The 108,596-nt window shown below is 37.9% G+C and overlaps 3 protein-coding genes across 10 annotated transcripts; 1 reads left to right on the top strand and 2 right to left on the bottom strand.

Moving 5' to 3' along the window:
- The first annotated feature begins 907 nt into the window (after positions 1–907).
- Positions 908–105,085, top strand: shroom4 (shroom family member 4). 8 transcript variants are annotated; one of them, XM_028474088.1, is made up of 14 exons: positions 908–920; positions 2,939–3,068; positions 36,551–36,774; positions 63,608–63,759; positions 85,122–85,331; positions 92,305–95,134; positions 96,455–96,519; positions 97,674–98,351; positions 98,943–99,449; positions 100,523–100,649; positions 101,702–101,803; positions 101,907–102,077; positions 102,954–103,096; positions 103,198–105,085. In XM_028474088.1, the coding sequence occupies exons 3-14, from the start codon at positions 36,652–36,654 to the stop codon at positions 103,352–103,354; spliced, it is 5,265 nt and encodes a 1,754-aa protein (XP_028329889.1). In that variant the 5' UTR covers positions 908–920; positions 2,939–3,068; positions 36,551–36,651; the 3' UTR covers positions 103,355–105,085. The 8 variants fall into 8 exon arrangements, with proteins under 8 accessions (XP_028329889.1, XP_028329890.1, XP_028329888.1 ...); XM_028474089.1 differs by having other exon boundaries at positions 2,928–3,068; positions 36,554–36,774; XM_028474087.1 differs by having other exon boundaries at positions 2,928–3,068.
- Positions 9,952–16,966, bottom strand: leap2 (liver-expressed antimicrobial peptide 2). Its single transcript, XM_028474096.1, has 3 exons — positions 16,744–16,966; positions 14,040–14,206; positions 9,952–11,643 (listed from the first exon to the last, which is right to left on the bottom strand). The coding sequence occupies exons 1-3, from the start codon at positions 16,813–16,815 to the stop codon at positions 11,595–11,597; spliced, it is 288 nt and encodes a 95-aa protein (XP_028329897.1). The 5' UTR covers positions 16,816–16,966; the 3' UTR covers positions 9,952–11,594.
- Positions 29,684–32,182, bottom strand: bmp15 (bone morphogenetic protein 15). The gene is made up of 2 exons (XM_028474095.1): positions 31,846–32,182; positions 29,684–30,719 (listed from the first exon to the last, which is right to left on the bottom strand). The coding sequence occupies exons 1-2, from the start codon at positions 32,180–32,182 to the stop codon at positions 29,740–29,742; spliced, it is 1,317 nt and encodes a 438-aa protein (XP_028329896.1). The 3' UTR covers positions 29,684–29,739.
- Positions 105,086–108,596: the final 3,511 nt, after the last annotated feature.

Below are 108,596 nucleotides of genomic sequence, written 5' to 3'. Positions count from 1 at the left end.
AACATTATTTGATTTGGTCAAGGTCTTTCATTCCTCTTACCAGTATGACTTTAGCTTGTTCCGGAGTGTGCCCATTTAGCTGGATGAATATCTTACAATTCCTCGTCCATGTCGCTTTGATCTTCCCATTTTTTTTCAGGATACGCGCTTCTCTGGCAATTCCAGCCGCTTTCTTTGTTAGATGATCATTTAGATACACAGACGTTCCTTTTAACTTCTTTCCTTGACGCATGAGTTCCGTTTTATGTTTGCGATTTGCAAAACGCAAAATAATAGCTGGATTAGCCTTGTCCTTCCGCGGCAAAGTGTGGCATGCCGAGATGGCGGTCGGATCCAGGTAGATGTCCTTCTCTGCCAGAAAGTTCACAACTTGCTCTTCCAGCGTTTGCAAATCCTCGGCATGTGCATCCTCACTTATATTTCTGCCATCCATAGTTGCTCTGGCGTAAGAGCGCGGCTTGATTGTAAGACCTGTAATTATAACATCTTCCATTCTGGTGTACTGCTCGAGGTTGTCGATTCTTATCTCAAGCTCCTCGATGGTTTTGTCTCTTTCTCTTACGATATTTTTAAGTTGCTTCACTTCTTCAAAAAGTTCCGCCAGCTTAATCAGCTGTTGCGTCACTTTTGTTAGCTCCCCAGACATACGATTTAGAGATTCCCGGATTTCCTCCATATCATTCTCCATCTTTGCCTCCGCTGCTTTCTTCGGGCCCATCGCAAACTTTTCCTGTGCTACTTTTTGTTTCTTACTCACACTTTAGGCAGGAAAAAAACGTATCTTTGATACTTAAGCCTGCAACACGTCGCAGGGCGCAGCCATCTTGGATGGCGATCTTGGATGACGTCAGCACAGAGCAGAGATCTGATTGTGTTATCACTAGAAGGTCAACATCTATCTGAGGATCTCCATTATTCAGGTGGTGTAAACGGTCGATATTTGGTTATTTCACGTCATGTTTCATTAAATCTGCTAACATTAGCCTGTTAGCAACGTGATTAATGTATGTTTTCAAGAAATGAACAGTTCATGAACATAGCGAAATTAATAGTTTATATTTTTAAATGTCTAACATACTAAAATATTGAGACTTCAATTTAACTTTATTTTCAAAGCTTTGACGTCAGTTCCTCCTTTGTTTTGCAATACTGTTTTTAGGAAACGCTAACCTCACTCCACCATATTTATTAAATTGACAAATTGAACAGTTTTTTTTTTATTTTTATTTTTTTGCATTTTACATTATTTTTAATTTAAGGAGCAAAAAAGTTATTTAGAGTTGAATCAACCTTGAGTTTAACTTTTTTTTAACACACAGCGGGGACACAAACATGTGATTGTGTCTGATCCCAGAACCAAATAATCAATAATGACCAATCTGAGCTGTAATACAAGAAAGAACAAAGGGTTTTATGTATGTTTTTGTTTTGTGTGTGTGTGTGTACTTGTTTTGTGTTTTCGGAATAATTGTTCATAATTTTTTTTGTAATTTTGTATATTTTTCTGCAATTTTGTCTCTCTTTGTTGTCAATTTGTATATTTATTGTGTGTTTGTTATTGTTTTAATGTGTTGTCATTTTGTATACTTTTGTGGTTATTGTGTGTGTTTTGAGAGTAATTTTGTGCATTTTTGTTGTCATATTTAAAAGTTTTCATAGTTTTTGGTGTCATTTTTGTGCATTTTTGTTGTTTTGTGTATTTACTTTTTTTGTTGTCTTGTGTATGTGCGCTTTGTGTTTTTGGAATAATTTTTCATAATTTTATTTGTAATTTTGTATATGTTTCTGTTATTTGTGTATTTTTGATGTCATTTTGTATATTTATAATTTTTCGTGTTTGTTATTGTTTGTGTTTTCTTTTTTTGGAATCGTGTACTTTTGTGGTCATCGTGTGTGAGAGTAATTTTGTGCATTTTCGTTGTCATATTTAATAGTTTTCATAGTTTTTTGTGTCATGTTTCTGTATCTTTGTTGTCGTTTTGCATATTTTTCAATCATTCGGTGTATATTTGTGTCATATTGTGTTGTTCGTGTGTGTATTGAGAGTAATTTTGTGCATTTTTTTTTTCCTTATAGTTTTTTGGGGTCAGTTTTGTGTGTTTTTGTTGTCGTTTTGCATATTTTATCATTTAGTGTATTTTTGTGTACTTTTGTGGTCATTGTGTGTTTTCAGAGTGTAATCTTGTGCATTTTTGTTGTTATATCTGTTTTCATAGTTTTTGGTGTCATTTCTGTCATTGACTTTTTTGTTTTGTTGCATTTACCCGTTTTGTGTATCACATAGCTTGGGAAAAATAGGATAGATGAATTACTAATGATATAAAGAACATTTTTCAAGTCTCTGAACATATAATATATACATGATTTAATGTTGTGTTGGATGTACACATTCATTTATCTATAATTTAGTCTGATTAAAACTCTTTTAGACCTAAATAACACTTTTCTGTACTAAGTAAAAAGTATGGTGAAAAAAGAACAAAGTCGTCATGCGTTATTCTTATACAGTATTTGGCTTTTTCCCAGCAGTCAGTATGCATAAAGTAGATAAGCGTTAGTACTGTTACCTCATATCCTTAAAATAGGAACCACGTCATTAGAAACAGTAAATATGTGGTGTTGATTCTTGAAGCATGTTTCAAACTGTCAAAAGTTCAAAGTTTGTTCTTGTCGACTAAAATACCTGGCATGGGGTTATTCACACATGACACCAAACAAACACACGTGAATAAACAACACGGATGCTGTACAGACCTGAAAATATCCAACACAACATGTGTGAACAACATTAACACTCATCCATGTTTCATTTACAGAAGTTTTAAAAAAAAAAAGGGCTTTAATCCTTCGTCCAACCTACGATTCTTTGTTTTAATGCCTAAAATGTCATCAGCAAACATTCTGATGGAGGGTTTGTTTTTACGTAGAGCGTGTTTAGCTGGTACGGCTAGGCTGGAGAACAGTGTGTGCGGGTCCACATGACTTTGGTCCAAAACGGTTTCTAACGGACGGTTTCAAAGGGATGCAGATGGACGAGCCAAGTTCAACATCCAACTGAACTTTAGAAGGTAAGATAACACACAAATCAATGCTGTGCTCAAATCACAGCCACCTTTTAGTCAATACACAGGTCTAACTAAAGGTTGTAGTTACTTCATTGCACTCGTGGGTAATATTCATTAACCCTCGGAGCATCATTGTGACCAAAAGTGACATTTTGGGTGTTTTTATTTGTTTGGCTTTCAATATTCCAGCCATTTTAAAAGCTAACTGTATCATATTTTACCACTATTGTTTTTACATTTTTATTTGCTTTATTCCAAAGTCATGTGTATTGGAAGTGTATAGAAAAGGAGATATATTATGCATCATACTGACACTTGGTAACCTCGTTGACTCACATTGTAACCACAGATTTTTCAAAAACATGTTTTTTTCAATAACACCTAAAAAAATCATTAGCCTCTACCTTCAAAATAAAGGGAAAATAGGTTTTACATGTAATGACCCCCTACCAACCGCGTAAACATTTTAGTGAAGGCCTGGCTTTCTTATCTTGCAAAATAAACAAGGTGTGCAAGTGTAATTTTTTTATTCTTAAACTGTCCTTGTGCCAAAAATACTAATGCATTAAATGCATTTCTGCTATCAGTGATGTGAAAAACACTGTCAAGGCTGTAATATTTTCATCACAAATATTTCACTTTGGCCCTGAATTTTGCAAATACTGCATATTTAGTGTTTTTCCTGCTGAAAAAATAAATAGAGGTTCTCATAATAAAAAACAAAGTCCATAAAAACAAAAACTTAATGGAGTGCATTTTTATTGCACTTTTATGAGACGGACCATTTGCTCAGAATCTGGAAAACAGATTGGATCAAAATTTAGAAAACGTGTTTTTCAAAAGAAAATAAGGATTATGTAATCGTTTTAGATCACGTAATCCAATCTTGGATTTTGATCCAGATCAAACCTTTAGTTTGGGTTTTTCAGAACTTTTTAGTGGAATTCGGATCAAACTCGCAGAAACGCATTTCATTCCGACATTTCAGAGATTATCAGAGACCCTCCTTTGTGCTACTGACAAAACTTCCTGTTAACTTCAAAACAAGAGCCCTATTTACAAAAGCATTAAAAAAAAAAAAACTAATGGATGGCCAGATGAGATGCTTTTATTTTGAAAAGGGGGTGTTTGATTTTTAGCTTGAAGCCAGTCCCAGAACCATTTTACATTCTGCTTGCAATGCATCATGGGACTGTTGAGTATGACTAGGCAAGGCGAGGCAAATGTATTTATATAGCGTATTTCATACACAAGGCAACTCAATGTGCTTTACATGATCAAAAACTGCAATAGGAAACATTCAACAGCTTAAAATCAATAAGAACATTAAAGTTGGCCAAAAAAAAAAAATTTAAATCATCAACAAATACATTACATCAACAACAGTAGAGAAAAAGGCCTTTAACTTTGATTTAAAAATGTTCACATGTGATGCTGACTTCAGCTCTGCTGCAGTTTGTTCCACTTCTTTGCAGCATAACAACTAAAAGCAGCATCACCATGTTTACTGTGAGCTCTGGGCTCCACTATCTGACCTGTGTCCATAGATCTGAGAGACCTGCTGGGTTCATATCTGACTAACATGTCACTGATGTATTCTGGACCAAACCCATTCAGAGAATTATACACCAGCAGCAGAACTTCAAAGTCTATTCTGAGGCTGACTGGGAGCCAGTGTAAAGACTTTAAAACTGGACTAATGTGTTCTGATCTATTTGTTCTGGTTCAGACCCGAGCTGCAGCGTTCTGAATCTGCTGTAGCTGTTTGATGCTCTTTTGGGGGATTCCTGTCAGAAGACCATTACAATAGTCCAGCTTGCTGGAGATAAAAGCATGGACCAGTTTCTCCTGATCTTTCTGAGTCATTAAACCTTTCACTCTGGAGATGTTCTTTAGGTGGTAGAAGCTGTTTTTGTGATAGATTTGATCTGACTACTGAATGTAAGATCTGAGTCAATCAGAACACCAAGGTTTTTGACTTGGTCTTCAGCTTTTAAAGAACGAGACTCAAGATAATTACTTTTCCTTGTTACCAAAGATGATCACCTCCATCTTGTCATGGTTTAGTTGAAGGAAGTTTTCACTCATCCAGCAGTTTACTTTTTCTAATCAGTTACACCACACTTCTATGGGACCATAGTCATCTGGGTTCAGTGATAGATATAGTTGTGTGTCATCTGCGTAGCTCTGATAATCAACCTTACAGTTCTGTAAAATTTGTCCTAAAGGAAGCATATAAAGGCTAAACAGAAGAGGTCCAAGAACAGAGCCCTGAGGAACCCCACAGGACATTGGTAATCTGTCAGATTCAAAGTTTCCAATGCTCCAGTACCTTGAGTGTGTTTTGTATAAGACCAAAAGTGTCCATTAAAACATACAGTTCTTTGGCACTATTGCCCACGTTAATGTCTACATGAATATTTAAGTCACCTGTTATTATTAAAAAGTTGTATTCAGTGCATACAACTGACAGCAGTTCAGCAAACTCATCCATGAATTCTGCAGAATATTTTGGGGGTCTATAAACGACTAAAAACAGAACTATTGAATCACCCTTCAGTAAGAATGACATAAATTCAAAGGAGATAAAATCACCAAATGTTGTTTCTTTGCACTGAAATATTGATTTAAAAATGGCAGCAACTCCACCACCTTTCCTGCAAGTACGACACGTATTTAAATAAATAAAGTCTTGTGGTGCACTTTCATTGAGAATAGTATTACTGATGCCATCATTCAACCACGTTTCATTAGGAAATAAAAAGTCCAAGTGATAAGTCAAAATAATATCATTAATTAGTAGTGACTTGTTAACAAGGGATCTAACATTAAGACTTTACTGGAGACATTGGTGGACTCTTTGGATGACATGTTATAGTACTCAAAGTTTTACCTCTATTAAGCTTTTTGTTTTTCTTTAATTTCACAATTTTACCTGTGTTACCTGTCACCACAGGAATTAAAGAAGCTGCATTAACTCCATAAGGCCCTGACTTTTTCTGGTTGTTCCTAAAAATAGAGCTATTGCAGTCTAGACCCAGCACACAGCAGACCTGTGTCGCTCTAAGATGAACACAGCTGGCCTGAGGAGAAGAGTGATCCTGGCCCTGGTATTATGGAGGAGGGATGGGTGGTGCAGATTGGTTCTTTAGAGGAGATAAGATGGGACCATGGTGGGGTAAAGGGTGGGGTGTCAGTCTTGTGCCAGCCAGAACCTGGGCAGTTAAATCCAAGAAGGCAGGGGTAGGAGAGAAGCTGGATGAGGTGGAAGTAGCAGGTGGGTCCTGAGATGTGGGGGGTGGGTTGACCTCTTCATTTTGGCCATTTTGAATTTCATTTTTTGATGGAAGCTCCATGTTCTTTCCTTGTTGTTTTGTTCTCCGATGGTACACGTTGTCCTCTGTCTTTATCAGGACTGATAGCGGTGTGACTGGTGAAGAAAAACAAGTTGGATGTGAAAAGTTTTACTCCAGCCTTGTTTAGACACAGTCCATCTGCTCTAAAAAGATGACAACGTTCCCAAAAAATCTGAAAATTTTCTATAAAATTTTATGAAAGGGCAGCACAAGCCGAAGAGTAAATCCTTGAGAATTTCAGATCTCCTTTGTGGACTGGAGGTATCGGGCCACTGATGAACACTTTAGGCTGTTCACAATTTTTAGCAGATGGGTGAAATCCTGCTTTTACACCTCAGACTCCTCCTTGGCTAAATCATTTAATCCAAAATGAATCACAACATTCTTCAAATGTGGATAATCTGCAACAATATGCAATATTTTGTCAGCCAGGTCTTATACTGTGTCATTAGGTAAGCAGATCACTTTCACGTTGCTGCTAAACATCTTCTGAGCATCTTTAACAGAAACGTCTCCCGCTATCAGTGTGTGAAGTTGTTGCTTTGGCCGACCATGTCGCTTTTGTTTTCCTGAAGCACTTTCAGTCCCCGCAGTTCCAGAAGGTTGTGTGATTTTAAGTTTACCCACCGTGCACACCTATGTCACCTTATGGATTACAAGTATTCACGTAACTGTAATTTAGTTGCTTTTATAGTTTCTTACTTGTATTTCTAAATCAGTCATTTTGATTGTACTTAAGTACGTTTTAAAAGCAGTAATCAGTGAAATTTCTACATCCAACTGTTGCTGAGTAAATTATTATTTTTTGTTTTAAAATAATCAACAAACATTGTGAAACTACAAAAAAATTAAGGGCTCTATTTTCCATTGCGCGTAAGTCCAAAAAGCCGTGCAGCGGTGCTGTTTTAGGCTGCTCGCTATTCTCTCCCTGTACTTAAGTCAGTCACTGCGCACCTTCATCTCAGTTACGCACTGTTCTAACCCTGGAATAAGTGCAGCGCCCCATAAGGTGAAACATTATATTGCACTAGAAATATGGACTTAGTTACATTTGAAGCCACACAGACTCGTGCTTCACGCAGCAGCAGCTGTGATCACTCAGCTGCTGCTGCGCGATTAATGAAAACTCTGACAGACGCAGGCTTCTGTCCACGTTGGTCACAGTGATTCAACTATTTTCATACTATGTTCAACGTAAAGTCACAGTTTGATCCACTACAGAGTGAAACAAGATGTCATATGCAGATGAGGATGGAACACAAACTGTTCCCACACATATTTTAATGAGGCTCAGCTCAGGTCGCTTTAAATAATTTATATTTAAAACTGCGTATTATGAAAGCCAATAGTTCTGTTTCACTGTAAACATCCCTCTGTATTAAAGCAGGACGCTCTGTGGCCGCGTTATTTCCTCATATCTCCAGCATCTAACTCAGTCACGCTTTACAGCGATGATGATGATGATGATGATGATGATGATGATGATGATCAAGGAGAGAGATTTTAACTGTGACTCGGACCGAAGAATGCAGCCGATCCTCAATCACACTGCAATAATATCAGAATCAGAATTCCTTTATTAATCTCAGGGGGAAATTGCTTTTGTTACAGCCACAAAAAAAAAAATCACAAATAAAAGAATAAAACATTTACCAAAGACGAAAGAAAGAAGAAATGTTAAATAAGTGTATAATTAAGTAAAATACTGTTAAAAATAAGGATCAGATACACACACATTACAGTAGTAGAAAATAAAGTAGGATAGATAATAATAATAAGAATAATAACACAAATATACAAATGAAATACAAAAATGATGATGATGATCTCCACAGGCAGGAATCATTTCTTGTGGTGTTCTATGGAGCACCGTGGTTGGATCAGCCTGGTGCTGAAGGTGCTTCTGTGACTGACCAGCACATCATGGAGTGGGTGGGACTCATTGACCAAGATGGCCTTCACCATAGACAGGCTCCTCCTCTCTGTCACCACTGTCAGAGAGTCCAGTTTAATCCCCACAACGTCACTGGCCTTGCGGATGAGTCTATAATCCATGATCTGATCAAATCAACCTGTTACATTGTTTATCAATGAAGGCCTTTCAAATTAAAAGTGAACTTTATCATTTTCACGGATTTCAATGATATTTACAAGCGTTGGGAAAACTCCATGTTCTGTGATTTCTGGACAGCACAAAACGATGACATCACCACCTCCTTTCCTTCAGCCCGCCTTCATTCACACATACCCCACATGCAGTGGCGCTTTAATCCCAATTCGGAAATTTGTTTCCACTTTTTCAATGAAAATAAAATACTTGCAATAATTAAATCCAATCTCTTTTTTTTCAAAGGGGTAAAACACAGTATTTCTACTTGAGTAGGATATAAGAGTACTGTTTACTGCTCTGGTAAAGATCGCTCAGCATCCACACGTTTGACCTGTGAAAGAACATCTAACTGTTAAGATTTAAAACACGTTTCATCCAGAACAGATACGTTGGAGCGTCATGGTGATATCCTAATGTCCAGCTTCACCGTCTGTTGCCTTTGTGACTGATAGGGATGGATTTTGAGCGACTCAGCGATTTCGAGTCACCTCACACACTTTGTACTTTGGCCTCAACCGCGCAGAACCAAGATAAACATTTAGAGCTGCAGTAGCTTTTCATCAAGTACCAACCCACCCAGCAAAAGATGGTTTGCCATACGTCTAAACAACGTCAAAATTTGGTAGAAAAGTGAAAAGCTGTCATTTTCTGGTCGTAGTCCTATGCATTCAAGGTTAATTTTGTTAATTAATTAAATGATTGATTGATTGATTGATTAATAGGGTTACATTTTACCTTCTCAAAATGCAATACCTAATTGTGGGAACCTTTGTTTGTAGTCGACTTGTAGCAGAATCAGATTGGTATTTTTTGGTTTATATTTGTGGGCTGTTATGCTTGAAGTTGTTACAATACTTTTTGTTATTTTTTTTGGCTAATTTGCTCCAAATTAGTCCAAATAAAAGGGTTAAAACTGTTCAGCTACTTACCTCGAATGAGAAATTCTATTTTTGGGCCACACTTGGACCAAATGTGCTAAATCTGGACCAAGTTGGACGTTCCAATGACAACTACATCTCAACTATTATATTAGGGCTAAATTTGGACCAGTTTTGAACGACTAAATAAGGGCTAAAATTGGACTACGTTGGACGGTCCAATAATAACCTAATTTCAACTACTACATTGGTACTAAATTTTGCACTTAAAAAAACAAACAATTTAAACGACTATTTTAGGGTCACACTTGGATCAAATGTGCTAAATCTGGACCAAGTTGGATGATTAACAACTATATTGGGGCTAAATTTGAATTGACAGTAAAAAAAAAAAAAAACATTTTCAAGGACTAAATATAGGCTCAAATTGGACTACGTTAAATGGTCCAATAATAACTTAATTTCAACGACTTCCAAAAAAGAACGTCGAAATGACCTTTTTTAGAGCTTCAGTAAGAAGAAGAAAAAAAAGAAGCATCAAGTTCATTTTTAATGTGTTTCTTTATTACACCTAGGCCACCCAAGCCTTCTACGTGCGTAAAACAGTACAGAAAGCGCTTCACAGTACAAAGATAATTTGGGTTTTAAAAGTGCAATCAAACAATCCTCAGACGCGCCGAGGCTACAGAGCATGAGCAACCACCTGCTGCGTGTGCACACAGTAAGCCGCAGGTGAGACGTGTTTGCAGGAGAACTAGGGCTACGTTAGCACACTTTGAATCAGGTTCTTAGAAAACAGGGTGAAGGAAGATTCGTAAATGCTAAGACAACCCATCCTTGTGAAACATGATGTCATAACAAAACCGTTGGAACTCAAAGATATGTTATTTAAACATACAACAAAAGCGGGGACATTTGTGAAGAAAACAGAAAATAAATACAGACGATACACATAGAATCAGTGATTGTTTTACAGAACTAATGGGTGAAAATAGTGACAACGCAATGCAGTACCAGTAGTGGTCACCAATAATCAGGGGGCAGTGTTGCTCTGTCGATCCGATTCAGAGTTAAAAAAAAAACATTAAAGCAAAACATGTTGAGAAATATTAACAATTTTAATGTTTAGTCAATTCATTAAAGACATGCTACTGTTAGCCAAAAACTACAGACTCTCTCCTGCCCCCTTGTGACCCTACAGTGCAACAGCAACGCAAATGTAAAGAACACAAAAACAACAACAAAAAGATCATTTAAACTGAAAGATATATTTTTTTAGTCATTAATTGAGATGAATAAGCTTTACAACTGGTCATTGGTACTAATTTTGCTAAGAAATAATTAGAAAACATTGCAATACGCAAATTCTTTCTAACAGCAACTCTATTAGCTTCAGTTTTGGGTAAATACAAAGGGAGCGATTTCAATACATGTACATACCAGTAGGTGGCAGCAGTCTTGCTAAATCACTAGTTTTGCTGCCAATTTTAAATGTAACATTTAGAAAACGTGATTTTGTTTTATTTTAACTTGTATCCTTCTCTCCTTCTGTTTATGCTATTTAACTTTCACTTTTACAAGTCCGAATTAATCGAGATTAAACCATTTTTAGGAGGTTTTTAATGTGAAAAAAGGCCAGTTTTTTGGTAAAATTTTTTGACAAAAGCTGTTACTTAGTCTTTATTTTAGGGTTTGTTAAACTGTCTATTTACTTAAAACAGGTTTGTTTGTGATTACGAGTTAAATACAGTGGATTTATAAGAAATCCTTTAAATGTTCACAATCACAAAGTTTAAAAGAGTTTCTGCCGTATCAACAGTCGACACAGATGGATTATCAGCCTTTCATTTTGTAGTAATTGTAAAATAAAATAAGAATGGCTGGCCCTTGTTGTCTGGATTCAACAGTGCGATGCTAGAGCTCAAACTGCTAAAGTTAATTCTACATTCATTGACGCAGAAGCAAACGTAAAGCTACAGATACATTATAATTCAGGTTTCAGTGAGGCAAAAACACGCGAAATATAAAGGTATGAAAATACAAGCCGTGCCCTGGTGACAGCTTAGGGTCAACTGATTAACTGGAGAAGTCCCTAAAGTAGACCCTCACACTGATAGTCATTGCATTACTCCAAAAATGTGATGAGGGTAGGTTGGAATCCCTCAGATGATCTGCTCGAGTACCTCTAGTTGTTCACTGTCTCTGATTGGTTGTTGTGGGAGCATTGTCCCGCCCTGAAGGTAAAACAAGAAAAGACACAAAAAACAGTTCATCACAAACAAGAACAAGACGTAGAAATTAACGAGTACATCTTTATGGCTTTAGAACATGAAGTTGAATGTCCAATAAAAAAATCTCAGGCCTGATAATCGATTACCAATCACGTGATGAATGAGGCTTTTTTCTTTGGTATCCAAATATTACTTTAAAAGATGAGAACGTATCATCAATTGTCAAACGTTGGAGCTCATTGCTAGAAGCAGTCTGTACTTGGTTTATTAAGTAAGGGTGTAAGAAAAAAATCGATATATATATTTTACCATGCGATTATCGTATCGATCCAAAAAATGTCCAAATTGAGTTTTTTAATCATATTTTTTTTTAATGAAAAAATCATTTAATTGTGCTATCATACGCATAGCACGTAAACACCCAGTCACTAGGTGTCAGTGAACAACATCAGACTCTTTCTGCTGGCCTGGCTGTATCTGTGGGCACGGGGCAGTTCCTGGGTTTGCGGTAGCGGTTTTTGCACATATACTGGTCTACGATGCACTGGCACGCCTTGGGATGTGGGATAAAACTCATACTGGGCTTAACTTTAGACACGTTAATCCCAAATACCTGCTTTAGGTACTACCACTCACTCATTCCCTTTGTCCACAGCCACCACCATTATAGCTAAGCTTCACACTTGTCACTATACTGGCTTGATTACACAACATAATAAGCACAATATGTTCTACAACTTCACATCTCACCCTCACTGTAAAATAATCTATTCTTCCCCACCCTTATTTCCTACCTTGAGTCTCTCCTCCCTGCTTTTTCCCCCCTCCACCTAGGTGAAACACTGCTCTCCCTTTTTTATATCCTCCCTATAATAAAATGTTTCTTACCCTTCCTTAGGGAGGGCTGGTGATGATCACAATTAAGCAATAAAATAAATCAAGTTATTTTATTGCAATAACAAAACAATCATTGTTGTCTCATAATGATTGCACTTTTTGTAGTGTTGACCTTTGACAGCATGTGCAGACAAGACAAAAAAAAAATAGATGTATGTGGTTACTTTTTTTATTTTCAGAATTTAAGAACTTAATAGAATTGGATTCTGTTGTCGAAGCAAAAGTTACATTTTTTTTTTAGAAAAATGTAATTTGACGGTTTGAAAAACATACCACTTGTTTTTTTATATTTGTACTTGAATTACAGCTAGTTACCATTTAATTGTTCTCGCAAGTTTAAAAAATCGAAAAATAAATTGTATTTCATTGCATTTTGTACTTGTAAAGGTGAAATTTGTAATTGTTGATATGGGGATTTATCGCAATGTATATAGTACCGTTTAGTATTGGGATGTATTGTATCGTATCGTTAGATTCATGTCAGTGCACACCCATTATTAAGTGTCTTAATCAATACATTTGTTGCTGTTTGACTCGAAACACAAAATCCATGTTTTTAACAACAATTTGATAATAGAAATTACCGGTACTCACTATAAATGAGTACAACACACTAAAGTACAATAAATCATATCTACCCGCACAAAAGCTATCGCAACAAGTACTGTTTATAGTGAGTCAGCACTTACTTTTCACAGCATCTAATAAAAAACAGTGACTCAGCTCTAAATCTATAACCAGTTGAGGTGGGACGATACAATGACTATCCGATACGATACGATAATGATGGCGATGTTGGGTTCACGAGATCGACACGATACGATATTTTAAAAAGACAAAAAGACAAATACACACCAAACCTTGTAAACCGTGTTGTCTTCTTAATTACTTTGTGGTTATTACTGAGTTGTTTACATTGTAAAGAATTAAATGTTGACTTTACTTAAAAAAAAAAAGTATTGCCTTAAAACACTACTTAATGTTGACTTATCAGTTAAATTAAATTAAATTATAAATTAATCAAATCTAATTCATCTAAGTCAACACAGCTTATTTAAGTTAATCTAATTTATTTTAGTAAACATAACTGATATAAGTCAATTTAATTGATTTTAGTAAAAAATAACTTATATAAGTTAAACAAATCTAAGTTAACATAACTGAAAATAATGTAGATATAAAGTAGATCAAATCTAATTATCTAAGTAAACATAACTTATAAATTAATCTAATCTAATTGATCTATGTAGATACAACTTATATAAATTAAACAAACCTAAGTAAGCACACTTTATAAGTTCATTAAATCTTATTGATCTAAGTAAACACAACTTATATAAGTTAATCAAAGCTAATTGATCAAAGTCAACATAGTTTTTTTTAAGTCAACTAATCTGCATATTTTTTTTAAAGTAAAGATGACTTAATTTTCAATGAAAGCGAAATTAAGTGAAATTGTCTTTGATTGAAAGACGTTCAAACGATCACAGGTGTGTTTTTACCTGCAGAGTCCTGTGGAGCATTCGTAGTTGTTCTGGCAGTATGCACCAAAGGGTTTACTGTTCATGATCCTCCACAGCGGGGACATCCGGGCGACCCTCCTCAGCACGCGTTGGTCCCCTAAACCGTCCCTGCTCCGGAGCTTTAGAACCAGCGGGCCTGCATTCACCTGGTGAGCAGGTTTAGCACCACACATTAGCTACTGTATATATACTGTATTCATTGCTAAAATTAGTTATTGAATTTAGCTTAAATGTGCTATCAAATGTAATGAAATTGGAAAGTCCATATAAATATAGACAGAACTTATTTCTAAAACTGTACAAGTTACACAAAATATTGTATTTCATTTTTTAAAAGCCTTTTTTTTTTAAAATAATACAAAATAAATCACAAAACTAAAAACTATTTTATAAATATTACTAAAAAATTGATTTTTTTTAATTTAATTGTCAAAAAAAGAGAGAAAGTATGAAAATTATTTTTCCCATCACATTTTTATGTGCTATATTCAATAATTAGCTTCTCATTGGTATAAATAATTCTAGTTTCTTATATTAGTTAATTACTAATAGTCTTCATCCAAAAACAATTAAATATAAATCATTGTAAATCCACCTCATTCAAAATAAGATATATAAATAAAAATTATAAAAATGTGATTATTATCTTTTTAAAACTGCAGAAAAGCATCAAAGCTGCAGTTTTTAACCTTTAAACTCAAAATGAGCAAAACCAAAGTGATTTTAAATATATATATATATATCTGTGAGTGTCGTTAACTAACTTATTACAGCTATTTACTGTTGATGTATAGATGAATTCCCTTCAAAATAAAAGAACACTCATTCTTCATTTTCAGATCTGATGAGACCTAAAAGCTGGTCTGCGACCCATAATTTGAGGATCCCCGGTTTAAATGCAGCACAGAATCATAATCTTAACATTAATATTATGATCCTTAATTTTTTGGAACAGTGAATACTAAATTACCTCCTTTTGACCCTGGAGGAGACAAACACACTCTATAAGGATTTGTTTGAATGAACAGATAAATAATGGTCCGATGGATCGAGAATGGATCGCTTTCGTCCAATCACTGTAGAAACTGATCCATCAGAATCGTAATGAAGGCCGATTACAAAGAAGCCCTTAAGTTAAAGAAAGTCAAACATTGTAGCCTGTGTTTTACACATACAAGCAAGCACCTCCCCAATCTGGTGGTTTTACTTTGAAAAGCGAAGGCCATCGCATTAAATACATCGAGCAAAAACGATGCTGAGCAGAATTGTAATCTAGATGTACGATATAAGATATAGACGTAAAACTACGTCATTTTCTTTGGTTTTTAATGTATTTATTTCTTATTCTTTTTGAATATAATATATATTCAGACAACTGTTTTTCAGGAAATTTACTTTGATCACCTGCCATTTTTCGACTGTCAACTGTCTTCTTCAGAGGTGTCTGCTGATCGCTTTGATGTGTCCTTGACTTCCGCGTAATGATTCCAGCAAGTTATTTTTGTCCTTTATTATTCAAAAGGAAGACAAAAAGAACTTGCTGGAATTATTACACGGAAGTCAAGGAAATATCAAAGCGAAACATGTCAGGAGATCAAAGTCCATTTCATAAAAAACAGTTGCCTGAATAAATGAAACCATAACACATTATTTATTGCTATTATTTGTGTGCATGATCACATATATTTGTTTTTTCTGTTGGGGTTTCCTTGTACACGTAGTTTTTCTTCTTCTTTTATTTTTCTTTCTTTGTTCAAAATGAACAAATAAGTTAAATTAAATTGTTCCTTATGCTGCTTTAAACGATGCTGGGAGAGATTAGAGGCATGTAATAATTCCAGCAAGTTCTTTTTGTTTTTTGTTATTCAAAAAGAAGACATAAAAACTTGCTGGAATTATTGAAGTCAATATGAAAGCGATCAGCAGACGTCTCTAAAGAAGAGATCAAAGTAAATTTCCTGAAAAACAGTTCATTAAAAAAGAACTTACTGGAATTATTACGTGTTATTATTGTTATCACTATTATATTATTATTATTACATGTTTTGAACGTCAACTGCCAGTCTTCTTCAGAGGCGTCTGCTGATCGCTTTGATATTTTCTTGATTTTTCCCACGTAATAATTCCAGCAAGTTGTTTTTGTCTTTTATTATTCAAAAAGAAGACAAACAAGAACTTGCTTGAATTATTATGCGGAAGTCAATGAAACATCAAAACGATCAGAAGACGCCTCTGAAGAAGACTGGCAGTTAAAACATGTCCGAATAAATGAAACCTAAATATATAATTCAAAAAAAAGACAAGAAGAACTTGATGGAGTTATTACTCTGAATTCAAAGGAAATATCAAAGCGAAACATGTCAGGAGATCAAAGTAAATTTCCTGAAAAACAGTTGTCTGAATAAATGAAACCATAACATATTATTCTTTGGTTTTTGTTTGATGCTGAGAAAAGAAAGGGCCGACTGACTTTAAATGGTACTTTTGGCTGTGGACACACTCCTTTCAGTAGCCAGTCACAGGCCGTTTAAGACACTTCTCGTCTTTTCAGACTAGTGTTTGGTTTCAAATGTTGTCTTTAAATGGATTTAAAAGTTAGATTTGTAACCTTTGCAGCCTTAGAACCCCTGATGGAAGCACCTCTGACCTACTGCCTGTAAGACGATATGTTTCCAGTACTGACCTGTTGGAGCAGCAGCAGCAGCACGATGCACACAGCGACTGTCGTTGTTGCTTTCCTTTGTTGGGCCTGCATCTTTCCAGTTGGACTTGCTCTGAACTCTTCTGATGTTGTCTGTTGTTAGTGCAGAAGACTCCACCGGGGCAGGCAGTGAGAGTGAAGTCTGGTTCCCGTGAGCGTAGAGCAGGGAGAGGTGGGTGTGACTCTGCCAGCTCCAGCATGTGTGCGATCCTTTATATAAACAGAGAGGGAGGAGGGAGCAGGAGTCCACGCTGTGTCCATGTGAACACTGATAACTGCCCAAGCTCTGACTATAGGGGTCAAACTGCAGTCCGTGGGCCACTTTTGGTTCCTCCGTCCTCAGTTTTCAGGCCCTTTATTTACAAAAAAACTGCAATTCTGCATGGGAAGTTGTTTGTTTTTTTGTTTACGAAGGTCAACACTAGATGTAGTGTTATATTTTATGGTTTCATTTATTCAGACATCTGTTCTTTAGGAATTCCACTTTCCGAGTTTGGAAAACTTCAAAGGAAACATCAAAGCGATTGCAGACGCCTCTGATGAAGACTGCAGTTATCAGTCGAAAACATGTCAGCAGATCAAAGTGGATTTCCCATGGCAGGGGTTCTTAACCTTGGGGTCAGGACCCCATTTTGAGAGACACTGGGAGGGGGTCATCAGAAGCCTTTAAGAAACTAAGAATATTTGTACATAATTTTAGCTCATTTTTGCTTATTTTCACCTTTTTTCCACTTTTCCATCAACTTTCCATGCATTTTCTGAAAATTTTTTCCACTTTCAAAACATTTTTAGCACTTATAAACCCTTCCCCCACCTAATGATGATACTTGGATATGGTTACTTCCCGAGTACCGATACATCTACCTCAAACACATAAAACTATTAAGCCAAATGCAATGAATTGGAGGGCATATTTTATTTTATTTTCTGCTTGCTAAAACAAATGTTTATATATTCGATAAAAGTAATTTAAAAATTGACTATAAAACTGACATTTCAAAACATTTTCCAAATAAAATTAGCTCCCCCTGGTGGTCAATCTAGAAAACTACAACAGAAATGACAGACCACTATTTAAAGCCATTGGACGCACTGGGTATCGGTGAACTTTAGCGAGTGCCAGTCTATCGGTGCAGGTTTTTCATAGCGATACCGATACCAGTATCGATTTGATACTCTCGATGACACATTTTAATATTGCAATATTATATATTGTCCCACCTTTAAAAAACGAATTATTCGTTTACATTTTCTCGGCTTTCCCATTAAAATTCCCCAAATTGTTGTTAAATAAGTTACCTGTTGTTATTAACTTTGATTTTTATTTAATTTGTTAAGTTTTCATTCAGTCAACAAAACCTTGTCTGAATAAACAGACGTGCATCTTATTTGCTTCGGTGTGTGGATGGGTACATCAGCACTGACATCACGTGAAATTTGACATTTCCGTCCGTTAGCTATACCTGTAAACATTAAGCTGCTTGTTTTACTGTGAAAATGTATTAAAAAAAATGCATGATACTGTAACAAAACACCTGGGTAAGGGTTTTAGTCCAGGTAATAAAGCTACTTTCATTTCTGAGGGTGAATTTTGGTAATTTGCGAAATTTTCTATCATAAGATTTTGGACATTTTTGTCTCTTTGCTACACACTCAAGCCCTCATGAAAAATAGCGTGTAAGTGAATGTGGGGGTATGATGATTGTCATACTGACATTTCTGTTTCAGGAGTTTAATTCAGTGATTTCTGTAAAAATAGAAAATCGCACATAGATACTTTTAAAAAATTGAAAATCGGGACGTGCCTACTTTACACCAACCTTCACGTTACAGAAGAGTTCATAAACAATGGTCAGAAAATGTTTTCTTGCTTTGCAGCTGTGGTAAAATGTGAGTTTGATTCTGTACTGGGTCTAACTTGTCGTACGGCACCGATAGACCTGCACGACTCAGATGCATGTTTACAACCACAAATACACAAAAATACACAAAGAAACACACAAAGCTCAGCGACTCTATTCTAACGACTGTCAGGTCCGACACGGCACACGTGATGGAAACCATTACTTCAGAGAACAGTGACCATAAGTCACCAAGTGTGCGTGTGCGTGTGTGTGTCTCCATCTCAATGCCACGGTGTGTGTGAATGAACCTCCAGCATGATAAGGTTTATCAAGCTGCAGCGTCTGTCTTTGACCACCAAGGCCACTGACCCAGTGCACAGACCTACTTATACAACACAGGCATGGGATGGCCCGTGTGTGTGTGTGTGTGTTGTTTACATTAACAGCTCCTTGTTACACTTCATTCCAGCACGTGTGTGTTCATACATGTGCTCCATTAGACAATATTAATACATCCATCCATCATCCATCTACCCATTTATTCATTGATCAATTCCTCCATCCAACAATCCATCCATTGACTAAATTCTCCATCCATCTATCCATCCATTCAGTGATTTATTCATTGATCAATTCCTCCATCCAACCATCTATCCATTCATTGACCGTTTTTTCTATCTACCATCCATCCATCATCCATCTGTCAATCCATCAATCCATCCATTCATCCATCCATCCATCCATCCATTGATCAATTTCTCCATCCATCCAACTATCCATTCATTCAATAATCTATGTATTCATTAATCAATTCCTCCATCCAACCATCTATTCATCCATTGAACAATTTTTCTATCCATCCATTTATTCATTTATCAATTCCTCCATCCAACCATCTAGCCATCCATCATCCATCCATCTATCAATCCATCCATCCATCCATCCATCCATCCATCCATCCATCCATCCATCCATCCATCAATTTCTCCATCCATCCAGCTATCCATTCATCCAATAATCAATGTATTCATTGATCAATTCCCCCACCCAACCATCTATCTATTCATTGACCAATTTCTCTATCCATCCATCATCCATCATCCATCTGTTTGTTCCTTATGCTTGGACATATTGAAACATCTGTGAGTTCCAATAACAGTTACAGTAACAGTTACAGTAACGGTTACAGTAACAGTTACAGTAACGTTACAGTTACAGTAACAGTAACGTTACAGTTACAGTAACAATAACGGTTACAGTTACAGTAACAGTAAGCGATCCAAAGTGCTGCAGTCAGGTTTAATCCATCACTTCCAGTCAGTCTGACAGAGACGAGAACTTTGTTTTTAAACCAAACAATGAGGCCTAGCTTAGTGTGGAGTTAGTTCATGTTGTCCAGGGCTTTACACAACGTTCCTGTGATGATTCCCATAAGATTGTTCATGATGAGAATCCTGCCCAATCCTGGAAACCTGGAACAAAGTCTGGAATAACTGTCCAAGCATGACTCATCCGTTTGAACAGGTTTACACTCTAGAAAACAATGACTAGAAAAGAAGAGTAGTGTTTCTATCTCATAACGTTTCTCCCATCATCACTACTTTTGCATTTCTGAAATTAGATTAAATCTATAAACCCTGGCCTGAACAGTGTTTGCTTTTACTCCAACAATCTTTCTTTATAACATGTAAAAAAAACAGAAGCCTGATTTACTGAAGATCATTTAAATATTCTGAGCATCACTACAGGAAACAACAAGGAATTATGTGTTGTTTTATTGTTGTTTTGTGTGTTTTTCATTTTTTGTGTATTTTTGGGGGTTGTCTTGTATGTTTTAATTGTTATTTTTGTATATTTTTAAATAATCTTGTACAGTTTTCTTTTATTTTCTTTTTTTGTGTAATTTTGTGAATTCTTCTCATTTTAAGTATTTCTGATGCTTTTTGTTATTTTGTGTATTTTTTTATAGTTGTCTTGTATGTTGCTATTGTCATTTTGTAAATTATTTGTTATGTTGTATATTTTTCTGTTATTTTTGTAGTCATCTTGTGAGTTTTTGGTGTAATTTTGTGAATTCTTCTTGTCATTTTGAGTATATTTCAGTCATTTTGTGTTTTTTGGAGCCGTTTCATGCCTCTACTCTGTGGGTCACATGTCGATATTGTGTAATTTTTGACCAATAAAAGACAAACATTGTTGTAACGAAAGCACAAATTTCAACAGTGTAGTTGCAACAGTGCAGTCGTCATTTCAGAATAGTTTTTGTTCATCACAGAAGTTACGTTATGTACGTGCATGTGATTGCAACGCGACCCACTTTTGGGTCCCAACCCACCGGTTGACTCACCCTGATCTGCAGCGACCAGCAGTTTTTTAATCACACGTGCATTCATCACTTCGTGCTTCCCTTTTTCTGCGTATCTGTGCTTTTCTATCTTCATCTGAGGATGATTATCAAACCTTCAGGTCAGAGCGAGGCACCACAGATAAAAGCGAAGGTCAGAACCAACACTTGTTTGTGATGCGGCGTGTGTTTACTTTCCGGTATTCGCTCGATCACGCAGCAGCGTCGGTCCATCAGGGTCAGACGGTGAACTGAAGTGACTGTTGGGCCACTTTATGAGTCCAGCACATAGCCACAGAACTTTAAACTTTGATTGAAGCAAACGGATGGACATCACCTCATCTGACCAGCTCATGGAATTAAAGCCCAGTATGTGTGAGAGGGCATGAGGCCCTACTTTAAGAGAATGTTACAATAAGGCCAGGAAAAGGAAATGGAGTCAGAACCTATAGATTAGCCATGGTCCTCTGATTTAAAGCCACCTTTTTATCTTTTTGTTCTTAATCAAACTGACTGGAAAACTCTAAAATAAGATTTACTGAAACAAACCACGTTGCAAGAAATACAAAATACAGAGCAGTTTATCTTAAGTGGACCACAGATTTTAGGCGGGAAAATTACTAATTTAACTTGTTTGTACTTCCACGTATAAATACATAATAAAATATGTACGGCACTGATGATATCAAACCAATAAGTGACAGATATCAGTCCCTGCAGGATCTTCACTTTCAATTTATTTGATTTTGTGACCAATTTTGGAGAATAATTTGAAGAAAATAGCAGATTTTGGGAAGAATTGATTGTCTATCACTGCCATTGTGTGACATAAGCATGGGAGAAAATGTAGTGCTGGGCGATTTTACCTAAAAAATAAAATCTTTGATTTTTTTTAGAGGAAATATCGAGTTTCGATTTGATTTTCGATGAATGCACCTAAAAATGGCTGCAGACGTCAGATATATTGTCAAAAGTGTAACTTTATTGCTGTGATTGTCCTCAAGAGTTAAAATGCACAGAACAATCTCAAAATAAAAAGTAAATGATTAGAGTACCAGAAAAGGTGGTAAAAAAGGGTTAAAAGTGTCAATATTGGCTTAAAAATGGCAGAAAAAAGTAGGAACAATTAGTTTAATCTGGCAAATAATGGGCATGACAAATTGTGAAAGTCAAAAGTAAGTATGAATTATGGTGGAAAGAGGTTAAAAGTGACATTAATGGGTCAACATGTGTGACATTAGGTAGAAAAGTGGTGGAAAGGGTTAAAAAGTGCTGAAAATGTCTTGAACGTGGAAAAAATGTGCAGAAAAAGCATTGAAATTTGATGTAGAAGTGGCATAAATGGGAGTAATGGAGCAGAAATACATTAAAAGGAGAAAAAATATGGCAAGAAAAAGTGTTGAAAATAGGTTAAAATATAGAAATTTAGGTGTAGTTGCAGAAAAAGAGTAAAAATAAGAAAAAATGAGCTCATTGTTCTAAAAATATTTTTAATTTCTTGAAGGCATCTGGCGAGCCCCTCCCAGTGTCAGCACAAAATAAGATTTAAAAAAACAAGCTTCATCCATGTAAATAATACTGTAATTTATTTAGAAACTCTTGCTATATTTATCTCTATTAATAGATTGCATGTATCCACTGTTACAGTATGTTATCGTGCATTTTAAAATACATGTGTAAAGAAATGTTGGTTATTGCTTATCTCACTTTTCAGTTTGGTCGGATGTGCAGAATTGAAAAAATACAGAATAATGCTTTCTAATTCATTACACAAAAGTCGTTAATTTCCATAATAAATCGATCAACAAACATGGTTAGAAATAAGAAGCCTTTGGTGGCTCTGATGTTCACATCTGTGTTGTTGATTGGGTCTTATCTTTTCAGTGGAGAACAACGTAGAGTATTTAGGGCGACTCACGGTCTGATGTTTGTCCTCCTATCTAAAAGTTATTGTTCAATCTCTGATGCCAGCTGTGTATCTGCTGCTGAAGTGTCCTTGTGCAAAACACTGGGGTTAAAGAGATGCCAGAGCTTTGAGGCGTTTGGTAAATAAGTGCTTTGTGTTCTGTGTTTGTTGCTGTGGCATTGAGACGAGCACGTGGCTCCTCTTTGGCTAACCTAGCCGCTGGAACAGTGTAAGGGTTGAAGGACCAACGCCCATCCTAAAAGTGTGTCAAAGGGAATGTTTGTGTTCCCCCACCACGCTTAGTATCCTCATATTTAGGTTAAAAGTTGTCGAGATGAACTCACAGAGACTATTCCTGGAATTTTAAAGGCTAAAGCTGTGAGTTACACAACAAACCCTTCATAAAAAATCTACTCAAAATTATAAAATATTCTACGTTTGACTCCGAACTTCAATTTATTATTATTATTATTATTATTATTATTATGTATTTATTATTTATTGCTGAAGAGTTTCTGGGAGGCATTAGATAAAAAGTACTGTGATGTTTTTAAAACCCTGGTTTAACCCTTGGCTTTCCAAGCAGTGGAGTCACCTCACGAGCCAGCTAAATAACATCATTACATTCTCCCCACGGTTAGCATGGTGGCTAATTTGCTTTTGTTGCCATATATATGTTATTGAAGATTTTTTTCATGTTTAATAGATAGATACAGTCAATAGATAGAGTGGGTTGCATAAGTATCTGCACCCCTTTTACTTTTCAACATTTTGCCACGCTAGGGACCACAAACATAAATATATTTAGTTGAAATTCTACGTGAAAGACACACAATTGTGAAGTGAAATGGAGTTTATACATGATTTTGAACTTTTTTTTTTCAAATAAAAAACTGAAAAGTGGGATGTGCAAAAGTATCTACCCCCCCTTTCCTCTTAGTGCAACCAATTGCCTTTATAAGTTTTATGAAGATTTCTGAATGGCCACATGTTGACCTAATGACTAAAAGAGTCCACCTGTGTGTAATCTAATCTCAGTTCAAATACAGCTGATCTGTGATGGTCTCAGAGGTCTGTTCAGAGACCATTGGGGAGCAGACAGCATCATAAAGGTCAAGGAACACACCAGACAGGTCCGAGATAAAGTTGTGGAGAAGTAAAAAGCTGGGTTAGGTTATAAAAAGATTTCCAAAGCTTTGAACATCTATCAAAGTACAGTTAAATACACCATCTAGAAATGGAAAGAGTATGGCATCACTGCAAACCTACCAAGACACAGCTGTCCTCCTGAACTGAACAAGGAGAGCACTGATCAGAGCTGTATCCAAAAAGCCTATGATGACCCTGGATGAACTGCAGAGAGTAACAGCTCAGGTGGGGGAACCTGTCCACAGGTCAACTATTAGTCTAATCTGGCCTTTATGGAAGAGTGGCTAGAAGAAAGGCATTTTTAAAAGGAAACTATAAGAAGTCCCTTTCTGTTTGCCAGAAGTCACATTGGGGATATGGCAAACCGATGGAAGAAGATGCTTTGGTCACATCAGACCAAAATTGAACTTTTTGGCCTAAATGCAAAACGCTATGTTTGGCGTAAAAGTAACACTGCATATCACCCTGAAAATACCATCCCCACTGTCAAACATGGTGGTGGTAGCATCATGCTCTGGGGGTGCTTTTCTTCAGCAGGGACAGGGAAGATGGTTCGAGTTGATGGGAAGATGGATGGGGCCAAATACAGAGCAATCTTGGACAAAAACCCGTTGGAGTCTGCAAAAAACTTGAAACTGTGGCAGAGGTTCACCTTCCAGCAAGACAACGACCCTAAACATAAAGCCAGAGCAACAATGGAATGGTTGAAAACGTGTGTTAGAATAGCCAAGTCAAAGTCCAGACCTAAATCCAATCTAGAATCTGTGGAAAGATCTGAAAACTGCAGTTCATGAGCACTCTCCATTTATTCTAACTGAGCTTGGGCTGTTTTGCAAAGAAGAATGGGCAAAAATTCCAGTCTCAAGATATGCAGGACTGATGGAGACATACCCCAAAAACTCAGGTGGGTGGTAGATACTTTTGTACACCTCACTTTTCAGTTTTTTATTTATTAAAAAAGTTCAAAATAATATATGTAAATGTCATTTCACTTCACGATTTTGTGTCACTTAGTGTGAGTCTTTCACATACGATTTCAACTCAATATATTTATGTTTGTAGTCCATAGCGTGGCAAAATGCTGAAAAGTTAAAGGGATGTGGATACTTATGCAACCCATTGTAGATAGATAGATAGATAGATCTTTTATTGATCCCTTTTAGGAACTTAAGCTGTTGCAGCAGCTCACACAAACAGCACATACATACATCTATCATTCTAAAAGAAAGAAATAAAAGTGCATAGACATCATTAACAGTGTGCATTGAATAACCTAATAGCAAGATGGTCCTTCTGAAGCCCCCCGACTTACACTTTTATGCAAGTTCTTGAGTTTGGAAGGGTTACTCATGATTGCCTTGACTTTTGTGAGTATCCTCCACTCTGGCACCTGCAGGACTGGTGGTAGTTCAGTGGCAACCACAGACGCCGCTTCTTTAATAAGTTTGTTAAGCCTGTTCCTATCTGCAGTGTTAAGACCCTCTCCCCAGCAAGCTACAGTAAACAACAGGGCACTGGCCACCACTGTGGGGTACACGTTCCAGAGTAGATAGATAGATAGATAGAGGTGTGCCTGGCTGCTGCGTGTACTTGCGCCGCCATAAAAGTGGACAGATGTTAAATAACCGGAGCCGCCTAAAATACACAACCGACTCTGCCTTTTAAGGTACACAGACTCCGCGTGGCTCTTCCAGTCCAGTGTGCTATCCAAGTGCACACCAAGGTAGCTGTGGCTGGGGACCACTTACACCTCAGTGCCCCCCATGGAGATGAGCCATGCTCCTTCCTTGGTTTTCACGGTGTTGAGGATGAGATGATTGTGCTCACTCCAATCCACAAACTCCTTGATGGTTTCCCCGTACTCCTTCTCCTCATTCCCCTTGGTCATGTCCACCACTGCTGTGTCAATAGAGAATTCCTGCAGTTGCTGGTGCTGTGCTGGAAGTCCGCTATGTAGATGGTGAAAAGAAACGGTGCCAGCACTGTTCCCTGTGGTGCTCCCGTGCTGCGTGTGATGGTGTTTGAAAAGCAGCTTTGCAGATGCACAAACTGTGGTCTGTGGGAGAGGTAGTCTACACACTACTGGACCAGGGATGCTTCAACTTCATCCCCTGGCAGCACAGGACGGATAGTATTGAATGTACTCATGAAGTCAAAAAACATCAGCCTCACCGCCTTGCTTGGCTTCAGTGGATCCAACTCCCTTTTAACCTGAGCCGGAGAGAGGACGATCGGTGGCTGGGAACGAGCAGTAGGCTGGACTGGGAGGGCTGAGACTGCATGCTGGTGCTGTGGAACCTGTTGAAAAATCTGTTAAGATCCTCAGCCAAACTCTAATCCCCATCAGGCAGTTCTCCTCCTTTCTGCTCCATCCCTGTGATCTTCCTCATGCCAACCCACACCTGCCTGTCTACATCCTGCTGTAGTTGTTGTTCTAATTTGTTCTAATAATCATCTCATTCTTCAATTTCTAATGTTAATCCAATAATTACAAATTCTTCCATTACAGATAGATGTTTATCCATGGTCCTTAATATAGAGAACAATAAAAATAGAATAAAGATGCAATTACAAAAAAGAAACAAGAACAATAGTTCTCTTGCTTCTGTAACAATAGCTTCTTTAGCTTTTCTAATCATCTTACAATAGTAGAACTTAGTGCAGGATACTTTTCCAGGTCAGAGCAATACATTTTTTTTGCTTAAATCAATAAATGTAGTTTCAGATTTACTAAAACAATAAAAAAAAAAATAAGGTTTAAAAAAAACCTGTTTTGAAATAATCTTCACAATCAAATCTTTTACTTCTTTCCAAAATAACTGTATCTGACTATGTTCCCACATGCAGCGTATCAATGTCCCCTTTGAGCCACACTTTATACGTGTTTCTGGAAAGTTTTTATTATTATATTTGTTTATTTTACAGATGTGATGTATATACGCATTAACCATTTGAATTGTAGTTTCCTTAGATGACTATTAATTTAACATTTTGTGAATTTTATTACATGCCTTTCCCCAATCCACAAAAACTTCACAATTGCAAATATTTAAGATTCAGTTTTTTGTCCAAATCAAACGTTATTTTGAAGGGCGGCTAATTTTACCTGAAAGAAAGAAGAAATTCACTCTCACATATCAGTGATGGATAGGAGACCTGCAAAGTATCAATGGCTTATTTTACAAGGGGAAAACATTTATTACCATTCCTGGAAAAATACATTTGATTTATATAGTTTTATAATACAAACCCCAGCTGAAAGACACATGTTGATTATTGAACATCTACTTGGACAGCAAAAGATGAAAATATGCTGAATTATAGCAACAAATACAGCAACTAACCTGCATTCTTGCATGTATATGTTTGTCTTAGATGAGGAGATATTAATATCTAAATATTATTGTAAACAATTCAAATCAGATGAAATCAAAGCCTGTAGTAAAATAAATGGGGATAAAATGTGCAAAGTCAGCATATTTATTAGACTATGTGTAAAACTGTTAAATGGCATTATTCTTAATCCCTCCCATGTGGAACAGTTGTTTTTCCACTAGCTGTCAATCAATCTGCTTCACTGTATCGTAGCTGTCAATTTTACTTGGCTTAGTGAAAGTTTTCTGTTGTTGTTGACACTGTGGGTGATATAAATCAGAGATGAGCAACTTTTATCACAGCGATGTGACAAAAATGTGATTGTCTGAGCCGAAGGTCACATTATCATTCAACACTTGCAAAAATGACCAATCTGAGCAAAAACACAGGAAACAAATAACAAAGGGTTTGTGTGTGTTTTTGTCATTTTGTATATTTTACTCTCATTTTGTACATTTTTTGGGTCGTTTTTATGTTGTGTGTGATATTTTTAAGTTGTTTTGTGTGTTGTAGGCCTGGGCAATATCGAGAGTCAAGATATATCGCGATTTCTGTTATTGATAGAAAATTACAATATCGGCTATATCAATATATTTTCATGTTATAGCTTATTTTGTATTAAAATACTAATTTTAGGAGTTGCTGCTTTCGCTACTTCTCGGAACAGCATGAACAGCACAGTGGGATGGATTTCTGAGTCCATCCTAACCCAGACCTTCCCCTAAATAAGCTCCACTACAGAACTCACTCACACATGCTGTCCCTTATAGGAGAAAAAGCCAAAAGTGGCACATATTGTGCAGATTTCTGTTAATAAATGTGCACTTTCTGGTGATTTAAAGTTAAAAAGTTTTTCAAAAACATTTTTCTCTTTGTGTTCAATATGTATAAATGTTGCTAAACACGAGCAGCTCTCCATTCTGTTGTGTTTAGTACAATAGAAAAATAATACATTGAAACTCCTTTATAATCAATAGTAGAAACATTGAGTTTCTTTGAGAAATCAGTCCTTATTTAACTATAGTTCAAATCCTTAAATTTGTCCTTTTTTAATACTTTAAAGATCAGATCCATTGCCTAACTTTTTCTGAAATAAAAATAGCTACAATATGTGACAGAATAGAACCAAAAAGTGTTTAGTTTAATGTGTAGCAAGCAAACCCACAATGTATTTTAAAGAAAAAAAAACTTCAACAAATTTACTTTTAGAAAATATGCATTTTATTTTATTAAGTTGCACTTGTGATAAAAAAAAAAATTGCATTCTTTCCCACCACAAACACTTTTATCTGCTCCAGCTTTCAAGCATCGTCCTCTTTGCTGGTTCCCATTTTGTAAAACAGACCAGTAGCAACAGCTCATCTCCTTTATAAATACGTTCAAAACCACATAAATCCAGGTCGCACACAGCTAAACTCCTTTAAAATGAGTTTCTATGAATGGTGAGTTCTTCTGAAGGGACGCCCTCCCAGAAAGTTCAAAAATAAAGAAATCCATTGTGAAGACTTTGGCCATGATCAGGTTTAAAAATAGAGCGACAGTGAGGAAAAACAAAGAAAACTCTGCCAGATCAGACAGATGTGGTTCAAAGATTCATTAAGGATGGATTTTTACAGGATTTTCATTGTTTTAAGGCTTGCCCACAAACTACCTTTGAGGAAGAAATGACCACCAAAGTTACTCAAATCAAGGTTTAAAAACCTTCCAGATCGCATCGTTCTGTCAAGTGAATGTTTTAGTCTTAATAATCTAGCAACGTGTACTTCGCCAATGCTTTTAGGGTATAAACAGTATGAATGTCTTTTAAAGTGCTTCAAGAAATGCAGTAATCTGAGACCACAAAGACTTCCCTGGCCTGGTCTTATCATGGTTTGCTGCCTTAAGCTCCAGACCAAACGAGTGATGTCTTCTACCAACTGGTGCAGGATTCCGTGCCACCATGGATTCATACACATTTTTTTTTTTATTTATTATAGATTTAGGGTTTATGAACATCTAACTTTAGTTCAACATTAAGGTTACAAGAAATCACCACCACAGTTGTTCAAGTATCCTTCAAGTGATTTAAAAACCTTTCAGATTTCACCGTTCTGTCCTTCAAGTGTAAATCAGTCTTTAAGAATTCAGCAACCAGTACAACACCAATGCTTTCCGAGTGTCGGAGTACAGATCAAAGTTCAGGAACATTCTCCCACCTGCGCAGCACTCGTGTCTAAATTCAGCCGCTGGCTTTTAAAGTGCTTCATCAGAACCGCAACGACTTGCTCGGCCCCGTCTCCTCATGGTTCACCGCCCAACGCTTTCGATCAAACTAGTGATTCTTCCAAACTGCCTGCGTCAGTCTGTTCAGGCCGGTCGTCTTAACGACACGTGCAGGACTCTGCCACCATGTCCTCCAGCTCCCTGTAGTCCACCCTCTTCTTGTGCACCACCAACACGCTCATTGGCATGTACTTGTAGGGCACGCAGGATGGAGGGGGGACGTCCCCGATCCCCAGTTCATTGATGGCTGTCTGAATGAAGGCGTGGTTGGGCGAGTGGTAGCCGTAGTGGAGAACCCGGGGACAGTCGCCCTGGCAGAAGCGAGGGTTGTACACGGGCGGGGCGATGAAGTAGTGCCCCAAGCCGAGCTCGTCGAAGGACAGGCGGAACGAGTGCAGCTTGCAGAGGTTCTTCGGGGTTCCGGTTTTGCGTTTGTAGAGGGGAATGTCCGAGATGATGGAGGCAAAGGAGGAGGTGGAGAACGATGAAGAGGAGCGGGCGTTTTTCAGAGCATCCAGGGAAAAGTCTTTGGACTCCGGGGATGAAGAGTTTTGTGAGCGGCGTCGCCGAACGGACGGGTGCCAGCGTCCGATCTGCCTCATGATGATTTCTCCTTGGACTCCAAGCAAGTCGCCCATCCAGTCCTTCACCTTCCTCTCCTCCTCCAGGTACAGAAGAAGAGACGGGACCTCCAGGTGGGGTTCACCGTTCCACTGTTTACCCTGGACGCGCTGCAGCCACCAGGAGAGGCTGCTGCCCTCCTCTGGACGCCCCGGGTCTTTGCACCAATACTGGGCGGTGAGCGTCAGGTGGGCTGCCTCCCCGGGACCATTCCCCTGCAGGAAGTGACCGCTGACATGAGTGGTGATGTCCGTCTCGATCCAGCGCTCGTGTGGCTCTAGAGTGACCAGGCTCTTCGCCCCCAGCGAGGTGATCTGAGCCCTGCAGCGGGGCGGGTCCACGGCCTGGGAGGCATCCGTTGGGGGGCAGGAACGGAGGTGGATGAAGGAAGCTCGGATGAGTCGCTCCGATGGAAGAGTGTCCAGGTTGTACTGCACTGTGAAGGTGTAGCAGTGATCTGAGGAGGCGAGCACAAGAAGATGTAAGAAAAACTACTTTAAACAACAATCATGGACAGGTCCAACATCAAAGACCAGCTTAAAAACATCAACGACCAGATTAAAAACCTTCTCTCAGTGTGTTTAATTTTAATTTAAAGACTTTATCAAGTTGAACAATCATCAGATTAGGAACAATTGTAGCACAAATGCAAGCGTTAGTTATTCAAGACACAAAGTCAGTGCATGTATATTTGCTTTCAAAATGATGCCTAAACCTAAAAAGTCTTGATTTTATTCTTGATTTGAGAGAAACCTTGTAAATGAAAAGGAACCATTTAGCTTTAAACAACATCTTTATACACGTTTGTTCTTTTAAATGTACATTAATACTCTTTTTATAACCCACAAACCAAGGTCTTACTTTGAGGGTCGGGACCCAAAAGTGTCCAGCAGAATTGTTTTCAATGGGTTTTGAACATTGGCCTGATTTTTTTTAATTGATAGTTTCACTTCAAATGGTGATTTATCAACACTTAAAACAAAAAAAGGTTGAAATACTTCATAGGTTTCATTTATTCAGCAAATGTACTTTGATCTCCTAACATGTCTGCCAACGGTCAGTCTTCCTCAGAGGCATGTCAGGAGATCAAATGTAAATTTTCTGAAAAAAGTTGTATAAATTAAATCATGAACTTGCTGGAATTATTTTTAAACTTGTTTTAAAATACACCCATTCAAAAATGTTGTTGATATACTACCTTTTTTATAAAAAACTTTGAGAAATTATAACTTGCCCGTTTTCGCAGATAACTGACACTATAGTAAAGAATGCAATGCTTCAATTTCTAAATGTATCATCATTGGAAAAGTATTAAAATGTTTATCATTTGTCTTGATTTAGACTCTAGCTTTCAATAAGACGCTGATGTGTAAAGTAGGACTTCATATGTTGCCTTTATCTGTTCTTTCACAATAAAATAAACTTTTTTTTTTTATCTTTAAAATTTTTAATTTAAACATTATTCTTGATTAGAATCTTAGTTTTTAAGAAGTTATGATGAAAGCTAGTTAATTCTAGGTGACAGTGGACAGGTAGGCTAATGGACACCGTGTGTTCAGGTGTGCTGTATCGGGCTCTTTCACCTCCGGACGCGGGCAGGTAATGGACGGATGAGGCGGACGGTCTGAGCAGGCGGACCGTGTTGGAGCCGAACTTGCGGTGTTGCTTGGGTCGTCCGTCGGGCTCGGCCGCGCTGCGGTACAGGCTGAGCATGAACTGCAGGTTCTGGTCGGCTTTCTGCTCGTCCGTCAGCGGCCGGTGGTGCGAGCCTCGGTGGCTCCGGCGGCTGCGCCTCAGCGTGCGGTGCGAGGCCGGTCTGCGGCCAGAGGCGGCGCAGCTACAGGTGAACCACAGCAGGTAGAGCAGACAGGTGAGGGTGAGGAAGCGCAGGAGGCCCGCTTCACTGCAGGCCGCCCTCATGTTAACTGGGAGGGGAAACGGCTCTCAGAAAGATCCACCGACTGAGACCATGTTCCGCTTTCACCGTGACCCCAATTAACCCCTCCGTCAGTGTGCGTGCGTCAGCCGTGCGTAAAGATGGCTTTATAAAGACTCCCACCGCCCTCCACAATATGGGGAGCAAATTGTATAGTTAAAATTAATAGCAACTTTTTGCAACAAACCACGTTTGAAAAAAATTTGACATTTTTTATGTCACCTTTGACCAGATTTACAGCAATATTTGTAAAATTTGGCATATTTTTAATCTAAATGCTAAATATTAAATCTCAAAGTTACATATTTGGTTTCACACAAAACAAATGTGCATTATTAATGTTACTTTTGACCAAATTTACAGCAATATTTCTGAAATGTGTGATATTTTTAATCTTGTTAAAATTATTGTCAATGTTAAATCTAAATATTAAATCTAAATGCTAAGTGTTAAATTGAAATCTAAATGTAAGATATAAATGATAAATCTAAATCTAAATGTCACATATTTAGTTTCACCTGTGACATTTAGGTTTAACATTTAAACGTATGTGCATTTTTATTGTTAGTTTTGACAAGATTTACGGTAATATTTCTGAAATTTGTGATATTTTTAATTTTGTAAAAAATATTGTCAATGTTAAATCTAAATGGTAAATATTAAATCTAAATGCTAAATGTTCAATCTAAATGCTAAATGTTAGATCTAAATGTTAAATCCAAATGGTGAATTTGGATATTAGCTTAATAGTTTGTTTCATACGTGACATTTATATTTAACATTTAATATTTAACATTTACATTTAGATTTAACATTTATATTTACATTTAATATTTAACTTTTAGATTTACAATTAACATTTAGTTTTAACATTTAGATTTTATTTTAACATTCAGATTTAATATTTAACATTTAGATTTAATATTTAACATTTAGATTTAATATTTAACATTTAGATTTAATATTTAACATTTAGATTTAATATTTAACATTTAGATTTATCTTTCATATTTAACATTTAGATTCAACATTGACATTATATTTTTATGACAAAAAAGTTTTTGAAATGCTGTTTGTTGCTAAATGTTGCAAAAAGTTGCTATTTATTTGATGATGCCCAATAGCGCCCCATACAATAAATGATCATTTTAAAGCTCTAACACAGAAATATAATGTTTGTGTGAGGAAAAGACTTAATTTAACTTTTTAGAAAGCAGGAAATAAGTTTTGATTTGGGAGGAAAATAAAATACAGCCTCAGGAATTTCTAAGAACTATAGGAAGCAAAAGATTTGTTTAGATTTTTTGTTTTCAAAGAAAAATCAAAATGTGGTGGCAAATGTATTAAGATTAGAAGAAAAACGCAGTTTTATTTTGAAGGGAAATAAGATTTTTTTTAAATATTCTTTTAATGACAAAAGTTCAACAAAAGTGTCAAACTTTTTAAGAACAAGAGGAGGAACGGGCTGCTTTATCTTTTCTTTGTGTTTAATCTGTTCTCTTAATCTTTAAAGGAAATATTTACATAAAGTTTTCACAAATTCCAACATGCGGAAATTTTTAATTAACTTAGAGAACCACATGCTGAAAGAAGTTATAATAAAGTGTTAAAATTAGAGGAAAAGGGAATAATAGATAACGAAACACGATAGACTTGTTTTTATAGTGATTCAGTTTAACTAAACATGTGCATTATTTTTGTTTCCATTATTCATAATTTTTCTTCCATCAACCTTTCTATTTACTCTGTTGTGTTCATAACATGACATAACAGCCTTTAAATAATGACTATTTACATTGTTCCCTTTGTTTTTGAGCAAATTAGTCAAATGTTCACAGAACAATGTCAAATTTCTTCACTGAACATTTAGTCCCATTGTTCTGCATCCGAGCAATGTCGCATTTTACTTTCAGTATAAATAGAAACGCGTTAAATCCAATATTTTTGGTGTTTTGGTGCCTCTGCTGTTCACTTCTGAACTTTAGTTTAAAAACAGGGCGACCTCTAGTGGACAGGTTTGTACCTTTTCGATTTTACCTCATTTGCTTTTATACACAAAACTTTGAAATTGAACATTTCTGTTTTTGTTGTTTCTAATAAAATGTATTGTGTGAAAGCAACAGTCTGAACACTGAGAGTAAAACATTGATGACAAAACAGAATCCAATTCATTTGGTCAGAGATGGGCGACTTTTATCACAGCGGGGCCACAAAACTGTGATAGTATCTGATCTGAGGGCCACATTATCACACATGACATCATGTCATCAATAGAATAGTGACCAATCAGAGCATTAATACAGCAAAAAACAAAGCAGTTTATTTGTTTTTGTTGTGGCTTTGTTGGTTTTTGGAATTATTTTGTGCATTTTTGTTACTGTAGATGTTTATGGCGTCATTTTGTGTACATATTTGTTGTTGTTTTATATGATTTGTTGTTGTTTTATATGTTTTGTTAGTCATTTTGCTTGATTTGGAAATTGCTGTGTTACTTAAGTGTAATTTGGTAATTGTCTTGTGTATCTTTGGAGTAATTTTATGTATTTTTGTTGCTGTTTTGTGAATTATCTGGTCATTTTCTGTGTTTTTTGGAGTCATTTTGTTGGTTTTTGCTTCTGTTCTGTGTGTTTTTTGTGGTTTTTGTTCATGGAGTCATTTTGTGTGTATGTTTTTGTCGTCCTGCGTATTTGGAGTCATTTTATGTATTTTTGGTTGAAGTTTTGTGTATTATTTTGTCATTTTGTGTGTTTTTTTGAGACATTTGGTGTTTTTCTTTGTTGTGTTGTATATTTTGTGATATTTTTGGTGGGTTTTTTTTTGTCGTTCTCTTTTCTCTGTCGTTTATTAGATTTTTGAAGTCCTTTAGAGTAGACCTCATTGTTTTGGGGGCCACATGTGGCCCTTGAGCCGCCTCCTATGTCTACATTGAATGATGCTTACAGGAAATGTATCAAACTGTATGTAAATCTAATCCATTCCACTTTTTTAAATTTATATTGTACTTTTTACAAACAAGTTAACCACACTGCTGCGCATAAGTCATACACGATCAATAAAAACTTCAAAAACAAGGCTAAGAACAATTAATAAATGAAAAAAAAAGAGGAAATATAAGTCATTGTGAAGTCAAAGTAAATTTTATGGCGGTATTTAAAGTCTAAAGTATATATGTGAACAGCTGAATAAACAAAGTGTTTGAATTAAATCATATATATGTTGTTCTGTTATGAGTTAATAAATATATAGTCGTCAGCTGTGTTTCAGACGCTGTGATTTTGTAGCGGCTTAATTTCTTTCCGCATGATGCCGTTATAAAGCAGTGACGTCACTAGCCCCTTCCACTTTAAACCCTCCTATTGGCTAGAATATAAGAAAACCATCTGTCAATCCAGCGGTTATTCCTGCAAAGTGGGCGGGGCTACATGCCCAGGATGTGAAAAGTTTTTCCAAAAGTTTGCGGATGCGTCGAGTTGACGTCAGTGACGCCGGAGACAGTTGACGAAAATTTCAAAATAAAACGTGTTTAATGGAAAAAGGTTTTATTTTTATTTTAAAGAATATGCAATCTAAAAAATAAACAAAATTTCAGCAGTGTTTTAATATTTTCAGCAGTTAATCACAATGTGAGAAAATATTAAACTTTTCTTGGAAACTTGGAACTGGCTTTTCCTCAGGATTCCCAATCTCCAGGATTTTTCCAGTAAAGTTATTATATTTGGATTTCTGAGCAATGGAAAACAAACACAAAATATCTTTAACGTTATCATTTTATTGGGCAAATTTTTGATGTCGATTCAGATTTGTGTGTTGTTATTTTATTTATTTATTTATTGTTTTTTAATGTATCTTAATAAGAACTGCTGTTGTTTCTCTTTCCAGTTTATTTATATATCACGGGAATATTTTGTCTGTTTTGACCGTTTGAGTATTTTTAATACATGTATACATACTTTTGTCATTGTTGTTATACAATTTATATATAGATTTTTTTAAATTTTTTTTTATATATAGATATTTTTTAAAAAGTCTCCAGTAAGATGGCGGCGGAGTGAGGACGTTCTCACGAAATCCCGTCAGTTCTCGCGATACTTAACTCGTTTTGTTCGGACTTTGGCTAAAAGTAAACCAAATTTCACTATTTATCTACAAATTAACGTTTATTTAAATTAACCTAAAGGTAAGTAGTACCGTTTAACATGTTGTGTGTTTAAATACAACATAAAAGTCAGGTTTTGGAACATTTAACCAACATTCGTGTGCTTCGTGTAGATAACTTGACTAACTTTGGCTCCCCCTCCCCTCCCCTCCCCTCCCCTCCCACCCCTTCTTCCCTCCCGGCTCGTCCCACTCAGCAGTCCGCTCGGAGTGAACGTTAGAGCGGGGATGGAGAGCACGGAGGACCGCTACCCGAGCTAGGAGCCACCACTACTACTACTACTACTCAGACTGCAGAATGGAGACGGTGGAGCAGCTCGTCTCCTTCCACCACATCCAGGTGCAGCTGAGCGGGGGAGCTCCGTGGGGCTTCACGGTGAAAGGAGGACTGGAGCATGGAGAGCCGCTCATCATCACCAAAGTAGGTCCACACACACTGCAAAACACACACATACACATTACTATGTTTATCCTGCAAATATTTAGTCTGTGCACATCTTTAAAACTGCAAAAACTCAACTTTTACAGATCTTCATTTAAACTTTTCTCATCTATTTAAGTCTATAATCATAGTGTTAGTTGGATTATTTCTACCGATTCATCTGGTTTTCCCACAATTTTGCTTTGCCAATGTGGAAATGTGAGTCAAAACTGCGGTTTTCCTTTGTCTATCAGCCTTATTCCTGGTAACGCTACTGTAGATTTTTTTACGAGATGAGCAGAAACTCAGTAACAAGGGCAAGGTTTTCAAAATAAAATCAAAACACTTAAATCTTATTTAATTTAATTCTATAGAGGTAAATTTGTCTTTATTATTCAATCAAAAAATATATTTTTGATAAATAAGTTTTAAAATGCAAAAAATGCATTTCAACACTTTTTTCTTTGATTGAAAAGATGTGTTTATTGCTTATATAAGGCTCTTATTGTGAAAGGAACAAAAGTTTCATATTATTCAAAAAGAACTTGCTGGGATTATTACGCAGAAGTCAGGAAAACATTAAAGTGGTCAGCAGATGCTACTGAAGAAGACTGGCAGTTGACAGTTGAAACATGTCAGGACATGAAAGTACATTTCCTAAAAAAAAAAGAAAAAATAATGACTGAATTATTGAATCCTTATCCAAAACGAAGTTGCTGGAATTATTTTGCAGAACTCAAAGACACATCAAAGCAATAAGCAGACGCCTTTGAAGAAGACAGGCAGTTGACATTTTAAACATGTCGGGAGATCAAAGTAAATTTCCTGGGAAAAGTTGTCTGAATAATTGAAACCTTAACATATTATCCAAAAGGAACTTTGCTGGAATTATTACACAGAAGTCAAAGACACATCAAAGCGATCAGCAGACGCCTCTGAAGAAGACTGGCATTTGACATTTGAAACATGTCAGGAGATCAAAGTAAATTTCCTGGGAAAATTTGTGTGAATGAATGAAACAGTAACATGTTATTCAAAAAGTAGAGGGAATAAACTTTCTGGAATGAAAGGTTTCATAGTTTATTTCCATATTTATCAGTAAATGGTGGTACACGCTCATCTGTGGCCGTGTGAACGTTTCCCTCCTGCAGTGAGTGAACGGTTCTGATCCGAGGCTAACGTGCGTATCCGGTTGCTGCCTGATGTTTGCTAGCTGTCACTGTCTGTGAATGTGAAGCTGTGTATAATCCAACGCAGCAGCGGGAGGTCAAAGGTCGACCCCAGGGGTGCTAACAGGGAGCCTCTGTTTCTGCATTCACCACCGCTGCTGACTGAGAGCGAGTTGCAGGTTCTCTGTGTGTTACAGGCTTTTATCACATGTGCTGACTTTGACTGATCTAGATCACAGATGGAAACATTGATCACAGCAGGAGAAACAAAGTGTGATAATCTGATCAAACTAATGACAAATCTGAGCATCACAGGAAAAAACAAAGGTTTTGATATGTAGCTTTCTGTCATGTTCTGTATTATTGATGACATTTGGTGTGTTTTTGTAATACTCTTATGTGTATTTTCAGTGTCATTTGGTGTGTTTTTGAAGTCATAATGTATATCTTTGACGTCCTTTAGTGTGTTTTATTTGTCATTTTGTGTGCTTACTGTTTTTTTGTGTATTTTTGTTGTCATTTTGAGCATTTTTTTTTAAATTCTGTGTTCTTTTGTCTATTTATGTTGTCACTTTGTGTATTTAGTTTTTTTTTCTATTATTTTGTGTCACTTTGTGTGTTTTTATGTTATTTAACTTATTTTGTGTGTTTCTGGAGTCATTTTGTGTATTTTTGTTGTTATTTTGTGTATCCTGCTGTTATTTTCTGTATTTATTTGTGTCATTCCGTGTGTTTATGATGTTATGTGTATTTTTTTTGTCTATCTTTCTGTCATTTTGTTGACTTTTTATGTAATTTTGTGTGTTGTTTCACACAAAACCAGTGAGACACATGTTGAGTTTAAAGCAGAACGTTTCATTTTAGTAACTGATGTGTTTTGGTACAAATAATCAGTTTTGTAAAAAAAGTGTAACGAGTAAAAGCATTTTTTGTGTGAAAGTCAAACCAACGACTCTGTTGAGCTCCTGTAGTATATCATAACCGTCATGTGACTCGTCATTAGGCCCTTAGCTCTGTGGGACACGGGAACCCCTGAAACATAACGTGGAGCTGTTTGCAGAGCGGTTGTAAGCTTGTTTGTCACTGTGATGACACAGTCTGCTGCTCAGTGTCTGCTGCTCACTGTGCAGTTTGCTGCTCGGTGAGCTCACAGATTTAGTGCATGTTCTCAGGCGCTGACGATGCGTTAAAGTTCTGGCTAGGCGTCATTTCCTCCACAGTCTCTTCCCACAGTTTGGCCCCACAGGAGGCGATGTGCTGTCTTTGAGTTACTGCCGGTCGTTATCATCAGTGTGTGTGTGTGTGTGTGTGTGTGTGTGTGTGTGTGTGTGTGTGTGTGTGTGTGTGTGTGTGTGTGTGTGTGTGTGTGTGTGTGTGTGTGTGTGTGTGTGTGTGTGTGTGGTGTGTTGTGTGCGTCCAGTTCATAAGATCCCTTTTTGTGCCTTTGTTTCACTAGACACAGTTACATGATGTTTTTTAATTCAGAATTAGTTATTCAGAAGTAAAGTGTTCTGCTTCGAAATCGTAATTCCTGAATTGAGGTTTACATGGAAAAGCGGTTTATTCTGCTTTATTCAATTCCGCTTTAGGTCTGGGGGTTTGGAAGGGTTCTGATTGGACAGGTGGAGAACGTGACATGTACACGTCTCACGGAATAAAACATACAACAAACCTTTTCTTTTCGTCTACAACGCAGAACACCACATGAGTTTTGAAGCAGCAGCTCGACAATAACACACGGTTTCACTTTGCTCCGGGCAGAAGGAGAGAGATGTAGCAGCGGAGAAGGGAAATAGAACTCAATCAGAGCCATCAGTTAATGCTACAGCTGTTCTAACCTCCACTATACAGGACCATGAGTCAAAAATCAACTTTATTATGATCCGCGCATCAATAGTGAAGCTCTGGTGCTTCATCTGTTAATGAAGACGTTCTGTTTGCTAACATTTGTGTGTGTGTATAATAAGTCCACTTGTCCGTGTGTGTGTGTGTGTAATAAATCTATGTGAACGTCTGCACGTTTATGCCTCCGTCCATCCACTCTTTTCATTATATCTATGTCTTTTAGGGCTCTTATTAAATAAATAGGCTCAGCTCTAGTCCAGGCGGCCATCCTGGATCATGTTGTCACCATCGCGTCAACTTCCGCATGCGCAGAACGACCGTAATTAACTTAAAGTGGAATTAAGTGTTTATAAGAAAGATTCGGAATAAAAAACAGAACAAACCAGCCACCTAATTCAGATTTAAGTTTAATTCAGAATTTAATTAGCATTGGGAATGAAGTGTTTACAAGGTCCGTTTAAAGAGGATTTTATTCTTTTATTCTGAATTAAAGCTCCCATGTAAACGTGGCTAATGTTGCTGCTCTTTGAAAAGCTGTATCCAGTCACAGTGGATGGTAAGGCCTGTCCCACTGTGTCCCAGTGTGTCCCAGTGTGTCCCACTGTGTGTCCCACTGTGTGTCCCACTGTGTCCCACTGTGTCCCACTGTGTCCCAGTGTGTCCCATTGTGTCCCATTGTGTCCCAGTGTGTCCCAGTGTGCCCCACTGTGGCCCACTGTGGCCCAGTGTGTCCCAGTGTGTCCCAGTGTGTTCCAGTGTGGCCCACTGTGTCCCAGTGTGTCCCAGTGTGTCCCATTGTGTTCCAGTGTGGCCCATTGTGTTCCAGTGTGGCCCACTGTGGCCCACTGTGTCCCACTGTGTCCCAGTGTGTCCCATTGTATTCCAGTGTGGCCCACTGTGTCCCTGTGTGTCCCAGTGTGTCCCATTGTGTTCCAGTGTGGCCCACTGTGTCCCTGTGTGTCCTAGTGTGTCCCTGTGTGTCCCAGTGTGTCCCACTGTGGTCCACTCTGGTCCACTGTGTCCCAGTGTGTCCCAGTGTGTCCTAGTGTGTCCCACTGTGGCCCAGTGTGTTCCAGTGTGTCCCAGTCATCTGGATGGAAACAACAGTAACACGAGCCTGGGAATAAATGAGTGGGAGATTGAAATCCGACCGAGCTGTTTTACATCCACTCAAAAAAACAAAAGAAGAAACACACACACACACACGGTAAAACAGAAGGCTAGTTAGTTAGCACTAAAGTAGGAAACATGGTGTGTGTGTTTCCCGTGGTTAATGGTTCAGTCCTTGAGGCACAGCTGAATGCCTTCATAATCCTCTCACTTCCCATCGCTCCAGCATATCCGCTAGTAAAGGATGCACTCTTTATTCTCATTTAACCCTTCGTCATCAGGATTTACAACAGTTCCCACCATTTATCCTGGAGTGCAACCAGGATAAATAAAACCAGTCAACGTTCAACCCTGTGTGTATCATATTAGGGCTGAGTGACATTTATTTCTCAATAAAGAGTGAAGATTAAATTATGTAAGATTTAAAAACATTAAAACCTACAATTTGTAAAATGTATCATCAGCTGTGTTTCCATTACAGTTTTTTGCAAAAATAAAAGCAATATTTTTTAAAGTTTTTACAAAGTATACATAGTGGCGCTTTGAACGCGTTTCCATTGAAGGATGTTTTTGAGCCTCGTAGCTCCCGTGAAATCTCATCCCACGAGACTTTGCTACAGGATAACGGACGCGATAAACTTCCTTATAACACTTTGTATTCCTTTGTTGTTTCACATCTAATGTGGCTGTAATCATTTTTAAGTATAACACTATAAATGTGTTGGTTTTCTCTTCTGTCCACACGTACCGCGCAATGTTTTGTGGTCATGTGAACAGGTACGTCATGTTCTGTGACATGTATTTGTGTGTCTCCATAGCGATTTTGCATCTGAAATTCCTCTTCATGAAAGCGTAAAAAGCTTTTATCAATATTTGAGTGTTTTTTGAAATTCAAGTATTTTTATTACCAGTTTTAATTGCGCTATTTAGATTTTGCACTTTTCCAAGGGTAATGGAAACACAGCTATTGAAACAGTTATTGGACCTTATGCTGTGGTTGGAGAGTCATGCTTTCCTGTGATCGAGAAAAACAAACAGAGGAAGTAAAATTCATGCTCTCAAACGTAAAAAAATAAATCCTCCTTCTTACCTTCTTACCAAACTCCAGGTGGGCGGATGCCTGTCCGTCAGGAACACTTATCAGTTTGTATCATTCAGTCCTATCCTTGTTTTACCGTCGGCTAGACATGTTTGTTTTTCATTTAGGTACTCATTCACGTACTGGAACCATCGTCTCCCAGTACTAGTTACTAGTACCTTCCACTGTGTAGTTGTAGGTCATGGAGATGGGATGCCCTGGGTGTCCAAACCATCTGAGTTGGCTGTTCTTAATCTTATCAGCGAGTGGTATAACCTTCAACCTTTTACATAGGGCAACATTGCAGAATTTGTCCATTCTCGTTACACCATTTATCAAACGGATATCTATTTTTTATGTAGTTTTTGTTGACGTTCCATGTTTCACTACCACAAAGCAGGATAGGGCGCAGTATTTTCATGTGTATAATCTTTTTGGCTTTTACTGGAACGTGTCTGTTTTCGAGACACTTATAGAGGAATCCCAGGTTTTGCGAAAACTTCTTGATTTTTTTTCATTGATCTCTAAGTCTATCGGTCCATTCTCAGACAGCAGGCTGCCTAGATACTGAAACGTTCCTACTTGTTTTAACCGGGTACCTCCAAATCTACTATCAGTAGACATCTGCTGAGCACTACTATTTCTGTTCTTCCTAAATTGAGCTTGAGTACATGTTTATTCAAGCATTCAAACCATTTTGTGAGTTGGTTGTGATGGCGATGTCGTCAGCGTATGCTAGGACATTTGTCTGTGGCTGGGTGTCAGCGGCCTCCTTTATGGCAAGATCTTGGTAGATGAGGAAGAGTAGAGGGGAAAGTATGCTCTTGTTGTCTAAAACCATAGATTATCCACAACTCCAGTAGAAATTTACGTTCTGAAATGGAAAAATCAAACGGTCAATTTTTCTCTTTCCCTTAAATCTTTATTTTTCACAAGAAAACGGGTGATAGAATGTCTGGAAAATGTGACAAACTGACAAATACGTTCAGTTCTGCCCGTAATCCTGTTTAAAATCTCTCACTGCGTGTTACAGTTTGACTAGTCATCGAGTTGTCCTGTGAAATGGAAAAGTGGCAGAAAAATTTGTGAAACTTTGAAATGGAAAATCTGAGTTTTAAGGGCAAAAACAGGGGAAATAGAGACTTTTAAAACTAATATTTTTGTGCAAAATAAACTTTGAAGTAAAGCTATATCAATCCAAACAATATCGCTATACGGTGTATCGCTTTTGAGAAAGTCTTGATGAATATGACTGTATTCTACCACCATTGGGATTCAAACAGATTCAGATGATGGGAAGATAAATAAATGCCCTTCAGAATAAAATGTATGTGGTTTTCTGAGTGTAACTAAATATCCCTGACCCTCCGGGAGCAGGTCTGCCCTCATTCAGTCTCTACTTAAGATTCCCTGACTGTTGCCTTTCTTCAGGAAGTGCCGTTTCTCCAGTTGCGCATGTTTTTCCATCGGATTCCAAATGCAAACGCGAGTTGAATGTGCAGAGCTTTGTGAAGTCTCCCTCCTCCCACACGTTTCCCAAAGTGGCAGGCGGTCCGTCAACTTCTCCTTTGATGCATTTGGATCATGCAATGCGGAAACCTTTAGGAGGTATCTTTGGTGTTTTTGTGCAAACAGAAACATTTCCACAGACTTTGGTCTTACAAATGGGTTCATTCTTTGATTCCCAAAGTATTCTTAGCCCAAATTAATAATCCCTCCTCTTTTCTTTGATCTCCTAACATGTTTTGACTGTCAACTGTCTGTCTTCCTCGGTGGCATCTGCTGATCTTTCTCATATTCAAAAGGAAGACAAAAAGAACTTGCTGGAATTATTACATGGGAAAAATCAAGAAAATATCAAAGTGATCAGCAGACGCCTCTAAAGAAGACTGGCAGTTGACAGTCAAAACATGTCAGAAGATCAAAGTAAATTACCTGAAAGACAGTTGTCTGAATAAATTAAGCCTTAAAAAGAAGACAAAAATAATTTACTAGAATTATTATGCGTTATCATTATTAAAATAATTACTGTACATGTTTTGGCGGTCAACTGCCAGTCTTCTTCAGAGGCGTCTGCTGATCGTTTTGAAATTTTCTTGATTTTTATCCACATAATAATTCCAGCAAGATTTTTCTGTTCTTTATTATAAAAAAAAGACAAACAAGAACTTGCTGGAATTGTTATGTGGAAGTCAAGGAAACATCAAAGAGATCAGCAGACGTCTGTGAAGAAGACTGGCAGTTGACAGTCGAAACATGTCAGGACATCAAAGTAAATTTCCTAAAAATCAGTTGTCCGAGTAATTGAAACCTTAATATATTATTCAAAAAGAAGACAAGAAGAACTTGATGGAATTGTTACGCGGAATTCAAAGGAAATATCAAAGCGAAACATGTCAGGAGATCAAAGGAGATTTCCTGAAAAACAGTTGTCTGAATAAATGAAACCTTAACATATTATTCTTTGGTTTTTGTTAGATGCTGAGAAAAGTAAGGGCTGACTGCCTTCAAATGGTATTTTTTTTCTTTGGTCACTCTTTTCAGTAGCCAATCACAGGCGGTTTCTGGAGATCAAAGTGCATTTCCTGAAAAAAGTTGTAAACTTTAAAAATAAACAACACCTTAATATATTATTAAAAAAGAAGACATCATGAACTTGCTGGAATGAATGATAACAATTTTAATGCCATTATTGCCATAAGTGAATTCAGTTTTTTCCATTCGTTTTCTATGGTCATGGAACATTGGAGCCCCTACACAAGTACTGGTACTTTAAATGAGCGAGTCACCAAAGGTCATTTTCAAATTGTGGCTGAAGGCGATTGTTCTGAAAACAGGCGCCAATCTTTGGGAAACTTTCCCTTTATTTCAATCACTGAACCATAACCACTTAAAGACTTTTCCCAAACTATTTTAATGTCTTTACTGGGACAATATTAAAGGTCTAGTGTTCCTCACACAGATCCATATGTACAGATTAAACTCTAGAGGACTAGAAAAATGTAAAGTCAGGGTGGGTTTCTCGTGGGTTGGTTCTTTAGTTCTAAGGGTCAGTCTGATGGTGTTAGGGTGTGTGTGTGTGTGTGTGTGTGTGTGTGTGCGTGTGTGTGTGCGTGTGCGTGTGCGTGAACTGCAGGGGGGGATGGGCGGCTCCTTCAGTCCGAGACAGCCAAGGGACGTAAGCCATTTGGTCAACATTCCACCAGGAGCATAACTAATTACTATTGTGTGTGTTTCTGTTTGTGCGTGCGTGCGTGTGTGAGAACATTCCATACACACAACTTGACCAGACCACTGCCTGATCAGCTGTGTGATGACACGGTTATTTATCTGCTCAATAAGTCTTTTAATCTGAAAATTATAACACAGTCTGCTTCACTTTCTATACATTTAGGCTTTGTACACACGACACGTAGCTGTGTATTTTTTATAAACCAATATTTAACCTCCTCTGTTTACCAAAGAAATACTTATATATCATCATTTTTAAATAAAATTCCATCCACACCAAACTGCAAAAATTTGGGGTTGCGAGACACTGGGAGCGGGTCACCAGATGTTTTCAAGCAACTATGAACTTTTTTTGAACAATTTGAGCCCATTTTTGCTTATTTTTACCCTTTTTCTGCAACTACACCAAACTTGTCATATTTTAACCTATTTTCATAACTTTTTCTTGCCATATTTTTGCTCCTTTTAATGGATTGTTGCTACATGAATCCCATTTCTGACACTTTTCAATCAAATTTCAATGCCTTTTCTGCATATTTTTTCCTCTTCCAAGACATTTTCAGCACTTATAAACCCTTTCCACCACTTTTTCCACCTAATGTTGTATATTTTGACCCATTATTGTCACTTTTAACCTCTTTTCACCATATTTCCTGCTTAAAAAACGATTTTCTAGTCTTGAAAAGTCATGGAATAATTTTACTGTTTTGGAAAAGTTTTGGAAATATAGCCTATTTTATTTCAATGTTTAAAATATGTTAAACCCCAAAAATGATAAGCGTTATCTCGAAGTGAAAGTGCTGCATACTTCAGCTGGGGTACACTAAAAACCAGGAAATACATACGCAAAAAAATATCTTAGCACTTCAGAACTAAGTCATGGAAATTTGGTAAAATATTTTGGAAAAGCTTTGAAAAATCATGGTGAAAAAAGTGTGGGAACCCTGGTACCACAACCCCCTATTTCTGCCACTTTTAAGGCAATATTGACACTTTTAACCTTTTTTTAACACTTTTTCTGTCTGTTTTTGGCCACTTTAATTTGCAACTTTTAACCAATTTCTGTTGTTTTTAAAATCTCATTTCACCACCTTTTCCACCATTTTGATTGATTTAAAGACTGTTGTGGCTGATGATGAATTACTAGAGTTTTCCAGAGTGTTGAATGTGGCTCTGATGACCAAGTGGTCGTTCTTTCCTTTTAGGAACACAAATGTACTATTTGGCTTTAGCGTGGCCATCTAAGGGTGTACTCACACTGGCAACCAGGGCCGTTCCTAACCAGCTCTGTGCATGTGTGAAACCATGGGGGGCCAATGTCTGGCCTGCGTAGGTGTGAACTGCACCGCAGGGGGGGTTAACGCCCCGATGGTCCTGCTGGAAGAGGTGGTCCAAAAAGCGTGCCAGACTGGCAGGGTTGGCCGCGCATGCGCACGCACAACTCGACTCGACCCGCGCGCAAAATGTGATGACGTTGGTACCGCGCGACGCTTTACGGCACATAAACATACCAAGGGTATAAATATACATATAAACACATATTACTGGCATATTAACCCATATAAACCAGAAAATATGGAAATGGGACATTTTACTGCTGCAAATGTGTAACATATTACTGGTATTTTGTGGACAGGACACATGTGGTTGGCTATTATATAACCCAGAAAAAAATGGAAATTGGACATTGTGCTGCTGCTAATGTATAAATAATATAAATATATATATATGGTGTTTCAGTGTTCTGGAACACATACGAACTCTGTAGAATGAAAACAAACACAGTGTCTTGCGGAGCAAAGTGTAGTGTATTAATTTATTCATCTAAATGTAACCAAAAACAGAACATCGCAAATACAATACATGTGATATATGCACCGGGAAAACTGTGAGCCGCTGCAAACATTGTTGGCTTTCATTCACACAATGATTCATGTTTTCTCTGTCATTTTTACTTTCTCCTGCGGGCCGAGTTGCATGCTCCAAAGGGCCGGATTAGGCCCCCGGGCCATGAGTTTGACACAGGTAGTCTAAGGAGATCCCAGGGACTCCAAAGGCTGGCCTGGCCAGGGAAGTTTGTATTAAAGATCAGATAAAACGCTTGACTGCAGTGAGGCGCCAAGGTTAATACGCATCCCGGTACCAGTCTGCGGACCTTTTGTGGACCTCTGGGAACCACTGTGTCCCATCATACACAGTTTAACATGAAGTAACGCTTCATGCTGAATGCTGTGAGTGAAACGTGTTGTGAGTCATGTGTTTTCGTGCGGGATTGGCATCAACAGAATGTGTTTGGAATCTGTGGGATCTGATGTGTTGGTCGATGTAATCTCTCACTCCCGTGAATGAGCTCAGAGTGTTTTGACATTTCTGTTGGACGGCATGGGGTCGACTGTGCTTTGCTTTGCATTCCAGCGCAGGTAGCCTCCAGTAGCTATCTGCTCAGCAGGGGGGCGATGAGGATGCCATCAGATAGAGACGCTATTGTCCTTACAGTGTGTGTGTGTGTGTGTGTGTTGACGATCCTATCTAACCTAAAACACATGTTGCACAGCTGCAGTGTGCATGGTAAAGCCCTCATCTGTTACAAGAAAAAACAAAAATTAAAAAACGCTAAAAAAAAATTCTGGAATTTTTACCAATTGTTCCGTGATTCTTCAATAGTCACACTGTACATTTTTAGTGAGGAGGGTATGTGTAGGTTTTCATGCGTCCTTATTTTTCTTGCATTTTCAGCTTCTAATATCTAAAAAATGACACCACATAGGAAACTGAAACGTGGTACAGTAACACAGCTCCACCTACTCTCTCAGAATATATAAAAAGATCTGCTATACATCCTATGTGATGGACATACCAACCAATCAAAATTGGAAAAAAGTTTATCAGGATTTGGGTCTGGAACATGTTTGGGTCTTCAGTAAATAACTTCGCATTAGCCTCAGCTCTATGTAATTTAATCAGCTTTGAGCTATGAACATAGACTACTGTTCACGTCACTAAGGATTAGTCACATACTGTATATACTGTGCATTGGTTCTTGGGTGACAGTCATTTTAAAACCAAACAAACACTTTTTTTTTATTGTTTTCATGGGCCCATAACTGCATGTGGGAATATTGGAAAACATCTGACCTCTTTTATTTATAGTGTCAATGTTACTCTTTCTTTCTCGCGAATATTGAAAATCCTTTACATGAGGCCATTGTAGCCAATATTTATGGCCTCCATTATGGAATTCCCATCCTGAAACAGCTACAGGTACATTATTGTCAGCATTATTTTAATTTTTTTATTATTATTATTTAAAACAAAAATCAAGCTTGAGTTTGGCAATATACAGTATACCCTCAAATGCATCATGTTGTGGGATAATATCACGCATTTACATTAGGGATATAACGATTATCTCAACGCCCGATGCTGGGTTCACGATACGATTCTCTCACGATTTATTTTACAAAATGGGACTGTAGACGAATGATGACTGAAAAATATTCCTTTATTTTTTTCGGGAAAAAACTAGAAAATACTGTACTATTTTCCTTTTGTTTTTCATTGTCAAAAGAATCCCTTGATAAACTATTCAAAACAATGCAAAAATACCAGTCATTGCATTGTATTTACATCAGATATTTGTTTGGACCAGCAGAGGGCGCTGGTAACCCAGAGGTCGATTGGCATGCAGATATTCTAACAGTGAAGAAGAGATGCTATGCTAGCAGACAGAGCTAATAGAAAAACCTGACTTTTACAGATATTCACGTAATATTACGGATATTCTGTCGGTGCTAAAGGGGTAAGGAATCATTTATGGACATGTTTAAGAGTAGAAGGCGGCCAGAAAGAAAGTAGTAAGAGATTCCGCCCGCCGCCTACGCTTCTGGACAAGAGAAGAATAAATAGATAGCGCCCTCTGCTGTTTAAAAAAAGTACAGCGACTCAATTTTCAGAGCATCGATATGAACCGTGATACCTAATAGTCGATTTTTAACTGCCTTACGATTAATCGTTACATCCCTAATTTACATACAATTTTCTGAGTAAACGTGTGAGCAAGATGTCAAATCTCACTAAAAAATCTGGTGATGTAACAGACTTCACCTACTGAAATCTTTTAAACCCTCACCTGTGTTTTGGGACAATAATACACATTTCCACCTAATTTTTCTGCCAATTGGCCAAATTTCTAGCAAAAAACAGACAAATCCCATGTGATGTTCTTTTTTGCACAGATAAAGCATAGAAATATAAAATTAACAACAATAATTAACTCCATTAACCCTAGTAAGCTTGTTTGGCACTGTTTGTGAAGGGTTGATACACAGTAATGACTTCTTATTATAGAAAACACACAAAGGAGTAATTCATAATCAGAGGAGTAGAACAGTGGCATCATGGGAGATGATGAGTTTAAGTACCAACAGAGATCTTAAAGACACAAAGGCACCGAGATGTTAGAGATAAACAGACGTGTGTGTGTGTGTGTGTGTGTATATGTGTGTGTGTGTGCTGGAATGTGTCTATCTCTGACCAGTGGAGCCTGCAGTCGTTTCTTTAAGGCTTCCATGTCTGGAGGTTCACAGCAGTGACACTAAATCTCCCCAAAAAACAGCAAAATAAATCCAAAGGAAAAGGATGAAGTTCTAAAAATGTAAATAAAATAAGTAAATAAATGAAATGTGTGTGTGAAGTGCCCTGACTGTAGTTTGCTACAGTTGTTGTTGTTGCTGCTGCCGCCGATCTCTCCCCACACATGCACACACACACACACACACACACACGTGCACAAGCAGACACACGCGCGCTCTGTTTGGATTGGAATTCTGCTGAGTCGCAGTGAAAACGAGCTGCTTTGTAACCCTGACAACAGTCTGAATCTAAAACCGTTAAAAGATAATTAACACAAGTGTCCAACTTGAGGCGTGAGGGCTAAACTGGGCCAGTGAGGGGATGAAATATGGCCTGTATTTATCAAATATGCCAATAAACCTATATTATTATTGAGATTACACTGGGACTGAACTTGTGGCACTTTTTTCAATTTGTTTTAAAGTCACGCCTTCACGCAAAGAAAATTATGCAATAATAATCATAATAATAATAATGTGTTTTTATAAACATTTCTGACATTAGAAATATTTTTAATATACATTTTTGTTTTAGTGATTTTCTTAATAAAACATAGGCTTACAATGAGTGGTATGGACTGTGAACAACTTTAATGCCACACTAAAGGTCAATAAACAGAACTAAAAAAAAAACGTTTAAAAAAGATGTACATCTCCTCTAGACTGGTGGTTCTCAACCTTGGAGTCAGGACCCCATTTGAGGTCATGAGTTACTGGGAGGGGGTCGCCAGATGTTTTCAAGAAACTAAGGATATTTTTTGAACAATTTGAGTGAAGCTTGTTTTTACCTATTTTTACACTAAACTTGTCAGATTTTCACCTATTTTCATCACTTTTTCTTGTTCCTTTTCATGCATTTTTGCTACATTACTCCCTTTACTGCACATTGTTTTCACTTTCAAGACATTTTTAGGCACTTATAAACCTTTTCCACTCCTTTTCCCGTCCAATGTCACATATGTTGACCCATTATTGTCATGTTTAACCTCTTTTCACTATATTTCATGCTTATTTTTGCCAATTTAACTACATTCACAATTTTTCATGCCCATTCTTTGCCAGTTTAAAGTAATTGTTCCTACTTTTTAAAATTACATTATCCCAACCCCTCCTCCCCCATTTCTGCCACTTTTAAGCCAATATTGACAATTTGAACCCTTTTTTTAACCACTTTTTCTGTTTGTTTTTGGCCACTCTGATTTGCAACTTTTAGTCAGTTTCTGTGGTTTTTAAAATCCCATTTCACCACATTTTCCAACATTTTTTGTCACTTTTAACCCATTTTATTTCTGATTAAAACAAGGATTTACATCTTCTAGATGACTATATACTGTGGCACAAATAATAATAAACTTCCTGGATAACAGTGAATATTATTCAGATAAATAAATAAATGTGGTTATCACAGATTCATAGAATAATAGACCATCATTTTGCTGACTTTATGGATGGACCCTATAAATCTCCCCCCTTTATTCCCCCTTATAGATGATCCTGTCTCCACATGACTGTTCATCTCTGTGTTCAACCACCTTCAGGTACAGTGGGGGTCCCTGGTCTCTGGAACCTTTATTTTGGGGGTCGTGGGCTGAAAAGGTTGAGAACCACTGATCTACATAATTGATTCATTTGTATTTGATAAAAAATATCTTTAATTCTGAGATATATCCCATAAGCCTTTGCATGTCCTCTTCTTTACCGTTTTTAGTGTTTATGCTTTATTGCATTGAAAACATGGCGCCCATAAACCAAAGAGTGTAACACACACACGTGCACACAAATCCCTCTTTGTGCCTTAAACAGCATCTTTCTTTCTCCACTCTGAGTTTCTTGGTTTGATTTTCCTCTCCTTAACTCATGGGAACTGGAACAAGTGGAAATTTCCAAGTCGGGAACCAAACATTTGTGGTGCGACAGCGGGTGTGTCCAATATTATGAGTTAAAGTCCGATAATTAAAGTCTCTCTCACTCAAAACTGAGAAGAAAAAGTCATTTGAGCTTCTTTTTTAGGTGGAAAAACAACATTAGGGCATAAAACACTGTTAAAGGAACGACTGTAAAACCGTAGTGTTTGTGTTTGGACGGTAAGAAAAGTCTGTTTTCTTTTTTCTTTCTCTATAATGAAACCGAAGACAACAAGCCGTCAGACAACACGTACAAACCGCCGCACAAAGATGTATGAATAACATAAAATGCAAAAACTTTTTTTCAAATCAGCATTTTTGCACAATTTTACATTTAAAAAATTTCCCCGATTCCTTTGAAGTGTTCACCCATTTCTTTTTAATTTCTGCATCAGTTTACATCATCTTTCTGTGATGTCATTACAAGCTATTAATACTTCATGTAATCATGCCAAACAGGCTGTTTCTGTTTTGTAGAAGTGCGCCAAATGCACACGCTGAAATCACAAGATTTGACGTTTGCTAACGTTGCAACACATTAGGCCACCAGTTTAATGGTGATAAATAGTGTATAAATGCTTTCTATTTTCCCAAAACATGTGATGTTTAGTCTAGTCCCATGTCATATACATTACTGCAACTATTTCCATTTCAGAATGTGAACTCGGAGTCGTCATTGCGAGTTACGTCGTATTTTACGTGAGATTTGGCATTAAATGTCTCTTTGCCAATCTGGTTACAGTGAAAAATTGCGTGATATTGTCCAAAAACATGTTGCAATTTACGCTTGATTTTGTTTAGAAATGTATTTTAAATGAAAAATAATAGCAGTAGTGCCATTTTGAATTTCAGATTTTTTATCCGTTTTCCGAGATCACAGAAAATCAAGTTTTTTTTTTGGGTCTGCCTTTGTTGTCAAAGGTTGTTTGCTTTGGTTTTCTTCCAGGTACTTTGACTTGCTCCCACCAAACAAAAACATGGCTGTTTAGTTAATCAGGGTCTCTAGATCATTTTTGCTCAAGGGGCCAAATACTGTACGCACAGGTTTGACCTGAAGTGGGCCGCAGACTTGAGGTGGGCAAAAAAGGCATTTTTATCATTATTGTGCCCTATTAGTTTGTCCTTCCATTTATTAATGATATATATTCAGTATGTAATGTATCAAAGCAAGAAATAACAGATATCAGTCTCTGCAGCATCATCACTTCTAAATTCTTTAGACTAATAACCTATTTTTGTTTATTATTTTTGGAAAATCTGGATGGTTGTTTGTGAAAAACTGCAGGATTTTGAAAAAAAAAATTGAGTTCTTCCACAATTTACGATTAAAAATGACTGCACTCATGCGATAATAGCACAGAAAAAATGCGATTTCCCTGCAAATATTGTTGAGTTTCTTTGAATTTGGAGGGATTGTGATCTAAAACTTAATTATTTGGTCAATAAATGTATTATATTACATACTGTAGTTGTGACCATTAAGCTCCTCTTAAGGAAGAATACGCTAAACTTTAATTAAGGGGAAAATATAAGAAGAGAGGACAGTGGTACATCCTAGTGAGGGGGAGAAACAAGGGAGAGGGAGTTAGGGGGGGCGTTTAAAGATTCCTGGAAAATCTGAGGTTGGAAGACGTTTGTTTTACTTCATTTTCCAAATTTTTCTTAAATGCTGAGAAAAGTAAGACCTGACCAACATTTAAAGCTGGATTTCAGCTTAACATTTTTGTTGTGTTTGATTTACTTTACGTTCTCTTTTTTTTTATGTATATCATTTATTCACTAAAACTCGAGATGGAAGCTTCTATAAGAAAAATGACATGTTGGGGAATGTGTGAGGGAGGATATGTCGCACTGTAAAACCCAGTTGAGCGGTAATAAATAGCCACTGAGGCCAGGCGGGGGGGCGGGGTGAGGGGTCTCTGGGTCGTATGTAGGCTGATAAGTGGATAATAGATGGGCAGACAGATGATGGATGAAAAGGTTGGAGGAGGAGGAGAAAACCAGAGGGCGAGGTTTCAGGTTTCTGTGCCCGCTTTACGCTTTCTTTTCTGCTGAATCAGCAGTTTGTCGTCACAGTTTCTTTTTTTTTTTTTCTTTTTTTTTACCTTCGAGGAAACGCACACAAGAGTTACTGTGTTTAAAAAAAAAAAAACCTCGCACCTACAGCAGGACAGGAAACGGCTTCAGCTGGTGTTTGCAGAGAAGTTTTCACCTTTCGTCAGAGGAACAGGCGCACATTCATCAACTGAAACTCAACATTGAAGGACAGATGTTTTTAAAATGATTTATTAATAATAATAATACAAAATAAGATGATTATTCTTCTTCTGAGGTATAAATTAAACAATAATAGTATATTAAATCTTGTATTTCTCCATCTATTTGCATTTGTTTTACTATATACCATTGTCCTGATGTTAGTTTCCTACTTATTTAACTCATTCAGTGCCGTTTTTGAGCATTTTGACTGATTTTTAAAGACCCACAGAATATTTTGTACTTTGACAATCTGAAATCTGAAAGATTAAAGTCTCTAATTTCCTGTTGGTAAATGTTCCCATTGGTAATGGTTCCTGTTGGTAATGGTTCCCGTGTGTAGATGTTCCGATTGGTGAATTTTGTATTTACAGATATAATAATGAGCTTCATTTGTAATATTCTGTATCATCTCCAATTTAAACTGCTTAAACAGGTTCATGTTTATTATTTTATGGGTTTTTATTAAGGTTTGGTCACTTTTGAAACACATATAAAGTACTGAAGTCTCCTACGATAGCAAGTAATACAGTACGTTATAGATATCAGTATCTCCAGGATCTTTAGATCAAAATATGTGAAAAATGACCGGCTGTTTTTAACTTCCTTTTTCCCCTTTTACCATTTTTTTATGTCAATAATGAGAAAAATAGGAATTTTCAGGGTTTTCTAAAATCTTGGAGCCATAAAACACTGGTTCCATAGAAATTACTCCCTCCTAAATATTTGGGTTAATTTGCTGCTAATGTAGGTTTTTTTGCTAAGGATTGTGGGTAAATGGTAAAGGCGCTTTGATGTGTCTCAGACTGTAACTGGGAGCTTGTTTTTACAGATCATGAGAGCTTTTTAAAGGCGTTAGAGGAGATTACAGTGATGGAAAAGGCTTTTGGGTGTAAAGATGAGGCGGTCCTGCTCAGGATTACCCAAACAGCTCCTGTCAGTCAACACCGTGGGCGGCATGGCAACCTTTATTTTCTTTAAAATCTTACACATTCCTGTCTTTTATTTGATCTGTTCAGCTTCTGCAGGTTAACTTTTTGTTTTGCCTTCAAGAAAGAGAGTTTTTGTTGCTTTTTAGAAGCAGACGACACCAAAAACAAATCTGGACTCACTCGTTCAGCCTTCGTAGAGTTCTGACGTGGTGGTTTTTTGGCCACGTTTTTTGGCTCTGTTTCAATGAGGAGGCTTTTAAAATGTGGACTTAAAATATTTAGTCTCATCCCACCCGTGCGGCTAATGAAAATATACTGAGCGAGGACCCACCGGAGCGCCGCGCCTCTGAAATAATTAGTAACAATCCTCAAACGGGACAAGCCCCACGATCCGATGAAAGCCCCAGTAACCGAGAGACGAGACAACGACTTTCAGGATTGTTTGATCTTGTTTGTGCTGAGTCAGCATTCACAGCATTGAGACTGTGGCTACCAGACACACAAAAAAACATACAAACTTTCACTGATTCACAAAAAGTCCAAAATTAAACTTGTGTGTTTAGAGTTATCGTCGTTACAATTAGATTAAAACCACTTTTTTCCCAGCTTTGGATGAGCTTTTTGCAAAGAAACTGTCCAATCTGGCAACCTTGGTGGAAATGTTTGTATTTGATGCTACCAATTGAACATTTTTCCTTTTTTTGTAGTTTTCTGCCATTACTGCTGTGATGAAATCATCACTGTGTGGTAAATCGCATCTCCAACACAATTTTTACGTACTTTTTTATCCGCATCTTTAAAGGTGCGTTCACACCGAACGCAAACTTCAGCGACTCTGGAAAAGTGACCTCTCTTCAAGCAACGCGACTCACTCGGTTCCAGCGACTCAATCGCGCGATCTGAGTCACTGGAAGTCGCTCAAAGTTTACAAATTTGAACTTTTCAAGCGACTTTGAGTGGCGCTGTGTCACTGTGTCCAATGAGGAGTGACATATGGGAAGATGAAGCAAGAAAAAGCACGACTATGTTAAGCAACTTTAGACGCTGAAGTCACGCACGTTTCAAGGTGCGTTAGCACCGAATGCGACTCTGGCGTCTAGATTGCGTTCAAAATCAATCTAAATGTCGCAACATTTCCATACATTTTGAATGTAATCTTGACGCCAGAGTCGCTGAAGTCGCTTTCAGTGTGAAGAGCACCTTTAGGATACGTCCAGATTTTCCAAAAAAGTGAATTCCTCTCTATTGTTTCGAAAAGTTTCTGTTTTCCACATCATTTCCAAAAAATTATCACATCTACACTGAGACAATGAAACGCTGCGGGTACCATTCCAGAATGTCGTTTTCAAAAGAGACAAAAATTGTGTTGCCAGATTGGGCTGCTTCCTGCCATTTATAGTGTAAAAATAACTTCATTGAACCAAAATAGATAAATCAAAGGAAATTAATTACTATTCTGATAAAGTTCAAACAATTCTTTAATTTGTTTTTTGTTGATTTTGTGTCGTTTTGTTTGCACAGTTTTGTCTTTGGCCAAATTTTCCATTTCCAGCAAAGAAAGTAAAGACTTTTTTTTTTTTTACAGCTGTTGAATCACAATTTTTGCACAATTTGTTTTTGGAGCCGCACACAAATAAACAAAGAGCCTCGTGCTGCTCACAGGCCGCCAGCGTCCCGTGTCTGGTTTTGGGGCATCTTGTCGGTTTTCTCCCACAGACGAAACAAAATCACAACAGCAGCGATCAATGAAGCCAGACGTGGCAACGCACACACACACACACACACATCCAGCGGCGGCTCGCTGCTTTTGGTGCAAAGCGTGGGATCTTTTTTTTTTTTTTTTCCATCGGTGCGACTCCCCTCCTCCTCCTGATAAAGAGGGCCTTGTGTGAGGCGTGGGTGTGAGGAAGGGAGGAGCAGCTCACAGGGCAGAGGTGGATGAAGGGTGTGTGTTTCTGTGTGAGAGCAAAGGGAAAGGAATGGAAACTGTGTGTGTCACTAAATAATAAATATAGCTTTTATTTCTAAGATGGACTAAAACGGCTCCTCAGTGGTCTTCAGTGAAGTGCTGGATGTGTCCAAGGAACCCTGGATATCTTTGAACTTATCAGTGCTCATTTGAACCCATGGTGGTCGTTAGCATGTGTGACGATAAAGGAACGGATGCTTCAGAATCCAACGGAACTTAAAAGAACTAAAAATTGTTTTTTACACTCAGAACTCTGAAGGGATCAAAGAAAAAGTTTTTAGAAAACTGAAATTATTTTTTCTTTTATATGTATTAATTGTATATTTTAAGAACCCCCCCCCCCCATCTCTTTATGTATTCAATTATTTTTTGCTTTTTAACTATTTATTTATTGAGTTATATGAGCACAAAACAACTGTTTTGTGTATTTTTCTGTCATTCCGTGTGTTTTTTGACGTCATAATGTGTTCCTGGAGTTGTTTTGTGTATTGTAATAGTCAATGTGTGTGATTTTTGTGGTGTTTTTCTGTGCTTTAGTTGTTATAATGTCTATTTCTGTTGTTGTTTTGTTTTTGTCATCTTTTTTTTGTAGATTTTTTTGTTGGCGTTTTGTATTTCTGGAGTCAATTTGTGTGTTTTTGGGTTTATATTCTTTTTGTTATGGTTTTGTCATTTATTTGTGTTGTTGTTTTGTGTGTTTTTGTAATTATTTTGTGTATATCTGTTGTGGTTTTGGATGTCTGGAGTCATTTTGTGTATTTTTCTGTCACTGTGTGTTTTTGTTATTTTTTGTGGGTTTCTGGAGCCATTTCATCTATTTGTCCTTCATTTTGTATATTTTCAGTCTAATACTGGATATTTTTTTGTGTTTTTGCTGTTGTTTTGTTTAGTTTTGTTGTTGTTTTTGTAATTGTTTTTGCAGAGTTTGTGTGTGTGTGTTTTTTGTTAACATTTCCTGTTGTGAATTACTGTCTGGAGTCATTTTGTGTATTTTTTTTAATCATAGTTTTGTGTATTTGTGTTGTTGGGGGTCACGCATAGTTAAACCGATGGTCCCATCCCTACTTCACAATGGATGCTAATGAGCTGAGCAAGTGCAAAGTGGAGTTGGATTCTGAATCCCCCCCCTCCCCCTCCCCTCCCCCGCTCCAGCCTGTTTCCAAATGCGTCTGTTTGGAGGTTTCCACGTTCTGTTTGAGAGCTTAACGGTGGCACCGCAGACAAAGGCAGGAGCAGCTCGTGGGCTGCACAGGTTCATTTAAATTAAGGGTCCCCCGTACCCCACCCCCCCATAACTCTAAAGTCTGGTGGGGGTCTCTGGATTTGTGGTTATTGTGTCATTAGTTGAGTTAGTTGTTCAGTCTCATGTCGTCTTAAATCATCTGGTGAGGGTTCTTTAACCTACGGCTCCTGAGCCACACGTGGCTCTTCAGCTCCTCTCCTGAGGCTCCTGTGAGTTGGAGCTACGCTCACTAGTGGATTAAGGAGATCTCATTTTGTCTTATACTATGTTTGTCCTCAAAGTTAGAATGTAGTATGTTCACATTTGATAGAATGAAAATATTAAGTACGCCACAAATACCAGGATGTACAGTATACTATACTATATATGGGGACAGTTTTTAAGTATGCACAGTGGACACACTGGTCACGGTCTGAGTTTACCTCCGTACTGTGATTATTTTACAATCTCAGTATGTGACCGCTACGTACTGAGATGTACCCGTACTGGATTAGCCGTGCACAGAGATTGTTGTTCTGATTTTAAAAAATGCTTAAAACATCACATCAGTCGAAAAAAATCCACCAATGATCAAAAAATGATCAGATTTATATGAATACAACAGTAAAGTTACATTAGGTAAGTGTTATTTATTACAATGTGTATTATAATCATGTTTTTTTTCTTATTTTGTATTGAGATTACTGCATGAGACACTATTACTTACTCAAGTTGTTGACAGAGATTGTCACTCAGAATACCATACTAAGCTCGCCATGGGAAATTGGTTAAAAGTTGCAAATTAGAGTGGCCAAAACCAGACAGAAAAAGTGGTAAAAAAAGGTTCAGTGTCAATATTGGAACAATTAGTTTAAACTGGCAAATCGTGAATGTGGTTAAATTGCTAAAATGAATCATGAAATATGGTGAAAAGAGGTTAAAAGTGACAAAAATGGCTGAACATGCGAGACACGAGGTGGAAAAGTGGTGGAAAGTGTTTATACGTCTAGAAAGTGGAAAATGCAGAAAAGGCATTGAAATGTGAAGGAGAGTGTCAGAAATGGGAGTGATTCAGCAAAAATGCATTAAAAGGAGAAAAGATATGACAAGAAAAGTAATTAATTTAAAAAAAAAAATATGACAAGTTTGGTGAAGTTGCAGAAAAGTGGCAAAAATCAGCAAAAATTGGCTCAAATTGGTAAAAAACAGAAAGCTTAGTTTTTTAAAGGCATTAACGACCCCCTCCCAGTGTCTCGTGAGTCGCAACCCCAAATGGGGTGCCGACCCCAAGGTTGAGAACCCCTGGTGTATAGTACATTAGTGTGCCATTTCCAACACAGCCATAGTTTAGATGTTTGTCAGGTATCAGACTCTCACTTCCTGTTAAATCCTTTGTGTGTGTGGTGGGTTAGTCTTGTAAATACTGCTCATCAGCTGAGGCAGGCTTTGGACCGGCAACCCTTCATATAGAAAGAAAAAGGTCATGAGTTTTTCTTACAGAAAGATGTTTATTTAGCCAGCTTTGGAAAATAAAAAAGCCTCGTAAACCGACGCGTTTAAGGTGCAAACGAGTGGTCGCTGTAAACTCCAAACACCCAGGGGGCGCCGTGATTTACTACGCCCCACACACACACACACACACACAGTACATGTGTGTGTGTTCCTGTTTAATTAACAGTGAATTCCTCCTCTAAGCTGGTTTTCATTCAGACACATGACACACACCTTCTCCCAAAAGCCTCCTGATCACCATGTTTTTCTGGATGCTTCCACACGTTAACAATGGACACACTGTTCAAAGAGCTTCATTACACTGCCAGCTTGTGTGTGTGTGTGTGCGCGTTTGTGTGGTAAAAGCTGATTTAACTTGTTGCATACCTCCACGGTCACAGGAATGACACAAGTTTTCCAGGAGTGAAACTACTGCCAGGGTTTGGACCACCTCTGTGTGTGTGTGTGTGTGTGTGTGTGTGTGTGTGTGTGTGTGTGTGTGTGTGTGTGTGTGTGTGTGTGTGTGTGTGTGTGTGTGTGTGTGTGTGTGTGTGTGTGTGTGTGTGTGTGTGTGTGTGTGTGTGTGTGTGTGTGTGTGTGTGTGTGTGCGTGCGTGCGTGCGCGTGTGTGTGTGTACTTCACAAAGAACCAGAGCTGAGCCATCTATGAATATAGTGATATACAATATACTGTATATATATCAGAGATAATATTGTTTATATCAATCTCAGGTAATTTTAAAGCTTTTTCTGCTATAATTTTAGTTTAAAAGTCACTACTAAACCAAAGTTTACAATCACAGGTTTAGAGACATCATAGAGACGGTGTGTGTGTGTCCAGAACGCTGAAAACAAATGATTAATGACTGATCTTTGTTTGCATCTGAAACATCATCTGGACTTTTTCTAAATGAGTGGATAGAAGCTCCTCCCACAGCTGATGAGGTCTGATCTTTTTCCAAACGAGCCTGAGACACTGGATCCAGTTTGAAATCAACTCCATCTTTGACCAGCAGAGGTCGCAGTTTAGCAGCTATTTACAGTCACATTTGTTTGTTTTCTTTTTTTTTTAAGAAAAGGAGAAAAAAACAGTCACACATTCATTAGTTTGATTTTTTTTTCCTTTTCCTTTTTTTGGTTGTTTTTTCTTTTTCTTGAAAAAATGGGAAAAATCTGAAGAAAAAAACAATAAAAATATAATATTAAAGAAAACAAATGTCTGACTATTTTTTCCTGTCAAAAGAAAGAAAAAAAAAAAACAAATTAATGTGACTGTTTTTTGTTTTTTTTTTGGAAAAAGGGGAACATATAGTAATGCCAATAAATAACAACACATTTTATTTGTATTGCCCTTTACATTCAAAAATCTCAATGTGCTACAGAGTTTAAAAGAATATATATATATATTTTTTTTTCTTGACATCTTGACAAAGGAAAAAAACAGTGTTTTTTTGTGTTTTTCTTTTGATTTTCCCCCTTTTTTAAGAAAAGAGTCACACAATTACTTTTTCTTTTGATACTTTTCCTCTTTTTTCAAGAAAAGGGAAAAAAATTCACAAAATCATTTGTTTTCTTTTTTCATTTCTTTTTTCTTTTTTCATTTTCTTGAAAAAAGGGGAAAAATATAAAGAAAAAACAAGAAAAAAATACAAATGAAAACAAATATGTGACTGTTTTTTCCCTTTTCTTGAAAAAAAGGGTAAAAATCTAAAGAAAAATGTAAACAAATGAATGTGACTGTTTTTCTTTTTCTTGAAAAAAGAGTAAAAATATAGTCACATTTATTTTATTTTTTCTGTCTATTTTTTACAATTTCCCCCTTTTTTAAGAAAAGGAAAAAAACAGTCGCACATCCATTTTTCTACTTTCTTTTTTGTTTTTCCATGGATTTTCCCCCTTTTTTAAGAAAATAAAAAGTCACACATTTATTTTTATCCTTTTTCTTTTTTTTTTCTTTTGATTCTTTAAGTCTTTTTTTCAAAAACATTTTGTTGTATCCTTTTCTTTTCTTTTTTATTTATTTATTTATTTTTTACCAGTTTTATTTAAGATAAAAACAGTCACACATTTAAACAAACAAAATATTTAGACTTTTAATGAACTTTTTTTGAATGCAAAGGAAAAACTGCTGAGTTTGTTCCTTCCAACAAAGCTCTGCCATGTTTGGTCAGAAAACGCTGTCATTCTCAGACTACGCGTTTAAGGTGACCACCAGCATGAAGCTGACCAGTAACCCAACAAACCCTAAAGTGTCACCATTGATGGCAGAAGAAGAAAGTCCAGTCCCCAGAATGCATCTGTGTAAACACACAGACGTCCCCATAATGTAAGGTGGACACTAACACGAGGACCTGTGCACGTTTGAGTGCGCACACACACACACACACACACACACACACACTTGTGGCTGTTGCTCACCCCTTTAGATTTTGATAAAGACGGTGTTGTTCAGTGCACTCCAGTGTGTGTGTGTGTGTGTGTGTCAGGTGATTGCTGAGTGATGACAACTTGTGACCAGCGTGGGATTTTCCCCCCTTACACACACACACACACACACACACACACAGTAGAAGCCGTGAAGTCACTCCTGGAGTCTAAATATAATCGGGTGTGTCTGAAGTGAACACAGAGTTTATTCTTTAAGCTCCTCAGTGAAAGTGCCTGGCATGACCTCACCCTGTCTGGATGCCCCCCCCCCTCACACACACACACACACACACACACACACTGTTCAGGCATGTAGGTCACACTCACACCGTGAGAGCGACAGAGGCAGAAAATAAATAAGAAGCATCACAAATCGTTACGGTGCATGATTGTTTCTTGTTGGAGACAAACATGGCAACGTGTTCTTCATCTGACATTTGAACTCGTCCTTTCTTCATGTCTCCGGCTGTGTTGGAAATATAATGCTAACGTACGACTCATACTAAGTCTGACGTCAAAGTTAGTATGTAGTGTGTTCACTTTAGTGTGGAAAGATTGAGAAATAGCCGGATGTATACTATATTATGATTTTTTTAAGTCTGCACGGTGGGCACACTAGTCATACTTACAGTAACTGCCCCATGATGCATTGCAAGCAGAATGTAAAATGGTCCTGGGACCAGCTTGAAACTAAAAATCAAACGTCCCCTTTTCAAAATACAAGCATCTCTTGTCTTCCATTAGTTTTTAACTCTTTTGTAAATAGGACTCTTGTTTTGAAATGAGCACATGTTGATATTCTACTTGGTCACTTTCTCACTTTAAAATGTTTTCAGAACTTTCAAAGGTGGAGAATCAACAGAGATATTTAGCCTCAGTGTGATTCAGGATCATTTCATCTCAGCTTGGCCACACCGGAAAAATCAATGGGACAATAACCTCTAAATAATATAAAAAAAACCTCATTTTCCAATTTGTATTTCATTTATTGCAAATAAGTTAAATCACGTTCTGAAATTATTTCCAGCGAGTACTTTTTCCCTTCTTTTTGAATAATGTGTTAAGTTTTCATTTATTCAGACAACTTTTTTTCAGGAAATTTACTTTGATCTCCTGAATAAATGAAACCATAACATTTTATTCAAAAAGAATCACTGGAATTATTACGTGGAAGTCAAAGACACATCAAAGCCATCAGCACAGACCTCTGAAGAAGACAGGCAGTTTACAGTAAACATGTCAGAAGATCAAAGTAAAAAAATATTTTCTGTTTTGTGTAGACCATAAGTCATTATTATGAGTTCAAAGCCCAGTGTTTTGTTCTCTTTGCTTCATTTTGTTCTCAGTGAACCACGAGAAGAAAACATAGTTACACCATACACAGAAAGAGACGCAACTTTTTGCCCCCAAAAAATGTTTAGAAACAATCTAAAAATGAAAGGCAAGACAAAATTTTTTCCGCAAAGGGGATGCTCATGGAAGAGTTGTCATGGAGACAAAAGAAAACGTTTGTGGTGAAATGTGTCTTGAGTGACCAGTGTTTTTCCCCTGTTTCCTGTTTGTGTGCAGATCGAGGACGGAGGAAAGGCCGACCACTGCAAGAAGCTGAAAGTCGGCGACGAGCTCATTAACATAAATGGCTCCGCCCTCTATGGCAGCAGACAGGAGGCTCTGATCCTCATCAAAGGCTCGTACCGGATACTGAAGCTCACAGTCAGAAGGTATGCACAAGTTTTATTATCAAAGCTCTCTCCTCTCAGGAAAACTGACAATCCACCTCTGTTTTTGGTTGGTTCGGACAGGGTTTCTCAAATGGGGGTACGTGTACCCTTAGGGGTACGCAAATACACTACAGGAGGTACTTGAGAGAGTGAGAAAATAACAAATAAAGTGTCAGTCTTGATCTCACACCAGGCATGAAATGACAGGAAATTATAAAAACTATGGAAATAAATTTATTCAGGAGCCGTTAAATCGGTGTTTTTCAACCTTGGGGTTGGGACCCCATATGGGGTCGCCTGAAATTTCTGAAAAATTGAAACAGGAATTTAAAATTTTTTAGGTTTTTTTTTAATTTAAACAACACTCAATCTTAAACAACTATATTTCTATACTTTCACTTTATGAAATATAAATTGTTAAACTAAAATGCAGTAAAAAACTATATATATATATATATATATCTGAGCTCAAACATAATCAAAAACTAATTATTTTCCTTTTCTTTTCATTTCCTTTCACTTTTTCCAAAATGAGATACTTTAAAATGTGTGTTATCACTCATTAATTTGAACTTTGTGATCTATAGTTGTTTTTAAATAGTTTTCTGAGCAAAATGTAGTAGTCAGACTACAGTAGTGGATTCAGAAGTAACAGAAAGGAGGTACTTGAGCCAAAAAAGTTTGAGAACCACTGGGTCAGGACATTCCTTGCCAAATATGCAGACACGCATAAAAGCAGAAATCTCAGGTACTTTGACCCTTGGCGTGTGGCGGTGTATCATTCATTTGGTCAATATTTGTAGATTTCAGCTTCAACTAGCCCAGACGTGCTAAAGTCTGTACGCTACTCACAGTGACCTGTATGATGAACCATTCCCAAAGTTTTTCGGGTCGTGACCCCATTTTTACATCACAAATTTCTCGTGACCCCAGAGACATTTCTGCTCTAGAATGAGTTTATTATACCGTCTTACAAATACAAAGTAGCCATGATTAGTGTACAAAGTGACAAGATGTGCCAGCTCAGATTATTTTATTTGAGAAAGTGAAAATATAGAATACTGTTGTTGAGGTTGTGTGTGGTAAAGAATAATATATATATTGTTTCCCTTTCTTCTTTTGTTCCATTTTCTTTTCCTTTTTTTCACTTCTTTTTTTCCATAATTATCATCAAGAATAATAATTTAATAATAATATATATACAGTATATGTTTAAAGTTTTAATTAGTTTTTTTTTTTGATCAATTACGAGACATTTCAGGTGACCCCATTTTAATTACAGGCGACCCCACGTGGGGTTCAAAAACATTACGTTAGTGGTACATGTGTGGCCTGAACCGACACGTTGGGAAAACCCCTCAGACATGAAACACACACACACACACACACACACACACACACACACACACAGAAGGGCACACATTCCCGGTAGCCTATCTGTCCCTGTCTGTCAATGTGTGTGTGTGTGTTTGTGTGCGTATGTTGTGTGTGTGTGTGTGTGTGTGTGTGTGTGTGTGTGTGTGTGTGTGTGGTGTGTGTGTGTGTGTGTGCGCGTGTGCGTGTGTGTGTGTGTGCGCGCGTGCGTGTGTGTGTGTGTGTGTGCGCGTGCGTGTGTGTGCGTGTGTTGGGCATGTTGAGCAGCACACATGAGGGAAGCAGGAACCAATAGAGCACCTGTGTTAAACTCAAGGTCTGGGGGCCAAATCTGGCCCTTTAGACCATCCATTTGGGCCCACAGGAGAAAGTTAACAAAAAAAGACAGAAAAAACATAAATCATTGTGTAAATTAATAATAATAAATAATTCAGTTTTAAATACACAAATTAAATGAAACTTGACAATATTTGGTGGATGGCAATTTTCTCGTGCTTTTATCACATGACTGCGGTCATTTTTAAATTTCAAATTGTTCCAAAGTTGTTCACAAAAATCAAGGAAATTTAAAAAAAGAAAATCCTGCTGAGACTGATATTTGTCACTTATTGCCTGGATATCGTGGGGGCCTTACATACTTTATGTATTATTCATACGTCGAAGTGCAAAGTTGGGAACGTTAATGTTGAAATTGCTCGTTTTAAAATCTTTGGCCCACTTAAGATCAAAGTACTTCATATTTGGCCCCTGAACTAAAATGAGTTTAACACCCCTGCAGTAGAGGCTTCTAGTACTTTGACTTCTGATTTGAAATCCTTCAGTTTTCCACATTCTGTTTCAGGGTATACCGATTCAGATGTTTTCCCTGTTTTTCTGCTTTCTCTATGTTCATTCAGAGTTGAAATGTCACTTAAAAAAAAAAAAAGATTAGTAGGCATTGATTAAGTTTAATGTTTTTCGAAGTCTGAATTGTATACTCAAAATCTCGCGAGATTTTAAAATCACGCTCCATCGCGCGAAAATTTAAGGTGCGAGGTTTTGTGTGCTACACGTTTAACCAGCAGATCAACTGGAAAATATGGTGAAAACGGACGATTTTCTCCCCAAAACAAGTTGATGAGGTTATCTTCTGTTTCATATTGCCATTTTCTTTTCAGGAAAGTTGATTTTCGTGATTTACTTCTGTGATCAAGGAAAATCCGAGACCCGACTTCATGTCACCGTCGAGATGGACTTTCTGACCAATTTCAAGGATAGTGACACAGAAACAAATAGAAAAACAAAACGGTGAATGGAAAAGCTTTTCTTTGTTCTAGAAACTTTACATTTTGCAGATCTAGGGCTCTATTCTCTCTTCTGGACGTAAACGCTTGTTTGCACGGCTGCAGTTACGCGCTTCTCTCCTAAGCGTATTCTCTGGTCCAGGCTCCTAACACACCCACCACGCGTAATAAAGCCAAAGCACGTATATGTGAATGAAGGCGGGTTGAGGAAAGGAGGCGGTGATGTCATTTTTTTTGGGCTGTCTAGAAATCACAGAACGTGGAGTTTTCCCAACTCTTGTAAATGTCATTGAAATCCGTGAAAATGATAAAGTTCACTTTTAATTTGAAACACCTTCATTGATAAACAATGTAACAGGTTGATTTGATCAAATTATTGCAGTGTGATTGAGGATCGGCTGCATTCTTCTGAGTCACAGTTAAAATCTCTCTCCTTGATCATCATCATCAACAGAACTATTGGCTTCCATAATACGCAGTTTTAAATATAAATTGTTTAAAGTGACCTGAGCTGAGCCTCATTAAAATATGTGTGGGAACAGTTTGTGTTCCATCCTCATCTGCATATGACAGCTTGTGTCACGCTGTAGTGGATCAAACTGTGACTTTACGTTGGACATAGTATGAAAATAGTTGAATCACTGTGACCAACGTGGACAGAAGTCTGCGTCTGTCAGAGTTTTCATTGATCATGCAGCAGCACACAGCCTAAAACAGCGCCGCTGCACGGCTTTTTGGACTTACGCTCATGGGAGAATGGAGCCCCTACTGCTTTATCGACAAAGAAAAAAACTAGAGCTCTAAAACTCTCCAAGCTAGGCTACACAGACATCACTCCAGAAAGTCTTCAACTATGCACCAAACTACAAACCTCCCTTGACTCCCTTCTTGCTTTTTCCACATTTGAAGCCACTTTTCTCCTGGAATGACTGCATTAGCTCCTTTTTCCACCTCTGACTAATACAACCTTTGTATTGTAATTCATTGAAGTAAAGTCTTTGTAAATTTTACCAGTGACACCTTTAGGACTTTCTGAAGAGTTGGTACTAATGAAAACATCATGAGTATTTCCCTCAACGAGGAAACCTTCCTTCTGACTGGATATAAAACCTTCAGGCTTGTTTCACAGGCTGGAATCTGCAAAGAGATTAGGGCAAAATCTATCTGATAACGTTCACTGTGTGTGTGGCACTTTGGACACCAACTAATACCCAGGGCTACAGGCCAAAGAGCAGAGAAGTGAGGAACTTAAGCTCAGGAATTTTGGGAAGGTTCAAAAATCTAAACTTTTTGTGGGAATTTTTTATTGTTCTTAATAGAAAAATGTGAGTAATTTCAAATAACTGTATCATATCCAATCCAAACATGAATAATAGCATCCATTCAAAAATAATACTTTTAACAAACGCAACATTTCAACTAGGGTTTGGAAATTCCAAATTTGAAGTTTGGCCTTCAACAGGGATGTTAAATATAGTTGTGAAAATATATTTTGCATTAGCTAAAACTATGGTTATTAAACTTTTTTGGCCCAAGTACCCCCTTTTTCTTATTTCTGAATCTAGGTACCCCCATTTTGCTCAGAATTCTATGTAAAAACAGCTATAGAGCATAACAATGGAATAAACTAATGATAACACACATTTTAAAGAATCTCATTTTGTAAATAAGTGCAATGAAACCGTATTTAGTTTCTCATGAATAGATTTATTTCTATATTATCATTTCCGGTCATCTCCCACCTGGTGTGGGACCAAAACTGACTATTGTATTTTCATTTCCATCATCATTGTTAATGTTTTTAAATAAAAATAAACATTCTTAAACATTTGTTAATTTTCCACTTTCCCTCTCTTTCCAGTACCCCCTATAGTGCCACCACGTACCCCTAGGGGAACATGTAACCCCATTTGAGAAACACTCATCTAAAATAGTTAGTTTCCAGTTCATTACAATAAATAATTCCCATAAAAGATTATTATTTAGAATATTCCTGTGGAAATGTACCAGAAGTTCTCCACCCCTTTGCAACTTTTTGTGCTAATAAAGTAGTGCTACAGTGAGGTCTTTTAGACGTTTCTATATTAGCACTAAAAAACCTATTTGCTGAGTCATGCCAGTCCAGGTTTTGTACACACTGCAGGAGCCTTCTGAAATGGGCTGACACAGTTGGCTAATGGATGGAGTAAGGCTCCCATTTGGCTCATCTTGGTGAGTTTTACAGTTGGAAACAAAAACCAGTGCTGGTCATTAGGATCTCTTTCTCTTACGTAGATAGGGCAACCCTTAGTGCAGCTATGGCACAGGCTTACTGAATTTGCCAACCAACAAAAGAAAAGACAAAAATGTTTAAAAAAAAAAAACACTGACGATGTTTTGGGTTCTTTGGTTCCCTAACTCTTTATGTGAAAATACTGGCAAAACATTAAAGGTTCACCCAAAAAAACAGCTCCCTCTTGAGGAGAACTGTGAAGAAAACATGTTCTATCTAGAGCCGTGGCTTCAGTCCGTCCTGAACAATGTGCTTGTTGTATGGAACGTCATGTTAGCATCCACTGCGTTGGACGGGGCGACCACAGACGGGGAATATATGCTGGGTTCACCCTTTCATATTGTGAAAGCTAATTATAATCTGTGCTTTGTTTTCCTTGGCCTCGCAGTCCTGGCCACATGCACCTCCACGATGCCGCCCTTTCAAACACTTTCCACCTCATTTTGCCAAGCCCACACCCTCCCTTGTGTGTGCGCGTGTGCGTATGTTTAGGGTTAGACCTTGTTCTTTCAAGCTCAGTCTTTGTCACATGACTCAAAGCAAGGAAACATGAGGAAATGCCTGGCTGTGTGTTTGTGAAGGAGCGCTCCTGAAGGATGGAGAGTGTAGAGCCAATGGAAGGTAGTGCAGAGGAAGGAAACGTGGAGTTTAGGAGAATTAGTTTTAAAAATGGTGCTTTTGTGCAAAACGTAAGATTTATTCATGTGGAGGACCTTCGTGCTTTCCATTACCTTTAAAAACAAAGGCTCCTTTGTAAGTGCTGGGCATTACAGTTTTTCATACCTCTATCAAACCCATTCTGCACCATTGTCCCGGTCTCCTTAGAGAAAAGCCGCCAAAAGAAGGCCTTTGGGCTAAATTTGTCAAACCGCAGGAATTTACTGCCAAGCCGCTCAGTGGAGTGTGCTTGGATCGCTTCAACTTATATTTCAGGGCCGACTCTTTATAAGTGTTTAACAAGCCAAGTGTGGACCCACAGGAGAACCATTAACTCTGTCCTCCCGACGAATACATCCACTATCCTCCAAGATATCAACCCCGTCAATGGTTGTTGTGTTCTTCAAACCATTCCTGGATATTTCCTGCTTTGTGTCGGTAAGGGTTGTTATCCTGCTAGTAAAGGATGAGATTTACATGGAAGAACAAGGTATGAGGAGCACAAAATAATACACACAAGCAGATCATTGCTCTGTGGTCTGTTGCAGTCGTTTCAGAACCAGATCCATCCATACCTGCTTCTTCATTCACTTCCTTTAAATCCTCAATCCGATCAGTTAAAGAATGTGATGTTTTTCAAATCCGACTCAGGCTACTTTCATACGAGCTCCTAAATCTGATGCGTATCTGATGTTTTGCAATGCGACTGCTGTCTGAACAGCAAGGTCGCATTTATCTGACATTTATCTAAATGCTCAATGAAACACAGAGCAGCTTTAGGTTTAACATTTTTAAGAACTTGTAGAAAACTGGTACATGGCTCCTCCAGCTTCACGGTTGTTGGTTTGTGTCTTTTTACGTTGCGACGTCATCTTCGAAGGTCTTAAAAATAACGAGCTCATTTTTAAAATGTAAGGAGTAGAATGTACAGATATTTGTTTAAAAAAGTAAGAAGTAAAAGTAAAAAGTGGCAGGAAAAAAATAACTCAACTAAAGTACAGATACCACAAAAAACTACTTAAGTTCTGTCACCTCTGTTGAAATGTGATAAACATCGCAATTCTGCATCCCATGAGGAAAAACAGTGGAAGTCTTAGAAATAACGAGTATTTATATATTAAACATATCAGTGTTGCACAAAGGGGGGATCAAACAGAGATTGTAAACTGCGCCCTCTGGAGTTGTAATTATGTTGCCGATGTTTACTTAATACAGCAGATATTGCTTTGTATCGAGGTATCGAATACTTTGCACTTTTCGTCTCGTCCTCGTTGTATTACCTGCTAGGGATGTTCATCATTTTACCTGTTTTGGACCTTTTATGAACATGATGATTTTTTTCAGGTATTTGTATATGAAGGGAATAAAATGCCCTGGATGTTTGGTTTGACTCGACCCGGAAATGTTTCTTCTATGGCGCTTCCTGTTTTCATGGCCCTTTTGTTGGATCCGACCGTCGCAAGAGCATTTCTCAGCGGGCTGCCATGAAAGATGCGAGAGGACATTCTTGTGCTTCAACTTCACTTCCTGTCCGTCCCAACGTTTCCCTACCCCTGCTTCCTGCCCGTCTTGGACCTAATTGGTGATAGTCGTGTGAAACCAAGCAGCTTTGCACAGTTTATTTACAGTCGCTGATGGAACAGGAAGCCGCTTTTTGACCGTATGATTGTGTTGTATTGTGTCTCTCAGCCATAATACAAGTAATATTCAAGGTATTTCCCTTTAGAGACCCCCTGCTGGTTGGTGGCACTATTACACTGCTGTAGCTTCAGTGGAAACCAAGCTCAAAAACACTGAGGCAGATTACAGGGCCAGTGATGCAGGAATCGTCCCACAAACTTAGGCTGCACTTACGTGGCACCATGACTAACTCTTATGCTGAAATTAAAACGATAATGACAAGCAATATTACCTTTGATGTTTTGATTGTATAAACAGGGTTTTCGTGACACTTCTTTTATGTTTCCACATGCTTTCATCTAAAAAAACTAAAACTGTTGTTTTCATCTGGGAGCAGAAAGAGAGGAGGAAAAAAGAATAGAAAATCTCCCAGTGTGTTTGTGTATGAGAGCAGTTCACGGAATTAACCTCAACACTAAACAGGAGTCGACCACTTCATTAGGTACAAGTTTGTTCTTTTTTTCACTGACCCAACATAGGGAAGTTGGTTCATTTCGACAAGGCAACTGTATTTGTATAGCGAATTTCACACACACACAATTCAATGTGCTTTACATGATTAAAAAGTGCAACAGAAAACATTTAATAGTTTAAAAATCAGTAAGAACATTTAAATCAACAATAATAACATTAAAAACCTCGCTCTCAGTCATACGCAGTAGAGAAAAAGACAGTCAATGACTGGGCGATACATCTAATTATTCTTATTCATTGTTCAGAAAAAGAAAATGTAGTTGAGAGGGAAACTTATTTTGCTGTAACATTCTAGATCTAATGATTACCTTAATTTACTTTACCTAATTCTTCTCTTACTCTCTTCCTCTCAAACAAGCTCCGCCCTTACCTTCACTCAAGTTTGCAAAGACAACACAGCGATGGAAAGTGTTAGTTTGCATTTAAGATATATTGTTACTTGGAGGTATAATTGTTTTGGTTCGTATCGCCCAGCCTTAAAGGAATCCTTCACTGTTTTTATAAATTTGGCCCAAAATCTTTGAAGTGTGCTTATTCGTAGATCTATGCCTAACAACACATATTATTATGCACCATATTCAATTTATTAACTTTTAAAAATGGGAGTACTTTACAGTTTTAGAGCCTGTGTTCAGCCGTCTTGAAATCACGTGATTGATGATGTCACATGGTCCCACTGTGTGTAAACATCCCATTGTTTTCTATTGAAGTGAAACATTCAGCCTGATTTTTAGATCATTTAACCAGTTTTTTTTTTGGGTCACAACTGTTTTTATCGTCTTTCGGTAAACAAAAGAGTGTTACATTGGAATCTTTAACTTTTCCTGATTATTTTAGACAAACTCAACGCAGCTGAAGTTGGCAATTTGACCGAAAAAGCTGCTAAATGACTCTTACGCCCTACTTACTGCCCCCTACATGCATGGAGTCACTTTATAACAAATATCTATATTCAGATGAGCAATGGCTAATTTTTTAAAAATAATTTCAGTGTAATTGAGAGTTTTAGACCAGACCTCACTGCTGTTGGCCTTTGATTCACTGCTAACTTTAAACACATCAGCAGAGATGCTGGATTTGGTGCTAATTTGAAACATTACTCACGTGTTTTCCTTGAAGACGCTGCAACTTTTCTTAATTTACACTCTGAAAGGAGCATTTTGTGCACAATTTGCTGTTGAGACTATATTACCACATGGGGACGAGACAGGCTGACATCTGCGGTGCTGAGAACCCAGAAACACAATCGTCTGTGTCCCGTCGTTCCTTCCCAAACTGAACAATGGACATTCCTACCATTCCTCAGGATATTCAGTACAGTGAGAGTTCCGACTGTGAGCGGCCCGTCCTCGTGAAACTTGAGGGTCAATCATTGGCTACGTTTACATAAGAGCTTTAATTCCCCTTTAATCCAGAATAAAAGTTAAATCCTTTTTAAATAGGTTAAAAATCACCTTTAAGCACCTCAATGTAAATGGCCTTTCTGAATTGAATTTAAATCCAAAGTAAGTGGCTAGTTTATTCTGATTTTAATTCCGAATTGAATAATTCCTCGTTTTTGTTAACGTTTAATTCCGCTTTAAATGAATTCCAGTCGTTCTGCTCATGCTCGTCCTGTTGCGATGACGCACCAGTGACGACATAATCCAAGATGGCTGCCTAAAAGCAGGTGTTGCAGGTTGTGAGACTATTTATTTAATAAGAGCCTTAGAAGACATGGGTATCATGAAAAGAGTGGATGAACGGAAGCAAAAACATGTCACGTGGGTCGTCCAAAGGTTCTCCTTCCACTCAACATCCTGTATAGTGGAGATAGAGCAGCCGTTGCATTAAAGTACGGTCTTCTATCTCCTTCTCCTCCTCAGCTGACGAAAGTGAAAGAGTATGTTATCATCAAACTGCTGCTTCAAATACAACAATAACAATAAAAGTGAACAGTTCTTATGATGGTGGTGTTCTACGTGGTAGACTTGAATACATCACGTTTCCCCCTGTCCAATCAGGGGCTAATGCTGATGCTAACGCTAAGCAAATGCTAATGCTAGGGTAATGCTAATAAAGTGCGACGCAGGCCAGCACCTTCATCCTCATTTGCATTTTTTTCATGAAATGCAAATATTCTTGTTTAATTTGGAATCATTTATTCTGAATTAAAATAAAAATTGTGTAACCATGGTGATTGTGATGGCAGCCAATCAAACTGGAGTACAGATGGTGAATGTTGGAGCACAAGGAAAACTATAAGTCACTATAACGCAGAACTATCAGAGGTGATCGGGCTCTAACAGACAAGGCATTGTGCTGGAGGGGCTCCGACTCTCCACTTACGCCCCTTTCCTGGAAATGGACCTTTGCCATGAGCCAAAGTTCCACTGTTCCACTGTTCCGCTGTTCCACTGTACTGGTTACCTGCTGTTAGACTCTGAGCATTAACCTGCACCGCTGACATGTGGTCACCTCTGCACTAAATCCTCCATGTGTGTAGAAATCCATAATCAAGGGGGGTTGAGGGTCGGCTATGCCAACAAACAGGGGTCTGATTGCAAGCAGACACACACACACACACACACACACACACACACACACTAGAGAGAGACCCATAAAGCAAACAAATAGATCCTAATCAGGCGAGCACAAAGGGTTGGAGGAGTGGAGGGGAGGTTGTTTAGGCTTTCGATAGTTAACCCTTCACCCCCGGAGAGGGGACGAGGAATGTAAGGAATCTGCTGCATGCATGTACACAACACACACACACACACACATGTTTTCGTGAAGTCTGCAGGAGTTTTTAGTCTCAGGAAATCCTTTGAAGCCCACCGAGCGCCGCATGTTTTTACAAGCCTGCTGTTGTGTGTGTGTGTGTGTGTGTGTGTGTGTGTGTGTGTGTGTGTGTGTGTGTGTGTGTGTGTGTGTGTGTGTGTGTGTGTGTGTGTGTGTGTGTGTGTGTGTGTGTGTGTGTGTGTGTGTGTGTGTGTGTGTGTGTGTGTGTGTGTGTGTGCACGCGCACGGGGGGGGGGTTAACACTTTAACACCGGGATGTCGGACAGTGCACCCCCTGCTTTTGACTCCAGTCATAATATTTAATTAACGTAACATTGATACGAGACTCTCACTGAAAAACATATGCAGTGTGTAGATTTTATCAGCTGTGACCAATCAACAGGCTGGAATTTCATGAGCCGGACACTGAACAGGGCTCTAGCTTCCATTACTCTTGAAAATGCACTAAATCTAAATAGCGCCATAAAAACTGGTAATGGAAACATCTGATTTTTGAAAAAAATACTCTAATATCCCTAAAAAGTTTTTACGCTTTCATGAGGAGGAATTTCAGACGTTTCGATATTGAAATATATCACAAAAGCGCGATGGAAACACTTTTTCCTCAAATACACGTCACAGGTCGTGACGTACCTGGTCACATGGCCACTTCACGCTGAGAAAACATGGTGCAGTATGTGTAGAAAGAAAAGGAAACCAAGACATTTCTTATCATTATACTTAAAAATTATTACGATTATTTGAAATATTGCTTTTATTTTGCAAACATCCGTAATGGAAGCACAGCTTGTGTTGTGTGTGTTTAATGTTAGCCTAGCAATGATGCTATAGTCCTTTATATTTGAAAAAACATTGGTTCTTGCTAACCAGATGTGCTGCTAACTAATGTTGAGTTTGCTACTTTTTTTTTTTTTTTTTTTGCAAAAAGACTAAAAGCTTGAGTTTTTGAAGCAAATGTAAACGCTAACTTGACCCTGACAGGTGTGTTTATGTGCCTTTGACGCCCTCTGTTGCGATAATTGACCAAAGCCTGAGGGATGAGGCCTGGGGTCAAAGGGTGAAATCACCCCCCCATGTGCTGCAAGTGACATTACATACCAAACTGATCCGTCAACGTGAGAGGTGACTTTTAGGTGATTTACCAAACCCTGAACCAGGAGGAGGATTAGACTCACACCCTGGAGGGTCACAGTGCTGCATGTTTTAGATCTGAGGTGGACAACTTCTATCCCAGCTGGGGGCCACAAAAATATCTGATCCAAGGGCCACATTATCAAGACTCACATCAGCATTTGGAATAATGACCAATCTGAGCATTAGTGATGAAAAAAACAAAGGGTTTGTGTGTATTTGTTGTCATTTTACATATTTTTCTGTCCTTTTGTGAATGTTTGTTATTATTTTGTGTATTATGTAAGTTGTTTTGAGTAATGATTTGTTATTTTGTGTATTTTTGTTGTTGTTTTTGTGTTTTCTGCTAATTGCAACATTTTTTTGTCATTTTGTGTATTTTTTTATTTTGTGTGTTTTGGTATCTTTCTAGTTGTTTTGAGAAATTTGGCATCATTTTGTGTGTTGTCTTTTTGGTGTTATTTTGCGTTTCCGTTGTTTTTGTACAATTTTTTGTTGTTTTCTACCTTTTTGTAGACATTGTGTGTTTTTTTTTAATTGTTTTGTATAATTCTTTGGTTATTTTGTGGTATAATTTGGTTTATTTTTGTCATTTTATTACTTTTTGTAAGTATTTTCAGCATTTTTGTTTTGTGTATTTTTGCTATGCTTTTTAAAGTCCTTTTGTGCATTAGGAAAACCATATGTATATTTGTTATTCTCTGTATTTGTCTGTTGTTTTGTGTGTTTTCAGAGTCATCTTGTGTTTTTTGTGGTCTTGTATATTCCTACCTTTTTTCCTATTAATGAAATAACTGCATGAAATGTCGATGTATCCAATGAACTGCTTTGTGCAAAATCAACTTTTTAAATTAAAATTCTTTGGGGATTTGGTTTTAGGAGCCACACAAAATTAATATTGAGACTCTTTTGAGTGTTGATCTCTTATCCCAGCGCTCTGGTTTGATTGGTTTTGGAAAGACTTTAGGACACTTTGTACCAAGTGGTTACTAGGGTTTGGTAGATAATTGTTGACAATACAACGTTACATAAGCTTTTGTTGAACTCTTTACCTCAACCAAATTTCAACCCCTGATCCTAAAATCTCAGTCTGTAATCATTGGTTTGGTGTTGAGGCTCGTATTGGGTTAAACTCTTAACCCTCAGCGCTGTGGTTTGATTGGTTTTGGCAAGACTTTTGGATTCTTTTGTCCAAAGAAGTTTGGACTCAGTAAAACTTATTAGACACTAGAATACCACACAGGTTGTGGTTGGAGTCTTTACCTCAACCAAATCCCAAGTTTAAGACATCATCTTCATCTTACAGTCATTCAATGTAATAACTTGAGTTGATCTTTTAACCTCAACACTTCTGGTTGGATTGGTTTTGACTAGACTTTGTCATCTTTAGTGTGTGGTTGAACCCCTTACCCTCAAAAGGATTTAACCCTTAATCTTAGAGTCTCTCTCAGTAATGATTGGGTTGGTGTAGAGACCCGTGTGAGGGTTGATATCCTGAGCCCTATCATACTGGTTGGATTGGTGTTAGTTGGTTAGACTTTCTGATACTTAGCCTGAAGAGGTTTGGGCTTGGTGTGTTTGGTGGATACAATAGAAACACAGTGGTTATGTAAAATCCTTTACCCCCTTTATCCTTAACCTGAAGGGTTCATATTACAGTAGATTATCTCCCAGTCTCCCCCTATAATGATTGATTTAGAGTAGAAACAAAGGAACAAACCATACATTAGGTCCAAATGTATGGGCACTACCATTTTTTCTAAAAATGTCCATAAAATGCGCATGTATCCGAAACTCAGTGCAGTAATTGAGAAATCAATCTAATACAACTGAGTAAAATTTCATTAAGATCAGTCAGTTATAAAACTGAGATATGATTTTATAAAATTTCATCTCTGGAAAACTGATCCAGAATCACTATATTGATCCGGATCTCCCCCAAATGGCATAAGGCACATGTGTAAAACTCAAGGCCCGGGGGCCAAATCCGGCCCTATAGAGTATCAAATTCAGCCCACATGAGACCGTAAAAATGATAGAGAAAACATGAAATATTTTGTAATTTACCAACTATTTCAGTTGTAGATATCTCAGTTTCTACAAATACATAAATTAAATAAATATCCACAACATTTGCAGAGATCAGTTTTCCAGTTGTTATCACATTTGTCAAAATATCACACAAAATTTCCCCAAATTCCCCAAGTCATGGAAATTTAAAGTGAAGATCCTGCAGGGACTGATATACTCACATACTTCATCATTTATCTATCATTTATACGTGGAAGTACAAACCAGGGCACATTAATGTTGAATGTGCTAGTTTTCCCACCTAAAATCTGTGGCCCACTTAAATCAAACTGGTCTGTACTTGACCCCTGAACTAAAACACCCCTTGTGTAAGGTCTTGTCTTTGGACAAAATTTTGTCAAAGACTGTTAAGTTCTGTTGACGTAATGTTGCTAACAGACAAACAAACAAATATAAAGATAACATATCAATATAAAAATTTGTGAATACAAATGTCAACCCAGATTTTAGACGATTGCCAAAACAAGAATAAGAGTCTCAGAGTAATCAGGAGGACAGAGTTCAGTGGTCAAAGCCATTCCTGTGTGATAGGATTCCTGTAGCAGGGGATCGTGTTAAAAGAAATACACCTCAGTGATAAGGACACTGCGAGAAGTCAAAGGTTTCCCATCCTTCTCTCTCTCTCTTGTTCATCCATCACCTCCCGTTGCTGGTGCTGCGGTTTTATGGCACACCCCCCATCCTCTCTGACATTCCCCGTCTTTCACCAGGTTTTGTTTTTCTCCTCTCTCTCTCTCCAACTGTAAAAAGCTCCTCTGTGTCCTCCGGCCACGGCCGCTGAGCTCCTTTTGCTGCGCAGGAGGAAGTGGCTCTGTATTTTTCCCCTGTCAAACAATAACAGCGTGGAACTCTGGGTATTATTTTAGCAGCCGTCTACCACTTTATCTGGTCCCTGCAACGCTTCCTCTCTCACTGATTCACACATCCTGCCTGAGCAGGGCGAGAGAGGCAGGGAAGGAATGAGATGGGAGGAGAGGAGGGGGGAGAGATGCCGACTGCAAGAGGAAGAAATGTTTTGTCTTCCAGCAGCAGCAAGAACGAGGGAGGAGGATACAAAGCAAAGGAGAGAGAGAGGAAGTGATGGGAGGATTAGTTTGTTTCCCTCCTCAGAACCTGCAACCTCCCTCACTTTAGATGAACATCAGCTGTCAAGATCCCAAGACCTCCAAAGTCTCTCCTGGAGGAGAGGAGCTCTGGTCTTATTGTTGGACCTCAGCTGGTTTGAGGACAAAGAAGAGATTCACTCAACTGGACATTCTGCAAAGCTGGAAGGAAACTTTACGAACTTGAACTCTGGAGTTGAAGGATGTTGGGAACGGCGGGGGTTTCTGTTTGACACTGGACGTTACAGCTTGTGGAGAGAACTCGTAAGTTTCATAAGGTTCATCATCTTGTTAGACTTCCCTGTGACGTGACACTCTTTCTCTTGCAGAAACCAATCAAATGACAACTCCAACTCTTTCTAATTCTTTCTTTCTACCTTGTTGTGAGTTTTCCTACCTTATCAAAGTCTTGTTTTGGATCATCTTCTGACCTCTTTATGCAGGATTTATTGTAGAGAGAGTTGTAAGTTTGACATGGTCCATCATCTCTTTATGATGTGACAGTCTTTCTCTTGGCAAAAAAATGACAACTCAATCTCTGTCTCTCATCCTTTCTTTCTACTTTGTTGTGAGTTTTTCTCACCAATCAAAGCCTTGTTTTGGATCATCTTCTGACCTCTTTATGCAGGATTTTTTGCAGTCCGTCTCTGTTTGTCCGCCCGCCCCGTCGTGGCATTCAGACTCTACTGTATCGAGACTTTGTGTGTGACTCAGATTATGCGCGGCGACCTTTGCGACATCAGTCAGCTGTTGCCGTTTCTGACCGTTAAGTGGGGCATTCCAGCACATTACTACATAGAGGCTCTTTCACAGCTGCAAGTTGGAGAATTCACAATAAGTGGGAAACTCGACTGAGGTCAAGTCTTGCCAGCATCGGCCGAACTTGATCCTCATACTTCGAATTAGCGCCTAAAGTTGCTCAGATTTTGTTCGACGTTCTAAGAAATTCCACCAAGTACCTTTTATATTGAATTTCTTGGATGGTTGAAGCAGCAGTGACACCACCACAGTGGCCACTTATATCATTAACTATGTTACTAGGTCAAACACTCATGTGATTCCCTTTGCCTGTGGCTGCCAGCAAAAGGCCATTTTCCAAGTAGGCTATAATGTCAGAAAGTGGGACGTGGGAGTCTTTTGGATCGTGTTTTAAACTCGTGCAGTTGTTGGAATGCGAGTCCCTGACCACAAAGTAAAACTCTAAAAGGTTTCTCAATAAAGCAAAGGCCACACATTTACAAAGCCTTTGTGAATCACCCTGAATGCAGTCTGGACAAAAGCATTTTGTGGCGTTTTCTTAGGACACTTTGTTCTTTGTTGCCCTAATGACGTCTTTGAAGCTGTAAGAAGATTTTCTGACTTCCGTTCATATTAAGGTTCACATTAGTGCTGACCTTTCTTCAATGTTGGGGTTCACACCAGCGATTCCTAGAGCGGTTTAACCGAAGTCTGCTTTATTTGGCCCTGCGTGGACACGCAGCCAAAGTCTAGAGCAGATGAGATAAAAGACGGATAAAAACAGCAACTCCGGAGTGATTCTAGTCAAAGTCATGATTGTTGACCCTCGTGCTTTTTACTGCACAATCTGGAGTAGCAGCATTAAAAACAAGCAGTTTTTTAACTGACTCATCAGTTATAGCTGCAGCTGAGGTTCAACACAATAATACTCTTTGACTTTGCAGTCGTTTTCTCAAATTTCTAGATGAAGAGATGGAAAAACACCTCATCAGAATCAGTTTTATTGCCAAGTAAAGTGTTTAAACAATACAAGGATTTTTCCTTGGTGGATGGGGTAGAATTTGCGTCAAAAACAAGACAAAACAGTGTGCACCAACACACCGAAGCCCCCATCTTGGGCATACTCCTCTTAAGTTTAAAAGCAATTTTCCCAGAAGATAAATTATATGACTGATTTATAATTTGAATATTATTCAAATAAAACCCAAGCAATTTATAAAAATGAGTTTCTTATCCGTCCCTCTTCAAGATTTCAAAATATAGACCACCAAAGTATTCTATCTTGATCAGGGGTGTCAAACTCATTTTAGTTGAGGGGCTAGATACCTAGCACTTTGATATACAAGCAATTTCAACATTGTTTTCCCAAGTTTACTCTTCACGTATAAATGATATGTAAACTATGGCACTGACAATATCTAAGCAATAAGTGATAAATATCAGTCCCTGTAGGATCCTTACTTTTGTGACCAATTTTTATTTAATTTTGGGACATTTTGTGTAATAATTTTAGGCTCAAGCTAGGGTTTTATTATTATGGAGTTTCATTGAATTTGTGTATTTTGAGGGGCTGAGGTTAATTTACGGTCATTTACACAAATGATTTATGTCTTTTCTACTTTCTCCTGCAGGCCACATTGGATGCTCTAAAGGGCCATATTTGGCCCCCAGGCCTTGAGTTTGACACATGAGCTAGATCATATCTAAAGTATGAAGTTGTTCCCTTAATTTAATCAGTGTGAGTTTTTATCAATCTCATGTGAAGTATAAAAACAAGGTTTAACCTTTTAGAGTGGCGTACTTCTCACAGTCTTGGTAGCTCAAAGGTATTGCTGTATTTCTCCTGTAATTCAGTGATTCACAACCAGGGTACACAAACCCCTTGGGGTACAGGAGCAGTTTGCAGGAGGTACTCAATTACATTTATCAATTCATTTCAAAATATTTGGAAAACGTTCCTTTTAGGCTATTTTTGGACAAAATTTACCACATCATTGCCAATAAAATACTGTAGAGGCCATTAAATCGCACTTTTGACAATAGGAGGCAATAATTAGTTAGCTATATTTTACGATTGAAGTCTGTCCTTTTTTTTGCGATAATGGAAAACCTGGGCCCCTTTTGAAAGTTTTAAGTATTTTTTTTGCAGTTGTTTGTGTATCAGAACGGAGGTTATCAGAGTCAGAATTTGTGATGTTGATATTCTTCTGTCACTTCCTGTGTTTACTGCAGTTATTTAATTTTCGTCAACCTTGCCATTAAACCGTCATTGTTGCAGAAAAAGAAGAACAGATGTAGTTTTAAGCTCTAAAATGTCCTATTTTTCCTCTGTAATCCATCACCTCTGGTTCGTTGGCAGTTTTCAACAATCCGCAAAAATATCAGTATACACGATCAGCGACGCCCCCCTGTGGCGCTTTGGTTGGCGTTCGGTACATTGCATCTAATCTGCACAGACGCTCTCTGTTTCACATTCTGTGGTTTATTATTCAGCACATTTATCTGAGTTCTTATCGAATATTTTCCCTCCATCTTTGGAAGAGATCGCATCAATCATTTTGAATAAAAGAACGTCTAAAGGAGGAGTGTTTGTATGTTCTACGGCATTCCCACACATTCATACACACACGTACAGCTATACACTCACACACGTACAGACGCTATATAAACTTTCTCAGGGATAATTTAAGGCTATTGTCGGTGGGGCTGAACAGCCGGGAGCAGGAAACCAAAGTGTTTACTTTGGAGACGGTTCTGCTGCTCCTGTTTTATCAAATACAGTAACACTCACAATTGGTCCTTCTTTTCCCAGGTGGGGCCATGATCCGCATTCTTCCCCCAAAATCGTTCCAGCAAATCCATCCGCAGTGTGTCTCATTTGATATATTTTACTTGAACGATTAAAAGCCCTGTGAACTGCTGTTGAACTTTCCACCTTTTCGACTATTTTTCTAGTTTTTTAAGTCACTGGGAAAGTCCCTGTTAATTATTAAAAGGAGTGTGTTTAGCTTCCACTAACTGGAAAAACATCATTTAAAATTCGTTAAATTTCTTTTTTGTTCATTTACCCAGTATTTATTTTTTCTAATCTTATCACACACAGACCAAACTTAATGCCAGAAATTGCCTTTTCACAAACTAAATGTATTTATTTGGACCTACGCTATTTAAAATTTAACATTAAGACTTAATATAATGATCATAATGAGAAGTTTTCATTTGCATTTAATTATAAGATCAAAAAATCAACTCTGAATAGTCAGGAGTTCTGTCCTCAATGGAACAATATGGAAGTTTTAGAAAGTTATTACATTATTTAACTTGAACTGCAATGAGTATTACTATTGAGTTTGATGACATTTAACAAACCGCAAAAATCAGATTTTAGTCTGAATCGGCTTCCACGTAATTAGAGTTTGTGCATTTCTGCATCACTTTCCACCTTTCATTATCTTTTACTGGTTTAGTTGACTTTACTGGCTATCAAACATGCTCAAAAGGATTAATAGAGTCAAATATTATTATTCATTTTACATTTTATATTCTTCAGATGAAAACTGGATAGTTAAGCTTCAATACAGCGAGATCACGATGCTAGAGCTACATTAGCTACACTGCTAATGCTAACCATCAGCCACTCATGTAACGGTAGAACTCCAATGGAAATGTGTGGTATGTTCCTAAAATATTATTTATCAAACCTCTAATTACCGTCAACCAGGTGATAACACTCACATTATTGCACAAAACCCCACGTAGCCGTGTGACTGTAGGTGCTTCTACTGTGACGTGTCACCAGGTAAAATGGTCACCAGTTCAGCTAATACACCATTAGCTAAACCAGAGCCTTTTCAGACTTGGATTCTGTCATAATAATCTGAATCGCTTGTTCATCACAACACATTAAAAACACACTTCAGATTAAGCTCTCCATTAATTTTCAGTCACAGAATAACATGGTTACTAGACGAAGCATAACACATAAGATTATGGGCACATTTGGACATATTTGTCTCATTTTCGAGACAATCAGTCGTTTTCCTGTAAAAAAAAAAGTAGTGTTTAAATATGTCGTATTGTTCCAAAACATCCATGTGTGAGAGAAACTGTAAAAATGTTTTTTAAAAATTTGCTTTTTTCATCCATTTCTTCCACGATCAGGGAAAGTGGGAGGCCCTAGGTCCACTGCGGTATGTTAGAAAGACACGAAATGTTCTGAAAACTAAGCTTTGTTCAACTTGATATCTGCAAATCTATTACATAAAGTTGTGGGTCTGGAAAGCACATTTTCTGAAGTCTCAATAAAGGAAATCAGGAAGAGTTGGGGAAACACTGGAACGCTCCGGCCTCAAATCAGCCGGGGCATCTTAGTGTACGAGTCTGATGACTTTATAATGGCAGCACAGAGGAGGTCCAAACAACATGTAAAAGAAACTCTATCCGGACTGAGAGCTGACGAGGTGAGCGCTGACACTGGAATGAACACTTGGTGTTCAGACAACAGGAAAAACAGGGGGAGGTGAAATCCCATCGACCCGGAGTGGAGGAAATAATAGTCGTTATTATTGGACACATGCTGCAGCCTTTATTTACCTACGCTGCACTTTTTACACAGCTAGCTACTCTGTATGTGCAACACTAGCGCAGGCAAAGTCAGATTCTTGTGTTTGGTCCCTGTGAGGCGTTGAAAGTGAAAGCAAACAGTGACTTTAAACCTAGGGAACTTCAACCTTCAACCCTTACATACTTCAACATATTGAGATCAATAGGAGACAAACTTCAAAGGAACCATTTTAACTCTGTGGAACTAATTATTCATGAATGTTATTGATAAGTTATAACATGTTTGGACCAGATGAGCCCAGCAATCCAGGTGTCATCATGTTTATACATCATTCAATAAGAGCATTATATTTTGAAATAATTACATTCACATTATAATATGTATATACATTAAAATGGTCATTCTCAGCATTGCTGGGGGCTGTTTAGCTGTTAAATCTAATACATATCTAAAGCTTGACTTTGGAAATTAAGAAAATAATTTGCAGTAGAAATCTTTTTCATGTGTCTGCGTTGAGCTATGTGCATATTATTTATATATATATATATAAATTAGCATACGACACAGCAAATAATATGTAATAATATCATTGAAAAGACATTGTTGACTTGTTTTTTTTTTTTACCTACATTTTATTTCATATAATTATTAATTTTTTTTTTTTTACATTTTTAAAAATAAATTAAAAAAAGTCAAATCAAATGGCACTGCTTCTCAAACCATGACCCAAACCAAGAAACAATTAGTAAACTGTAAGAAAGTTGTGGTTTGGAAAAATTAAGTACCTATTTTTAATTGTGCAGTGTCGGCACACAGCTGCATAAATAAATTCCCTTCAAAATAAAAGCACGGTACATTTTGTTTTTATTGGGTTAAGAATCCCTGCTAAATGCCATAATAATTGTGAAATATCACCATCAGACACTGTGCACATTAATATAGCACTGGTGTGGTAATGAAACTGGTTTCCTTGTTACCTAATGGTTGAAAAAGATCCTGCCACGCTTTGATTTCCCTGCAGGCACTACAGTTTGTGAGGTCACTCCTCAATATTTGAATGGGAAATCCAGCAAATTTCTAATAAAAAATATTCAAAAAAGTTAAACTTTTGTGTTAATTTGACATATTGCTCCATCTGTCGCTGTGTGTGATGTGTGATGAGCATATTTTTACGTGTTGGGGATAATAAAGATATCTTGTGTTGGTCCCCACAGGCGCAGCGTCCCTCTACTCAGGCCTCACTCCTGGCACCTCTCCAAGCTTTCCGAGCTGCCACCGCCTCCACCGCCCCCTCCCCCTTCTCCGCCGCCGCCGCCCCGCCATCCCCCGGCCGAATCCCCTCCGCTCCCCCCACCGCCGCCTCCAACTGCCATGCAGCTCCACCCCGGCTCCTACGCACTCAGCTGGCACACGTCCGACAACAGGTGAGGCAGATTCCACGCTCTTTGGTCTGAATCCATTAAGTATGTATTTGCCGACTCCTACAGACTGGGTTTCAACATCTACTGGATACATTCACTGTTTCATACTCATAGTTTAAAGTTGCGTTCTTACCAAAAGTGACTTCAGCGACTCTGGCGACTAGATTACATTCAAAATCATTTATGCAACGTCATGCAACGCGACTCACACAATTCCAGTCACTCAATCGCGCAATATGAGTCCCTGGAAGTCGCTCAAAGTTGAACATTTTTAACTTTTCAAGTGACTTCGAATGACGCCGTGTCCCACCATCCAATCGGCAATGAGTTTCTTCTTTCGTCACTTCTCCAGTCGTCACGTCACTGGAGAACTTGGAGAAATTTTACCGAACTCTAAACGCTTTATGAGGATCTCATGAACCCAGAGACAATACAACAAGTGCAGTGCCACAATCGTGATGTATCAGCCATGTTATGTGGAAATTTAAATTTAAGCTCGAAACAGGCTTTGAAATTGGCGAGTTCGATGAAGAGATGAAGCGAGCAGGAAAAGATGATATATAAAACGAAAATGGATAACAAACACTGAAATGGAATTTTGGAAAATCTGATCTTTTTTCTGCTTGGGTAACTTGATTAGCTAGGTAAGTCATGGTCAATAAATGACTGTTAATTTTTATGATTGGAGGATTGGTTTTGCATGCTAAAGCTAAGCTAACTCAGTTGATGCCATAACACCGCTGTCGTTGGGGAGATCGGTGTTTCTGTCTGAATCTTAACACCTCACGCTGAACGCGATTTCAGCGACTATAGTTTCTTAAATCGCATGTAAAGAGTCGCTGAGTTAGCTTAGCTTTAGCATTCTAAACCAATCCTCCAATCATAAAAAATAATTGACAGTTATTTATTTAACCATGTCTTACCTAGCCAATCAAGTTAGAAAACAATGATACAAAGACAAGATTTTCCCAAATTCCATTTTATATATTGTCTTTTCTTGTTTTACTGCAATTACTGGCATACTTCATGCCCCTAAATAATACCAAAAATGCTTAATTGGGTTGAAATAAAGTTAAATATTGTAAATAATTGCATTTTTCAATGCTTCAGATTCCAAATCTGTCTCAAATTTCAAATTGCGTATTCTCCCAAAATGTGTAGGTGAAGGTATGACACTCATTTTCAATGTCATATAACCATTACTTTTACAGGAAGTAAATTCTGTAGTTTCCGTCCATTTTCCAAAATCATAAAAAATCAGAGGCCTTAACTAGATGCTCTGCTGCAGTCTTGGTAGAGAAGGTACGAAGAAACCAAACTCAGCTTTGACGTTACTGATGACAAAAGAACTGGCTATGAAGCTAAAAACAACAGTCTGAACATCTTCCTCTTTTGTGACTCTAATGTGGAGCTTTGGTGTATCCATGCCACCTTGTGTGTGCGTGACTCCTGCGCTCTAATCTCATGACTCTATAGGACGTGGGAAATAAGTTACAGTCAGGGGGTAAAACCAGTGACATCATCAACTCTAATGTCAACACAGCCCACGCAGGAAGCTGATCGGCCTATTTTAGGCTGCTGCGTCAACATACCAAAGTGATAGCCAATCGGATTCCTCTGGTGACCTGCTCTTTGTCTGGGTGTTTGCCGTGCGTTCATTGGAAACCATTCATGAGACAAATAGAGCTCAACTAAAATGAACTCTGGATGTTTGGACGGTGTTTTAGTGGCGTTGTCCCTGTCCTCATGTGGGCTACCTAAAAGTGTTTATAGACACTTGGCCATATATTCCAATTCTCTCATTGCATCTTGCATTGCCTACTGATTCACGAGAGATTTGGGGCATCCTTGAGTACTAGAAGGATTCATTTGGGTCTAGTTAAAGAACAACGTCCATCATATCTCTGTAGGAGATTTTTGCTTTTAGTCCGGGGGCTGTTTCAAAGAAAAACACTTGTTGTCATAATGTTCTGCTCAAGACACGAAGGGACGTTACATCAACATTTAAAACCTTCTCAAGCATTAGAAAGATTCAACAGAACCACGAAAATGGTTCATAAAGTTCTTGAAGAACACAACAATTTATGGTGAGCCTAGACAACTGGTCTAGGGTCGTCTAGACCATTTGTCTAGGGTCAGGGCTTTGGAGAGTCTATGAGAGTTAGAAGGTGTTGTTTGGGACGGGCTGAACTTCAAGAACAGTTTTCTTCTAGCAATTACATATATGTTGGAGATATCAGGTGGCTGTAGAACTAGTACCTTCACTTTTGTTCTATAGCAGCTAACTGGACAAACTGGGAAACGACCTCTACTCATTAGCTTGGTGATTGCTGGAGAGTTTGTGCAGGCTTATATTGTAAACACACCAAGCCAGGATGCATTATGGGAAGAGGGCGAGCCAACAGAAGGATGCTTTAGGCAACTTTCGACACCAGGGATATGCAATTGGTGGCCCCCTCGGTTTAACTTTGGGCGGCCTTCAGAACGAATACACAAAATGACTCCAAAAACACACAATACAACAAAAAAATACACAAAGTGACAGAAAATACAGAAAAGACTCCAAAAACATACAAAACATATAGGCAAAATTAAAGACGTATATAAAAAATTACAATAGAAAACCCACAAAATGACTCCATACACACAATTTGACAACAAAAATACACAACATACCAAACCAATACACATAGTGACCCTAATGCTGAAATAAATGCTGATAATGTGACCCTCAGGTCAGATGCAATCACGTTTGCTTATCACTGACACGGTTCAACTATCAATGTTTAACATCTACTAAATACTCCAGCATTTAAAGCATTCGACACACAGTACTGGGCCTTGGCACAAATAGGGTTTTTTTTTGTGATCAATTTTTTTATTATTTTTCTCATAATTTATACAATAGGTACAGGAAACAGTTGTCAATTCTTTACATACGGCATGTGATCGGTCACATGAAGTAGCCATTGTTGCTGTACATATCATCCCATGCCTACCCACATCCTCCCATGCATCCCCACAGAATGCAGCCAAGGCTTAAAAGAAAACAAAGAGTAAATTAAAATAAATAAAGAAACTAATAATAAAGAAAGAAAAAAAGGAGAAAAGTTTTTCCCAAAAAATAACAATAAATAAATGATCGCAACACACACACACACACACACACACACACACACACCCACACCACCCTCCCTCCCGACCCTCGTATATTCCAAATTTCTCAAATACATTAGTAAACAAAAATTCCACATCTATCTCCTCCATCATGACGATATCCACAGAGATAGTATAGAAAATGTATATATATATATATATCATCAAAATATACAGGTTAATTAACCATATGAATACAATATTGATGAAATAAGTGCAGAACTTAAAGAAGATTACTTTTACAACATGTTAGTTAGCCATTCCCTCACCGACAGTGTATGTGGTGGTTTCCAACAACAAACTATCATTGTTTTGGCAGATGTCAGACCAGCCAAACACATACTGTACGCTTGTTTATTGCAGATCATTTCAAAGCTGATGTTTCATTTAGTAAAAGCAGACACTGAGTGAGGAATGGCCACCCTCCATTCCAAAATCTATTCACCTCCGGGCACTGCCAAATTATATATAATAGTATTGTCTAAACAAAACTCACAATATGGATTGTCTCAGACTTTAATTTGCTGTAACCTTCGAGGAGTGACATATGATCTGTGAATAAATTTATAATGTTTTATTTGGTGAGGACATGGATATATTGCACCATATAGTGTGTATGAAGCTTTGACTATTAATGTGTACAAGTCAGAGACAATACTATTGTTTTTGCCTTTGGTATCAATTATTATATGAACAAATAGGGTTTATAGAAGAACAACAACAAACATGTGATGGTAACCCTAAAAAGATGTAAACGAAAAGCATTCAGAAAGGGTTTGAAAGCATTATAACCATTTTAAGGTAACTTTACACAGGTGGCAATAACTTTAAGGTGCCGTTTATCATCATTTCAGTTTGTCACTGTTGGTGAGTTCAGCTCTATAAATACTCCTGACTGTTCTTTTGTGTCTAATCCAAGGACAAATGACCAAATCTCTACCCAGGTTGAATAAAAAGGAGTCATTCTCTGCAAATGTCTTTGTATGAGGGAATGATCTCACCAAGCTAAACAGTAATCCTTCAAAGAGGGAGAGGAAGTCCTCGCCGTCTACATATTGACTCTATGAAAATAGCCTTTGTTTGTCAGCTCCAGCGTAGGTTAGAGGTTCGCCTTGTTCTCCTTTTGATAAGAAATCAGAGATAAAAACACTCCTGCTGTTAGATTTAATAGTCCCCGGTGCATTAGCTAGAAGAAACCTGCGCACACATGAGAGTTTGTGTGGGTCGTTGTTTCCCAGCAGTCTCATCGACTGATCTCATCATACACAAACACACACACATCTGAGGAGGAGGCACAGCTATGGACAATGGCATGTGGACTGTGGACAAAAAGAGGAAGACTGTTTGTTTTAAAGCGAGGAACAATTTGTTCACTTATCGGTGTGTAAGGCAAATATCTTTCATTAATCACATAATTTCTATATATTCAACCAGTATGTGTCATACACACAGTCTTGCTCATGATGTTGTCTGATTGGGAGGGAATGACCGTCACTTCCTGTTCATTTTGATTTCCCGTTTTTCTCGTCATCCATTCCCTTTCTCGTTCATTGCTCACTTCCTTCAAAGAGTGGGTTCCAATGCAGGTTATGGAGACAATAGTGGGCGATACGATATTGTCATGGTGGATAGGAGGTAGGCAGACTAAAGTAAGGTCCAAAAAAATCCAATGTCTATAAAAAGAAAATTCAAAATCAAGAACAAACTTCAAGGCCAAGAAATAAACAACATACAAAAACAAATCCAGATCTGTATCCAGCAATGTGTAGATCAAAGAGTCCAAACAACTAAAATATTCACTTGGACAAAGAACCCAAAATATTGCAAAGAAGCACACTGTAGAGAACCATAAAATACAGTCACCAGGGGCGTCAAGATGTACACATTCATCCAGAAAACATTTCACGCACAAAATATGTATCAAATACTTGTATGGATTATGCAGTAAACAAATAAAAATCACAGAAATAACTTTGTAAAAAGAAATAGCTATGACTCTGTGTCATAGCTATTTCTTTTTACAAAGTTATTTCCGTACATATTTTTAGGAGATCATGCAAAATCACCATAATTTTTTAGTAAAAATGCAGTGCATTGTGTTTGGAAGACAAACAATTGGGCTTTCCAGATATAGCGCAAACTCTTATGCTATGAAATCTTGCGTGGCTGCGCATTCCCACTCAACCTTTTGTAATTTGAGCATCCAGTTTTGGCTTCCGTTGCATCGAAATATACGATTATTTATAAGATTAAACCTAATTAATCCTTTTTTGGCATTTTAGACATGATTTTGGTAAGTTAAGCACATCAGTAATTACATTAAATTAGGCAAAGCTGATAAAAATTATAATAAAATGGAAATGGGTATACCTTGAAACAGAATGTGAGAAATTTTGAAACAGAAAATGGGAGGTCCTAAGCACAAAATCTTTGTCTGCAAGACTAAAAATGCATATTTCTTGTTAAAAACATTGACTCTTTTCATTGTGTCAAATCATGAGGATAATGCAGACAAAACAAAACATTTGAAACATGAAAATACTGAATTGTGTACCCGTGATTAGTCATCTTTGTGTTTCAGTTATGCTAGTGACTGTGAAAGGCCTCAGCTAAGTCTTGATCTGAATAAGCAAGTATACAAGATGAATGAAAAATAATACACTGCCCTTTGCAAACTGGTGCATTCCGGTACTATTGAGAGAAGCAATGATGACTTTAAAAGAAGTCCACAAAACCAAAAAGTAATGAACAGAATGAGCATGAAATCCTCTTAGACTGAATAAATTTGGGTCTAACCTTGAACAACTGTAAAGCTCATCAGGTTTAAGTTTGTAGAAGCAGAATTTGTAAACCAAAGATACCACCGCTGAAACAGCCTGGGGATATTGTGCCGATGGTTTGAGTTCAAAGTCTTTCGAAAAGTTTCTCTTTCCTGTCCCCCCACCCCCCCTCCTCTTGGTCTCTTTGGCCACTTCTCCCGTTGTTTGAATAAAAGAGCAAAGAAACCGCTCTCACCTTCTGCCAGAAAAAAAACCCCTTCACCACAATAAATGATCAGCAGATTCTTGTACGAGCTTTTATGGGTTTGGAAATTGAGAACTCTGCTGCTCCAGTTATTATTAATAGCCGTCATATGGAGAAACACATTTCCCTCTCACTGTTCAGTAAACTCCTTTAATTCTGCTGTTCTTATGTGGTTTTTGCAATACATACAAGATGAAATGTTCTTTGAATGTTGGTCAGACAGAAAGTAAAGTGTGAAAGAAAAGGAATATAAGCAGATATGACAACAAACCATGTCCTTTGATACAGCAGGGATCAGTTCTCGGATTGTTTTGATTAATGTCAGTGAGAGGTTTGAACGGAACCTTTGTTTTCTAAATCTGTGGATTTTTTTTGTGGACACATTCATGCTCGTGTTTGCTGCACAAATTTGACCTCATTTAGAAATAATCTTAAAGTTCAAGGGCAAGGAGTCTTAAAATGGAAGAATGGGGTGTTTGAGAAAGGATGAGAAGAATCAAGGGATGACTTGGTAAATCTGACTCCAGGCTGAGCCGCTTGATGAGGAGGAAATCCCTCTCATTCTTAAAGGAGGCTTCCTCTGAAGAGCTCTAAAACACATGGGGCTGCCATGGATCTGCAGCTGATAGAAACCAGGTTTCTCCACTGTATCCCAGAATAATAGGTTGGTTATGTAGCCTCTAAAAGCCTTGACCACAATATCAATCGAGATGCTGTTGAAGGTTCCAAGACCATGGTAGGCAAATTTGACATATCTGAAGTATTAAAATTGATTGTACGTGTCTTCTTTTTGCAGTGACTTGTCCATGCAGTGGGGTCATCTATCCAGACCTTACTCCTCCACAGACCGAAGCAGTTCCTTGGGCTCCGTGGAAAGCTTGGACACGCCGACACCCACCACTCAGCCTTACTCGGACTCCCACAACTCACCTGTCGACCCTACCCTGTTTAACAATAAGAGAGACTCTGCCTATAGCTCCTTCTCCGCTAGCTCCAACACGTCCGACTACGCAACAGTGCCGCTAAGGCCCGGTGAAGCCTGCTCCATGGAAAACCTGCTCCAGAGTCTTGGACCAGCTTGTCCAGAATACCCAACTGTAAGAGAATCATCGGGTGAGGCCATGGAAGAGGCACAGCTGATTGCACAAAAGACCAGATCCCTTACCAGGTCCAGACCCAGAGATGTAGAGGTAAAGGAGAGGCCTTCATCGTGCTGTTTTGAGCAAGAGTTGAGGGGATTGGACTTCATAAGAAATGGAGATGCTGAGATGGAGATACAAATGAATCCACCTCAGCCTCCAACAAGGAAGGACAGTTTTAAGGCAACCCGGGGTCGCCCCCATTCTGCCATTAATCGTTGCACTTCGGCCCCTATTGAAAACTCAAGGGTTTATTGTCCCTATGAGGAAAACAAGTCCTCCTGTATGACTGGGATCTCAGGAGTTCATAATGGCTCCACAGCAGAAGACAATAGGGGTTCTGGGCCACTCAATCATGATTCCTTTGATTCACACTGTGTGGAAAATCAAACAAATCTCATCAAACAAATAAGGAATGTTGATAAAGACTACAATTCAGATCATCTATCAGATCCTGTTACTACCTACATAGTGTCCAACCCTTCCCCTGGTTCTGGTTCCTTAACTTCAAAGTCCTCCGTTGAAGTTGAAGGACAGTCTTTTATCCGTCACTCAAAGACCAAGCACACATCTACTGGGCTACACAGGCACAGCGCCCCAGAGAAACTCCTCGCTACGCAACTACAGTTATTACAATTAAATTGTAACGGTTCTTCTTTGGAGCCTTTCAATCTGTCACATCCGTCTGATACTTCTTCCTCCCAGTCGAGCAGTCAGTGGTCTCAACCATTGGTTGAACCCACACCAGAAATTTCACCCAACGCCTCCTTAAACAAATGGGAAGGAAATCGGAGCTCAACTCCTGGATCTGTGTTTCTTCAAGGTGACGGTGAAGATAGTAGTCCATGTGAGAGGCCGGATGGGATATGTCACAACGGTGAATCGCTCTTACCTGCTGAACATCATGTCACTTGGGGTCGTTCTGTCAGTGTTCCAGGGGAACCAACGGGAACTTCAACAAAGGAGGACTTAAGCTGTGATCATGTGCTGCAGAACAACTTTGTACCCCTTAGTGCTGCTGCCAGTGTCGATTCTCTACTGGAGGAGCAAAGAGCGATGGAAAGGGAAAGAAGTGGTGGAAAAAATGAGGAGAATGCAGAAAGAGAGACGAAAAAGCAGAATTCTTCCAGAAACCACCGCCGAAACCGACGTCGCAGTGAGCGCTTTGCCACCAACCTCCGCAACGAGATCCAGAGGAAAAAAGCCCAGCTTCAGCGCAGTCGTGGCCCAGGAGGATTACTTGGTAGTGGAGAAATTGTCCAGGAGGAAGAGGACTTAGATACTAATGAAGATGAGCAGGCCCCAGACCTTGCTCTACAGGAAAGGGGTACCAAAGTTACATTTGCCTCACCGGCAGTCATCAAAGATTCCTCGAGCGTGGCACCATTCCAGACTTCAAACAGCTCAAATGAACCCAACTATGAAGGCTTCCAGTCAATCACCTGCTCCAGGTCTGTCCAGATTCTTGATCCTGGCGTTCCTAGTTTTGGTGTTGGCATCCGGGTTGTGGAGGAGCCGGCTCCTGCTGGCAAGGCCAGGAGATGGCGCTGGACACCTGAACATAAACTTCAACCTGAACAAGAACAAAACCGCCTAAGGGCCATCCCAAATGAGCGAGTGTTAGGGCTCACAGGGTCACGTCATGGAGTATGTGCTATGACTTCTTCATCTTCCTCCTACGGTCGCTCTTCGTCAGTTTCCCGAAAGGAGGAGACGGATCTTCTTCCATTTGCCGACAGGATGAAGTTTTTTGAGGAGACGAGCAAAGGTGTGTGTAATCTGAGTTATAGGTCAAAGAAACCCTCTCACAATCCTAAACACCACGAGGGAGAGTTCAGCCAACCTTCTACCCAAAGAAGATACTCCTATCAGGGGGGAATCCTGCAGGAAAGTGGCCCGCTTCCTAACTCCATCGAAGCCAGAAGGCAGTCAATGAGCACGTCGAGGGAAAGGCAGAAAGAGAAGGAAAGAGAAAGCAGAGAGCGGGAGGAGAGGGCCAGTGAAAGAGAACGGGAGGAACGGCTGAGAGAAACCGAGAGAAGGCTGGAAAAAGAAAGACGGGAGAAGGAATTAGAGATGGAGAAGACAAGACGGAAGGAGATTCAATGGCAGATGGAGAGAGAAGAGAGGCTCAGACAGTGGGAGAGGGAAAGAGAGCGAGAAATCCAGTTGGAGAGAGAGAAAGAGATGGAGAGAACCAAAGAGATGGAGCGTCTCAGGATGGAAAGAGAGCAGTTTGAAATGGAAAGGGAAGAAGATTCCCACTTTAACTTTTGTCACTTTAACGGCATCTCGAGTTTAAAGGAAAGAAACAAAGATTTCCAACACAAGGAGAACCTTTACTGCAGCTCCCCACCAAGGCCTCGGGCTTCCTCACATAGCCTCAACCACAACCAAGGACCGCCATCGGCTTTCTACCCAGTGAGCACCTCCGCTCAGCTGGATCTGCATCAGGGATACACAACAAGGAGCTACACACCTACAGAGGTAAAAGCTCATCATAATCATTTCAACGCAACTCAGATCTACTAACTTTGTATTAGCTACATCTTACTGATTTTATTGTTTGCTCATGTTTAATAATCTTCCATTTCAAAAAATGTTCAAAATTATTCCGATAATTTGATGTAAAACATGCCTTAATGGTTAAATTATGTTCATATGTGTAGTTGTTTTTTTTTCTTTGTCTATATTAAAAACACTCTTGACTTTTGGATGGATAAAAAAAAATATGATTCAAGATCAAATATCCTCCTGAGAACAAAAGGGGCTAAAGTAATATTACAATCAAGCTTTTATTTTTGGGATTTTCTGCCTCTTTTAAGTGACAATTTATAAATAAATATGCCTTTATCCTAAATTTAGGGACATTAAAAAGGTTTTGCTGAAATTTATTTTAGTAAAATTACTTCGGGAATTTATTCTTTTTTTAACTGTTTTTTTTTTTTTTTTTTCTAAAAATCTTTAATTTTATTTTTTGCCCCATTTTAGTTATATTATAGTCCTGTATAAGATTAAAAAGTATTCATAATTTCATACTATTCATGCAAACCACACCCGATAATGCACATTTTATGAAATATCATGCGGCTTTAGTTTTTTTAGGCATTGAGGTTTTAAAAAATTCAGCCAAAAACGCACTGAAAAAGTGGTAAAAAGGGTTCAAAGTGTCAATATTGGCTTAAAAGTGGCCGAAATGGGGTGAGGGTGGGTTGTGATAATGTAATTTAAAAAGTACCAACAATCAGTTTAAACTGGCAAATAATGGGCGTGACAAATTGTCAATGTGGTTAAATTGGCAAAAATAAGCATGAAATATGGTGAAAAGAGGTTAAAAGTGACAATAATGGGTCAACATATGCGACAAATGGTGGAAAAGTGGTGGAAAGGGTTTATAAGTGATGAAAATGTCTTGAAAGTAGAAAAAAGTGGCAGGAATGGGAGTAATGTAGCCAAAATGCATTAAAATGAGCAAAAATATGACAAGAAAAAGTGATGAAAATATGTCAAATATGGCAAGTTTGGTGTCGTTTCAAAAAAAAACGGGTAAAAATAAGCAAAAATGGGCTCAAATTGTTTAAACAATAGTCTTAGTTTTTAGAACCCCAAGGTTGAGAACCCCTGCTCTGGAGGATATGGCTAAAACTGTGCTAATAATGGAACACAAAGTAAATGTATTTAAATATAAAGCTGGATTTTTAAACCTGAACCATGTCAGAGTTACATTTTCTAGAATCTTTAGATCGAGTCAAGAATTCCAGTAAACTTTTCTCAACACTTCATTTAACCAGATTTAAATCTTCACAGCCATATTCTTCAGCCGGGCAGCAGGAAACCACTAAACTCAACAGGAAATACAGCCTGACCGAGAGGTAAGCCACACACACACACATACACACACACACACCTAACTGACGTGTATTTGCCTCCGTCTGATTGACTCTCAGTGAGTCTCTGGAGTGGTTGGGAGGGTCCGCTCTGTGCTTTGACTCTAATGAGCTCTAAGTGTGGCCGCTAATGGTCCGCACTCAGTGAGACGTGTCCCAGACGGAGATTCCCGTGTGTTAGCGTGTAAAAGCCATGTATGGAGCTCACACGGTGGGAAAAAGCAGCTTTCAGTGAGTCGGAAACGCCATTTACGTTCGCTGAAGGAACATTTCAGTTAAAGTGGTTAGGTTTTGAAGTTTGACTCCCTTGTTCAAGTCAAACATTCTCATTCCAGCTCCACTCATAACAACAAACCACTAAAGGAGGGAAATGATTGTGAAAAGTTCACTTCAGTTACTTTTACATAACTCTACATTTCCATTATATCATCATTAGTGAAGAATTCGAGCTACTACAGCCCAAACATTTCTTTTCTCCCAAATATTGACTGTAAACAAATCCAAGAAATGTTCATGAGGTTTTTGTTGCACAACATATAAAATATTATAATAATAAAAGCAAAGGACATTAAGTGAAAAGTGGCTGAATTTACAAACTTAAGCCGAATCATCCATGAAGGCAGTGGTTCTCAAACTTTTTCTGCTGCCGCATACAAACAAAATTTCAGCAAATGGAGTCTAAAATGTTGACGTAAGTCTTTTAAAAAAAAACTTTGGACTATTCTACGACAGCGTATTACGGCCACATTAAAATAAAAATCTGGGCACTACAAAATCAAAGGCGTAATATTTCAAGAATAAAGTTGTAATACTTTAAGATTAAAGTCGCAGTATTCCAAAATTAAAGTTGTAATTTTATGAGAAGAGTTATATCTTAATAAAGTCATAATATTTCAAAATTAAAGTCATAATTTTATTAGAATAAAGTCGTATCATAATAAAATCATAATTTTATGAGATTAAAGTCGTAATATTTTAGTTTGTTCTTTGGAGATTTTATCATTTAAAGTGGGCGTGTCTTAACTACTCCAGGAGCCACGCCCACAATCAAGAGCCTAGACCCACGTCAGCCAAAAACTTGGTGTTCAGTTACTCTTTAATTCATGTTCAACACTGACTGTATTTTCTCGCCATCTCAGAGATTATGTGAGTTGGCGGTGGGAGTCCCCACTAGAGGGCAGCACTCAGCACCCACCCCCCCAGGAGGGGCGCTGGGGCCGTGATGACCACAGCAGGTTCTCCTCCGCTCCTTTGTCGCTGCGAGGCCGAGCCATGTCTGAAAACGACCTCTGCTTCGACAGCAGCCACCGCTGGTCGCCCTCTGTCTCCATGACAACCAGCCAGACCCTGAGCGAGGTGGAGGAAGGAGACGCACCGGGAAGCGCCGAAAAAAGCAAGAAAAAGACCCCTCCCCCGCCAAGACCGCCGCCGCCCAACTGGGAGCAGTTCCACCGCCGACGAGCGTCCCACCACACGCTGTTTACATCCTGTGCTCCTCAGCCCCTCCCCCCAGTCCCTCCCTTTGTCCCTTCCCCAGACTCCTCCTCCAGGCAGAGGTCCTACAGCCTCCCCCCGGAGAGACCGGAGGCGTCCGATGGGTGTCCACGATGCACCTGCAACCAATCATCCCGGGACGCCGCCTTTAATCACGCCTCATCCAATCAGAACCAGCCTATGGAATCCTTCACCGTTGCCCCACCCAGTCCCATGTTCTCCAGGAGGGCTTTCAGGCCAGTGGCTCCGCCTCCAAGACACCCAGAGTCTGACTTTCCTTTTCTGCCTCCACCTCCTCCGCCTGTGGAGAACAATGTGAACAGGTGAGAACGTCTGCCACAGTATGCTGTGAACAAATAAAATAAATACAATGAATGAATAAAAAGTAAATAATTAAAAAAATGTAAATTAATAAAACAAATAAATGTTTAAACTTCAATAAATAAACTAAAATAAATACAATAATTACAATAAATGACTTAGGCATGAAATCTCAAAATGTTGTTATTTTTTTTAAATAAAAGTAAATTGTAAAAAAACCAACTGATTTTAATTAGAATTTTTTTTTTTGAATAATGTGTTGTTGCAATAGTAAAGTAAATAGTAAAAAAATTAAATAATTTTAATTAAAATATATATATTTTTAATATAAAAATCAACGAGGCATAAAATCTCAAAATGTTATGTTCATTTTAAAAGATAAAAGTAAAAAAGAGTTAGGCATAAAATCTCAAAATGGCCAAAAAATTATGATTATGAATTATGAGGGATGACGATATTTGAGTATATGAACATAACTTCTTATTTGTTTGATTGTTTTATGGTGAGTCCCACCCATTGCTTCATATTTGATGAATCAAAATGTGTAGTTTGTTTCCCTTTTTTTGAGCTTTTAACCCTTTGTGTTTCCACAGTTTACCTCACGGACCAACGCTAAGGCCTGCAGCCCAGTGGGACGGAGCCCCGCCTCCAAGGGGTGGAGTCTGCTGTGTCTTCACTCCTCCCTTCAGTCATAGTGATGAACCACCGCAGACCCTTGAACCAGGGACCGAGTCCGAGGCAACCCTGAGCCCGAGCCCCGCCCACAGCCTGGATGCCGAGCTCAACGTTCCCATGGAAACGGACATCGACGACTTCCAGGAGGAGGAGCTTCCAGCGGGTGAGGCAGCGATAAGCAGTGAGCTGCCGTGCTTCGCTTTGCCCGTCACCGTCTTAGAGACGGACATCGACTCGCTCCCGGAGCCGGAGGGCGAGGGGGCGGCCGAGAGCGGGTCGGTGGAGAAGGAGCTCGAGGAGAACCGGAGCCAAGTCCTGAGCCTGGAGGAGGAGCTCTTCCCTCAGAGCGGAGAGGGTGAGTCGGGCACGGAGAGCTGGGGAGGAGCCCCAGAGACCCTGGAGAACAACACGGACAGCCTGGACAGGTGACCAAAGCTTCTTTAAAACAAATTGCAGAAACATTTTTCACTTATATTTTGTAATATAGCACAATAAGAACACAAATCAGAATTACTAACTTTAAAGTCCTTTTAAAATCCGAACCCAAGAAACAACATGTGAGTGACGAACCATCCTTAAAAAGGGAGGGAACTTTACATTCCACTCGCAATGCTTCCTTATAACGGTTGAGTATGACTAGTGTGCCCAGCGTGCATACTTAAAAAATGTCCCCAGATAGTATACATCTGGGTATTTCTCATGTACTCGATCTTTTCATACTATTTAATGTGAATGCACTACATACTCATTTTGACGTCAAACTTAGTATGAGTAGTACGTTAGCATGACATTTACAACACGGCCTTGTTTTCTGATTACATTTAATGGTTCGAAACTTAAGCCCTCCAAACATTGTTAATGTGTAATGTGAATGATTCAGGACCAGGGACTGAGCCTTGAGGAACTCCACAAGTAATTATTTGGAGTTTTAGATCATTTAAGGTCAGATATTTTTCATTTGTGGCTTTCAATCTAATTTACACTCAGTTATTACTCACAAAAAACACTCTTTTCATTTTATCTTTTATCATTAATTCAGTCATTCTACAGATTTTTTTATCACTGAATATTAGAAACTGCCTTTGTTTGATTTGGTGATCATTTATTGTGTAGTTGCAGATGATTCTCCTCTGCAAGATTTAGCTTTACCAATATTATTCATGTGTAATGCTACATCAATGCTAATTCTAGGTTAATGCTATTGCTTGGTTAGTGTAATGGTAGGCTAATGCTAATGGTTTGCTAATACTACTTGATTAATGTTAACGTAAGGTTAATGCTAATGCAAGTTAATGCTAATGCAAGTTAATGCTAATGCTTTTGTAAATTTTAATGCTAGCTAATGCTTATGTAAATGTTTCTGCTAAGCTAATTTCATATTCATATGAAAAATTCAGGACCAGGGAATGAGCCTTGAGGAACTCCACTGTTAATATGTGTTAAGTTTTAAGCCGCTCTGACTTTGATTTTAATCTAAACTCTTCTTCCTGGTGCTCAGGCGTTCCGTGAGCTCCAGCTGCTCGTCCTATTACAGCACGTCCACCGCCAAAGCTCAGATTCTCTCACAGATGAAAGACGTCACCGACAACACGGAGCACGGCGAGCGCGACGAGCTGTCCTACAAGGTGAGGCCGAGGGTGTGAAATATATCAGATGTTAATTACAAAATGAGAATAGAGGTTTAGAAGTTCTTTTAAAGTCACATAAGTACGGGCTCCAATTTTTCATTTCCAAATTTCCTTTATTCCGTTTCTGGATTTATTTACTTCCCAGTCACTTTGCACTTTTCTGTTTCATCATCTTTCTCTGTTTAGATGACTTATTAAATATATATTAAATGCCCTGAAATCAAACTAATCTTGTGAAAATAGTGGTAATAGAGTCTGGTATTATTTTTAAATTTCATATGCTTGAGATAATTTACGAAAACGAGATGGTCACGCTGAAATCACACACGAGGTTACGTCACTAGAGCTACACTTTGAATCCTCAGAAACCTGTTTAACAGGAAAAACCCCATGGAAATGTGTGACATGATCCCAAAACAGGATTTTATGAAACCTTCAGTGTCGTGTTTTGCACAAAAATCCTTCACAGCTGTGTGATTGGAGGTGTCACAAGGTAAACTGTTCACCAGTTCATCTCATACACCAGCAGCTAAACCTGTCTTTTTACCAGAGCTGAAAGCTTTGAATTCAGTCATACATTAAAAACACACTTCAGATAAAGTTCAGCATTCATTCTCAATCACAGGGTAACATTACTAAGCAAACTGTAACATGTAGCGTGACATTTTGAATGAGATTATGGGCGTAATTGGCAATATTCACCCAAAAATAGTGTATAAATGTGTGACATTGTCCCAAATGATGCATGTGAGGCATTTCCGTGTCACATTGGGGCCAGATTTTAAATAAACCGGAAAAAAATCTAACTGATTCCTTTTCTAAATACATTTATTTATTTTAAATCTATTTTTCCATTTCACGTGATTTCCCCATTTTCTGAGATCACGTAAAAGTCCCTACATGAGAGGTGTGTGAACAGGATGATTGGTTGGAGATCAGCAGGTTATGTTTGAGTCTGATGACAGTGTTTGTGTGTGTGTGTACGTGTGCATGTGTGCGTGTGTGCGTGTGCGTGTGCGTGTGCGTGCGTGCATGTGTGCGTGCTGCAGAAACAGCTGATGGAGAGTCTGCGTAAGAAGCTCAGCGTGTTGAGGGAGGCTCAGAGAGGCCTGCAGGAGGACATCAGAGCCAACTGCATGCTGGGAGAGGAGGTACACACACACAGTTTACTCATTAGTTTATGATTTGATGAAACATGGACAAACTGCAGATTAAACAAACAAACAAACATAGCCTCTTCCATTTACACCTCAGATTGAGAACATGGTGGTGTCTGTGTGCAAACCCAACGAGGTGGATAAGTTCCGGATGTTCATTGGAGACCTGGACAAGGTGGTGAGTCTGCTGCTGTCTCTGTCTGGGAGGCTGCTGAGGGTGGAGACCTCACTGGAGAACCTGGACTCTGAAGCTGACCTCCAGGAGAGGGTGAGGAGTCTAGAATTATTACGACTTTAATCTGGAAATATTAAGACTTTAATCTAATAAAATTACAACTTTAATCTAATAAAATTACAAATTTAATCTAATAAAATTACAACTTTATTCTAATAAAATTACAACTTTAATCTTGAAATATTACAACTTTAATCTAATAAAATTACAACTTTAATCTTGAAATATTACATCTTTAATCTAATAAATTACAATTTAAATCTTGAAATATTACAATTTTAATCTAATAAAATTACGACTTAAATCTAATAAATCTCAAAATATTACGACTTTAATCTATAAAATTAGGACTTTATTCTTGAAATATGGCTTTAGTCTAATAAAATTACGACTTAAATCTAATAAAATTACGACTTTATTCTCAAAATATTACGACTTTAATCGAATGATGTCACAACTTTATTCTTGAAATATTCCAACTTTTAGGTAGGTTTTTATTTATCTAATTAATAATATTATTTTTGTTAGGTTGAGATAAAATTAATATTCTTTACAAAAATTGCATAATATATATTACTGCATTTTGTTTTCTTATGTAGTTAATTCAAGTTCAAAATGTGACCTTTATAAATAAATAAATGAAGAATTAGGAGCATGTTTAAAAAAAAAGTTAAACTAATAAATAAATCAAATCCATTTCATAGATTTTATTATTATTATGTGAGAAAAATGTATTTTCTTAAAAGTGCAGACTTTTTTTCATACAAACAGGAAGTTATGACTAATTTGGTTTATTGTGTGTGTGTGTGTGTGTGTGTGTGTGTGTGTGTGTGTGTGTGTGTGTGTGTGTGTGTGTGTGTGTGTGTGTGTGTGTGTGCGTGTGTGTGTGTGTGTGTGTGTGTGCTGCAGCGCCCTCTGCAGGAGAAGAAGCGTCAGCTGATGAGGCAGCTCTCTGAGGCCCAGGACCTGAAGGAGCACGTGGACCGTAGAGAGCAGGCGGTCAGCAGAGTGCTGGGCAGCTGTCTGACCACGGACCAGCACCGGGACTACAGGTAGGAGGAGGCGGCCCCTGGGGGATCCCATCCAATGGGAGTTCACCATTCCCTGTCTGACCAACTTCCTGTGGTTTATTTCTCTCTCCGTCCATCCACAGCCACTTTGTGAAGATGAAGGCGGCTCTGCTGGTGGAGCAGAAACAGCTGGAGGACAAGATCCGCCTGGGGGAGGAGCAGCTACGAGGGCTGAGGGAGAGCCTGGGACTGGGACTTGGCCTGGGAGTGGGAATGCTGATGGGATACGGACACTATTAGGAACTTTCTTTCATTATTTCATCAAAATGTGTCTTTAAAAAAATGTAGGATAAAAGCCATCATTCTACTTTAGCCTACATCAAACAGCCTGGCGTCCCACTGTTGGGTCCCTACCCATGGGTTGTGAAACTTTAATACGTTACCAAAGCTCGCGTTCTCTATTTAAAACTCTCGGTTCAGGTTTCTGAGAGTTTCTGTTGCATCACAAACTAACACTAACAATGCAGTGTAATCGCTCTACATTAACCCCTGTTTGTGGAGTTTGACACTCCACTCTGTTACCCTCACTATCTGTACAGCAGTCACTCCTGTTTATAACTGTATGCAGTCTATGTATATATTTCTATATATATATATTGTGTTTTTCCATATTTGTATCGACTGAAGTTGGATGTAAAAGTGAAACAGGAAGACTGAGTTTATTGTATATTTGACGGTAAATGATTGTTGTTTTTTGTATCATTGTTATTTTTTTATTAGCCTGTTTGTGAGACATTTACTTTTATCTAACATGGTGAAGACAGGAAGTCCCACCTTTTGTTTGTAATATTTGTTGTTTCCATCTGATTGGCAAAATAAAGTTTTTACCATCCTAGGAAAAAATAACAATTAAGAATTATTAGCATGTGTGGCCTTTGTTTAGCTTAGCTTAGCATAAAAAAATGTTAAAAAAATAAATAAATTTGCGAGAGGCATTTTATTTAAACTCTATTTTTTATTTTTTACAACACATCTTTTCGGGTGTCAAAAACAATAAACGTATAAAAACAACACAGACATGCAGTAACTTCTCTAATTTTTGACCAAATATATGACAAGCTTTGAATAAAAACGGAATTTCCATGTTCATCGAAACTCTAATTCCTTCAGTGAGAATTTTTCAAACAAGATTAAAAAAACATTAGCTAATGTTGCTAGAATTCTAATAACATGAGCCAGTATTCTTGTTCTTATATATCATTTACACATAGCTTAATCATTGCGCTGCTACATTTGTTTGTTTTTTTTTTTGTTTTTTTTTTTTTTTGGATATTTGTCAAGAAAATAACCTGAATCGTTCATATCTACAAGAGAATTAAACATTTGGTCAACTGTTTAGCTTTCTGCTAATAACAACAGTAAAGCTAATGCTAGCTTGAGTTACTACTTGTAAAGCCAACTATTTCTGTTTATATTTCTATCAAAGCAAGTCTTGCCCACCCAAGCAATGTTTTCGCTTATTTTTTGCTTTTTATGCTAAGCTAAGCTAACAGGCTAACTCCAGAGGTGTAGTTTAAATTGAACACTCAAATAAAAATGTAAGACCCCTTTTTTCATTCTAGAATTGTTTTTATTTTGTTTTTTTAGCATTGGGAACTTTTTTATCTGAAAGTTAAATCTTGTGAATTGTTTTTATTGTTTGTTTTTATACGTTTAAATGTGTCATTTAAACACAATGATTTATTTTCTATCCATCATTCGCCTTCACATTGTAACTTAAATTTAAAATAACGGCTCCATGTTTGCTTTGTTTGAGTCACAATTTCAGTTTTCGGATAAAAACTAAATAAATAAAATAGTGAAGGAGGACACGCCCAACGAAGCAGGTTTGTGCTTTCCTTCCAGTTTTTATGCTAAGCTAACAGGCTAGCTAACTAGAATTGTGTATATTTTACACCGTTTCTTCAGTTATTCCATTTCTTTTCATTGACAGCTGGAAAATAAATAAAAGATTAAGTTTTTCACTCAGAATTTCTCGTTTTTGTTGTTATTTCAAGCCCCAAACACGTGAATATTTGATATCATTTCACTAGTATAGCGACACTTTTGTAAGAGAAGTTGCTGGAAATATTTTATGTTTTTCTTTGTAAGTTGATTTACTAGAAAACCTTACAAAAAAAAGTAAAAATAGTGAAGGACACGCCCCAACCAAGCAGGCTCCCTCCATTTTTGTTTTTTGTGCTATTCTAAGCTAAGCTAACAGGCTAGCTAGCTAGAATTGATTATATTTGACACTGTTTCTTGAGTTATGTTTTCTGTTTTTCTTTGCAAGTTAATTTACTACAAAAACTTTTTTTTAAATTAAATAGTGAAGGAGGACACGCCCAACCAAGCAGGTTTGTGCTTTCCCTCCATTTTCGTTTTTTTGCTAAGCTAAGCTAACGGGCTAGGTAGCAAGGATTGTGTATATATGACGCCGTTTCTACATTTATTCCATTTCTTGTCATTGACAGCTGGAAAGTAAATAAAAAAATTCAGTTTTTCACTCAAAACTTTCTTGTTTTTGTCATTATTTCAAGCCCCAAACACGTGAATATCGTTCCGCTAGTATAACGACACATTTGTGAGAGAAGTTGCTGAAAATATCTTCTGTTTTTTCTTTGTAAGTTAATTTCCTACAAAAACTTAAAAAAATAAAATAATTGTGAAGGAGCGTGTCGCCCAACCAATCAGGACCAGAACCTCCAGACACAAAAACAGCTTATTTCCCTCTGCCACCATCCACATGAACACACCCCAAGTCACCCACTGAATCCCCCCCCACCCGATCACCACCTCCATGATGACATTATCTGCTGCACTGTATATATATATAATTATATTTATCCTATTTATCCTTTATTCTCTATCTATCCTTTATTTATCCCTCATCCTTTATATTTATCATTATTATTATTATTATTATTGTTGCTGGGTTGTTCTTTGTTTTTTTTTTTTATTATTATTTTTTGTTGTTGTTTGTTTTGTGCACCAACTACCAAGACTAATTCCTTGTACTGTCCTTAAAACTGTACATGGCCATTAAAAACATTTCTGATTCTGATTATTTCAAGCCCCAAACACGTGAATATTTGTATTGTTTCACTGGTATAACAATATAAATGTGAGAGGAGTTGCTGCTGTAAATATGTTCTGTTTTTCTTTGTCAGTTGGTTTACTCCAAAAACTTTTTATTAAAAAATAAAATAGCGAAGGAGGACGCGCCCAATCAAACAGGCTAAGCTAAGCTAACAGGCTAGCTAGCTAGAATTGTGTATATTTGACACTGTCATTCAGTTATTCCATTTCTTGTCATTGACAGCTAGAAATTAAATAAAAGATTCAGATTTTCACTCCGAATTTTCTTGTTTTTGTCGTTTTGACTCATTTGTGAGAAAAGTAGCTGCTGGTTTGACCAAGGTCAAGAAAATATTTTCTGTTTTTCTTTGTAAGTTGATTTACTACGAAAACTTTTCATGCTCAACTGGAGTTATTTTAGTATCTGTTAAAACACTGGTGAGATGGAAAGCTCCATAAATAATGATAATAGTATCTAAGCTGCTGCTTGGGGTGATTTATGCTTCTTTGTGGTTTTGAAAAGTCTCTCTCTCTGGTGAAGCTGTTTGACTGTGGTCGGACGGTTGGATAAACATGACCGAGGTAAAGCGTGATGGATGTTTTTCACGTTAATGGTGCTTCATTAATACTGAGGTTTTGCTAAAAGGCTCCTGTGGGCTCTGAAAACACACTTCATCAGGACGTTTTGTGGTCGTCGCGGCCCATTCTGAGCAGCTGGAGGCCGCAGATTGAAAAGTCAACAAAATAAAGTGTCAGCGGTTGATTTGGTAAGAGAGGCTGAACTCTGATTGGTTGGTTTTGGTTTGCAGCATTTTGAACAAATAGACGAAAAATACCTTTTATATCACTTAACGTGCAACATATTTAACAGACAAACATTTTTGAGTTTTGTGTTTTTTTTCCCACCTGTTATAAGAACTAATAAATGAGCTTTCCTGGAATATTTTTGTGTAGAATGTGCATGTTCTTTCTTGCGTAAATATTATAATTTATGTATTTATATTTTCGTTGCATTTTGCCTGTGAGGTAAATTATTTATTTTCTCTGTCTTTGTGTATTTTTGTTGTCGTTTTGTGTGTTTTTCTGTCATTTTTGTTTTTTATTGTTTTGTGTGTTATGATACTTTTTGTGTATTTTTGTTGTCGGTTTGTGTGTTTTTCTGTCATTTTTGTATATTGTTGTTTGTATTATAGTTTTTGGTCTTTGGTTTCCATTTTTTGTTATTTTGTGTGTTACGATGAGACTTTTTGTGTATTTATGTTGCTGTTTTGTGTGCTTTTCTGTATTTTTTTTTTTTTTTTACGTGTTTTTTTTTTTTGTTCTGTTTTTATTGTTATGTGTGTCACAAGACTTTTGTGTATTCTTGTTGTCGTCTTGTGTGTGTTTTCTGTCATTTTTGTAAATTTTTGTTGAGTTTCTTTGTGTTTTTATTGTTTTGTGTGTTATGATACTTTTTGTGTATCCGTGTTGTCGTTTTGTGTGCTTTTCTGTATTATTTTTTTAATGGGGTTATTTTAATCTGTTTTTATTGTTATGTGTGTCACAAGACTTTTTGTGTATTTTTGTTGTCGTTTTGTGTGTTATACCAGTAATTTGACTCACAAGTAATACATATTTAGGTAATTAATGGTCAACAAAGTAAGGGGTAAAATCACAAAGTCACAAATTAGAACTAAATTTAATTAAATAAACTACGTTTAATTATAATAAATTGTTCGGTTGAATATCTAATATTTATTGTAGAAATGCTTGTTATTACATTATTTCATGTGTGTGAAAACCGATAAATCGAACTGCTCTACTGACCCAGTTCGATTAACGGACGCTCTTTGTTCGACTTCCTTTCCTGTTTTTTTTAAACATTCACATCAAGCTAGTGACAAACCTATAACCACATCCGGCCTTCACAATAAAACAAAGCCGCTATATATCTAAAAATATTTTAAAATAAACCAAACGCTGTGTTTTTCTATTTCCATGTGTATTAAAACTAACAATGATGACTGATTGTGGGTGGTGTTGTGTGTTTTCAGTGGGTTAAACTTAATTTCATGGTGGCTTTTAACTACAGGAAGTTGTAAACGTTATTATGTTAGCCCGACGCTAGCTGGGACGATAGGGTGAAAGTAGTGAAGATTTCATGGAATAAACTGGATAAACTCGCTGCTTTGATGGATTTTTGATGTCGGGAATGAAGATTTATCGCTAACGGAGTGTGTGGCGTTGTTTAAATGTATTGTATGAGGCTGGAATGACTCAGCAGTGAAGTTTTATCACGTAGGCTGGTGTGTGTAACAGAAGCTACAGACGAGACGATCCCGGGTCACGAGATCACCCGTTAACTAACGGCTGCGTCACACAGGTAAACGTCTGCTTTTAAATGAACGTTTTTAAATAGACACCTCCGGTTTATGTCAATAAATAT

Source organism: Gouania willdenowi, chromosome 18 (genome assembly GCF_900634775.1).
Source record: "Gouania willdenowi chromosome 18, fGouWil2.1, whole genome shotgun sequence".
Lineage (NCBI taxonomy): Eukaryota > Metazoa > Chordata > Actinopteri > Blenniiformes > Gobiesocidae > Gouania > Gouania willdenowi.
The sequence above is the reverse complement of the archived record's forward strand: the minus strand, read 5'-3'. Positions and strand labels throughout refer to the sequence as shown.

Excerpts from the sequence above, each read along its gene's own strand:
- leap2 (XM_028474096.1), bottom strand. The coding sequence starts at position 16,815 with ATGCAGGCCCAACAAAGGAAAGCAACAACGACAGTCGCTGTGTGCATC. Across the intron at positions 14,207-16,743 it reads TGCTGCTGCTGCTCCAACAG|GTGAATGCAGGCCCGCTGGT; the intron begins GTCAGTACTGGA and ends CCTGCTCACCAG. Across the intron at positions 11,644-14,039 it reads TGCTCCACAGGACTCTGCAG|GGCGGGACAATGCTCCCACA; the intron begins GTAAAAACACAC and ends TTTTACCTTCAG.
- bmp15 (XM_028474095.1), bottom strand. The coding sequence starts at position 32,182 with ATGAGGGCGGCCTGCAGTGAAGCGGGCCTCCTGCGCTTCCTCACCCTC. Across the intron at positions 30,720-31,845 it reads TTACCTGCCCGCGTCCGGAG|ATCACTGCTACACCTTCACA; the intron begins GTGAAAGAGCCC and ends TCGCCTCCTCAG.
- shroom4 (XM_028474088.1), top strand. The coding sequence starts at position 36,652 with ATGGAGACGGTGGAGCAGCTCGTCTCCTTCCACCACATCCAGGTGCAG. Across the intron at positions 85,332-92,304 it reads TGGCACACGTCCGACAACAG|TGACTTGTCCATGCAGTGGG; the intron begins GTGAGGCAGATT and ends TTCTTTTTGCAG. Across the intron at positions 99,450-100,522 it reads AACACGGACAGCCTGGACAG|GCGTTCCGTGAGCTCCAGCT; the intron begins GTGACCAAAGCT and ends CCTGGTGCTCAG.